This window comes from Rhinoraja longicauda, chromosome 24 (assembly GCF_053455715.1).
Source record: "Rhinoraja longicauda isolate Sanriku21f chromosome 24, sRhiLon1.1, whole genome shotgun sequence".
Taxonomy (NCBI): Eukaryota; Metazoa; Chordata; class Chondrichthyes; order Rajiformes; family Arhynchobatidae; genus Rhinoraja; species Rhinoraja longicauda.
The window spans coordinates 35,162,400-35,306,578 of NC_135976.1; the positions used below are offsets into that span (position 1 = coordinate 35,162,400).

Sequence of the window (144,179 nt, forward strand, 5' to 3'; positions counted from 1 at the left end):
AACAGGATTTATACCAAAACGATACTCCTCATATAATCTCAGACGATTATATAATATTATATATTCGAAAAGAGGTATTAATAAAGACTTAGTAATTATTTCGTTAGATGCGGAGAAAGCCTTTGACCAAGTGGAATGGTCTTACTTGTTTTCGGTTATGGAATTTTTTAATTTGGGAGAGAAGTTTATCACTTGGGTTAAATTATTATATACCAATCCAACAGCTAGAATAATAACAAATCAAATACTATCAAATAAATTTAATCTATTTCGAGGCTGCAGACAGGGTTGTCCTTTATCCCCATTATTGTTTGCACTTGCATTAGAACCTTTAGCTCAACGGGTGAGAACACATCCTGAAATATATGGATATGACACCACAAATACTGAAAATAAAATTTCCTTATATGCGGATGATGTATTACTGTATATCACAAACCCGGAAATTAGTATTCCAAATTTACTAAAATTAATAACTGAATTCGGATCATATTCAGGATATAGTATTAATTGGAATAAAAGTGAACTTATGCCGATAAGGGTAAATAATCTACATATATTACAACAATTCCCTTTTAAGATAGCAAACGAAAAAATAAAATATCTTGGAATTTATGTAACAAAAAGATTTGATTCTTTATTTAAATCTAATTTTCCGCTCTTATTGAATAAATTAAATAAAAATATTTTATATTGGAAAACATTACCAATCTCAATGATAGGTAGAATTAATGCAATAAAAATGATTTTTCTCCCACAATTATTATATCTTTTCCAACTGATTCCGATATATCTTCCTAAAATTTTTTTAAAAAAGATTGATTCCATAGTTACTAACTTTATCTGGGATTATAAGAGCCATAGAATAAACAAAAAACACCTATGTAAACCTAAAATAAATGGAGGTCTAGCTCTACCAAACTTTATGTTTTATTATTGGGCAGTCAATATTAAAAATATTAACTTTTGGTTAGTAGAGACAGATAAACAACCAACCTGGTTAAAAATGGAAAAAGAAGATTGTTCGCCCTTTGAAATTAGTTCGATTTTATTCGCCAATAATAAAATAAGTAAGAAAACCTATAGTGAAAACCTTATAATAGATAGTGGAATACGTATTTGGAAACAAATAAAGAAAACATTAAAATTGGAATGTATACCACTAGCTCTTACTATTATAAATAACATCACATTTAAACCTTCAATGATAGATAAAGGTTTTTTACAATGGAAAAACTGTGGAATTAATAAGATGGGAGATCTCTATAGGGAAAAATTTTTCCTTTCATTTCAAGATTTACAACAAATTTATGGATTACATTCAAAAGATTACTTTAGATATTTACAAATCAGAGATTATGTAAAAGCAAATACACACGAAATTAGAAATAGAAAGACAGAGATTTTAGATGAATGTCTAAATAAACACCCAAATACAGAAAAATTGATATCATATATTTATAATATTTTACTGGAAAACGATGCTCCAAGTACAGAAATATATAGACAATCATGGGAAAATGAATTAGGTCAAATTATTAGACCTGATATATGGGATGAAAGTTTACAACACATACATCACTGTTCGCTAAATGCTAGACACTCTCTTATACAATTTAAAATATTACATAGACTACATTATTCAAAAGCTAAATTACATAGTATTTTTCCAAATATATCTGCCATTTGTGACAAATGTCAGCAATTGGAAGCTAACTTAACGCATATATTCACAAACTGTGAAAAAATCACTAAATTCTGGACAGAAATATTTAAAATAATTTTGAATGTGATTAATATGAAGCTGACCCCTGACTCAAATTTAATAATACTGGGAATATTAGAAACAGATCAATTAACAACAGCGAATCAAAGAATTTTTATTGATTATAGCTTAATAATTGGGAAAAAATTAATACTGAAATTTTGGAAAGGTCCTACATCCCCCACAATTAAAATGTGGATTACAGGAATGTCGGAGACACTTCATCTGGAAAGATTGAGACTTGTACTCATGGATAGGTTGATTCTTTTCAGAGGAATATGGTCTCCATTTATTGTATATTTAAAGGGTCAAAATGGCTTGGTTCGAGGACCTGACTGCGGCCTGAATAATGGAATGGAGGAAGAATTATGAATAGTAAATCATCGATATATCTCCAATGATAGATAACTTTTTTAATACTCCATTCATTTCTCCAATTTGGACTTCTTATTTTTATTTTATTTTTCTCTATCTCTTTCTCTCTGAAAAAAAAAAGTATAGAAATGTATAAGATATAATAATTTATTAATATGTACTTATGCTTAATAAAAATATTTATCAAGAAAATCCGCACCCAATATGGCCTGGCCCACATCCGCCACGATGAAATCCCAACGGTAGGTCCTGGACTCGAAGGACAGGGACATAGTCCTTTTACCGTAAGTGCGGATGGGGCTACCGTTCACTGCAATGAGGGGCGGCCCCTTCCCCCCTGCTTGAACTTCACAGTCGTAGGGGGGCACAATACTCACAACCGCTCCCGTATCCACTAGAAAAACGATCCCGGTACCTTGGACCGTCACGTAGAGGCGGCAATTACGGCCAATCGAAACTGCCTCTACATTCGATCGGCCCAGGCATTTTCCGGAAACGCACACGGGGCTCTGCAGCTTCGGGCTTCACCGATGGAAGAAACACCAGCCGCGCCTATTCGGCCGTGTTGCTTGTGCCCGCGACCAATAAACATGTTCCGCAGCCTCTTCTTGGCTGGCAGACTGCGAAATAGCGGCCGATCCGTCTCTCTCTCGGCCGCTCCACCGACTGCCGCTGGGCGTCGAGACCCGATTAACCGAGTCGTCTCGGGTGTGTTGCTCCCTGACGAGCGCGTTGGCTTTCTCGGCGAACGCTACCGGGTCTTCAAACGAGACATCGGCCAACACTAGCCTGACGTCCCGGGGTAGCTTCTCCCGAAATGCCGCTTCAAAAACCATACACGGCTGATGGTCGCCCACCAAGGTCAGCATCTCAGTCATCAACTCCGACGGCAGCCGCTGCCCCAGCTCTGGTAAATGGAGGAGCTTCAGAGCCCGCTGGTTCTGGCTCCAGCCGAAAGTCCTCAGTAGGAGCCTCTTGAACCCCACGTACTGCTCCGTTTGGGGTGGACTGGTCAGATATTGACTGACCCGCGCAGCCACCTCCGCCTGCAGACAGCTCACCAGGTGGTGGAACTTCTCCTGGTCGCTCTCCACCTTCTTGATATGGAACTGCGATTCCGCCTGCACAAACCACAGGTGCGGCTGATGGGCCCAGAACGGCGGTAGGTGAACCTCGCCCGCGCTCGCTCCCACCTGTGACATTCTGCGTGTTCGCTTCAGATCTTACGTTCGGGTCACCAATGTAGTGAGTCCAAAAACGAGCGTTATTATCAAAAGACTTTATTCATGGTTAAAACCGTGACAAGGCGCAACGCACTTCCTTTGGACTCACACTACTTAACTGCTAACATAATCTAATCTCATCTCTCCAGTTTGGCGCCAGACACAACTATACCTCGCGCTCCCGCACCACGCGACCCACTAGCCCAACCGAGGGTTCGAGACCCCCCCCCGCTAATCCGTATGTCCCTACAGTATATTGTTTTGTACCGCTTTGTATGACATATATGTCAAGTAAAAGTTTATGTAGGAAAATAACTGCACATGCTGGTACAAATCGAAGGTATCACAAAATGCTGGAGTAACTCAGCGGGTCAGGCAGCATCTCTGGAGAGAAGCAATGGGTGACATTTCGGGTCGAGACCCTTATTTTTATATGATATGTTGACAATGTTTATTTAGGGTAAGAGGTCAAATATGACTGATCATGTGTGTGACCTCATGTGGTCACACACATGACCAGTCATGTTTGACCTCTTACCCAAAACAAACATTGTCAACAACATATAAAAATTTCACTTGATAAACTTTGACATATATAAGTCATATATACAGTACGAAACAATATACCTGTAATGCTTTCAGAATTAGAAGAGATGTATCTCACAATTTTTCACATTTTTTGGTCACACACGTGACTAAGAATGGCCCTATTGAGTGGTCAAACTTTAACTTGAGGAAAATTTGAGCATTTACCTCAGGAGTCATCGTTCAACGAAGCACGCGTTTAATGACAACATTGAACACGGAAGTATTAGATCAAAATGGCGATGTTTATTTTATGGCGTATGGGTCCGAAATACAGCCGAAATGGTACATGATAGCACAACAATTTGAACAAAACTTGATACTACACACCGCAGGCAAATGGTGAGTAAGGTGCCCATAAAATTGTTGCGCGATCGTGTACTGGACCAGAGGCGGGCAAGTCGGACTGGTGTATATGGAATATGTTGGTCGGCGTGGGCAAGCTGAGCTAAAGAACTTGTTTCCACACAGCATGACCCTATAATTCCTCCTTGATAACAATACAATTAATTGACGTATAATTTTCTGCCTTCTGTTTTCCTCAATCGGCTGTTTCTTAACCTTCCAGTACCCTGGAATTTAGGGGGTTTTGAAATTTTTTAACGAACAACTTCACTTTCTTTGCAGCCATTTTCTTTCTGAATTTATTCCTAATACTTTATACCTGTGATTGGGATTTGTGCAAGTTCTTTGGTGCTAATGGAAGAAGTTTCATTGAAATCAGTGTTATATTTTTTAAGTTATTCACATTTTAAAGTTTAAATCTATCACCTAGGAAGGGAGGGAGGGAGGGAGGGAGGGAGGGGTGTGGAGGGAGGGGGGGGGGAGTGAGGGGGGAGGACAAGGGGGGTTGAGAGGATGGAGTGGGGGGGAGGGAAAGGGGGCGAGGATGGAGGGGGGAGGGGAGGGGGAGGAGAGGGCGCTGCACCAATGCAGGAGAGGTTTGGGCCTCAACGGGTTCACTTGGTCTAGTTCTTGTATAAAAATAAAACAGCCCAGACTATCATGCAAACCAACCTCCCTTCCATGGACTCCATCTGCACTTCACAATGCCTCAGCAAGGCCACCAGCATAATCAAGGACCAATCTCATCCGGTCACTCCCTCTTCTCTCCTATCAGGCAAGAGGAACAAAAGTTTGAAAACACACACTTCCAGATTCAGGGACAGTTTCTTCCCAGCAACTTATCAGGCAAAATCTACCTCATTGGAGACATTCGAACTATCTTTAATCGGACTTTATCTTGCACTAAGCATTATACACTTCATCCTGTGTCTTTACACTGTGGATGGCTCAATTGTAATAATGTAGTCTTTTCGCTGACTGGATAGCATGCAACAAAAAAAGCTTTTCACTGTACCTTGGTGTAAGTAACAATAATAAACTAAACTAATATTATAATTCTGTATGTTGTAGGATGTCTGGAATCATTGCATTTTCATCTATAATTGCATTTTCATCTATACTGTTCCATCAACCAGATCAAAGAATGATCTGAAAAAACCATGAACTCAAAGAATTAAAACATGGAATTAATATGTCACCTGTTTGGTATGTATGACTAATAAGAATATGTCTAAAGATGCTGAAATGTGTAAATAGATAACTTGATCAAGAATTATTGTGGCGATTTGTTGAGAACATATTTGTTGAAAACTAATGCTACTGCTCTGGCTATTTGGTTTTGTACTAACCTAATGGTGGCACTGCTGTAAAGGCAAAAGAGGAACAAAGAAACAAAGTGGCTGACTTTGTTTGAGACAAACTATATTCGTTATAAAACATACAACATTCATTACATATTTGGAGTATCAACCTCCAAGTTGGAGTATGTGAAGGAGGTAAAGAAGCCATTGACTTGAAATGGAGGCCCTTATTTCATATGAATACACCACTGACAGATGAAAAGGTAACCCATTACACTTGGGCGATGCCAAAGCTAGTTGGCAAAATTAAAATCTCATGAACGACCAACTTTGTAGGGTTTCTTTTACAATTAAAAATGAGATTAACTTATTGGCAAAAAACTTCATTTGTTCTGTTTATTCCATTTATTCGGCAATATTGTTATTGTAATTATTTAAAAATCTGCAAGTAAATTTAGTCTGCTAAAATGCAAACGGTTAACCTCAAGTGTTTGTTTTCTTATATATGGTACCTGGCAAGTGCTAAAGCTGGTTGACTACTCGTAGAGTATTTACAATCGAATTGGATTAATAAGAGGCAATTATAATGGTGGATTCCATCTACACTTTACTGAACAAAAATGTAAATGCTGAAAATACTCCGCAGCTCAGGCAGCATTTGTAGAAAAAGAAATGTTTTAATAATGATTTTGCATCAGGAAAATTGTTCTGATGAATAATTTTAATAACTAATTCTGTTTCTCTTTCTACAAATGTTACCTAATCTCATATCCTCATTTTTTTTTATTTCAGATTTCCATGTTGAGATTTAATTGCATTTCTTGCAGCAAAAAGGATGATCTTGAATTAAAACAGGAAATCAACAACAGATTAAAAGAAAGACTGGCCTGAAATCCTGTGCACACACATTTCAGTATATATGTATAGGATATAAGGTCTTGACATTCTGCCTCATTTACAGAAAGTTGCATCCTGCAAAATTCAGCAGATTCAACAAGACTCATATCTCCCTGTATCTTTGTAACTTTGAATGTATCGGTTAAGTTCTCCCTTTACAGCCATTTTCTAGATCTGCCCAGGCTCGTGCAGTGTGCATTATTGTGAAGAAGGTTTCTACCCCCAAAATGTCACCAAACCATGCTCCCCACAGGTGTTGCCTGACCCGCTGAGTTGTAACAGCAATTTTTGTTATTTTTGTAAAGCAGCATTTGCAGTTCCTTGTGACTGCATAATTTCAACACAAATTTAATAATATGAAAGGCCCCAATAGAATTTTGGGCTTCAAGGTTCCAGAAAATGTGAAAAATAACAATATTGGAATAAAACAAACAGACTGGCAGAATGGGATAATTTGTGTGTTTCCTTGATTGCCTACTGACTGAGAACTAAAGGATTCCCCAAATGGGAATCCTGAGTTGCACTGAGACTTCTCTCTGCATTATTTTTGAAGGTGTTTGGGGGTAACAGTTAGTCCTTTTAGGTAGTATTACTGCAGAGATTACAAAGCAGAAATAAGCAGCGTTAAAGCTTATCAAAATGTGCGAATTGTATTGTTATTGCATGTCAGCTTAGTTCCCTTATGCTTATTTTTCTTCTCTGCTTCTTTCCTAGTTATGCACACACAACTGTATAAAACACTTTTTTTTGCAGTTGACCATGTCAATCAAGGAGCATCTGACAGATTGTAAAAACAAAGAATTGTTGAAGCTGATTAATACACAAAAGGACACAAATTGCTGGAATTTGTTACCTCAGCAGATGAGGTAACATCTTTGGAGAACATGGATAGGTGATGTGCAGAAGGGTCTCAACCCAAAATGTCACCTATCCATGTTCTCCAGAGATGATGCCTGACCTGCTGAGTCATTTTGTGACCCTTTGAGCATCTGACAGATGTCCAGGTTTCCACATCCCAACATCTCCCTATTTTATGTGTAGGAAAGAACTGCAGATGCTGGTTTAAACCGAAGATAGACACATTAAACTGGAGTAACTCAGTGGGGCAGGCAGATCTCTTCAGGAGGGTCTTGACCCAAAACGTCACCTATTCCTTCTCTCTAGAGATGCTGCCTGTCCCACTGAGTTACTCCAGCTTTTTGTGTCTATCTTCCTATTTTAGTTTTCTTCTTTTTAATCTTGACCATTATGAATGAATGAATGAATATGTTTATTGGCCAAGTATGCATATACAAGGAATGTGCCTTGGTGCTCCGCTCACAAATGACAACACAAACATACAGTTAACAATTAAGAATAAAGCATAAACGCATCAAAACAATAAGGATACACCATTATGGTCTAAACATGTGGGTGAAAATAAACCAGAGCAAAAAAGAGACTATAGACTTTGGTTATTGAGTAGAACTATCACTCGTGGAAAAAAAGCTGTTTTTATGTCTGGCTGTGGCTGCTTTGACAGTCCGGAGTCGCCTTCCAGACGGAAGTGCTTCGAAGAGTTTGTGGCCATGGTGAGAGGGGTCAGAGATGATCTTGCCCGCTCGCTTCCTGGTCCTTGCAGTGTACAATTCGTCAATGGTCGTTGATGGCAGCCAACAACCTTCTCAGCTGTACGAACGATCCGTTGCAGCCTCCGGATGTCGTGCTTGGTGGATTATATCTGAGGATTATAAAAATATTTCTCCAATAAAGGCTGTTTTCTTCCTTTCATTGATCAACTATTAGCTGCTTTGACTTCAGACTTCAATGTTCAATTTTCTGGTATGTTCTAGTAAAGTGACTTTGCTTCTCCGATCTCTTTTTGTTTATTAAGCATTTACTCCAAAATTATTTCTTTAAACTTTTGCCTTTCCTAAGGTTTCAGTCACTGGCCCACGTCCATTATTGTGACATTTTATCAGTATTAAATATAATGTACAAATAATTTATTTTTGACCATGTTGGTAGCATTTTATACTGAAGTAAAACAACAAAATATTTTTCTTGTTGTTTTTCTAGTGGGATTTATCATTTTGAGCCAACTGCATCTGGGTAAGTCACACCTCACACTGGACCATTTCTTAGAATTTAGTGAACTAGTAACTTAGTAAAAATTATATACCAAATAAGTATTTGGATTCTAAAAAATAGTCATTATTAAAAACTATAAATTGCTGCCACCAGAAATTTACATTGCAGTAATTTATGGAAGTAAAATGTAGAAAGTTTAATATCTTTGGTTTACATTAGAGATACAACGTGGAAACAGGCCCTCCGGCGAGTCCGTGCCATCCATCGATCACCCATGCACTAGTTCTATCCTGCACCCTAGGGACAATTTACGAAGCCAATCGTAACCTGTATTTTACCAACAAACCTGTATTTTTTTGGAGTGTGGGAGGAAACTGGAGCACCCGGTAAAATCTACTCGGTCAAAGGGAGAACGTACAAACTCCATACAGACAGTACTTGAAGTCAGGTCTCTGGCGCTGTAATGCAACAACTCAACTGTTGCGCCTCTGTGTTACCCATCTTTGCTACTAAAAAGTTGAACCATCAATAAAACATAACCAGAGCATTTCTTTCCACATGATACAATATTTTTTTAATGTATTTCTTGTGAATTACGGGTTCTATCAAAATATAATTTATTTTCTATTTTTAGGCAACAGTATTGTGCTAGCTTGTTATTTCACAAACTGGGCACAATATAGAGACGGACCTAGTCGGTTCACGGTTAGTGATATCGACCCTTATTTGTGCACCCATTTGATTTATGCATTTGCTGCCATTAATGAACGGTATCAAGTTGTTACCACTGAAGATAATGATGAAGCTAATTACAAAATCTTCAATGATCTCAAATTAATGTGAGTAGAAGTCCATTTATCGAGATTTCATTTAAATTCAAAAGATTCTCTTAATAATAATTTTAGTTTCAAGTGTCAAGAGTGTTTTATTGTCATATACCCCAGACAGAACAATGAAATTCTTACTTGCAGCACCACAACAGAATATGTAATATGTAAACATAGTACTCTGTAAACAATATAATAAGCTAGAAAAAGTTTTCTTCTTTATACATGCATATCAAATCAAATAAACAATAATAGTGCAAAAAGACAAAACCAATACCCCAGTGTCTGTGTAGTTCAGAGCTTATTTGGAGGTTGTAGTGTTTAATAGCATGATGGCTGCAGGGAAGAATCTGTTCCTCAACCCAGACGTTACAGTTTTAAAGTTCCTGTAACTTCTTACCGATGGCAGGAGCGAAATGAGTGTGTGGCCATGGTGGTGTAGGTCTCTGATGATGCTGGCTGCCCTGTCAATTTCACCGAAGGTGGGAAGGTCAGAACCGTGATGGACTGGATAGTGTTCACACTTTTTGCAGTCATCTTCACTCCTGGGCGTTCAAGTTTCCAAACCAGGCTGTGATGCAGCCAGTCAATATGCTTTCTAATGTGCACCCGTAGATGTTCAAGAGAGTCCTCTCTGCAATACCGTTCTACGTTTAGATATGGTTTCATCTCTTTTGTCTTCAATGCATTGAACTCCTATGTTCTCGGGAATTGTTACTGATGTTCTAGAACATTATATGTGAAGGAAGCAACAATGATGATTCTGGAGCAAAACACAAATGCTGGAGGAACTCAATGAGGCAGGCAACATCTGTGGAGAAACAAGGAACTGCAGATCCTGGTTTAAAAAAGAAGCAAATTGCTGGAGTAACTCAGTCAGGCAGCATCTCTGGAGAACATGGATAGATGACGTTTCGGTTTAGGACAGTTCTTCAGACATTCAATGGATTCACTTCAGTGGATATTTAATCGTCACATATGCAATTAAACATTATACAATGAAATTCATTTTGCGTATAATGATATCACGCCGCCATGTGTGGCACCATTTTATCCTTCAAATTCTGGATTCCCGCATGTTCATTCTACCTAAGTGGCTCCCGATCCCCTCCGTTGCCCATGACCAGTTAAGCCTGCAAAACCACTATCTCTCTCTTTTCCTCATCAGTCATCTCGTGTCCCGGGAGCAACCTCCTGCAGCCTACCTAAAGGTGCTGGAGGCATTACCCCGGTTCATCCTCCCACCGGCCCTTGCCCTCTATGCCTGATGTCTCCATTCCATGTCAATGAGCTTTCCTGGGTGGGGTAACAAAATGCTGGAGTAACTCAGCGGGTCAGGCAGCATCTCTGGAGAGAAGGAATGGGTGACGTTTCGGGTCGAGACCCTTTAGACTTTCGCAGGTGGGGGGTCCATGTCCGAGGAGCCTCCAGATGAGTTGGGCTGCCCGGCAAAACCTCTCCGTCAGTTTCGACCTTCCGACAAAGACCCCGCACGAGATTGGCCACCTCCATTCCCATCTGGCCTTCCGACGGAGCCTCCGTTATGTTCTCCAGAGATGCTATCTGACCTGCTGAGTTAATCCAGCACTTTGTGTTATATTTGCACACCAACATCCGCAACCTCTTGTGTCTACAATGACAATTGTGGGTTTCCATGAGTAAAAAGAAAGCTTTGTAAGATCAATGAGGCCAATGTATCTCATCACTGCCTGAGCTGGGGATGGGAACATGATTCCCTGTACACCCTTGAGGAAGAGAATATTGGAATGAATGGAGAGCAGGTGCATGGTTACTTGAAGGTGAAGTCGCAGGTAGATAGGGTGGTCATAAAGGATTTTGGTGCATTAGACATCAGGCAGAGTATTGAGTATAAAACTTGGGAGGCCATGTTGCAGCTGTCTAAGACATTGGTGAGGCCGCATTTTGAGTATTGTTCAGTTCTGGACACCATGTTATAGGAAATATGTCAAGCTGGAAAGGGTAGAGATCTACAAGGATATTGCCAGGACTAGAGGATCTGAGCTAGAGGGAGAGATTGAGTATGCTAGGACTCTATTCCTTTGAGTGCAGGAGGATGAGTTGTGATCTTATAGAGGTGTATAAAATCATGGGACTAACGTAGCTGGGACATGTTGGCCGGTGTGGGCAAGTTGGGCCGAAGGATTGTTTCCATACTGCATCACTCTATGATTCTATGAATCCTACTTCACTTCCCACCTTGAACCATTAGGGCATGTTTGCTTTGCCTTCAGTTCTTGCCCTGAAGCTACTATTCATGCTGTTTACTCTGAAATTATGACTGAGGAACCTATGGCAAAGATGTCATAGGTTCCCTACCAAAATACAAGTGATTGATCAGCCCCTTACGTAGTGCAGGTGCTGCCCTACAACTGCTAAAACAAAATCCCTTTTTGAAAGTGGCCTGCGTTATTTTTATTAAGACAAACATTATGATGTTTAGGAAAAGCAGGATTAACTCATCCATGCTTTACATCTGTATTTTAATTACTTAAAGAGCACAGTGTGGTGGTAACAAGTTCAAATGTACAAAGAGCACTCTCTGGCCTTGCTCTAAAGCGGAGATATTACATTGCATAGTACCCAAAACTATGGTGTTAACTTATTGAATCTCTAGCCCCTATGATTTAATAATGGACAGACCAGAAATGCACATATTTGTGCAGGAAATCTCTGATATGAATTGCAACACTCGGGGTTATGTACTTCAATGGGTGAGTCTTCAGTCTAAACCAACAGTTTTTGTTTATAAGGTATTTATAGCTTTAATGAATTGTTAAAGTAACACCACAAAATATTTTATTTCTCAAAGGAATCACAAGTTGAAGACGCTGCTGGCTGTTGGAGGGTGGATATTTGGATCCTCGCGGTAAGAAAATGTGACAAGTCCTTTTATTAAAAGATATCAATAACTACCATCATGTTCATCAGTGCTACCTTGAATTTATAACAAAAAAATTATCGGCTTTTCACAATTGTGTTCAACATTAAAACTAAATTAGCCGTAGTATTTTTCCAAAAGCTATAAAGCTGCAGGTGGAGTTTGGAAAAGTGAGCCTCATTGACTTTTCTCCCTTCTTTCAACTGATATTAATGGGGAGCTGGAGAGGATGTAGGAGAAGCATAAATGACCAAAACATCTCGCAATGTCAGAAACTTGGAGGACTTAGAATCAAAGTCTATTTGATTTGTTGTGGGATGACTTGGCAATGAATATTCTCTCACTGACGTCTTCTGATTGATGTGAGTCGACCTTTGGTTACGCAGATTGCTGGCTGTAAAAAGTCATGACAAATAGACATCCAAAGACTTAACATTTGGTAATTGAATGTGCGGTTTTCAGTGTGTTTTCCAGGAGCTACTGGGCATTCAAAAGTAAAACAAACGATCAGGTCTGCTCCTCTCTAGTTCCTTTCTCTAGCATTAAAGGACATACTTCCTCTGAGGTTCCACTAGCCAAGACATGAACACACATTTTCACCTGCCTGTCATCTTGGTCTGTTTAGAGTTATAGAGACATACAGCACAGAAACAACCCCTTCAGCCCAACTAGCCCATGCTACCCAACATGCCTCATCTGCACTAGTCCCATCTGCCTGCTTTTGGCCCATATCCTTCTAAATTTATCCTAAACATTTAACTGTCCAAATATTTTTCAAACATTGTGATAGTATCTGCCTCAACTACCCCCTGTGGCAGCTCATTCCATATACCTACCACCCTTTGTGTAAAAAAAAGGTTGCCCTTCTGGTTCCTATTAATTCTTTTCCTCCTCACCTTATACCTATGTCCCCTGGTTCTTGATTCCAGGTAGAATCTTTTAAGCTCTATTCTCACTGTCCAACTTCCTGGCTGTTGTGTTCACAAATATTTTAATAATTTTCTTTCTTCGTCAACTGTTCTCTCTTCAAATTCAATGTCAAACTTTTTAATGCATTGGAGAAGCTAACTCCATAGGCCTGTGCAGCATCATTAATAATTTCTAAGCTATAAATAAAAGCTATTGAAATGAGAACACAGAAAATGAAACTTCTTACTATATACAGCGCCCTCACAATATGTGGGACAAAGACCCATCATTTATTTATTTGCCTCTGTACTCCACAATTTGAGATTTGTAATAGAAAAAATCACATGTGGTTAAAGTGCACATGGTCAGATTTTATTAAAGGGTATTTTTATATATTTTGGTTTCACCATGCAGAAATTACAGCTGTGTTTATACATAGTCCCCCCATTTCAGGGCACCATAATGTTTGGGACACATGGCTTCACAGGTGTTTATAATTGCTCAGGTGTGTTTAATTGCCTCCTTAATGCAGGTATAAGAGAGCTCTCAGCACCTAGTCTTTCCTCCAGTCTTTCCATCACCTTTGGAAACTTTTATTGCTGTTTATCAACATAAGGACTAAAGTTGTGCCAATGAAAGTCAAAGAAACCATTATGAGACTGAGAAACAAGAATAAAACAGAGAGTTTTATTTGGCTGATGCCAAATAAGCCAAACCTTAGGCTTACCAAAATCAACTGTTTGGAACATCATTAAGATGAAAGAGAGCACTGGTGAGCTTACTAATCGCAAAGGGACTGGCAGGGCAAGGAAGACCTCCACAGCTGATGACAGAAGAATTCTCTCTATAATAAAGAAAATCCTCAAACACCTGTCCGACAGATCAGAAACACTCTTCAGGAATCAGGTGTGGATTTGTCAATGGCCACTGTCCGTAGAAGAAGTCATGAACAGAAATACAGAGGCTGCACTGCAAGATGCAAACCGCTGGTTAGCTGCAAAAATAGGATGGCCAGGTTACAGTTTGCCAAGAAGTACTTAAAAGAGCAACCACAGTTCTGGAAAAAAGGTCTCATGAACAGATGAGATGAAGATTAACTTGTATCAGAGTAAGTGCAAGAACAAAGTATGGTGCAGAGAAAGAACTGCCCAAGATCCAAAGCATACCACCTCATCTGTGAAACACAGTGCTGGGGGTGTAATGGCCTGGGCATGTATTGCTGCTGAAGGTATTGGTTCACTTATCTTCATTGATGATACAGCTGCTGATGGTAATAGCATATTGAATTCTGAAGTGTATAGACACATCCTCTCTGTTCAAGTTCAAACAAATGCCTCAAAACTCATTGGCCGGCGGTTCATTCTACAGCAAGACAATTATTCCCAATCATATTGCTAAAGCGACAAAGGAGTTTTTCAAAGCTTAAAAAATGGTCAATTCTTGAGTGGCCAAGTCAATCACCCGATCTGAACCCAATTGAGCATGCCTTTTATAGGTTGAACATCAAACTAAAGGGACTACCCCCAAAACAAGCATAAGCTAAAGATGGCTGCAATACAGGCCTGGCAGAGAAGACAACCAGCAACTGTGGGGTGTAAATAGAAGTTGCAGCAGTAGTTAAAGCTGGCATGTAACAAAGGTAATGCCACTGTGGTGATGGGAGATTTCAATATGCAGGTAGACTGGGAAAATCATGTTGGTTCTGGGCACCAAGAATGAGAGTTTGTAGAGTGCCTACCAGAGAAAGGGCAATTCTGGATTTAGTGTTGTCCAATGACCCAGATTTGATAAAGAGAACTCAAGGTAAAGGAGCCGCTTGGAGTGATCATAATATGATTCGTTTTAATCTGCAATTTGAGAGGGAGAAGGTTAAATCGGAAGTGTCAGTGTTGCAGTTGAACAATGAAGGTATGAGAGAGGAGCTGGCCAAGGTCGACTGGAAAGGGATCCTAGCAGGAATGACGGTGGAACAGCAATGGCAGGAATTTCTGGGCATAATCCGGAAAATGCAGGATCATTTCATTCCAAAGCGGAAGAAAGATTCTAAGGGGAGTAGGAGGCAACCGTAGCTGACAAAGGAAGTTAGGGATGGAATAAAACTAGAAGAAAAGATGTATAACACAGCAAAGAGTAGCAGGAAGCCAGAGGATTGGGAAACTTTCAAAGGACAACAGAAGGTAACAAAACGGGCAATAGGGGCTGAAAAGATGAAATACGAGAAGAAGCTGGCCAAGAATATAAAGAAGGACAGTAAAAGCTTCTTTAGATATGTTAAGAGAAAAAAATTAGCAAAGCCTGATGGTCTGCATCCCAGGGTACTCAGGGAGGTGGCTCCAGAAATAGTGGATGCATTGGTGATCATTTTCCAATGTTCAATAGATTCAGGATCAATTCCTGTGGATTACCATACCATACCATACATTTTGGAGGATAGCTAATTTTATCCCACTTTTCAAGAAAGGAGCGAGAGAGAAAACGGGGAATTACAGACCAGTTAGCCTGACATCGGTGATGGGGAAGATGCTGGAGTCAATTATTAAAGAGGTAATAACGATGCATTTGGATAGAAGTAAAAGGATAAGTTCAAGTCAGCATGGATTTATGAAAGGGAAATCATGCTTGACTAATCTTCTGGAACATTTTGAGGATGTGACAAGTAAAATGGATGAAGGGGAACCAGTGGATGTAGTGTATCTAGACTTTCAGAAAGCCTTTGATAAGGTCCCACACGTGAAATGAGTGAGCAAAATTAGAGCACATGGTATTGGGGGTAGGGTGTTGACATGGATAGAGAATTAGTTGGCAGACAGGAAGCAAAGAGTAGGAATAAACGGGTCCTTTTCAGAATGGCAGGCAGTGGCGAGTGGAGTGCCACAAGGCTCGGTGTTGGGCCCGCAACTATTTACCATATATTAATGATTTGGATGAAGGAATTAGAAGTAACACTAGCAAGTTTGCAGATGACACAAAGCTGGGTGGCAGTGTGAACTGCGAAGAGGATGTTAGGAGGTTGCAGGGTGACCTGGACAGGTTGAGTGAGTGGGCAGATGCGTGGCAGATGCAGTATAATGTAGATAAATGTGATGTTATCCACTTTGGCGGCAAAAACAAGGAGGCTGATTATTATCTCAATGGTGTCAGGTTAGGTAAGGGGGAAGTACAGCAAGACCTGGGTGTCCTTGCACACCAGTCACTGAAAGTTGGCGTGTAGGTACAGCAGGCAGTGAAGAAAGCTAATGGCATGTTGGCCTTCATAACTTGAGGATTTCAGTATAGGAGTAAAGATGTTCTTCTGCAGTCGTATAGGGCCCTGGTAAGACCACATCTGGAGTATTGTGTACAGTTTTGGTCCCCTAATTTGAGGAAGGTCATCTTGTAATTGAGGCAGTGCAGCGTAGGTTCACAAGATTGATCCCTGGGATGGCGCGACTGTCATTTGAGGAAAGATTGAAAAAAACTAGGCTTGTATTCACTGGAGTTTAGAAGGATGAGGGGATCTTTTAGTGACATGAAATTATAAAAGGACTGGACAAGCTAGATGCAGGAAAAATGTTCCCAATGTTGGGGGAGTCCAGAACTAGGGGGTCACAGTCTTAGAATAAAGGGGAGGCCATTTAATACTGATGTGAGAAGGAACTTTTTCACCCGGAGAGTTGTGAATTTGTGGAATTCTCTGCCACAGAGGGCAGTGGAGACCAAATCATTGGATGAATTTAAGAGAGTTAGATAGAGCTCTGGGGGCTAGTGGAATCAAGGGATATGGGGAGAAGTTGGGCACATGTTACTGATTGTGGATGATCAGCCATGATCATAATGAATGGCAGTGCTGGTTCGAAGGGCTGAATGGCCTCCTCCTGCACCTATTTTCTATGTTTCTATGTAACTGGTGATGTCCATGAATTGCAGACTTCACTTCAAGCAGCCATTGCAAGGAAATGAAATGCAACAAAATATTAAACATGACTACTTTCATTTACATGACATTGCTGTGTCCCAAACATTATGGTGCCCTGAAACGGGGGGACAATGTATAAACACTGCTGTAATTTCTACATAGTGAAACCAAAATGTATAAAAATGGCCTTTATTAAAATCTGCCAATGTACACAGGGAAGTCAAGGACAGCATAAAAATAAAAGAGATTAAGTATAACATAGCAAAGAAGTGTGGGAAGCCAGAGGATTGGAACTCTTTTAAAGAGCAACAGAAGATAACTAAAAAGGCAATATGGGGAGAAATGATGAGGTACGAGGGTAAGCTAGCCAATAATATAAAGGAGGATAGTAAAAGCTTTTTTAGGTATGTGAAGAGGAAAAAATAGTCAAGGCAAATGCGGGTCTCTCGAAGACAGAAGACAGGGGAAATCATGCTTGACTAATCTTATGGAATTTTTTGAGGATGTAACTAAGAGAGCCGGTGGATGTGGTGTACCTCGACTTTCAGAAAGCCTTCGACAAGGTCCCACATAGGAGATTAGTGGGCAAAATTAGAGCACATGGTATTGGGAGTAGGGTACTGACATGGATAGAAAATTGGTTGATAGACAGAAAGCAAAGAGTGGGGATAAATGGGTCCCTTTCAGAATGGCAGGCAGTACTAGTGGGGTACCGCAAGGCTCGGTGCTGGGACTGCAGCTATTTACAATATACATTAATGACTTGGGTGAAGGGATTAAAAGTACCATTAGCAAATTTGCAGATGATACAAAGCTGGGTGGTGGTGTGAACTGTGAGGAAGATGCTATGAGGTTGCAGGGTGACTTGGACAGGTTGTGTGAGTGGGCGGATGCATGGCAGATGCAGTTTACAATTTGCATACAGGGCAAATAGACCCACAGAGGACGCCATCTCTCTGGCTCTTCACACTGTCCTGACTCACCTGGAGAGACAGGGCACGTACGTGAGGATGCTTTTCATTGACTTTAGCTCTGCCTTCAACACGATCATCCCTACCAAGCTCATCACCAAACTCCACCATCTAGGCCTCAGCTCGTCGTTATGCGACTGGATCCTGAACTTCCTGCTGGAGCGACCGCAGGCAGTGAGAATGGGCCCGCACCTGTCCTCCACTATCACCCTGAGTACCGGCACACCACAGGGCTGTGTTCTGAGCCCCATGCTCTACTCCATCTTCACACACGACTGTGTTCCTGCATTCGACACCAACACAATTGTCAAGTTTGCAGGCGACACAACGGTGATCGGGCTGATCACCAACAGTGATGAAACAAAATACAGAGCGGAGGTGCGGAACCTGGCGGACTGGTGCTCTGATAACAACCTGTCCCTAAATACCACCAAGACCAAGGAGCTGATCATCAACTTCCGTAGGTCACACAACGGGGAATACGCCCCGATCTTTATCAACGGAGAGAGTGTCCAGCTTCAAGTTTCTGGGCACTCACATTTCGGAGGACACTGAAGAAGTCTGGTCTACCCCAACAGCTGCTGACGACCTTCTACCGCTGCACCGTAGAGAGCATCCTAACACATGGCATCCCTGTGTGGTACCTCAGTTGCACGGAGGCAGAGAGGAAAGCTCTTCAGCGGGTAGTCCATAGAGCTCAGAGGACCATCGGAACATAGCTACCAGCCTTGGAGGGCATCTACAACACACGATGCCTCAGAAAAGCCACCAGCATCCACAAAGACGCTTCACACCCCTGCAACAGTCTGTTCGAACTTCTACCATCGGGCAGACGATACAAGGCCTTCTACGCCCGCACCTCCAGACTTAGGAACAGCTTCATCCCCAGGGCCATAGCTGCTATGAACCAGTCCTGCTGAGCCGGATGGTCACATCGCACAGTGATCTGGCACAGATCTACTTGCACTTTATTCTGTTTTAAAACTGTTACAATTTGTTTCATTGGGTTGTTTAAATTAATACTGACTAGCTAATTAAATTATTGCATCGTATGGGAGGCGCATTCCCAATCTCGTTGTACCCCTGTACAATGACAATAAAGATATATTGTATTGTATTGTTTAATGTGGATAAGTGTGAGGTTATCCACTTTGGTGGTAAGAATATGAAGGCAGATTATTATCTGAATGGTGTCATGTTAGGAAAATGGGACGTACAATGAGATCTGGATGTCCTAGTGTATCAGTCACTGAAAGGAAGCATGCAGGTACAGCAGGCAGCGAAGAAAGCCAATGAGTAGTTGAGTATAGGAGCAAAGAGGTCCTTCTGCAGTTGTACAGGGCCCTAGTGAGACCGCACCTGGAGTACTGTGTGCAGTTTTGGTCTCCAAATTTGAGGAAGGATATTCTTGCTATTGAGGGCGTGCAGCGTAGGTTTACTAGGTTAATTCCCGGAATGGCGGGACTGTCATATGTTGAAAGACTGGAGCGACTAGGCTTGTATACACTGGAATTTAGAAGAATGAGAGGAGATCTTATCTAAACATATAAGATTATTAAGGGGTTGGACACGTTAGCGGCAAGAAACATGTCCCCAATGTTGGGGGAATCCAGAACCAGGGGCCACAGTTTAAGAATAAGGGGTAGGCCATTTAGGACGGAGGTGAGGAAAAACTTTTTCAGTCAGAGAGTTGTAAATCTGTGGAATTCTCTGCCTCAGAATGCAGTGGAGGCCAATTCTCTGAATGCATTCACGAGAGAGCTAGATAGAGCTCTTAAGGATAGCGGAGTCAGGGGGTATGGGGAGAAGGCAGGAACGGGGTACTGATTGAGAATGATCAGTCATGATCACATTGAATAGCTGGCTCGAAGGGCCGAATGGCCTACTCCTGCACCTATTGTCTATTGCATTATAACCACGTGATTTATTTCTATTACAAATCTCAAATTGTGGAGTACAGAGGCAAATAAATAAATGATGGTTCTTTGTCCCAAACAGTACCTTAACGAATGTATATTTGTGCATCCAAATATCCGTACCAAGAAAAACGGGTTTGTCTACTAAATACCTATGTCCAGAAAATGTATCAATTCATTCTAACTCAAGAAATGTAACACACCTATATCTGTCGTTTAGACACAAAATACTGGAGTAACTCAGTGGGTCAGGCAGCATCTTTGGAGAGAAGGAATGGGTGACGTTTCAGGTCGAGACCCTTCTTCAGACTGAGAGTTGGAAAGGGAAACGAGAGATATAGACGGGGATGTAGAGAGATATTGAATAAGTGAATGAAAGATATGCAAAAAAGTAACAATGATAAAGGAATCAGGCCATTGTTAGCTAATTAATGAGAAGCTGGTGCGATAGATGGGGGAGGGATGGAGAGAGAGGGAATGTAGGGGTTACTTGAAGTTGGAGAAATCAATATTCATACCATTGGGTTGTAAGCTCCCACGTGAAATATGAGATGCCGTTCCTCCAATTTCCATGGAGGAGGCCTAGGACTCAAAGGTCAGTGTCGGAATGGGAATTAAAGTGTTTAGCAACTGGGAGATCAGATAGGTCCAGGCGGACTGAGTGAAGGTGTTCTTTGGCAACCGGGACACCTTTGCTCAGTCCGCCTGGACCTACCTGATCTCACCCATCACCCATTCGTTCTCTCCAGAGATGCTGCCTATTCCGTTGAGTTACTCCGGCATTTTGTCTCTATCTTGAGTTTAAACCAGCATCTGCAGTTCCTTCCAACATATATTTGTTTCTTCCAACTATTCTGGCTTCTTCATCAGTTACAACAATGTGGTGTCCACTCAATCAACTAGGCGGGCATTCATCAAGTCTTTGATTAGTTTCCTGAGACAACATAATTTTGATGGTGTCGATGTTGCTTGGCACTATCCCGGGGCTAAAGGAAACCCAGCAGAAAACAAAAATCTCTACACAAGATTGATTGAGGTGAGAAGATAGCCTTTAATTTTACAATTCTTTGTTGTGCAAATGCTTTACTATTTTTAACTATCAGGTGTCATCTATCTATATATATATATCTATATATATATATGTATGTGTCCACCATAACTTTTTTGGTTCGCACAGCCAAAACGGTATACCATAGCGCCACAATATTTGGCCCACGTTACTCACCATTATCCTGGGCATAATGTCTAACAACTCTCATTCAAATTGAAGCTACATTTTTAAAACTAGAGAGATTTTAAAGTTTAAAAAATTCCTTTCTAACCCATTTCTTGAAGGTCTTCAGCGTGTGACGTCACAATGGCACCCGTGCGACTGTGAGAGATGAGCTCGCGCTCCCCCCCGCCCGTATTCAGCGTGTGACATCACAATAGGACACGCACGATTTCTCCTCACTCGCCCAAGCAAGATGGCCGCCGTTAGCGGGACCGTCCACCCCGTCTCAGTGCCTCCTCTCTCCTCTCTCCCCTCTCCCCACTCTCCCACACCTGGGGGACACTCCGAGCAGGAGGGAGATGGTCGCACTGATGGTCCACTCATCCTTCCGTCCCTTCAACCTACGGCGTCCTCGAGTCCCTGCTCCCGCCCGGGCCCAGCGCCATCACCGCAACACAAGCACCAACGGGGAGCTTCTCCTCCTCCTTCAGCGGCCACTTCCACCGACGGTGTCATCGACGAGAGCCACTTCCACCGACGGCCCCGTCGCGACTCCAGGAAAATGGCGGCCGCTCTCTTCCTCACGCTCTGCCATCTTGTGCGAGCCTTCCGCCACCGGTCTCGAGCAGTCCCAGCTCCGCCGCCGCCGGCAGCCTCCAGTAGTCCCAGAGAGTGGGGGTGGAGGGGAAGGGGGACAGTGGGGGTGGGGAAGAGGAGAGAGTGGGGGGGAGGGGGTGGGGGAGGAGAGAGGTGGGGTGGGGGAAAGGGGGGTGGGGGGAAAGGGGGGTGGGGGGAAAGGGGGGGTGGGGAGAGTGAGAGTGGGGGTTGGGAGAGAAGGGGGAGGGTGGGGGAGAGGGGGTGGGGAGGGAAGATTGGGGTGGGGGGAGAATGGGGTGCGGGCAGAGAGGGTGGGGGGAGGGGAGGCAGGTGGGGGCGTGTGGAGGGGGAGGGGGGAATAGAGGAGGGGGAAGGGGGGTGGAGGCAGGACTGGGGGGGTGGGGGAAGGGGAGGGGCAAGTGGGGGTGGCGTTGGGGGGATGGAGTGGGTCAGTGGAGGGAGGAGGGGGGGATAAGGGGAATTGAGTGGGGGGGGGTGAGGGTGCCACACCAATACAGGAGAGGCTTTGGGTCCAGGGCTCACTCAGTGACACCCTCTCCCCTTCCCTGTCCCCCCTCTTCGGGGAATGGGCCCAACGGGTCCACTTGGTCTAGTATATGCTAAAATCAATTATATTTTAGTTTGCCTCGCCTTTATTTGGATTTATTTTCAGGCTAAATCTTCAAACATTTTCAAGAGGTTCATTATTTTAGTACACTGTATTCAAACCCTGTGTTTTGGCATGAGCACCCCAGCACTTTGCTTTTTGCTCAACATTTTAACAGCACAGTGGCGCAGCTGGTAGAACCGCCGTCTCACAGTGCCTGAGACCAGGTTTAATCCTGACCTTGGGTGCTGTTCTTGTGGAGCTTGCATATTCCCCCTGTGACCTCGTGGGTTTCCTCCAGGTACCACGGTTTCCTCCCACATCCCAAAGACGTGCGGGTTTATAGGTTAATTTGCCTCCGTAAATTGTCCCTAGTGTGTCGGGAGTGGATGAGAAAATGGGATTACATTGATCTAATGTGAACAGGTGATCGATGGTCAGCGTGGACTCAGTGAGCTGAAGGCCTATTTCCATGCTGTATCTAAAATGTTTTTAAAAAGTTAAGAAGAAAAGGCTTTTGTGTTTCCATGGGGAAGCGTTACCTGGAAAATGCTAGAACAAGGCTATAGTACCTGGTCTGCAATCCAAGTAATCACCCTTTTGGACCATTGACCCAAAATATTACTCTAATGATTCTTTATTTTCCTCCTAGGAATTGAAAGAATCCTTAATTGAAGAGGCAACAGATACACAACAATATGAACTAATGCTTGTAGCTTCTATGTCTGCTGGTAAACAGTTAATTGATGATAGTTATGAACTTAGCATAATTTCTCCGTAAGTATATACTTCATTTAATAGAGATTGTTTGCGATGGTTTTTAGCTTTCAAGTTGACAAGTCAGTTAAAAAATCATAGACTTTTCTTGGGAATTTTTGGTCTGAGTCTAATATTTTTTTAAATCATAAAATTGAAAACAATGAAGAAAAAACAAGGGATAAAATTATCATCTGATGCCAAGGTGATTAAATCAGACGTATAAAGATGATGCAAACATCTCTGCAATTTCTTCCCAAAAGGTCTAAGGATACACTCAGTCAGACTCTAGGGATTCACCCTTCTTAATGCACTTTAAGACTGCCCATACGACTTTAGTAATTTATACATGATCTAAGACATCACAACATCCACAGCTTTCATGATCTTCTCAGTAAAAACAAATGAAAAATATTAATTTAATATCTCCCCTCTTGTGGCTCTTCACAAGGATGACCATGCTAACCTATTCTCTCCCCAGTCCTTGTACACTCAATATACCTGTAAAATCTCTTAAGACTTTCCTTTACCTTGCCTGCCAGATGAGCTAAAAGGTTAGTATGGATATGATGGGCTGAATAACCTATTTTTCTGCTGTACGAAACTGACTTCAAATGTATGTCATTGATATATTTTTTAAGCAAGTTGAATCAGTATTATTAATTATCATTTAAGTTCCTCTATTTTCATTTTTGTAGATATTTGGATTTCATCATTGTGATGTCGTTTGATTTCCATGGCCCATGGAATATTTTCATTGGACACCATAGTGCTTTGCGTCGAAGTAAAAACGAACACGGAGAGCTGCAGTTTTTGAATGTGGTATGTTAGCAAAATCATTTATTGGTGGTATATGAAAGATGTAATAACTACATCATCAAATACTCATCCCACCACAGTCATTCTTGCTTCACCCAGCTCCTGTCCAGCAGAACCTTGGAAGTGGCACCTTCTTTTCCTGTGTTATTAGGCTTCTGAACGATCCTTCCATAAGCGAGGGTATGTCCAATTCACTTCTACCCCATTGCGGACATTTTACTTTGTCGATGGAACTGATGCGCCACAATGATGAAAACTATATTCTGCACTCTATATCTTCCCCGTTGCTCTACCTATTGTACTTGAGCTTGATTTGATTGTATTTATGTATGGTACATTTGATCTGTTTAGATAGCATGCAAAACAAAGCTTTTCACTGTACCTTGATACACATGACAGTAATAAACCTAAACCCATTGTAACTGATGTTTGAATCATTCTTAAAACAAAATTTGAATGATTAACCTTTCCTAAATTCATTGTTCAAATTTCATCTGTTACAGGAATATGCTGTTAAATATTACAGGTCTCAAGGTTCACCAGGAAATAAATTAATAGTTGGATTTCCAACTTACGGACGGAGCTTCAAACTTCAAACCACAAATTGGCGTATTGGTGCTCCAGCAAATGGTCCTGGTCCAAAAGGCAAATATACAAATCAACCTGGTACCATGGCATATTATGAGGTGCTAAAAACATTAATATAGAAACATAGAAAATAGGTGCAGGAGGAGGCCATTCGGCCCTTCGAGCCAGCACCGCCATTCATTGTGATCATGGCTGATCATCCACAATCAGTAACCCGTGCCCAATCTCTTCCCATATCCCTTGATTCCACTAGCCCCCAGAGCGCTATCTAACTCTCTCTTAAATTCATCCAGTGATTTGGCCTCCACTGCCCTCCGTGGCAGAGAATTCCACAAATTCACAACTCACTGGGTGAAAAAGTTCCTTCTCACCTCAGTTTTAAATGGCCTCCCCTTTATTCTAAGACTGTGGCCCCTGGTTCTGGACTCCCCCAACATTGGGAACATTTTTCCTGCATCTAGCTTGTCCAGTCCTTTTAGAATTTTATATGTCTCTATAAGATCCCCTCTCCTCCTTCTAAACTCCAGTGAATATAAGCCTTGTTTTTTTCAATCTTTCCTCATATGACAGTCCCGCCATCCCAGGGATCGATCTCGTGAACCGACGCTGCACTGCGTCAATTACAAGGATGTCCTTCCTCAAATTAGGAGACCAAAACTGTACACAATACTCCAGATGTGGTCTTACCAGGATCCTATACAACTGCAGAAGAACCTCTTTAGTCCTATACTGAAATCCTCACGTTATGAAGGCCAACATGCCATTAGCTTTCCTCACTGCCTGCTGTACCTGCACGCCAACTTTCAGTGACTGGTGTACAAGGACACCCAGGTCTTGCTGTACTTCCCCCTTACCTAACCTTTCACCATCTATCTATCTATATTATTTTATTATACTATTAAAACTCAGATCTTGTATATATATCAATTTTTGCGCCACCTTAATCACCACTCTCGCGGCAACAAGTTTTATTTAAATTGGTCGTATATTGTTTAAGTTACATACATTTGAAAGTTTACAACACCCTTTGTCAAGATTGAACCTGGGTCTCTGGTGCTGTAAGGCAGCAATTCTACCGCTATGCTGCCCATCTTGGTAGTCAACTTGGATACTGCTGCCTGAGCTTGCAGCTGCCAAGCACTTCTGTTTTGATCGTAAAGGATTATCATGTTATACCCATGCATGCCTCCTCAACGCCTAATGTTAAGCAAATATATTTTAAATCAAAGAGGATTATTGCAAGCTTCTAAATTCATCAATATATCCAGTCTGTCTGAAATATCTCTCAAATCTTTACACCACCAGAATACAGTTAATTTTGGTTACCCACATGTTACACTCCTAGGAGAAAAAATATTATTTTAATGGCACATTTACACCTCTGCAATCATTAAATTAGTAGCAAAACACAAAGTGCTGGAGTAACTCAGTAAGTCAGGCAGCATCTGTGGAGAACAGGGAAGGTGATGTTTCAGATTGGAACCTTTCCCCAATCTGAAGAAGGATTCTAACCCAAAACATCATCAATCCATTCCCAGAGATGCTCCCTGACCTGCTGAGTTGCTCTTGCACTTTGATTTTTACTCAAGATTCCAGCAGCTGCAGATCCTTGTGTCTTCATTAAATTAGGTCTGGTACAGCTGCTGCCACCCAGCCCCAGAGACCCAGGTGCAATCCTGATCTTGGGTGGAGGTGCCGTGTGGAGATTGCATGTTCTCCCTGTGACTGTGCGGGTTTCCTCCCACATTGAAAGCAAATTCAATGCTAGCATTTATTTTAAGAGAGCTTGTATACAAAAAAAGGGATGTAATGTTGAGGCTCTATAAGGCGCAGGTAAGGCCACATTTTGAATATTGTAAGCAATTTTGGGCACCATATCTGAGGAAGGATGTGCTGGCTCTGGAAAGTGTCCAGAGGAGGTTTACAAGAATGATCCCAACAATGCGTAGGTTAACCAATGATGAGCATTTGTCGGCACTGGGCCTGTACTCGCTGGAGTTTAGAAGAATGAGGGGGGGACCTCATTGAAACACACAGAATAGTGAAAGGCTTGGATAGAGTGGATGTGGAAAGGATGTTTCCATTAGTGGGAGAGTCTAGAACTAGAGGTCAGAGCCTCAGAATTAAAGGATGTTCTTTTAGGAAGGAGATGAGGAATTTATTTAGTCAGAGGGTGGTGAGTCTGTGGCATTTTTTGCCACCGAAGGCTGCAGAGGCCAATTCAGAGGATATTGTTAAGGCAGAGATAGATTCTTGATTAGTACAGGTGTCCGTGGTTATGGGGAGAAGGCAGGGGAATGGGGTCAGGAGGGAGAGATAGGTCAGCCATGATTGAATGGCGGAGTAGACTTGATGGGCCGAATGGCCTAATTCTACTCCTATTCCTTATGACCACATTCCAGAGACATGCAGGTTTGTAGGTTAATTACATACCCCTAGTGTGTATAGAGTGGATGAGACAGTGGAATAACATGAAACTAGTGTGAACAGGTGATTGATGGTCAGTTTGCAACCAGTGGGCTAAAGGGCTTGTTTCCATGCTGTATCTCTAAACTAAATTAAATTAATTCCATGTCCCTCGGCGTCAAAGATCTAGACTGCAGACGTTGAAATCTTGAGCAAAAAACAAAGTGCTGTTTCCTTCAATCAATGAAACGAAACAGGCTACACAGAAAGGGAGAGAACTTAGGAAGATGACAAAGTTCAAGTACAAGGTCCAAGTGATCCACTAATATGTTCGAACAATGTTTAATCTTTCTTATTAACAGATCTGTGAGTTTTTGAAAGGAGCAGATAAACATTGGGATTCAGATCAGAAGATTCCATATGCTGTCAAGGATGGAGTTTGGATTGGATATGATAATATGCGAAGTATCGATGTCAAAGTACACTTTATTTATTATGAATTATTTTGATATTTTTTATGATGGCTTGCTATTACTCTTTTTGGTTCAATATTTGTTAGTTTTTAAATATTTCTATATTAGTCCTGTCTAACATTGTAGTTCACTTCTTCAGCCAATGGATAAGTCTTCGCCTAACATTAGGCAGGAAATGGTTTTGGGTAGACTGATGGGACTGAAGGCTGATAAATCCCCAGGGCCTGATGGTCTGCATCCCAGAGTACTTAAGGAGGTGGCTCTAGAAATAGTGGAAGCATTGGAGATCATTTTTCAATGTTCTATAGATTCAGGATCAGTTCCTGTGGATTGGAGAATAGCAAATGTTATCCCACTTTTTAAGAAAGGAGGGAGAGAGAAAACGGGTAATTATAGACCAGTTAGTCTGACATCAGTGGTGGGGAAAATGCTGGAGTCAATTATAAAAGACGAAATTGCTGAGCATTTGGATAGCAGTAACGGGATCGTTCCGAGTCAGCATGGATTTACGAAGGGGAAATCATGCTTGACAAATCTACTGGAATTTTTTGAGGATGTAACTAGGAAAATTGACAAGGGAGAGTCAGTGGATGTGGTGTACCTCGACTTTCAGAAAGCCTTCGACAAGGTCCCACATAGGAGATTAGTGGGCAAAATTAGGGCACATGGTATTGGGGGTAGGGTACTGACATGGATAGAAAATTGGTTAACAGACAGAAAGCAAAGAGTGGGGATAAATGGGTCCCTTTCGGAATGGCAGGCAGTGACCAGTGGGGTACCGCAAGGTTCGGTGCTGGGACCCCAGCTATTTACGATATACATTAATGACTTAGACGAAGGGATTAAAAGTACCATTAGCAAATTTGCAGATGATACTAAGTTGGGGGTAGTGTGAATTGTGAGGAAGATGCAATAAGGCTGCAGGGTGACCTGGACAGGTTGTGTGAGTGGGCGGATACATGGCAGATGCAGTTTAATGTAGATAAGTGTGAGGTTATTCACTTTGGAAGTAAGAATAGAAAGGCAGATTATTATCTGAATGGTGTCAAGTTAGGAGGAGGGGGAGTTCAACGAGATCTGGGTGTCCTAGTGCATCAGTCAATGAAAGGAAGCATGCAGGTTCAGCAGGCAGTGAAGAAAGCCAATGGAATGTTGGCCTTCGTAACAAGAGGAGTTGAGTATAGGAGCAAAGAGGTCCTTCTACAGTTGTACCGGGCCCTGGTGAGACCGCACCTGGAGTACTGTGTGCAGTTTTGGTCTCCAAATTTGAGGAAGGATATTCTTGCTATGGAGGGCGTGCAGCGTAGGTTCACTAGATTAATTCCCGGAATGGCGGGACTGTCGTATGTTGAAAGGCTGGAGCGATTGGGCTTGTATACACTGGAATTTAGAAGGATGAGGGGGGATCTTATTGAAACATATAAGATAATTAGGGGATTGGACACATTAGAGGCAGATAACATGTTCCCAATGTTGGGGGAGTCCAGAACAAGGGGCCACAGTTTGAGAATAAGGGGTAGGCCATTTAGAACGGAGATGAGGAAGAACTTTTTCAGTCAGAGGGTGGTGAAGGTGTGGAATTCTCTGCCTCAGAAGGCAGTGGAGGCCAGTTCGTTGGATGCTTTCAAGAGAGAGCTGGATAGAGCTCTTAAGGATAGCGGAGTGAGGGGGTATGGGGAGAAGGCAGGAACGGGGTACTGATTGATAGTGATCAGCCATGATCGCATTGAATGGCGGTGCTGGCTCGAAGGGCTGAATGGCCTACTCCTGCACCTATTGTCTATTGTCTATTGTCTATTGATACCGAGCAGTAGCTAAATCCTGGTGTGCAAACTGTGATCAGCCAGCCAAGCAATTTCATGCTACCAATAAGAGGAATCATTAATATTCTTGCTCTTCAGTGAATGTACAATCATGCTCATGTAGGATAAAGACATGTATCTGATGCTTCTTGTAGCTAAGGCCACATTGATTAATATTCCCCATTCCCAATAGTCATACAATCATAGACTAATCCTGTAAACCACTGTAATTAAATAACTCAATAAGAAGCTTGGAATCCAAGGATCGGTGATTCCTGCCCAGTTTTCATATGGCATCATAAATGTTTTAATAACTTTTTTTTTCATTTTCATCTGCTTTATTCTTAATTGTTAACTGTATGTCATTTGTGAGCGGAACATCAAGGCACATTCCTTGTATATGCACACACTTGTCCAATAAACTTATTCATTCATTTATCAAAAAAATCAATAGTTTATTTCACCTACCAGTGTAGCAATGAGCAGTAGAATCTCTGAATCTCCAAAAAGTTAACAAAGCTAGCCAAATTTGGCTTCATAAGCAATAGTTTTTTGATGTTTTATCAGCAATATTAAAATAAGAACTGAGGCAAAAATTCAAATTTGAAATGTTACTCACTGTCCTCTCCATCACCCTGTGGTGTGTGTAGAAGCAGCCACTGAAGAGATAATGCAGACTTCATAAATTAGTTACGTTTGTTCTACAGTTGAACTTCATTCCTCAAACGGTTGACGGTTAATGTATCTTTGTAGGTCAAGTGGCTACGGGCTGAAAGGTTTGGTGGAGCAGCAGTGTGGACACTTGACTTGGATGATATAGTGGGTAGCTGCAAACAAGGATTTGCTCCGTTAGTGACAAGATTGAAAATGCAGCTTTCAGTAGCTTCAGGTAATAACTGTATTGCTGTGTATATGCCATCAGGTAATATTAACGCATGCCATCATCATGCACTAATTGTAATATCAAAGTCTAAAAATGTCACTGCAATTTCTGGGATGACTATAACGAAAGATATTAATAATATACAAGTCCTTGCCAAGTTTTGACAGGATTACACAACAAAGTCAGAAATGTCTCAGGAGTCTGATTAAGTTCTTTTGATGATGTGACCAAAGAGGTTGATGAAGGCAGAGCTGTTGACATATATATCGATTTCAGCAAGGCATTCGACAAAGTTCCGCATGGTAGGCTGCTCTGGAAGGTTAGATCCCATGGGATCCAAGGAGAGATAGCTGAATGGATAGAAAATTGGCTTCATGGAAGGAAGCAGAGGGTGATGTTGGAAGACTATATTACAGTATAGCAAAGGGGATTACAGAGGGATGAGGCAGGAGCTGGCCAGAATTGACTGGAAGGAGGCCCTAGCAGGGAAGACGGAGGAACAGCAATGGCAGGTATTCCTGGGAATAATGCAGAAGTTGCAGGATCAATTTATCCCAAAGAGGAGGAAAGATTCTAAGAGGAGTAAGAGGCACCCGTAGCTGACAAGGAAAGTCAAGGATAGCATAAAAATAAAAGAAGAAGTACAACAAAGCAAAGAAGAGTGGGAAGCCAGAGGATTGGGACTCTTTTAAGGAGCAACAGAAGATGACTAAGAAGGCAATACGGGGAGAAAAGATGAGGTACGAGGGTTAACTAGCCAATAACATAAAGAAGGATAGTAAAAGCTTTTTTAGGTATGTAAAGAGGAAAAAAATAGTCAAGGCAAATGTGGGTCCCTTGAAGACAGAAGCAGGGGAATTTATTATGGCGAACAAGGAAATGGCAGACGAGTTGAACCGGTACTTTGGATCTGTCTTCACTAAGGAAGATACAAGCAATCTCCCAGATGTTCTAGTGGCAAGAGATCATAGGGTGACGGAGGAACTGAAGGAAATTCACATTAGGCAGGAAATGGTGTTGGGTAGACTGATGGGACTGAAGGCTGATAAATCCCCAGGGCCTGATGGTCTGCATCCCAGGGTACTTAAGGAGGTGGCGCTAGAAATTGTGGACGCATTGGTGATCATTTTCCAATGTTCTATAGATTCAGGATCAGTTCGTGTAGATTGGAGGGTAGCTAATGATGTCCCACTTTTTAAGAAAGAAGGGAAAGAGAAAACTGGAAATTATAGATCAGTTAGTCTTACATCAGTGGTGGGGAAGATGCTGGAGTCAATTATAAAAGACGAAATTGCGGAGCATTTAGATAGTAGTAACAGGATTGTTCTGAGTCAGCATGGATTTTCGAAGGGGAAATCATGCTTGACTAATCTTCTGGAATTCTTTGACGATGTAACTAGGAAAATTGACAGGGGAGAGCCGGTGGATGTGGTGTACCTCGACTTTCAGAAGGCCTTCAACAAGGTTCCACATGGGAGATTAGTGGGCAAAATTAGAGCACATGGTATTGGAGGTAGGGTACTGACATGGATAGAAAATTGGTTGACGGACCGAAAGCAAAGGGTGGGGATAAATGGGTCCCTTTCAGAATGGCAGGCAGTAACTAGTGGGGTACCGCAAGGCTCGGTGCTGGGACCGCAGCTATTTACAATATACATTAATGACTTGGATGAAGGGATTAAAAGTACCATTAGCAAATTTGCAGATGATACAAAGCTGGGTGACAGTGTGAACTGTGAGGGAGATGCTATGAGGTTGCAGGGTGACTTGGACAGGTTGTGTGAGTGGGCGGATGCATGGCAGATGCAGTTTAATGTGGATAAGTGTGCGGTTATCCACTTTGGAGGTAAGAATAGGAAGGCAGAGTATTATCTGAATGGTGTCAAGTTAGGAAAAGGGGACGTACAACGAGATCTGGGTGTCCTAGTGCATCAGTCACTGAAAGGAAGCATGCAGGTACAGCAGGCAGTGAAGAAAGCCAATGGAATGTTTGCCTTCATAACAAGAGGAGTTGAGTATAGGAGCAAAGAGGTCCTTCTGCAGTTATACAGGGCCCTAGTGAGACTGCACCTGGAGTACTGTGTGCAGTTTTGGTCTCCAAATTTGAGGAAGGATATTCTTGCTATTGAAGGCGTGCAGCGTAGGTTTACTAGGTTAATTCCCGGAATGGCGGGACTGTCATATGTTGAAAGACTGGAGCGACTAGACTTGTATACACTGGAATTTAGAAGGATGAGAGGGGATCTTATCGAAACGTATAAGATTATTAAGGGGTTGGACACGTTAGAGGCAGGAAACATGTTCCCAATGTTGGGGGAGTCCAGAACAATGGGCCACAGTTTAAGAATAAGGGGTAGGCCATTTCGAACGGAGATGAGGAAAAACTTTTTCAGTCAGAGAGTTTCCACAGTCTGTGGAATTCTCTGCCTCAGAAGGCACTGGAGGCCAATTCTATGAATGCATTCAAGAGAGAGCTAGATAGAGCTCTTAAGGATAGCGGAATCAGGGGGTATGGGGAGAAAGCAGGAACGGGGTACTGATTGAGAATGATCAGCCATGATCACATTGAATGGCGGTGCTGGCTCGAAGGGCCGAATGGCCTACTCCTGCACCTATTGTCTATTGTGTATTGTCTGTTGACTGCTTCTCGGATTGGAGCCCTGTGATTAGGCTTCCATTCACTTCCATTGTGTTATGGACATTGCCTTCTTTCCACTCATTAAATCAATGCCCTCTTGTTTTCGGCACCCCGACTGTGGAGAAGATTCTGACTATCTACTCTATCTGTGCCTTTCATAATTTTATATTCCTGTGTCAGGTCACCCCTCAGTCTCCTTGGCTGCAAGAGAAAAAAAAAACAAAGAAAATCTCTTCCCATGACTATAGTCCTCCTTTCCAAGCAAAATCAGGTGAATCACAAAATATCATTTCCTGGGATAAGACTGGGTCTTTAAATTGTGCCCCATTGTGCCTGTGTAATCATCTTCAAATAGTAACAAAATCTCCCAACATACAGCAGCAAAGTTCCAGATTAAGTATTTGTATCTTCAGCTCTTGGCATCAAGGTTAGAAGTTCTCTGGTATTTAAATGTAACTCAGAACTTGTAGCAGGAAATTCAGCTCATTTTTATTTTTACATAAAATCCTAGAGTGTATATTCTCTCTTTTTCTTATCCCTATTAGGATTGCAATTCGAGACACTTGCAATGAAGGCATTCCTAGCAATGATGGCAATAATACAGACAGCGTAAATACTGGTAATGACGGGAGTTGATGGCGCAACAACAGATTGTACTCGCACTCTCCCAGAAGCTCCAACCTAGCGATAACATACCAGGAGCACTCCTGCAGAATTAAACTTTTTAGTGAAGGCTGTGCATCAGGAAGACGGTATGTCAACAAATCTGCTTATCATTACTAAGAATAACCTGATTTTTCTATGCTCAGGAAAAATGTTGCAACTAACCCGGTCGGTGATGGTGAAACAGCAAGCAGAACAGTGTTTTTGTCAGGAAGCAAAAAGATCAAAGCAAGTTTACACACTTTGCCACTAGAACATACTTCTTCAGTGTTTCCAAAGTACTTCTGATGCTGAATTGGGTTCAACCAAACCTAGCTTCATTAGTGATTTAAAATTTACTTTTACTAAGATTGCGTGATCCATCACCAAATTCACAAATTTGTGTGAAGCTGGTAAATCAGTAGAAGTCACCAACCAGCTCAGTGGAAAAAATGTGGGTTATCAATAACAAAATGTTGACTAGATTATTTTCTTAAAAAGTTGCTAGCATAAAGCAACACCATTGTACATTCAAACACAGCATTCGAGGTTTTGACCTGTTCCTTCCTCATTTTAATTAATTTAGGAGGCTTCAATCAAAACCGGAATATTTTATATTTTTTACAATACAGTTTTCAGGCCTGAAGTAGAAATTAGAACACCATAAGAAAGGCAAGTTTAATGCTAAAAAATATATTCTTATCTTGTGTTAAATAAAATTATATTGAATGTGTTCAGAAAAAACATGTTCATTGGCACCTTTACAATGAACGCTTTTAGAAATCGTCCACAAAACAAGTATTTTGTTAAAGGGGTTCATTGCGTCGTATTATAATCTGAATACGATGCATGTTCATTTGTGAAGTGATCTTGAAACATTAAACTGATTTTCTTTCAAACTGACTGCCTTTCAGTCATGTTGTATTTCCAAAGTGCATTGTGTTTCTCTGCATTGAAGATATGGCCTTCATTCTCCATCAACCATTTGCTTTTCGTAATGTCCTACGCACCAAGACCGAATGGTGCACAAAGGAGAAACGAGATAAATGAGATATGTGCATTCTTCAGTAATATTAAATGTTTGATACTGTCATTTTGAAAAAGTAAATTATATTAGTGTGTTAAACTATTTCCCTCCATTTCTTCAAAACCTGTACTTCCTGCAGACCCAGTTATTTGTTATATTAGTGCAAGTCTGTGAATCTCATTGAAATACAGTTCTATTAATTTAATAAGTATACCTCTCTAATACATGTAAGCAGCTGTATGTTACTACATAAAAATAACAAGAATTCATGAAAAATAAATCTTGTTTCTTACATCTTGTACTTATCAATATTTCTATAATGCAAGCACACCAACAGTACATTGAAACATTTCAAGTCCTAACAAAAATCCAACAAGGTACTGAAAGATGTACTACAGTCAGATTAAAGTCCGAGCTGGTTTGAAGGACTGGCCAACCCCTCAATTGTATGCTCTTCGTCATCGTGGCTATCCCTCGAGGTCGAGGATGATGATCTACGTTCTGATGTCAGAACGAAGACGCCTGTGTGTGTGTTTGTTTAACGTGTACTTGATGTTGCACTCCAAGAAGCACACGGTCCTTCACAAATCAATCAACTAATTCCAATGGCAAGGGAACCAAGATGATTGGAGCAGATAGATTTGTTGCAGCCTTCATCCACCTTCACAGCCATTGAGTTCAAGATAGCTTTGTCCGCCTGGTCCGCCGTTGAGGTCTTGCACGTTGGATCGTTCTTAGTCTGGACCCTCAACCTCACTGCCATGGGTGGCCCTACCAGAAGCTAGTGCTTCCGATGGCATCGCTCTCGGAATCATGGGGGCACGCAAGCCTCTTCACCACACAAGGTAAACAATCTGGAGGTCATACATTCTATTGCAAGAACTTTTCAAACGGTTTGCTGAGAAATAGTGGTCTTTTATTCTGGGATAAACCAACTAAAATGTTATTTTATGAGGAAAAGTTACATAAATTGTTTTCTAGAATATTAGTGAGAAGTCAGCAAACAGGAATACATTAAGATGGAATGGTGAATTTGGATCGGATTAAGAGTGAGAAATAAAGCTAGTCAGAGTGGTGCAGCACGGAAACAGGCCCTTTGGCCTTACACGAACCAAAACCCCCCCATAATTGCTGGTCTATGGAAAGATAACAGGTTGCAAAATGTAGAGATTTACAAAAGCAGATGAACTTGATGTTGAATTTCCTGCTGGAGATTAATCATCATGATTTAAACAGAAGGAAGCTGAGAGTCAAGTGTAACAATGGTTTACACTTTTGCCCAATAAAGTTGGTAAAAATTGGGACGGGCAAAGAGAACTATCCAGCTCTCAAACAGAGAACATGCCTGATCTCTGAGCTAGTTCCAGATACTTTTATTCATTTCTCTGAATTTTCTCTATAGTCCTTATTATCTGTTGGTTAATAAAAATATTGTCGACCTCAGATTTAAAGTTAGCCCATTGTCAATTGTAATTTCCGATGCTCTTACATGGTGCCTCACCTGAAGGACTGGGTCATTTTTTTAGACAGGATTGCCCACCAGCATAAATAGGAGACAAACAATGGCTCCCCTTATTATCTTAATAATTGGGGTAACATATCTTGAGCCAGAGGGTGGTGAATCTGTAGAATTCATTGTCACAGATGGCTGTGGAGGCAGTCATTGGGTATTTTTAAGGCGGAGATTCTTGATTAGTAAGGGTGTCAGGGGTTATGGGGAAAAGGCAGGAGAATGGGGTTGAGAGGGCAAGATAGATCAGCCATGATTGAATGTTGGAGTAGACTCAATGGGCCAAATGGCCTAATTCTGCTCCTAAAACTTATTAACTTAAAAAAACAAGTTCTCAAGAATTAAAGAAGCCTTTAGAATTGTGACTGGACCTGTCTGTCTTTCCCCCAGCCTACCTCCATTGTCACAGAATTGCCCTCTGCCCCCATCGTGCCCATGTTCCTTTTAAGAACAAACATCTTTTCTCTGCATGTTCATAAAACAACCTACAGGGTTATAAGTAAGAACTTCAGTTAATCAACATAATCCATGGATTTAGGAAAACCAACACACAGCTTAGTCACAAACAACACAGATCTGTTTTAGTGAGTTGGTTGAAATATGTGCTGGTGAGAACACTCCAAGCACAGGCAGTTGTCAATTAACACAAATTTCTAACTACAAAAGATTAATTTGCAAAGTTGCTTTTGTTTAATAAGACATTATACTGACACATTTACAGTGTGTTGTGGATAGCATTATAAAAGATTGGCCAATTATCACTATTTTCACCCATCGCTGGTTTCGATGATGCTGCCATGAATGATAATCTATGAACATTCAGTCTTTGATGTTATCAGTTGTAGTACAAGCTGAAATATGCCACTCTGTTCCTGTGCTTACGAAATTCCTTGTCACTAGCAAGCTAGAAATAAAACATTTAGTCAAAAGTCTTCAGCCTTGCTATCAAATCAATTTTAATATCAGAAAGAACAAAATTCTTAATGCCTTTACATTTAAGTCAAGAGAAGAGTCGAGTTTATTGGGTGACTACTTATTCTGAAATTAGGCCCAAACCGCGGGATACCGCAACACAAAGGGACATGGTCTACCCCAACAGCTGCTGACGACCTTCTACCGCTGCACCATAGAGAGCATCCTAACGCATGGAATCCCTGTGTGGTACCTCAGCTGCACGGAGGCAGAAAGGAAAGCTCTACAGCGGGTAGTCCATAGAGCTCAGAGGGCCATCGGAACACAGCTACCAGACTTGGAGGGCATCTACAACACACGATGCCTCAGAAAAGCCACCAGCATCCACAAAGACTCTTCACACCCCTGCAACAGTCTGTTCGAACTCCTTCCATCGGGCAGACGATACAAGGCCTTCTACGCCCGCACCTCCAGACTCAGGAACAGCTTCATCCCCAGGGCCATAGCTGCTATGAACTGGTCCTGCTGAGCCGGATGGCCACAACGCATAGATCAACTTGCACTTTACCCTGTCCAAAACTGTTACAACTGTTTCGTTTCGTTGGGTTGCTGCTGTCTAAATTACCTAAATTATTGCATCGTATGGGAGGCGCATTCCCAATCTCGTTGTACCCCTGGGTACAATGACAATAAAGATATATTGTATTGTATTGTATTGTATGTCCTCTCAGCATTCACTCTCTCAACCCCACTAAGAATTTTGTGTTTTCACAGAATCGTCTCTCTAACCTCCAATGAGAATGGGCCCAACTTTTACAATCTATCTTCACACGGGACTTGGGCCTAAGAGTGTGATTTCATGCTGTATGACTCTATTTGTCAACCCCTTTCATCTGAAGAATCAAACTAATAAAAGTTTACACTGCACGTTATTTATCTACGGTGACCAGAACTCCACATGGAATGGAATCAAGGTGTAGTCTCACTAGCCCCATACGAGGCTGGATGAAAGCAAGCTTCCTTATTACAGGCATGTGAATTTTCCGTGAATTTTCACTTTCTCCCTATGAGAGTGGATAGAGTCATAGAGTGATACAGGGTGGAAACAGCCCCTTCGGCCCAACTTGCCCACACCTGCTAACATGTCCCAGCTACAATAGTCCCACCTGCCTTCATTTGGTCCATATCCCTCCAAACCGGTCCTATCCATGTACCTGTTTAACTGTTTCTTAAACATTGGGTTAGTCCCTGCCTTGACTACCTCCTCTGACAGCTTGTTCCATACACTGACCACCCTTTGTGTAAAAAAGTTACCTCTCAGATTCCTATTCAATCTTTTCGCCTTCACCTTAAACCTATGTCCTCTGGTCTACAATTCACCTACTCTGGACAAGAGACTATGTATCTACCTGATCTATTCCTCTCATGATTTTATACACCTCTATAAGATCACCCCTCATCCTCCTGCACTCCAAGGGATAGAGTCCCCACCCACTCAACCTCTACCTATAGCTCCGACTCTCTAATCCTGGCAACATCCTTGTAAATCTTCTCTGTACCCTTTCCAGCTTGACAACATCTTTCCTATAACACGATGCCCAGAACTGAACACAATACTCTAAATGCGCTTTCACCAACGTCTTTTACAACTGCAACATGACCTCCCAACTTTTATACTCAATCTCACTTTTCCTACATCAAACAGTATATTTCAGCTTCATGCCCACTTAAACTATCTGTATCTCTTTGCAAGCTTGTTGTATCATCACAACTTTCTAACCCATTTATCCTTGTATCATCAGCAAATTTGCCAACCAAAAACTCAGCTCCTTTAGCCAAGTCACCCATTCATCAACTAAAGGAAAGCTCTGAATATTATCACAATTTCTTTGTCAAATTCAGCTGAAGGGTCCCGACCCAAAATATCTCCTATCCATGTTCTCAAGAGATGCTGCCTGACCCACTGAGTTACTCGAGCAGTTTGTGTCCACCATTTTAAAGGTTGAAGTCTTTTCTACTTTCACAGAAGATAAAAGCAACCTATTATAATATTCTGAACTAGCAGTGTTTGAAGCCGATGACAAATTCAGCTGCAACAACAGTTCAGTAGGCATACCTCGATCCGCAACGTACGCTTTTTTGGAGCAGCAACTAAACTCCAGTCTGGAGAATCAAACTTCATTGGCCAAGTAACATGCCTGTTTCTTGGTGTGTGGGGCTCATATGTGCCAGGACTACAAATAACAACAACAACAAAAATTCAGGTTAATTTTGTTGGTCAAGTACAACATCAATTAAAAACTAGTGTAATATATATATTCTCTATAGGAAAGGATCTAATAGGTTGTGACGGTTCTGGGTCTGTATTCACTGGTGTTTAGAAGGATGAGGGAGAACCTTATTGAAACTTACCGAATAGTGAAAGGCCTAGATAGAGTGGATGTGGAGAGGATGTTTCCACTAGTGGGAGGGTCTAGGAACAGAGGCCATAGCCTTAGAATAAAAGGACGTACCTTTAGAAAGGAGACGAGGAGGAATTTCTTTAGTCAGGGGATGGAATCTGTGGAATTCATTGCCACAGACGGCTGCGAAGGCTGTCATACCATGATATGAAAGGATCGCAAGGCTTAAATTGAGCAGAAGCAACTGGGACCTGGAAGTGAATCTCTAAAGTAGTAACAAGGAACTGCAGAAGCTGGTTTGCCAAAGAATGACAGAGTGCTGGAGTAACGCAGCATCCCTGGAAAGCATGGATAGGTACAAAGTGCTAGAGTAATTCAGCAGGTCAGGCAGCATCCCTGGAGTACATGGATAAGTGGCAATTCTTCAGCCCGTTTGCAGGTAGGGAGCAGGAAGGAAAACCGGTAAAGGGGCCGGACAAATCACGGCCGGACAAATCATGGCAACAGATGACCTCAGACAAGGGGGTTCCCTGATAGGCTGATTGTTGGAAAAAGGCACGAAGCAGGTGTGAGCTCAAAGTGAGTCTGGGCCGAAACACGTGGTTGAAGAAAGCAAGAGAAGAGACGGGTCACTGGAGGCACGGTGAATTTTCAGATCACTTAACCTACCCAGGAACGTGAAGTTTACTGGACAGGAATGGTTTACTCCTTTGAGATGAGGAACCAAAGGGTGCACTTGATGATTTGAAACTCTGATCTCTTCCAAACTGTTTAGGATACACTGCGGGCCCGGGGGATATAGTCTTCTACAAAGAACAAATTAACACACTAAGGATAGTTTGCAAAACAGCAGCACAATGAATGAATAAAATTTGATGCCAACTTTAAACCTGTAACTAATATATAGGGTCTTGACCCGAAAAGTCGCCTGTCCATTCCCTCCACAGATGCTGTCTGAACCGCTGAGTTCCTCCAGCACTTGCTCAAGGTTCCATTATCTGCAATTCCTTGCGTCTCCACTGATGTAGTTTTGTTAGCCACTGGTATTGGAGGCAGGACAAAAATGGATCTGTGTGGTTAGAACATACGTCAACCATGATCTGCAGAGTAATGGAACTGACGAGGATCATCCTTTTCCTGAGTTCCTACAATGATGTTACTGGACGTTACCTGTTGCAAGTTCTGGACTTGTTATTTTTGTTACTTCCAGCCATGTTAAATTATTGATTTGAGAAACAGGCCCTTCAGTCCACCAAGTCCATGCTGACCATCAATCACCCATTCTATGTTATCTCACTTTCTCATCCATTCCCTACACACTAGGTCAATTTACAGAGGGCCAATTAACCTACAAACCCGCACGTCTTTGAGATGTGGGAGGAAACGAGAGCACCCGCAGGTCACAGGGAGAAGGTGCTGCGAGGCAGTGGCTCTACCCACTGTGCCACTGTACAGATATTGTGACACAGGTGAACCATGACAGATGGACGTTCTTCAGTCACCTGTGATGATCACACATCATCATTTACCTACGCTTCCAATATTTGGTTTGTTCAGTGGGAACAGAATTTCTGGAGCAGGTACAACATCACATTCAGTACACATCTCATACTCATAGACTATAGCTCTGCCTTTAATGCCATTATACCATCCATGCTTATCATCAAACTCGCAGGACTTGGTTTCCACACTCGTCTCTGCAATTGGATTCTCGACTTCCTGAGCAACAGACCCCAATCAGTGAGGATAGGGGACAAATCATCCTCTACGATAATCCTCAACACTTCGCAAGGATGGGTTCTCAGCCCCTTCTTTACTCCTTGTACACCCACGACTGTGCAGCCATGTACACATCTCATTCAATCTTCAAATTTGCAGACGACACCACCATTGTGGGCTGGATGTCAAATAATGATGAGACTAGAGTACAGGAAGGAGATCGAGAACCTCATGTCCTGGAGTTGACCCAATAACCTTTCTCTCAGTCAGCAAGACAAAGGAGATAGTGATGGATTTCAGGAAGCGCAGCAGTACACATTCCCAGTATGCTTGATGTGGTGAAGTGAAGATGGTTGTAAACAAATTCCTGGGAGTTAATATCACCAACAACTTCTCCTGGACCACCCATATTGAAACAATGACCAAGAAAGCACACCAACGCCTCTACTTCCTTAGAAGGCTTAGGAAGTTCAGCATGTCCCCTACAGCTCTCACCAACTTCTACAGATGCACCATAGAAAGCATTTTATCGGGATGCATCACAGCTTGGTTTGGGAACAGCTCCATCCAAGACCGTAAGAAATTGCAGCAAATTGTGGACGCAATCAAGACCATCACACAAACCAACCTCTCTTCCATTGACTCCATCTACACCTCACGCTGCCTCGGCAAGGCCAGCAGCAGAATCAAGGATGAGTCACATCCTGGCCATTCCCTCCTCTCCCCTCTCCCAGCAAAAGGTACAGAGGTGTAAAAACGCACACCTCCAGATTCAGGGACAGTTTCTTCCCAGCTGTTATCAGGCAACTGAATCATCCTACCACAACCAGAGAGCAGTGCTGAATTACTCTCCACCTCTTTGGTGACCCTCAGACTCTCCTTGATCGGACTTTGCTACCTTTACCTTGCACTAAGCGTTATTCCCTTGTCCTGTATCTATACACTGTAATGGCTCGATTGTAATCATGTATTGTCTTTCTACTGACCGAATAGCACGCAACAAAAGCTTTTCCCTGCAGGTCGGTACACGTGACAATAAACTAAACTGATCTGAAACTGAAACTGACATCTTCCACAAACCAACTTCCCACAATGACAACAACAGCTGCAAATCTGTTTACAATAGATGGCACAGCTGGTAGAGCTGCTGCCTCACAGCTCCAGAGACCCAAGTTCCATGCTGACCTCGGGTGCTTGCAGTGGGGTTTGCAAGTTCTCCTGGTGACAGTATGGGATTCCTCTGGGTGCTCCGGTTTCATTGTCACATATACCTCGGTAGAGTGAAATTTCCTCTTTGCATACAGTTCAGTGTAAAATCTTGCTATACATAGGCACAATCATACTTAAGTACAAGAGCTCAAGAATAGTACATTACACACTCCCATATCCCAAAGACATACGGGTTTGTAGGTTAATTGGCCCTCTGTAAATTGCCCCTAGTGTGTAGGGAGTGGATGAGAAAACAGAACGAGTGTGAACAGCTTGGCGTGGACTCAGTGGGCTGACAGGCCTGTTTCCACGCTGTATCTCTGAACTAAACTATTGTGTGCTTAATTGCTAAGCATTTACTGGTCCCTGAAAACACTCCACCGAAACTTTATACACAGTGGTTAGGATGTTTATCACTAAACATAAGTAATTGTTTCAAGCCAATTCATTGTCTACCTGAGACGAGAATCGAACCGATGTTCTTGCTCCCAGAGCATATCCCATTTTACTCTCTGGTCTCCTCTCAAGATCAGCGGACAGACTGTTTTTCTGCAAAAAAAAGTGGAAATATGGAAAAGTGGAAATATAATGAGCAGCAGATATAATAAACAGCAGACCAATCCCAATACAATCCCAATACAATCTAATGAAAGACACAAAGTTTTGCCAGGATGAGAGGGTGTGAGCTACAGGGAGAGATTGAGTAGGCTAGATCTCTATTCCATGGAGTGCAAGAGGATGAGGGGTGATCTTATAGAGGTGAATAAAATCATGAGAGGAATAGATTGGGTAGATGCACAGAGTCTCTTGCACAGAGTAGGGGAATCGAGGACCAGAGGACGTAGGTTTAAGGTGAAGGGGAAAAGGTTTAATAGGAATCTGAGTAACTTTTTCACACAAAGGGCGGTGGGTGTATGGAACGAGCTGCCAGGGGAGGTAGTTGCGGCAAGGACTATTGCAATGTTTGAGAAAAATATAGACAGGCAAATCGATAGGACGGGTTTAGGGGGATACGGGCCAAATGCAGGCAGGTGGGACTAGTGTAGATGGGACATTTTGGTCAGTGAGGGCAAGTCGGGCCGAAGGGCCTGTTTTCGCACTCTATGACTCTATGCTGTCAGATCCGCTGAATTACTCCAGCACTTTGTGTCTATCTTTGGTATAAACCAGCATTTGCAGTTCTTTGTTTCTACAAATCTAATGAAGGCTAGGACTCTGGGTCCTGACTATGGGTGCTGTCTGTACGGAGTTTGTACGTGCTCCCTGTGATTGAGTGGGTTTCCTCCTGGTGCTCCGGTTTCCTCCAATACTCCAAAGACCTGCAGGTTTGTAGGTTAATTAGCTTCTGTAAAAGTGGGTAGGGAGTGGATGAGAAAGTGGGATGATATGGAACCAGTGTCAATGGGTGATAGCTGGGCGGTGCGGACTCGGTTCAATTTAGTTCACCTGACACGTTTATTGTTACGTGTACCGAGGTATAGTGAAACGTTTTTGTTGTGTGGGAAAACAATACATGATTACAAATGAAGATAGACACAAAAAAACTGGAGTAACTCAGCGGGACAGGCAGCATCTCTGGAGAGAAGGAATGGGATACATGATTACAATCGATCCATTTGCAGTGGAGAGAAGATACATGATAAGGAAATAACGTTTAGTGCAAGGTAAAGGCAGCAAAGTCTGATCAAGGATAGTCCGAGGGTCACGAAGAGGTAGATAGCAGTTCAGCACTGCTCTCTGGTTGTGGGAGGACGGTTCAGTTGCCTGATAACAGCCGGGAAGAAACTGTCCCTGAATCTGGAGGTGTGCGTTTTCACACTTCTGTACATCTTGCCTGATGGGAGAGGGGAGGAGAGGGGGTGACCGGGGGTGAGACTGGTCCTTGATTATGCTGCTGGCCTTGCCGAGGCAGCGTGAGGTGTAGATGCAGTCAATTGGAAGGGAGGTTGGGTTGTGTGATGGTCTGGGCTGTGTCCACAATTCGCTGCAATTTCTTGCAGACTTGGATGGAGCTGTTCTCAATCCAAGCTGTGATGCCTCCTGGCTGAAGGTCCTGTTTCTATGCTGTGTCTCAAGTCACTGATGAAAATAATTAATAATCACTTTAACCGTACAGAAAAGATGTCGTAGCGACCAGGTCCGCTGTTGGGGGTTCCTCGTATAGGGGGGAACTCGTTCCCCAGTCTGTCATTCGCCCAGTGGAGTGGAAACAACTTTCGCTCGGGAATGTCCAGGGGCAGCGCTTTCCTTGAAGCTGGTGGTACAGGGAACATCACAGCAGTTCAATGTATGGCCGCTCCGCGCTCCCTCACACCCCCCCCCCCCCCCTTCCCGCTCCCTCCCCCGCTCCCCCCCCCCCCCCACCTACCCGCTCCCTCACCGCCCCCCCTCCCCTCTGCGCTCCCTCACTCCCCACCCCTACCCTTCCCCCTTCCCTCCCTCGCTCCCTCCCTCCCCGCTCACCGCTCCATGCCGCCGACATCGCCTTGTTACAACCTGTTGCCCTGGAGACGAGTTGTTACAACCTGTTGCCATGGAGACGAGCTGTTACAACCTGTTGCCCTGGAGACTGAAGTGTCCCAACCCGAAATGTCACCTATCCATGTTCTCCAGAAATCCTGCCCGGCCCGCTGAGTTACTCCAGCACTCTGTGTCCTTTCACCAGCATCTGCAGTTCCTTGTGTCTACAGAGAAGAGTGTAATTTAACATTTAAGGGGAGGTTGGACAAGCATTTAAGGGCAGGAATCTGTGCAGGGAATGGATCGATTATGTTTTGGGTTAGAACTCTCCTTGAGTTTAGTTTAGAGTTGCAGCAGGGAAACAGGCCTTTCGGCCCACCGAGTCCGCGCCGACCAGCGATCAACCATACACTAACACTATTCTACACACACTAGGGACATCTTACAATCTTTACCAAGCCAATTAATCTGCAAACCTGTACATCTTTGGCGTGTGGGAGGAAACCGGAGCACCCGGAGAAAAAACCCAAGCGGTCACAGGGAGAACGTACAATCTTCATACAGACAGCACCCATAGTCGGGATCAAACCTGGGTCTCTGGCGCCATAAGGCAGTAACTCTACAGCTGCGCCACTGTTCACCGAGTCTCAAAGGGTCTACATAGACTCTAGCCAGGCCATTGACAAGATCCTACAGGTAGGCGAGTCCAGACGGGAAACCACACAGGATCCTGGGTGAGTTCATGTTCATAAGTGATAGGAACAGAATTAGGCCATTCGGTCCATCGAGTCTACTCCGCCATTCAATCATGGCTGATCAATCTTTCCCTCTCAACCCCATTCTCCTGCCTTCTCCTATAACCCCTAGCACCCGTACTAATCAAGAATTTGTCAATCTCCGCCTTAAAAATACCCTGGTTAACTAACCAACTAGATGCTAAATTGGCTTGGTGCGACTCAGAGGGTGGTTGTGGAGGGTTGTTGTACAGACTGGAGGCATGGACGAGTGATGTGAAAGAGGGATCTGTGGGTCATTGTGATGAGTTGGCTGTTTTAACGATTTGGATGACAATCTTGTTAATACTGTGAAGATAGACACAAAAAGCTGGAGTAACTCAGCGGGTCAGGCAGCATCTCTGGCGAAAAGGAATAGGTAACGTTTCAGGTCGAGACTGAGTCAGGGGAGAGGGAAACAAGATATAGATGGTGATGTAGAAAGATACAGAAGAAATGAATGAAAGATATGCAAAAAGGTAACGAGGAGCAAGGAAAAGTGGAGCCCACAATGGTCAATTGTTGGCTGTGGGCTAGGCGTTAAGATTTATACAGACAATGAAATTCAATAGGACGACAGTGAAACTAGTACAGAGACTAGGGTGGGAGGAGGGATGGAGAGAGAGAGGGAAAGCAAGGGTTACGTGAAGTTAGAGAAATCAAGCTGCCCATGCGAAATATGAGGTGCTGTTCCTCCAACTTACGTTTAGCCTCACTCTGACAGTGGAGGAGGCTCAGGACAGTAAGGTCAGTGTGGGAATGGGAGGGGGAGTGAAGGTATTTGGAAACCGGGAGATCACGTAAGAGTCAGTTTGCAGATAAACTGAAATTAGTGGCACAGAGGATCCCACTGATGAATTTCGATGAAAAGAGATGAGGGGGGCATTGGTAAAACATACACCGTGAATTGGTTGGGCCACAAGGCCGAGGCTCGGCTGTGCCTCCTGTGTAAATACTCAACTCAACAGCTCTTTGAAGTGAGCCGATCATTTGCAGTAAAAACCTTTATAACCACGGGATGGTTTAGATCAAATGGATGCTCGCCACTCAATTGTAGCAAATGGCTTTGACCAGAGGCCATTAAATGTTGACCCTGCCAGAGTCCCGTACACATGACAATGATAAACCAACACCAATACCCCGCACAGGGACAAATGTAAATTCATCCCAATTCACTCAATGTGACAAAGCACGCAAGATGTTCTACTTTGATGTCATTAACTCCTGCTCCTAAACCAGAAGCCCATTCCAAAGGTTTACCACTCTATTTATTGGTTCCTCTCCTTAACTTTCAAGTTAATAATTACCTGTTGAAGGTGTGAGTTGATGTGTGGTCTCTCCGACCCTTCATTTCCATTAAGGGCTGAAAGCAGAAGGATCCGGAACAGAACCGCTGCACAAAAAATGAAGGGAGGATTCTTTTTAATAGGTAAGTATGTGTTTCTTTTTAATTAAAGCCAATAAATTTATTGAAAACAATATTGTTAATCTTCCAGAGGTACAAGAAATTGCAGATGCTGAAATCTTGAGCAAAAGGCAAAGTGCTGGAGTAAGTGGTTAGGCAGCATCTGTGGAGGGGATGGATAGATGGTACTTTGGATCAGGCCTCTTCTTGAGTCTAAGGTATCGACATAGATTTGACAAGGTTCTGCACATAGGCTAGTCTGGGAGGTGAAATCACACAGTGAAGACAGACACAAAAAGCTGGAGTAACTCAGTGGGACAGGCAGCATCTGTGGAGAGAATGAATGAGTGACGTATCGGGTCGAGAGCCTTCTTCGGACAGTCTCAAACCTAAACGTCACCCATTCAATAGACAATAGACAATAGACAATAGGTGCAGGAGTAGGCCATTCAGCCCTTCGAGCCAGCACCGCCATTCAATGCGATCATGGCTGATCACTCTCAATCAGTACCCCGTTCCTGCCTTCTCCCCATAACCCCCTCACTCCGCTATCCTTAAGAGCTCTATCCAGCTCTCTCTTGAAAGCATCCAACGAACTGGCCTCCACTGCCTTCTGAGGCAGAGAATTCCACACCTTCACCACCCTCTAACTGAAAAAGTTCTTCCTCATCTCCGTTCTAAATGGCCTACCCCTTATTCTTAAACTGTGGCCCCTTGTTCTGGACTCCCCCAACATTGGGAACATGTTATCTGCCTCTAGTATAAGAAAATAACTGCAGATGCTGGTACAAATCGATTTATTCACAAAATGCTGGAGTAACTCAGCAGGTCAGGCAGCATCTCGGGAGAGAAGGAATGGGTGACGTTTCGGGTCGAGACCCTTCTTCAGACTGAAGAAGTCTGAAGAAGGGTCTCGACCCGAAACGTCACCCATTCCTTCTCTCCCGAGATGCTGCCTGACCTGCTGAGTTACTCCAGCATTTTGTGAATAAATGTTATCTGCCTCTAATGTGTCCAATCCCCTAATTATCTTATATGTTTCAATAAGATCCCCCCTCATCCTTCTAAATTCCAGTGTATACAAGCCCAATCGCTCCAGCCTTTCAACATACGACAGTCCCGCCATTCCGGGAATTAACCTAGTGAACCTACGCTGCACGCCCTCCATAGCAAGAATATCCTTCCTCAAATTTGGAGACCAAAACTGCACACAGTACTCCAGGTGCGGTCTCACCAGGGCCCGGTACAACTGTAGAAGGACCTCTCTGCTCCTATACTCAACTCCTCTTGTTACGAAGGCCAACATTCCATTGGCTTTCTTCACTGCCTGCTGTACCTGCATGCTTCCTTTCATTGACTGATGCACTAGGACACCCAAATCTCGTTGAACTCCCCGTCCTCCTAACTTGACACCATTCAGATAATAATCTGCCTTTCTATTCTTACTTCCAAAGTGAATAACCTCACACTTATCTACATTAAACTGCATCTGCCATGTATCCGCCCACTCACACAACCTGTCCAAGTCACCCTGCAGCCTTATTGCATCTTCCTCACAATTCACACTACCCCCCAACTTAGTATCATCTGCAAATTTGCTAATGGTACTTTTAATCCCTTCGTCTAAGTCATTAATGTCATTCCTTCTCTCCAGTGATGAGGATATCCATGAGGAAGGATATTCTTGCTATTGAGGGCGTGCAGCGTAGGTTTACTAGGTTAATTCCTGGAATGGCGGGACTGTCATATGTTGAAAGACTGGAGCGGCTAGGCTTGTATACACTGGAATTTAGAAGGATGAGAGGAGATCTTATCGAAACGTATAAGATTATTAAGGGGTTGGACACGTTAGAGGCAGGAAACATATTCCCAATGTTGGGGGAGTCCAGAACAAGGGGCCACAGTTTAAGAATAAGGGGTAGGCCATTTAGAACTGAGCTGAGGAAAAACATTTTCAGTCAGAGAGTTGTGAAACTGTGGAATTCTCTGCCTCAGAAGGCAGTGGAGGTCAATTCTCTGAATGCATTCAAGAGAGAGCTAGATCGAGCTCTTAAGGATAGCGGAGTCAGGGGGTATGGGGAGAAGGCAGGGACGGGGTACTGATTGAGAATGATCAGCCATGATCACATTGAATGGCGGTGCTGGCTCGAAGGGCCGAATGGCCTCCTCCTGCACCTATTGTCTATTGTCTAATGTGATGCTACCTGCCCTGTTGAGTTTACTCCAGCTTTGTCTATCTTCAGTTTAAACCAGCATCTGCAGTTCCTTCTGACATGTGTACAGGGTGACCTGGTTGACTGGATGCTGGCGCTGTTCAGTCCCGTGGCCGAGCCGCGCCGGCTCGGCCGCGGGGCCTTCCATCGCTCGGTGCGGCGCCGCCGCGGGACACCATTCTGCTTTAGTTAAACATTTTGTTCAAGATGGCCGCGCCGTTGTGTTTGGCTGCCTGCCACTGTATGTTTCTTTTTTTTTTTTTTCCTAATCAGATGTGCAGCACTTTGGTCAACGTGGGTTGTTTTTAAATGTGCTATACAAATAAAATTGACTTGACTTGACTTGACTAAATTGTCTTGTTGCGGTTCAGAGGGAGATAGAGGAGGGTTGCAGCAGACTGGGAGCCTGTGACCAGTGGCGTGTTTCAGGTGCTGCCACCTGTGGCACCTGTTGCAGCAGACTGGGAGCCTGTGACCAGTGGCGTGTTTCAGGTGCTGCCACCTGTGGCACCTGTTGCAGCAGACTGGGAGCCTGTGACCAGTGGCGTGTTTTAGGTGCTGCCACCTGTGGCACCTGTTGCAGCAGACTGGGAGCCTGTGACCAGTGGCGTGTTTCAGGTGCTGCCACCTGTGGCACCTGTTGCAGCAGACTGGGAGCCTGTGACCAGTGGCGTGTTTCAGGTGCTGCCACTGTTCTTTGGTACCTGTATTAACGATTTGAATGAAAATGTTTTTCACAAGGTGAGCAAGTATGCAGATTTCTCCAAAAATGGTGGTAGAGTGGATACTAAAGAGGGCTTAGATTACACTGGGGTTCAGATCAACTGGGGAATTGGGCAAAGGTTGGCAGATGGAATTTAACTTGGTCATGTGCATGGTGTTGCATTTGGTAAGTGAAACAGTGCACAGTAAATGGTCTGGGCCCGGGGTGTAGGCTTCAGGTGAGAGGGGAAAGTTTTGAAGGGAACCTGAGTGGCAACATTTCACACAGAGGGTGGTGGGTATATGGAACGAGCTGTCAGAAGAAGTGGTTGAGGCAGGTACCGTTATAACATTTAAAAGATATTTGGACAGGTACATGAACAGGAAAGGTTGAGAAGCACAGGGGCCAAACGGGGGCAGATGGGCCAGCTTAGGTCATCATGGTGAAGTTTGGCCAAAGGGCCTGTTTCTGTGCGGTCTAACCAGATGACCCTCTGACACTGCAATTTAATTCCGGCATCTAATACTGACCAGATATATGCAGGAAATGGCAGGGAACTTAGAAACATTGATGTACAGAGGGACCTTGTACATAGGGACCTTGTACATAGGGAGTTCATAGCTCCCTGAAAATGGTGACACAAATGGGAAGGATAATGAAATATTTACTTACTGGCGATCAATATCAATGCTATATGTGTGTGTGTTTTTGTATATGAATATGTATATATATAAATGTGTGTATATGTGTGTGTGTGTGTGTGTGTGTGTGTGTGTGTGTGTATGTACATGTATATATGTGTGTGTATATGTATATATGTGTGTGTGTGTATACATATATGTATATATATATGTCTATACATACACATGTGTGGATATATACGTGTGTGTGTGTGTATGTATATGTGTGTGTATATACATATATATGTGTAGTAAAATAACTGCAGACTCTGGTTCTAATCGAAGGTAGACACAAAGTGCTGGAGTAACTCAGAGGGTCAGGCAGCATCTCAGGAGAGAAGGTCGAGACCCTTCTTCAGACTGAAGAAATGTCACCCATTCCTTCTCTCCTGAGATGCTGCCTGACCCGCTGAGTTACTCCAGCATTTTGTGTCTACCTACATATATGTGTGTATATACACACACACACACACACACACACACACACACACACACACACACACACACACACACACAAACATATATACACACATGCATATATGTAAATAAAAACACACACCAACAAGACAAATTCAAGTACAATAGGTGGAGCAAAGGTGAAGCTGAAGAATGCAGCATGCGTGTCTCAGCGTTGATGAATACTAGGTGCAACACAGGTTAAGCCACGACTGGAATAATTTGCTCAATTCCTGTCACTGCACGCGACACAAAACATGGATGAGCACAGAAAAGGTGGAGTAGAGATTCACTAGGATGTCGCCTGGAATGGGTGGTCTTAGCTACAAGGGTTGTTCTCGATTGAGCGTCTGAGGGGAGACCACACACAGGTTTGTAAATGATGAGGGGTGAAGGTAGGGCCGATGGCCACAGTCTTTTTCCAAAGACAGCAGAGTTTAAAACTAGAAGATGTAGGTGAGATGGGGAAATATTAAAGGGGACTCGAGAGGCAACATTTCACAGATAGGGTGGTGGGTATATGGAACGAGCAGCAAGGGGAATGTTGGAGATGGGAACAATCATAGGGCATTAAAAAGTATTTGGAAAGTACAGGGATAGGAAAGGGATATAGAATTCACCCAAAATTTGTGATATGGAATATCATGTGCTTTCTCAGAACTTATTAGTTTAGTTTAGAGATACAACACGAAAACAGGCCCTTCGGCCCACTGAGTCAGCACTGCCCAGTAATCACCCAGCACACTAACACTATCCTACACACACTGGGAACAACTTACAATTTTACCCAAGCTACTCAGCCTACAAACCTGTACGTCTTTGGAGTGTGGGAGGAACTTGGAGCACCCGGAGAAAACCCACACGGTCACAGGGAGAACGTACAAACTCCGTACAGACAGCGCCCGGAGCTGGGATCGAACTCGGGTCTCTGGCGCTGTGAGGCAACAACTCTACCGCAGCGGCACCTGTAACTTATGTTGAAAAGAATAAATCAACACAATACTACAATACCTTTAGTCAGCGTGGTTAGTCAGTCTTCTTTAGTCAGAGGGCAGTGAATCTGTGGAACTCATTGCCACAGAGGGCTGTGGAGGCCAAGTAGGGGATATTTTAAAGGCAAAGATAGCCAAATTCTTGATTAGAACGGGAGTCAAGGGTTATGGGGAGAAGGTAGGAACATGGGATTAGGAGGCAGAGATCAGCCATGATTGAATGGCGGAGTGGACTCGATGGACCGAATGGCCTAATTCTACTCCTGTAACTTGTGAACATGAACCTTTCTCACAATTTAAAGCATGTTGTTGTATTCTGCAGCAAACGATCTTGAATAAACCTGAAGTTTTTCTCTCTTGTTCACGCAGCCGGATTCTTCCTCTTGACGCAGCTGCAACTGGGTAAGTTGTGTTGCAGGTGCAGGGTGATTGGTGCCCTGAGAGGGAAGGGAAAGAACTTTGTTGATGTAAAGCACAACATGCTGGAGGAACTCAGCAGGTCAGGCAGCGTCTGTGGAGGGAATGGACAGGCACCATTTCGGGTCAGGAACCTTCTTCAGACTGATGGAGTCGGGGTGAGGGGGGGGGGGGGGAGGGGAGAAAGCTGCAAGAGAGAGGTGGGGGCGGGACAAAGCCCTGCGAGTGATGGGTGGATACTGGTGAAGGGGGTGGTTGGCAGATGGGTGGAGCAAGTGACAAAGGCTGTAGGTGAACAGGAGACAGATGATGTCAGATAAGGAGAGAGGAGGAGGAGGGGTGAAATGTAAAGCTGGAGGGAGGGATAAGGGTGGAAAGGAATGGGTGAAGGGGGGTCTGAGAGTGGAAATGGGTGTGGGGTGGGCAGGGGGGAGGGGAGGGGGGATTACTTAAAATTGGAGAGTTCAATGCTCATACCAAAGTGCTGGAGTAACTCAGCGGGTCAGGCGGTAACTCTGGAGAACATGTAGAGAAAAAAAGACGCAAGAAGGGACTTGACCTGAAACGTCATCTCTCCATGTTCTCCAGAGATGCTGCCTGGCCTGCTGAGTTACTCCAGCACTTTGTGTGTTTTTCATGTAAGCCAGCATCTGCAGTTGCGAATGTCCCAATGTTCATGTCGTCGTGTGTTTTGTTTCTGAGTTCAGGCACAGCTTACAAACTCTTGTGTTACTTCACCAACTGGGCTCAGCATCGAGCGACCATTGGCAGGTTCGTGCCGGAGAACATCCCGCCCTGCCTCTGCACCCACCTCATCTATGCCTTCGCCATCATCGACAACGCCTACAAGGTCTCCATCAAGGAACCCAACGACGAGGAGCTCTACATCTCATTCAATGGTCTCAAGAAAAAGTGAGTCGTCAAGTATTTCTCAGCTGGATTTCTGGGTTCCTCCTCTTCCTCCCACACACACACTCACTCGCACACATACACACACGCAAACACGCACGCACACACGCACACACACACGCTCACCAAAAACTCAACTGGTCCATCCCGCCCAACCCTGGCGTGCAGCGGTAGAGTTGCTGCCTCACAATGCCGGAGACCCGGGTTCCATCCTGACGACTTTACAGAATTTGTACGTTCTCCCCGTGACCGCATGGATTTTCTCTGGGTGTTCCGTAGTAAGAAACTACACATGATTACAGTCCACTGTCCACAGTGTACAGATGCAGGATTTTGGGAATAATAATGTTTAGTGCAAGATAAAGTCCAGTAAAGTCTGATTAAAGATAGTCCGATGGTCTCCAGTGAGGTAGATGGGAGGTCAGGACCGCTCTCTAGTTGGTGATAGGATGGTTCAGTTGCCTGATAACAGCCGGGAAGAAAATGTCCCTGAATCTGGAGGTGTGCGTTTTTACACTTCTGTACCTCTTGCCTGATGGGAGAGGGGAGAAGAGGGAGTGGCCGGGGTGAAACTGGTCCTTGATTATGTTGCTGGCCTTGCCGAGGCAGCGTGAGGTGTAGATGGTCGATGAATGGGAGGTCCCATGTTGGGACTCGGGTTTGTCCTGGGGTGGGATTTGAACCAAGTGACCCAGAGGCAAGACTGTGGCCCACTGCTCCGACTTAGAAAAGAGTTGCAACAAGCAGATACAACCTTCAGCCCCCTCAGCCTTGTCTAAATAAATGATTAGAAGATTGTTGTTTAAACATTTATCAAATAACAGGAACTGAGTGTCTTGAAGATCTAAACAGAAGTTAATTTGTTGTCTTAAAAGCAATTAGAAACATTGTGTGACTTTGCTGAGAAGAGACAGGAGGAACATGAACTGTAACCTATTTAGTTAAATATTCCCAAAAGGAGATTCTTACTTACAAAGTATAACAGTATAACAGTACGGTAGCGCAGCGGTAGAGTTGCTGCTTTACAGCGAATGCAGCGCCGGAGACACAGGTTCGATCCTGACTACGGGTGCTGCACTGTAAGGAGTTTGTACGTTCTCCCCGTGACCTGCGTGGGTTTTCTCCGAGATCTTCGGTTTCCTCCCACACTCCAAAGACGTACAGGTATGTAGGTTAATTGGCTGGGTAAATGTAAAAATTGTCCCTAGTGGGTGTAGGATAGTGTTAATGTACGGGGATCACTGGGCGGCACGGACTTGGAGGGCCGAAAAGGCCTGTTTCCGGCTGTATATATATGATATGATGATATGATAGTATAACAGTATAACAGTATAACAGTATAACAGTATAACAGTATAACAGTATAACAGTATAACAGAACTTTATTGTCATTCGGTATAAATACCGAACGAAATTTCAGCAGTCACAAGACACAGCAAAAAAGAAAAGAACACAGGACACACGACCCCAACACAAACATCCATCACAGTGACTCCAAACACCCCCTCACTGTGATGGAGGCAACAAAACTTCCACTCTCTTCCCCCCCACACCCACGGACAGGCAGCTCGACCCCAACCGAGGCAACCGACACGCACAGCCCCCGCAAGGGGATGGAAGGCCCCGCGGCCGAGCCGCAACGGGCACTGAAACGTCCCGCGGCCGAGCCGCGCCGGCGATGTTAAGTCCAGCGGCCGAGCCGCGCCGGGCGATGGAAGGCACCACGGCCGCTGCTAAGTGATCTCTGAACAACTACACGATTGGAAGCACTGCATCGTTCAATGGTGCTTTTACGATACGATGGAACTTTATTTATCCCAGGTGGGAAATTGATGTGCAACAATCATAAACACAAGATACACCAAACATGAAACTAAAGTGACGAGTGGAAAGGATTGGGGATGGGCAAAGGTTGGAGTCAGTCTAAACCACGGCAGAAGGGGGTGGAGTTGGACAGTTCGATAGCCACAGGGAAGAAGGATCTCCTGTGGCGTTCGTTCTGTGCTGCATCTTGGTGGGACCAGTCTGTTGCTGAAGGAGCTCCTCAGGTTGACCAGTGGGTCATGGAGGGGGTGAGCTGAATTGTCCAGGTCGCTCCGCAGTTTGAGGAGCATCCTCCCCTCCAAGACCCCCTCCCCTCCAAGACCACTTCTGATCCATGGTCACCTTCAGTTCCATTATCAATACCCCTTGTGATCATAAGATCATGTGATAGGAGCAGAATTAGGCCATTCTGCCCATCACGTCTACTCCGCCATTCAATCACGGCTGATCTATCTCTCCCTCCTAACCCCATTCTCCTGCCTTCTCCCCATGACCCCTGACACCCACACTGATCAAGAATCTATCAATAATCAAGAACTAACCAATCTCCTACTGGCTGTGAGATCAAACCAGTTAAGGATCAATTTCATTTGTTGACCTCAGCACAGATGTGATCTCACTAAGATGAGGAAAATGAGAGAAGTTACAAGAATGTGTCTGGGACTGGAGATTGTTAGCTGTTTTTAGTCTGTAAAGGCCAGTAGTGTTGATCCCTCCGTGCTCAGGAGTGGGCCTGAGCTACCATCTGCCTCATTGGAGGCCCCTCCCTAATTACCTGTGTGAAGGTCAGGGCTCAGCTACCATCGTTTTGTTTAGTTTGCAGATAGAGCGTGGAAACAGGCCCATTGGCCCATCGGCCCGCACACTACCACGATCGTACGCACACTAGGGACAATTTTACCAAAGCCAATTAATCTACAAACCTGCATATCTTTGTGATTTGGGAGGAAACCGGAGCACAGGGAGAACATGCAAACTCCACACAGACAGCACCCGAGGTCAGGGTCGAACCCGGGTCTCTGACGCTGTGAGGCAGCGGCTCTACCCACTGCGCCAACATGCCGCCTCGTGTAGCCACAGGGTTGGGCAGGATGGACCAGTTGAGTTTTTGGTGAATGGTGACCCCTGGAATATTGATGTTGGGGGGACTTGGTAATGAGGAGGAATAGACGAGGCTTGTTCAAGTTACAACAGGCGAGGCCACGAGAGAGACGGAGATCCACAAAGCCAGGCCCCCATGGTGGCAGCAAGTCCCAGACTCACCAACCAAAGCCAGGGCCTGCTCCCCCCACCCCCCCATAAAAGCCAGCTCATGCTCCCCCCAATAAAAGCCAGGGTATGCTACTCCCAGCCACCCCCCCACCCAAAGCCAGGGCCTTCTCTCCCTCCACCCCCCCATTCTGAAGTCACCGTCAGATCCCTGGGCCCGTTGACATTGGGCGAGATGTTGTTGGCATCACTCCACACTCAACCCAATCACATTCCAGTGCTCATCCTTCTGACAACTTTCCTTTTGACTCTTTCCATCCAGTGTCTGTCATTTAAACACTTAACATTATGTTAATTAATATCATTGCTATTAACCTGCATCATTAGTTAATCTAATTACCTACATCACTAATCCATTTACTAACTCCACCATTAACTTACATTACCAGTCTATTTACTAACATCACTATTTACCTGCATTACTAATCCATTTACTCACTCTACTACCATTTACTTACGTTACTAGTTCAATTACTAACTCTACTACTATTTACCTACATTACTAGTATATTTACTAACTCCACTTCTCTACTTTACGATTATCGAAGAGGTAAAATGGAAAGAGAGCCATGTAACGGGCTGAGGAACATTGCGCTGGTGTGTGGGGTTGCAGGGATTCAATGAGTGCAAGGTCGGAGGCAGGAATGTTGGCCACACCATCAGGCTTCAGCTTGGAATCGTGGACTTCCAGCCACTAGAGAGAGCTGGCAGTCCACTGATGAAGATTCACAAAGCACGATCCAGGCAGAGTGAGGCCCATGTACCCAGATACCCGCGCAAGTCTTTCATGACAAAGAATTGTAGTTTAGTTTAGAGATACAGCTCGGAAGCAGGCCCTTCGGCCCACCGAGTCCGCGCCGACCAGCGATCCCCGCACACTAACACTAGGGACAATTATACATTTATAACAAGCCAATGAATCTACAAACCTCTAAATCTTTGGAGTGTGGGAGGAAACCGAAAATCTCGGAGAAAACCCACAGGTCACGGGGAAAACGTACAAACTCCATACAGAAAGCACCCGTAGTCAGGATCGAACCCGGGTCTCTGGCGCTGTGAGGCAGCAGCTCTACCCGCTGCACCACCGTGCCACACAGGTCTCGAGGGGCCTGAGCGACAGGGAGAGGAAGGGCAGGATTGGACTTTATTCCTTAGTGTGCAGGAAGATGAAGGATGATCTTATAAAATCATAAGGGGAATTTATAGGGTAAATGAGAGTCTTTTACCCAGAGTTGGGGAATCAAGAACCAGAGGACACACGTTTAAGGTGAGAGGGGAAAGATTTAATAGGAAACCTGAGGGGCAACTTTGGTACTCAGAGGGTGGTGGGTGTGAGGAACGAGCTGCCGGAGGAGGTAGTTGAGGCAGGGACTAGAGCAGCATTTAAAGACATTTGGACAGGGATGTAAATAGAAAAGGTTTAAGAGGATATTGGCCAAACACAGATAGATGGGTCTAGTGTAGATGGAGGAATGGTCAGCATGGGCAAGTTGGGCTGAAGGGCTTGTTTCCGTGATGGATGACTATAAGACCACTGCAGAATAAGTTTGATTCCAGGGTTGGACATTTGGTTTATGTTGGTCACTAAAATGAGATATTAATCATGATAAATGTTGTTTATACTGACAGGAATCCGAGTTTAAGGACGCTCCTGGCTATTGGAGGATTTAATCCAGAAAGGTAACGTCTCCTCCAACCTCATCTACTGTATCCGCTGTTCCAGGTGTGGACTCCTGTACATCGGCGAGACCAAGCGCAGGCTCGGCAATCGTTTCGCTGAACACCTCCGCTCAGTCCACCTAAACCAACCTGATCTCCCGGTGGCTCAGCACTTCAACTCCCCCTCCCATTCCCAATCTGACCTTTCTGTCCTGGGCCTCCTCCATTGTCATAGTGAGGCCCAACGCAAATTGGAGGAACAGCACCTCATATTTCACTTGGGCAGCTGACACCCCAGCGGTATGAACATTGACTTCTCCAACTTCAGATAGCCCTTGCTTTCCCTCTCTCTCCATCCCTCCCCCTTCCCAGTTCTCCCACCAGTCTTAATGTCTCTGACTACATTCTATCTCTGTCCCACCCACTCCCCTGACATCAGTCTGAAGAAGGGTCTCGACCCGAAACGTCACCCATTCCTTCTCTCCAGAGATGCTGCCTGACCCGCTGAGTTACTCCAGCATTTTGTGTCTGTCTTTGATTTAAACCGGCATCTGCAGTTCCTAACTACACGAGGGTGTGTGTGTGCGTGTGCGTGTGTGTGTGCGTGTGCGTGCGCCAGTCTGTAGCTTGTGGTGCTTTGGGTCAAGTAGTGGTGTCCACCACCAAATGACACAACATGGGGATGGGAGGGGAGGGGAGGGGACAGGGAGGGGAGGGTGGAGAACATGCACAAAGGGTGTTTCTGACACTGGGGAGACCTCCTGCGAGACTCGCTGGTTGTTCAACTACGGAGGGGCAGAGGGTGGAGATGGAGCAGCATAATTTAGGTTCGTTTTAGAGATACAGCATAAAATCAGGCCCTTCGGCCCACAAAGCTCATGCTGACCATCAATCTCCGGTTCATACTAGTTCCACGTTATCCCACTGTCTCATCCACTCCCTACACTCCAGGGGGCAATGTACAGAGGGGCCAATTAACCCACAAACCCGCACGTCTTTGGGATGTGGGAGGAAACCGGAGCCCCGGAGGAAACCCACGCGGTCATAGGGAGAACGTGCAAACTCCACACAGACAGCGCCTGAGGTCAGGATTGAACCCTGGCGCCGTGAGGCAGTCTCTGGCACCGTGAGGCAGCAGTTCTACCCGCTGCACCACCGTGGTCAAGTTTAATTTCAGAGATGGTCTGGTGAATGGACGTGTACGTTCTTTTAATCCTCAACAAATTAAATGTTCATTGATTTTGTGAAATGGGGCGGCACGGTGGGGCAGCGGGTAGAGCTGCTGCCTCACAGCACCAGGGACCCAGGTCCAATCCTAACCTCAGATGCTGTCTGTGTGGAGTTTACACGTTCTCCCTGTGACCGCGTGGGTTTCCTCCAGGTGCTCTGGTCTCCTCCCACATCCCAAAGATATGCGGGTTTGTGGGTTAATCGGCCCCTCTGTAAATTGCCCCCTAGTGTGCAGGGAGTGGATGGGACAGTGGGATAACACAGAACCAGTGTGAACGGGCAGTCGATGGTCGTTGTGGACTCGTGGGGCCAAAGGGCTTGTTTCTATGATGTTTCTTTCAATCAATTAATTCAGATTGAGAGTTTACATTGCAATTAGTTTCGCTGAATGATTCCTACACATGGAAATGTCCAGCACTGGAGGTCACAATGACCTCTAGAAAGGATTAAATGTTCTTGTTCTCTGCACATCAACACACAAACACGCTGCCAACACGTTAAACTTCCAGGATCTCCTACCCCTATAGAGGAGTGAACATTACATCAAACAGCAACATTCTCCCAAAAGAAGATGAGAAAACATTTCTTCACACAGAGAGTGGTGAGTCTGTGGAATTCTCTGCCACAGAAGGTAGTTGAGGCCAGTTCATTGGCTATATTTAAGAGGATGTTATATTTAAAAGATGTGGCCCTTTTTGCTAAAGGGATCAGGGGGTATGGAGAGAAGGCAGGTACGGGATACTGAGTTGGATGATCAGCCATGATCATATTGAATGGCGGTGCAGGCTCGAAGGGCCGAATGGCCTACTCCTGCACCTATTTTCTATGTTTCTAAAAGGAGCACGAAAACATTTCACAGCACAGTTGGGTCTAATTGTTATTAGCACAGGAACAGGCCCCTCGGCCCACAATGTCCTTGTAGAAATTATGGCAAGTTCAACTAATCCCCTCTACCTGCATGTGATCCATAACCCTCCATTCCCTGCCCGGCTAAAAGCCTCTTAAATGCCACGATCCTATCTGCCACCACCACCACCCCAGGCACCCAGCGCCCTCAGTGGAAAAATAGAGTTGGACAAATTGGTCTTTAGTCATCTCGCAGTGTTGACAAAGGGGTGGAGGACATGGTCTCCAGTGGTAGCTGGTGGCACTTGTTCACCAATGTCCAGCTACAGTTCCAAACCTCATCCCACCCTTGGTCCAACTTGGACAACCATAGAGATGAAAGTGACTGCCTTTGACATCAGTTTTTATTTGACCAAGTTTGGGTTTAGGTTTATTATTATCACGTGTACAGCAAAAAGCTTTGTTCTGCATGTTGTCCAAAACAGATCGGATATACCGAACATAAATACAATTAAGGACGGCACGGTGGCGCAGCGGTAGAGTTGCTGCCTCACAGCGCCAGAGACCCGGGTTCCATCCTGACCTCGGGTGCTGTCTGTACGGAGTTTGTACGTTCTCCTTCTATGTTTTTGGGATGTGGGAGGAAACCGGAGCACCCGGAGGAAACCCACTCGGTCACAGGGAGAACGTGCAAACTCCGTGCAGACAGCACCCGAGGTCAGGATTGAACCCTGGTCTCTGAAGCTGTGAGGCGGCAGCAGTACTACCTGCTGTGCCACCGTGCCGCCCCATAGTGTAACATCCCACATGTAAACTAGCAAGGGCACACGAACAACATGGAGTTGTAGTGAAGCACAGAGGTCAGGCATGGCTGCCCGCTCCATCTCAGGGTTGGGATGGGCCTCATGCATCTCCTCGGTCCTGGATGTGGAAGGTTAGCGGAGACTGTTTGAGGAGGGTAACCATCCCGTTCCCTCCCCCACGCTGGGCAGGTTGATCAGCACCGCAGCCAGCAAGGAGAACCGTGCCACCTTCATCAACTCCGCCATCAGGTTCCTCAGGAAGCACGACTTCGACGGCCTCGACCTGGTCTGAGAATATCCCGGCGCCAAAGAAAATTCTTTTGAAGATAAAAAACGGTACACACTTCTACTAAAGGTGGGTGGAAACATGTTCCATTTCTCCCTCTCCTTTCTCGTGCCAAAGATCCGGTCTGGTCTTGGGTCCTTGGGCCAAGGTCACGGTCAGTGGACTAAATTATCAGGAAACCTTCCACAGGAACCAACAAATATGTTAAACGCAGCATCGTGCCCAACACACACACACACGCACACACATGTAGAGACATGCACACACATGTACATAGATATGCATACACACAAACACGTACATAGATATGTATAGACACAGACACATACAGAAACATGCAGACACACAGACCTACATACACATTCTGAAGAAGGGTCTCGACCCGAAACGTCACCCATTCCTTCTCTCCAGAGATGCTGCCTGACCTGCTGAGTTACTCCAGCATTTTGTGAAATAAATACCTTCGATTTGTACCAGCATCTGCAGTTATTTTCTTACATACACACATACATAGACACACACAGATACACAAACATGTACATAGATATGCACACACAAGCACATGTACACAGATACGCACATGTCAAACACACACATACACTAGTTTAGTTTAGAGATACAGTGCAGAAACAGGGCCTTTGGTCCACCGGGTCCACGCCGACCAGCGATCCCCGCACACTGACACGATCTAGGGTCAATTTATCACTTTTACTGAAGCCTACAAACCTGTACATCTTTGGAGTGCGGGAGGAACCTGGAGCACCCAAAGAAAACCCACGCAGGTCACAGGGAGAAGGTGCAAACTCCACACAGACAGTACCTGAGGTCAGGATTGAACCCGGGTCTCTGGCGCTGTGAGGCAGAATCTCTCCCACTGCGCACGGGCTGCCCAATCTATGTCCATAATTTGTCTGAAAGGGCCTAATGTCACATTCCCAAGTTTGCAGATGCGACTACAGTCGATGGGAAAGTGTGGGAGGATGGGAAAAGGCAATGGAGGAGCACAGATAACACATTAGAGATCTATTATCTCCAGAACTCAGCCAGGCAGTGTTGTGTTCTCTGCCACAGAAGGCAGTGGAGGACAATTCACTGGATGTTTTCAAGAGAGAATTAGATTGAGCTCTTAGGGCGAACGGAATCAAGGGGTACGGGGAGAAAGCAGGAACTTTCTGGGTACTGATTCTGGATGATCAGCCATGATGATATTGAATGGCGGTGCTGGCTCGAAGGGCTGAATGGCCTTTTCCTGCACCTATTTTCTATGTTTCTATTATTCCACACCAAAAGCTGGTTTCTTTTCCAGGAACTGAGACAAGCCATGCAAGAGGAAACAAAACTGAGTGGGAAACGCCGGCTCCTATTTTCAGCTGCTTTCCCAGCGAGTAAAGATAAATTTGATGTTGGCTTCGATATGATTAAAGTTGGACAGTGAGTATTATTTCTTCAACAGCAGAATTTTTGGGTTGCGGTTTGTACGGTGGGATATCACAGGAAAGTTTGGTGGTGTGAACAAGTACATCGCCCCTAGGTCACGGTATCTCAATCTAGGGTCGCCAACTGTCCCGTATTAGCCGGGACATCCTGTATTTTGGGCTAAATTAGCTTGTCCCATACGGGACCACCCTTGTCCCGTATTAGTAGGGTTGCCATCTTCCTCACCCCCGAATAAGGGACAAAGGGTGACGTCACCGCCCCGCGCCCCCCACGTGACCTCACTCAGCCAGCGGCCACGTGCTCCCGCTCCACCAATGGCGGCCGCCCGGGCCGGGAGCACGTGGCCGCTGGCTGGGTGAGGTCACGTGGGGGCGCGGGCGGCGACGTCACCTTCTCCCATATTTGGGGGTGAGGAAGTTGGCCAACCCTGTCTCAATCTCACTTCAGCTTCTGACCAGAGAAACATGACCACAAGTTCAGAAACTTTCCACTTCATTGAGAAACTTTAGTGTGGAGGACAGTTTCACCTCCAATACTGAGAAAAAGAGAAGGGTCTCAACCCGAAACGTCGCCCATTCCTTCTCTCCTGACATGCTGCCTGACCTGTTGAGTTACTCCAGCATTTTGTCAATAAATACCTTTGATTTATAACCAGCATCTGCAGTTATTTTCTTACATAAATATAGTAAATTCATCGGATCTGGGGTGTAGGTGATGCACCCTTATAAACAATTCTGCTTTAACAATACCCTGAAATATCTCCAGTCCGGGGAGCGGGCAGGGAAGTGGACACAAGCTATTGTTAGTATAGTAAGACCTGAGTAATCTCCTGGACAAGTTTCGATCGCCTAGCTTGGGGCCGGAGAGGAATTTCCCAGATTTTTTTCCCAAATTGGCCTGTGTTTTTGTCCGGTTTTTCGCCTCTCCCAGGAGATCACACGGTTCTTTTGGGTGGGAAGAAGGGCGATAGTGGGAAGGGGGTTGGGGTAGGATCAGCCATGATCGTATTGAATGGCAGAGCGGGCTCGAGGGGCCGGTTAGCCTACTCCTGCTCCTATTTCCTTGTGTTCTTGTGTTCCGGCACCTCTCCTGTATTTAAGGACGACTTGTAAATTTCAACCAGGGCTCCCGCAAGTTCCTCTCTAGTTTCCCGCAGTGTCCTCAGACGTATCTGATCAGGACTTCTCAACATAACTCCTGACATCCGTACTAATCAAGAATCTACCAATCTCTGCCTTTAAAATATCCATGGACTTGGCCTCCACAGCCTTCTGTGGCAATGAGTTTCACAGATTCACCGCCCGTATTCCAGTGGAGGTGGCACTTCGTATGCCTTTCTCTGGCTGTGGAGAGTGTTGAGTGGTGTACACCTCCTGGGGATGAAGTATTTGTGGGGTTTTTTAAAAAAGTGTTGCCGATTTCTAGACCTGCTGTTATTTCCACAGGTATGTGGACTTCCTCAACGTGATGGCGTACGATTTCCATGGCGCATGGAACGCATTCACGGGCCACCGGAGTTTACCCACACAGCTTGAATCATCTTTCTTCAACATGGTGCGTTTGCCACAAGTTGGGACTAGTTTGGTTTCGTTTATTGTCTTCACCAGTTATAGGAGTTAGCCCATTCGGCCCATCGAGTCCCCTCCGCCATTCAATCACGGCTGATCTCGCCCTCCTAATCCCATTTTCCTGCCTTCTTCCCATAACCCTTGACACTCGTTCTAATCAAGAATTTGTCTATCATGACCCAAACTATCACCTGTCCATTGTCTTCACCAATGCTGTCTACTGAAACTAACCAGAAAGTTTTCCAACCTCTCCCAGTAGCTGAAACCCTCTAATCCAGGCAGCATCCTGGTAAACCTCCTCTGCACCCTCTGCAAGTAGCTGAAACCCTCTAATCCAGGCAGCATCCTGGTAAACCTCCTCTGCAGCCTCTCCAAAGCCTCCACATCCTTGAATGTAATGGGGCGGCCAGAACTGCACTCAATATTCCAAATGCAACCCAGCCAAAGTCTGAAGTCAGAATTGAGTTTAAAAAGTTTTAGAGTTACAGAAATATAAAAAAGGCTCCATGCAAGACATTTTTGACAGAGAACAGGTGCCTTAATTTTAACAAAAAATTCACTGCCTGTGTGATCCAAAATACAACGCAGAGCGATACAACGCTGACTGACACAGGCCCTTCGGCCCAACTTGCCCGCACCGGCCAACATGTCCCAGCTACACTAGTCCCACCTGCCTGTGTTTGGTCCATATCCCTCCAAACTTGTCCTATCCATGTATCTAACTGTTTTTTAAACATTGGGATAGTCCCAGCCTCAACTACCTCCTCTGGCAGCTCGTTCCATAGACCCACCACCCTTTGTGTGAAAAAGTTACCCCTCAGATTCCTATTAAACCTTTTCCCCTTCACCCCGTGTCCTCTGGTCCTCGATTCCCCTACTCTGGGCAAGAGACTGTGCATCTACCCGATCTATTCCTCTCATGATTTTGTACACCTCTAAGATCACCCCTCATCCTCCTGCGCTCCAAGGAACAGGGACCCAGCCTGCTCAACCTCTCCCTGTAGCTCAGGCCCTCTAGTCCTGGCAACGTCCTCGGAAAATCTTCTCTGAACCTTTTCAATAGACAATAGGTGCAGGAGGAGGCCATTTGGCCCTTCGAGCCAGCACCGCCTTGACAATATCTCTCCTATAACATGGTGCCCAGAACTGAACACAATACTCTAAATGCAGTCTTACCAACGTCTCCTACAAACGTGACTCGTCCTTCTGCTCGTTCCCACTGCAGGACGCGGCGGCTAAATTCTGGAGAGACAACGGATTGCCATCGCACAAGATGATCATTGGATTCCCAACGTACGGACGGACGTTCTCACTCAAATCCAACAACCAGAGCCTGGGGATCCCTCTAGCGGGTCCTGGTCCACCAGGCAACAGCTCCAGGGACCCGGGATACTGGGCGTACTACGAGGTGAGCTCAATGGCTTCAATGGCTTCTTCATTATCTCCTGCACCAAGGGACAGTGAAATACTCTCTTGTGTACAGCTCAGAAAGACCAGCACCATGAACAACCACCATTTTAGTACAGCCCAGTAAGTCCATGTGCAAGGGGCACTATTTTGGTTACAATCCCACCTACAGTTGGCCAAAGGCCCTTTGCTCTCCATTCCCATTGTCCCGTGAACCTTCTTCCCTCTCCTCGCCCAGCCCTCTCCTTGCCCGGCCCTCTCCTCGCCCGGCCCTCTTCAGCGCTTGTTCCCCTAGGGGGGGGCACATCCCATAGCCCACCTTGAGGGTGCAGAAGATGAGACCCCCCTCCAGTTCTTCCTGTCAGGCCCTTTGTTCAGCGTGTGCCGTGTCTCCCTCCAGGGTCTCTCCTTGGGTGAGTTCCTGACTCTGTACTGTCCACCATGATAGGATATTGGAGCATTGCTATCCCTGGGTCAGTGATCTCCAGAGGGAGATCAAATGCTCCCGGGACTTTACAATAATAATTAACTGCAGTCAAATCACCCGCGTCATTTTGAACCAAGTCTTAGTGTCGAGACACATGAGGAACCGGGGGGATGGGGTGTGGGGGTGAGATGATCAAAGGGACAGCAGGGGCCAGGTGTGTCGCTTTGCTTAACATTGATACTAACAGAAAAGGAAATTATTGATGCACTGAATGGATGCCTGGGATGTTAAGAGTCGCAGAACGATACGGCACGGAAATAGGCCATTCGGCCCAATTTGTCCCTCCAAAGATGCTACCTTCTGAAACAAGCCAGAAGTGAAACTAGGCAGCGTTCTAGTACACCTCCTCTGCAACCTCTCCCTGTAGCTGGACCTCTCTACTCCAGGCAGCATTCTGGTAAACCACCTCTACCCTCTCTCCAAAGCTTCCATACCCTTCCTGTAACGGGGCGACCAGAACTACACACAATACTCCAAATGTGGCCCGACCAAAATCCTATGGTCTGAGATCAGTTACGAGTTCCTCCAGCATTTTGGGTTTTGCTCAAGTCCGACATACAGTTGATCTTCTTTGACGGGTGGCACAACAGTAGCGCTGCTGCCTCACAATGCCAGTTCCATCTGGACCTGGGTTCCATCTTGACCATGGCTGCTGTCTGTGCGGTGTTTGTACGCTCTCCGTGTGGGTTTCCTCCGGGTGCTCCGGTTTCCTCCCACATCCCAGACGTGCGGGTTTGTAGGTTAATTAGCCCTCTGTAAATTGCTCCTAGTGTCGTGATCGCTGGTGGGTGTGAACTCAATGGCCAATTTACACGGTGTATCTCGAAACTCTAAACACTTCTAAACCTACACATTAATTTCAGCGATCCGTGACAAGGACCGCCAGATCTCTCTGGACACCAAGTCCTCATCACCTCTCATCATCAAAATACACCCACTGGATGTAATCATATGACAATGTCCAAATCTTTTCATTGGCAGATCTGCGACTTTTTGAAAGAAGTTAAAATGGAAACGATTAAAGAGCACAAATCCACAAGGACATCCAAGGAGAAGCTCTGGCTTGGATACGATGACATAGACAGTTATGAAATCAAAGTACGGTTTGTGGTTCCGAGACACTTCAATTGAGTTAAGTCGTAGAAAACCCTGAGATATTTGCAAACGTTCATAAATTATAGGAGCAGAATTAGGCCATTCGGCCCATTGCATCTACTCCCCCCCTTCAATCATGGCTGATCCATGTTTCCCTCTCAATCCCATCCTCTTGCCTTCTCCCTATAACTCTCGCACCCTTACTATTCAAGAATTTGTCAATCTCCGCCCTAAAAATACCCACTGATTTGGCCTCCACGGCCGTCTGTGGCAATGAATTTCACATTGCTGCAGAGAAGTTCAAAGTCGGAATGTGTTGAATTGTCCTGACATATGGGAGGTGCTGCAGGGATGCAGGGCTGCTTGGTTTGTGCAGGATTTGTGCTGTGCTTTTATAAATAAAAGATGTTGGTCCACATCTCATTCCTTGGAGCCTATCCCGGATCATCGGCCTATAAGTTGCCTGAACTGTTTTAGGGGCTGTCTGATTTGGAACTGTACTCTTTGTCCCGCACAGCAGTAGAGCTGCTGCCATACAGCGCTAGAGACCCAGGCTCGATCCTGGCCATGGGCGCTGTCCTAGAGGTTGCACGTTCTCCCCAAGACCAAGGGGGGTTTTACCGGGTGCTCCAGTTTCCTCCCACATCCCAAAGACGTACAGGTTCGTAGGTTAATTGGCCTCTGTAAATTGGCCCTCGTGTGCAGGGAGTGGATGAGAAAGTGGGATAACAGGAAACTAGTGTGAACGGGTGATCAAGGGTCGACTTGGCAGGGCGAAGGGCCTGTTTCCATGCTGCATCTCTAAACTAAACTACTTCCATGTCCTTCGGTGTCAAAGATCTAGACGTCACTTGGAGACACAAGAGACTGCAATATTGACTGGGTGATCGATGGTCGGCATGGATTCGGTGGGCCGAAGGGCCTGCCTTCAAGATGTATCTCTAAACTAAAAGGTGCTAAAGAAATGCAAGTTATTGTTAAATCAGACATGTGCCATCCATTACCAACACCCAGGTTACATGAATGTAATCGATTTATTGCCCCAGTCAGTGGACCTGACACCTTACACACAAATATATCATTCGAGTAAACAATGATGGTTGGCTATGTGTAACAAAATACTGAAACGTTACATCTGTGATTGTTCTCTTAGAATAAAGGAGAGGCTATTGAAAACTGAGGTGAGAAGGAACTTTTTCACCCAGAGTTGTGAATTTGTGGAATTCTCTGCCACAGAGGGCAGTGGAGGCCAATTCACTGGATGAATTTAAAAGAATTAGATAGAGCTCTAGGGGCTAGTGGAATCAAGGGATATGAGGAGAAGGCAGGCACGGGTTACTGATTGTGGACGATCAGCCACGATCACAATGAATGGCGGTGCTGGCTCAAAGGGCAGAATGGCCTCCTCCTGCACCTATTTTCTATGTTTCTATTCTATGGGGAGGAAGCACGAACAGGGTACTGATTTAGGATGATCAGCCATGATCATATTGAATGGCGATGCTGGCGCAAAGGGCCGAATGGCCTCCTCCTGCACCTACTTTCTATGTTATTGATAAATGTGTCTCACTAATTTATGATTGTAGGTGCAATGGATAAAAAGCAACAATTTTGGAGGGGCTTTTGTGTGGACGGTGGACCTGGATGATCTAAACAATCACTGCAAGCAGGGTGTACTGCCCCTGACCAACAGGCTACGTAGGCTGCTCGAGATCAATCCAGGTGCAACATTTATCATCATCTCAGATCCAAGGCCAACCGGGGTGGGAGGAGGGTCGGGAGGTGAAGGAAAGAAAACTGCAGACGCTGGTTTAAATCGAAGGTAGACACAAAATGCCAGAGTAACTCAGCGGGTCAGGCAGCATCTATGGAGAGAAGGAATGGGCGACGTTTCGGGTCGAGACCCTTCTTCAGACTGATGGAGTGCCCGGCCCATCCCCTGACATCAGTCTGAAGAAGGGTCTCGGCCCGAAACGTCGCCCATTCCTTCTCTCCAGAGATGCTGCCTGACCCGCTGAGTTACTCCAGCATTGTGTGTCTCCCTCTGGGTTGGGAGGTGATTTGTTTCTTAAATTTTACTTACAAACCCGTGTTTATAGGATATGATGATATACTAATTAATTTTGAAACTTGCAACAATTCTCTTTGGTTTAAAATATATTTGCTAAACATAAGGCGTTGAGGAGGCACCATGCATGGGTGTAGCATTATAATCCTTTACCATCGAAACAGGAGCAGTGCTTGGCAGCTGCAAGTTCAGGCAGCAGGATCCAAATTGTGTGGCACAGCTGCAGAGTTGTTGCCTTACAGCGCCAGAGACCCACGTTCGATCCTAACCTCGGTTGCTGTCTCTACAGAACTGTGTGGGTTTTCTCCGGATGCTCCAGTTTCCTCCCACATCCCAAAGACGTACAGGTTTGGAGGTTAATTGGCTTTGGTAAATATTGTAAATTGTCCCTCGTGTGTGTGTGTGTGTGTAGGATATTAATGTGCAGGGTGATCGCTGGTCGGCACGGACTCAGTGGGCCGAAGGGCCTGTTTCGCACTGTAGCCCTAAACTAAACATGATTTATGGAAGGTAGATCAGGTAAGCTTTGAATGAAATGTCACTTTATATGGGGAGATGAGAACTATATCTGTACCTCAGTACAAGTGACAATAATAAACATAAACCAAACGTCTTCCTTGGCTGGAGCTCGAGGTGACAAGCTAAGGTCAGCATTGTTCAGATGAGAGCTTTTCACTGCTCCTCTGCACACGTGACAATAAACTAAACTGTACATAATGTACATGAGGATTGATAATGAGCAATAAAAACACAGGGACTGCCAGAAATACTCAGTGGTGTGTGATGACAATAAGCAATTATAGAATGCTGTACCAGCAATATAACTGTTCTATAAAGTTGCATTCCATAAAGTGACATTCTGTGCAAAACCTCTGATGTCTCCTCTATAAGTTGCCTACCATCAAGTCATAAAACACTGGTTTGTAAGTTAACTTATAAACTGTGAGTGCAGGATATCTGAAATAAAATCAACAGCAGGTCAGGTAGCGTCTGTTGAAGATAACGCTTCAGGTCGAAGATGTTTCCTCACAACCAGGACATACAGAAACGAACTTCAGTGGACGGATACAGGATAAATGGAATAATGTTTAGTGCAAGGTAAAGTCCAGTAAAGCCCCCGATTAAAGATAATCTGAGGGTCTCCCATGAGATAGATGGAGGACACAAAAAGTTGGAGTAACTCAGCTGGTCTGGCAGCATCTATGGAGAAAAGAAATAGGTGAGGTTTCGGGTCGAGGCCCTTCTTCTGACTAAGGTGAAACAAGAGAATTGAAGTGAGAGATAGATGGGAGGTCAGGATGTTCTTTAATTGGTAAGAGGATGGTTCAGTTGCCTGATAACAGCTGGGAAGAAACTGTCCCTGAATCAGTAATAATACATATTTTGTCTTGCAGGCTGTGAAAAGCCATATATACCCCCAACCCTGATGCCAACATCACCCCCAACCGAACACCTTCGAAACACTAACCTCAGTGATGACAGCAAGGAGCTTTCCATTATCAACGCTGGGATTGATGCTGGGTGGTGCACTAATAAAGAACTAGGGGTTTACGTTGACCCAACAGATGGAAACAAGTTTTACCGCTGTGCCAAGACGGCCATTCACATAAGATGCCCTGAGAAAATGGTCTTTGGCGAGGAGTGCAAATGTTGTACATGGCCTCAATTTAAGGACGTTAGGCAATCAGACTGGTGCAGCACTAAACCCGATGGTTTTTACAGTGACCGACACAACAAATCGAAGTTCTACATATGCGCCAGGCACCAAACCTTCTGGAGAGATTGCCCGACCGGCCTAGTGTTCTACGATGCCTGCAAATGCTGTAACTGGCCAATGCACAAGATTGTAGGTTAATCTCCAACTTACCAACCAGATATCCGTTTGATTTTTCCCACTTTCAACTCTACTTCCCACCTCCTTCATCGAATCATCAATAAAACCAGGAGTCTTGCTGCAGCCGCCTCTCAGGACTGTGCCCACAAACTTGAGTTTTCCCAAACTTGGTGGAAGATAGAATGTCAGCCATGATCATTTGTTCCCAGCTTCCCCGTCACCTGCCGACCCTCCCACTACAGGCTGTTGCCACTTCACTGTCCAGACGGGGAATTAAAGACCGCACCAACAACAGCTCAGTTTTGATTAGTCAATGATCAAAATTGCAATTAATGTCAAATTTTAAATTCTTCTCTGCATTTAATAAAGTCAAAGCTTACTCCAAATCTGGTGAGGATTTGTTCAGTATTTTTAGCCATTAAAACTGGTAAGAGTTTGTCAATTTATAAACCGTGGCCTCTTGGGTGGACAATAGCGCGGTGTGTAAAATCTGCAGGGAGCAGGTGGGAATTATAGGGAGATGAATGGGATTAGTGTGAATTGGTAGTTGCTGGTCAGTACCTCTCGATGGGCTGAAGGGCCTGGTTCTATGCTGAACAATTCACGAGTGTGTAAAAGAAACTGCAGATGCTGATTTATACCAAAGATAGACATAAGGTGCTGGAGTAACTGAGTGGGTCAGGTAGCATCTCTGGAGAAAAAGGATGGGTGGGTGATGTTTTGGGTCAGGACCCTTCTTCAGACTGAAAGTTTCAGACTGAATGTTTGTTTCAGTCTGAAGAAGGTTTCAGTCTGAAACGTCTCCATCCTTTTTCTCCAGAGATGCTGCCAAACCCCTTTCTACCAATCATGACCCAGTTGATGTTAACATCTTGTGGTGTATTGGTCAATCTTTTACACCTTCAGCTCTCCTATCCTCCCCCTTCGGGCTGTTGGATGCTGCAAGGAGGAATGCAGCAGTCTGCAGAGATAGGAACATGGAACAGTACAGCACAGGAACAGGCCCTTTGGCCCACAATGCCCGTGCCAAACATGATGCCACGTTAAACTAATCTCCTCTGCATATCCGTTTATTTCACAAAATGCTGGAGTAACTCAGCAGGTCAGGCAGCATCTCAGGAGAGAAGGAATGGGTGACGTTTCGGGTCGAGACCCTTCTTCAGACCAACCCGAAACATCACCCATTCCTTCTCTCCTGAGATGCTGCTTGGCCTGCTGAGTTACTCCAGCATTTTGTGAAATAAATACCTTCGATTTGTGCCAGCATCTGCACTTATTTTCTTACACATCCTCTGCATATCCGTGTACCTATCTAAAACCCTTCCAAATGCCTGGATAGAGTGGATGTGGAGAGGATGTTTCCACTAGTGGGAGAGTCCAGGACCAGAGGCCATAGCCTCAGAATAAAAGAACGTACCTTTAGAACGATGGAGGAATTTCTTTAGTTGGAGGGTGGTGAATCTGTGGAATTCATTGCCACAGACGGCTGTGGAGGCCAAGTCAATGGATATTCTTAAGGCAGAGATAGATAAATTCTTGATTAACAAGAGTGTCAGGAGTTATGGGGAGAAGGCAAGAGAATGGGGTTGAGAGGGAGAGATAGATCAGCCACGATTGAATGGCGGAGTAGACGATGGGCCAAATTCTGCTCCTGTCACTTATGAACTTATGCCACCATCATGTCTGTGCATACCTCAACCTCATCCTCTGCCAAGCAGTTCCATAAACCCACACTCCTCGATGTGAAACGGTTGCTATCATATCTAATCCTATTACTATCGTCTGTGCCTCCACTACCACTCCTGGCAGTGCATTCCTAGCCCCCCACCATCATTGTAAAACGGTTAGCTGCAAATCGGGGACAAGGAGAGGCTCTATCTATGCGCAAGATATATTTACACTCTGAGAATATAGTGTAGGGGAGAACTGCTTCTGTTTGAGTTGGAGCAAGATGGTAGTACCACCACCACCGATATTATAGTAGAATACACTATAAAATTGATATACAGCATGGAAAAAGGCCCTTCTGCCCACCGAATCCATGCCGACCATCGGTCACCCGTTCACACTAGTTCTATGTTATCTCACTTTCTCATCCGACACACACTAGGAGCAATATACAGAAGTCAATTTACCTACAAACGCGCACATACGCGAATATCACTGTACCTTAATTGGAACACGTGACAATAAAAGACCTTTGAAACCTTTGTTTGGCATATGGGAGGAAACCAGAGCGCCTGGAGGAAACCCACACGGTCATGGGGAGAAGGTGCAAACTCCAGACAGCACTCGAGGTCAGGATCGAACCTGGGTCTCCGGCGCTGTGAGGCAGCGGTTCTACCCGCTGCGCCACTTTGAAGTTGGGGAACAGAATGGTTTCTAAATCTGTTGATGGTGCAGAGTTTGGAAGCAGAGCAGGTGTGAGGAGGTTAACAATAGATTCTCAGGAGACCTGGGCATGTTTGTTGGATGATGGATATATAGCTGGTGAGATCCCACACAAAATTGCTAAATGGTAGATTTTAGTGGGGGGGAAAGAGAGGCCTAACTCCAAACAAAAGCAGCAACAGAGAGATACAGAAGGACATGTGCATGAATTGTTGGAACCGTCCATCACAGGACATCAAGAACAAGGGGAGGTTTAGGATGAGAGGAAGGAGTTCAAAGGGGATCTGAGGAGTCCTATGCTTTCAAAATGAAATATAGAAAGTGGGATATCTGGGACTCGCTGCAGAGGTGGTGGCAAGGTTTGATGGAATTATTATATTTAACAGGCAATTGGACATGTGCTTAAGGAGATGAAGATATGATCCCAATGCAGGCAGATAGGATTAATGTCAATGATCATAAAGGTGGGCATGGATGTGATGGGACATGCTGCAGGAAAGATGTTAAGCTGGAGAAAGAACAGAGAAAATGTACAAAGACGTTGCCAGGACTTGAGCGCTTGAGCTATCGGGAGAGGTCGATCAGGCGAAGGCTTTATTCCTTGGAGTGCAGAAGGATGTGGTGATCGTATAGAGGTGTACAAAATCATGAAAGGTATAGATAGGGTACATCCACTGAATCTTTTGCCCAGAGTTGGGGAATCAAGAACCAGAGGACATAGGTTTAGAGTGAGAGGGGAAAGATTTAATAGAAACCTGAGAGGTAACTTTTTCACTAACAGGGTGGTGGATGTATGGAATGAGCTGCCGTTCAGGAGGTAGTTGAAGCAAGTACCATAATGGCATTTAAAAAGACACTTGGACAGGTACAAGGACAGGGAAGGTTTAGAGGGATATGGGCCAAACACGGGCAGGTGGGACGTGTTGATGGGGCATGTTGGTTGGCGTGGGCAAACGTTGGTGTTTCCATGCTGTTCTGACTATGGCTCTTTGAAGGGCATGTATCTATGTTGTACAACGGTGACTCATGCTGGGAGCTGAGGGAGAGGATGTGAAACGTTAGTACCACCTGATGCTCTGTGGAGGTTTTCTCCTCTTCCTGTTTTTATCTCACACACCACTTCTGAAATACTTTGCAGACAGTACTTAAATTCAAACCTTAGAATTACAATCTTAACTTTGATATTTAGAACAGCAAAGTTAACAGTAAGTGGCTGTGAGTGACTTTAAGGCACCCAAGCATTGCTCTATCATTAATACTAATTATCGAGACATTTTCATTATTTGGCACTTTTGCCCTTTGCCTGTGACATGTTAATTGGGAAATAATTTGAGACGCAAACAGGAAGTATTCTTGTGCAATTTCCTGTGCTAACACTTATTTTTGCGGTATTAATAGGTGTAAGAAATGTGTCTGAACTTCTCAAAGAATGAACCCAATTTGTTCAAGTAAACATTTGCTTCCCAGAATGAATAGATCTACAGAATCCAAGCAGCAAATCACTCGCATTTCTCTGTAAAGTATAAAGTAATGTACTGTTAGAAAATTGCCTACAGGTTTCTCTTTTGAAAACATGACCTGCAGATAGAGTTGCTGCCTCACAGCGCCAGGGACCCGGGTTCGATCCCGACCATGGGTGTACATTCTCCCTGTGACCGCGTGGGTTTTCTCCGGGATCTCTGGTTTCCTCCCACATTCCAAAGATTGTAGGTTAACTGGTTTTGGTAAAATAAATATTGTAAATTGCCCCTAATGTATAGGATAGTGTTAATGAGCGGGAATCGCCTGTTGGCGTGGACTCGGTGGGCAGAAGGGGCTGTTTTTGTGATGTATCTCTAAACTAATAGTAAGATGAATGATTCCTGGTTGCTCTCTCAATCCCAACATATAACTGGGATGGAAAAAGCACTAAGACAGAGAGAAAGAAAACTCAAGCACGATAACAAAACGTTGCAAGTGCTCTCCTCGATTATACAAAATTGTTTTTCACTTCTATACATGATTAACCAAGTTAAAGTAAAGTCCATCTTGCAGTTGAGTAGGGTCGGTTCAGCTCAGTTGTTTAGTTTAGTGATACAATGCGGAAATAGGCCCTTCGGCCCACCGATTCTGCGCTCTCTACACACCAGCACTATCCGACACACAAGGGACAATTTACAATTTTTACCGAAGCCAATTAACCTGTAAACCTGTACGTCTTGAGTGTGGGGGGAAACCGGAGCACCCGGGGAATATCCACAAGGTCACAGGGAGAAGGTACAAACTCCATACACACAGCACCCGTTCTGCAACACCCTGGCTTCACCCAAGTGTACAAAGCCAAATGGTCGAGATTGTAGGCGACGTATTAAAATGGGGAGAGCCTCCTTCCAACAGATAAACTAACAAAGATTTACGTGCATCAATTTAGGACAATAACATCCCACTTTGACTCACTTTCAGATGTGGTTTAGATTTATCCAAAACTGCTCGAGGTCGGCACATAGAAAATAGGTGCAGGAGTAGGCCATTCGAGCTACAGCTAACTCTCTCTTGAAAACATCCAGTGATTTGACCTCCACTGCCTTCTGTGGCAGAGAATTCCAGATTCACAACTCTCTGGGTGAAAAGGTTTTTCCTCATCTCAGTCCTAAATGGCCGACCCCTTATTCTTAAACTGTGCTGGTACTGGACTCCACCAACATCGGGAAGATTTTTCCTGCATCCAGCCTGTCCAATCCCTTAAGAATTTTATGTTTCTATAAGATCCCCTCTCATCCTTCTAAATTCCAGTAAATATAAGCCCAGTCAATCCATCTTTCTCTGGCACGGTGGCGCAGCGGTAGAGTTGCTGCCTTACAGTGCTTGCAGCACCAGAGACCCGGGTCAATCCCAACTACGGGTACTGTCTGTACAGAATTTGTACGTTCTCCCTGTGACAGAGTGGATTTTCTCTGAGATCTTCGGATTCCTCCCATACTCCAAAGACGTACAGGTTTGTAGGTTAATTGGCTTGGGGTTTGTATACTTGGTATAAGTGTGAATTGTCCCAAGTGTGTGTAGGACAGTGATAATATGCGGGGAGCGCTGGTCAGTGCGGACTCGGTGGGCCGAAGGGCCTGTTTTTACGCTGAATCTCTAAAATTAAAGCATCCACCTACCGTAGCTCCAAACAGTGGGATGGACACAACAGATTCGTGCCATTATATCAGAACATGTTCAGAAAACAGGATAGGTATTTGAAACAAAGATGCACAGCTGCATAAAACAGCAGCGATAGAGAGCCATCACAGACAGTGATATTGCCTTCCATTAACCAATTCACTCTTCCAATAACACTGGATGCTTAAAAGCAGAGATTAAACTAAACATCCTTTTCATTCAACTTTTTAAAAACGCAAATATAATGCTCAAGATACCTTTAAATAAGGATTCATGGTTTTACAATTTCGAGTTTTGCCAATTGGAATAAAACAAAGCTTGTGTGTTCCAGTATCTCCAAGAGACTGCTTGAATGCATTAACGAGTACACACAGTTCTATTTCAATTTAAGGCTGTTCACAACATAAACAAACACATTTAATGTCATGGCTTCTTGCACTGCTCATTGTAGTCAAAGGTGAAATAGGGATTATAAGAAACGTTAAGCACAAAATCTATCCTGTTATAAATCATTAACTTGTGAACATTGGCATGTGCATATTTCCCCTGGAAAAATATATTTAGATCTAAAACCATATAATATTCTCACTTGATTTAGGAAGGAAACACATTCCTTTCAATGGAATCGCTACACAGAGGCCAAAATAGCACTTGTACGCACAAACAAATGCCTAAGAGGACAAGCAGCACCAAAAGTGACTGTACTCAAAAATGATCATAGCCTTTGTCAGCTCACCTAACTGCATGTACAGTGAGAGCATTTGCTTGTCTCATGAAAGTTATGGGTTATATATTATCATATCTTTTTCTAAACAACATTTCACAAGAGCTGCACAGATCGGGAAAAAAATACATTATTTAAAAAGCAAAAAGAAAATCCACAGATTATAATAAGGAGCATAAGTCTTTGAATTTTAAAAGTGAAAGCACAAAAGGTTGTTAACAAATAAATTAATAGCCGTGGACTAAGCCCAGCAACAGAATTTCCACACTCGTGCTCCCTCTGAAAACGAATAACATCGAGATGTTATCCTAAAAGACACAAGCAGAACAATCTTATGTTGTTTCCCAATTTACCAGTGAACTGGTGAAAGACAAACCGTCAGCTGAAATGATTGATGCTCTTAATAGAATGACAAAAAAGGTACTTAGGGAATGAATCAGATGTTATTCAATGTTAATTTATTGTATTCACTTTTAAAATATGCCTTTTTTAATAGCAGCAATCAGAATAAAAACCAGAAAAAGTATAGCAGGCCAGGACACAAGCATTCAAGTTTAATTTTAAATTAAATTACAATTGACAATTGATTAGGGTTTATTCTAAATGTGAAAACGCTCACATTAACCATGTCTTCAGGGTTCATGAGACAACACTTTAGTGGTAAATTAACTCCCCAAATCAACAGTACGTCTCATTTAATACAATGCCGAACTATGTATCAGTATGTGCAACTCTAATTTAGTCCTTGTACACAGAGTAATATCTCTATAAGAGAGTTTCTATCTGAACACTGCCTTTCAGGACTCAAGTTCCCTAAATAAACGTGTAAAACAAGATAGATTCCCGGGCCAATAAAACAAAAGTTAGGTCGGTGGAGCAGTTTTGGGAGAAGCACAGCGGCAATGTTGCTTTTGAAACCTAGGCTTGGAAGTCTATCTGGTCTCTGGATTCAGTGGCATTTTCCATGTTGCACTATTTGCATCGGTCTACAAATACTCTCTTCATTAAACTTGCGACACAATTAGTCTCAGCACAAAATAAAATTAGTGCAGTCTTTTGTCAAAAACGGCAGTCATATAAAAATATGTCCATTAGAGCATTGTGTACCCAGAAGCAAGATTTTTTTAAAGCTCTAAAAAAAGAAATCAAAATCCAAAAATCACCAACAAAAGTTTCCCCCCTCATTAAGAAAGAAAAGAGACACCTCTGGTGAACACAATCTCTTCTCACCTCTCACTCCTCCTCAAATCAAGGCTTTCAAAAGCACTTCCAGTAAACCAGGATACAGTATAGTCTTAAATGATTGCAGATCGAGAAACACCACAATCGATAAAACATTGTCACATCACCAGCGCCCGCACTCCAACTAGAATTTAGTCTTCAGAGAATGTCAGGTGGAGGCAGCAACATCTCTAAGAACTAAGGTGATGTTCGTATGGCAAAAACAGCATCTTGTAACTTCAAAAACATCCTTTTCTACTCCAGAAGATCCTGTGAAAAGAAACAAGTTTGGGTTTCCGGAGAAAAAGTGGTGATTTATTTTGTTAAAAGTCACTATGCAACGAAATACTTTCAAATTACTAAAGCTAATGTTTTTCTAATCCAAGCAAATTTTTAACATTTCATTTGTGCACGAGAATTTTTTTTTAAACCACAAGCTGCCAGAGGGGACAGTTGAGGCAAGTGCGATAACAACATTTAAAAGACATTGGATAGGACAGGTTTGGAGGGATATGGATCAAACGCGGGCAGGCGATACTTGTGTAGCTGGGACATATTGGTCGATGTGGGCAAGTTGGGCCGAAAGGCCTGTTTCCACACTGTACCACTCTGTGACATTTGGACAGGCACATGAATATGTATGGTGTAGAGAGATATGGGTCACACGCGGGCAAGTGGGACTAGTGTACATGGAGCATCTTGGTTGGCATGGGCAAGTTGGGCCAAAGGGCCTGTTTCCATGCTGTACGACCCCATGAAGGGTCTAGAATGACTAGTTTCTCAAATCCTGAGGTCCTGAACCCATTTTTTGCTTTGTATACAAGAGTGCCATCAATCAAAGCAAGAGGAAAATGAGGCACCAACAAACTGTAGCGTTGCTTGGGCCAAACATTAGACTAAACTATATTAGACTTGCCTCATCGGAGTCATCGTGATACTCTGGTTTATTGACAGATACAGACGCGTCCAGTTCATCCTCAGCAGTCGCCACTTGCTGCTGGAGGACCGAGTACCGATGGACCAAAAATCTGAAATAATTAAACCAATGTTGAGAAAGTATAGCTTGTCACCCATGGTTATTAGTTTTACACATGAAACCCACGTTCATTAAAGAAAGTGTGCAAGAAGAAACTAGTCCTCCAGCATCCGCAGATAATGAGAGCAAGCTGCAGAAAAGATATGTGGAATGGGAAATATTTTAGGTAGCATTGTAAATAAATCTTGGATATCTGTTGGGTCTCTCAGCTCATGTGTATTTTCAGTTCAGTTCAGTTGAGTTTATTGTCACGTGTACCGAGGTACAGTGAAAAGCTTTTGCTGCGTGCTAACCAGTCAGTGGAAAGACAATACATGATTACAATCGAAGATAGACACAAAAAACCGGAGTAACTCAGCGGGACAGGCAGCATTTCTGGAGAGAAGGAATGGGAGACTTCAGTCTGAAGAAGGGTCTCAACCCGAAACGTCACCCATTCCTTCTCTCCAGAGATGCTGCCTGTCCCGCTGAGTTACTCCAGCTTTTTGTGTCCATCTTCGGTTTAAACCAGCATCTGCAGTTCCTTCTTACATATGATTACAATCGATCCATTTACAGTGTATAGATACACAAGGGAATAACATTTCAGACTACGACTATTATTCCTACAGTCTTGTCAGGACCATGACTGTGTCCGTGTGAGTATTACTGAACTGTACGCATGGAACGAACCATTGAAGTAAAATACAGATTTAAAGGATGTCCATTGCATCAGAGTAAAGGAAAAAGGAAAAATTATTCTCCTCAAGATTTCGCAAATTATGGTAACTGGAAGCGGGCAAGGAAAATGGATTAACATTTATTAATTAACTGCCAATTAATAAATTAACATTTATAAAATTTATTAACTGCCATCTATAAAGGATAGCACACTGGAAATGACTCAATATCAAGACTGCAGAATTCCAAGGAGCATGTAAGAAGTTCCCGATGGAGAGATCGCACCTCATTTGCACTTTATCATCATCTGCTGAATTTCCCCAAAACCCAAGGTTGAATAAATAGTTCTTCTGCTTTCACACCGTTTATCTTTGGAGTAACTCAGTGGGTCAGGCAGCATCTCTGGAGAACATTGACAGGTAACGTTTCACAAAATGCTGGAGTAACTCAGCAGGTCATTTTAATCAGTAAAGTGGATTATCCATTTTCTCCAGAGATGCTGACTGAGTTACTCCAGCATTTTGTGTCCTTCTTTGCTTTAAACTAGCATCAACTGATCCTTTTTGTTAAAATCAGTTACAAACTGGATAATGACCCAAGTGGAAAATTAACTGTTTTTCAATATTTAACTATAAAAAAAGTCAATTAAATCAAGTGTACTTACCGTCCACCACATACATATTTCTTAATAAAGATCACTCCAACGATGACCAGAATCAGTAAAAATGCTACAACCGTGACAATGATTGGCAGCGAGCTGGTACTGTGTGCATCAAGCTGAAATCAAAGGAAATTTTATTTAAACCAAATATTTTAACAAAGTTCCAGTAATAGGTACTTATAACATCAGAATGCAGCCAAATAAAAGCATTAAAAAAGCATTAAGTATGTAGGAAGGAACTGCAGATGCTGGTTTAAACCGAAGATAGACACAAAAAGCTGGAGTAACTCAGCGGGACAGGGTGACGTTTCGGGTCATGGGTGACGTTTCGGGTCAAGACCCTTCTTCAGACTCAAGTGAAGTGAAGAGGAGAGAAGAGCAAGTGAACTGTGTCTGAAGAAGGGTCTCGACCCGATACGTCACCCATTCCTTCCATCCAGAGATGCTGCCTGCCCCGCTGAGTTACTCCAGCTTTTTGTGTCTTTAGAAGATGAAGTAGTTCAGCTTGTTTTCAACATCTTTTACCGACTTCTACAGAAGCACCAGTCAAAGCATCCTATCGGGATTCATAACATCCTGCAGAGAGTTGTCCATCTCACACACAAGCTTCCCTCCACATCCCAGTGATGACTCCATTACACCCTTCACCCTGCCTTGGGTGAGCTGCCAAAATAACCAAGGACCACTTTCACCCAAGACAGACACGGAAAGTTGGAGTAACTCAGCAGGACAGGCAGCATCGCTGGAGGGAAGGGATGGGGGACGTTTTGGGTCGAGACCCTTCTTCAGGCACAGTTCACTTGCCCTTCTCCCCTCTCCCATCGGACAGAAGATACAAAACATGTGAAAGTTCATATCACCACATTTATTGCCGCTGTTATCAGACTGTTGAACCAGTTCCCTGATAAGCTAGGGCGGAGTCTCAATATTCCAACCTACCAAATTGCGACCGTGCGCTTGTTTTAATCCGCACCTTCTCTACCGCTGTAAAACTATATTCTGCACGCGGGTGATTTTCTCTTTGCATCACCTGTCGTGCTTGTGCATGACTCGATTGTGTTCACATTTGGTACGATTTCACTGGATTGCAGGCAAAGTTTTCCACCAGGTCTTGACACATATGATAACAAATCAATACCAATAATCAATTGGCACAGATTAAAAAAGGGGAAATCACTAATTACTACCTCTGTTCCTCCAATGAAAGAAATGTCACTGTGACGCAATCATACCTCCATGTTGACACAAGGAACCACAGATGCTGGTTTACAAACAGACACAAAGTGCTGGTGTAACTGAGCGGGTCAGGCAGCATCTCTGGAGAAAAAGGATGAGTGACATTTCAGATCGCGACCCTTCTTCAGACTGCCCTCTTCAGAGTTTGAAGAAGAGTCCTGACCCAAAATGTCACCCATCAATGTTCTCCAGAGATGCTGCCTGACCCGCTGAGTTACTCCAGCACTCTGTGAAACGTCACCTATCCATGTTCTCCACAGATGCTGCCTGACCCGCTGAGTTACTCCAGCACTCTGTGAAACGTCACCTATCCATGTTCTCCACAGATGCTGCCTGACCCGCTGAGTTACTCCAGCACTCTGTGAAACGTCACCTATCCATATTGGACCCATCTCCTTTCTACACAATCCCAGGTCAATCTGTGCCTCCTGTTATCCATTTTACAGCCTGACTATGTGGCTGTTGGAAATATCCATGGCACTTTCTTCAGCCACAATATTAATAACCAGTAACTGGAGATGTACTACCCGTGTGTATTTTAACAAGAAAGAAAAATTGCCACTTCTGCTTCCCTCCAAGTCACCATGTCCGTGTGCACATCGCACGGTTCAAGTGGCACTTACCAGTTCCATCGGTTCGATCAGGTTACTGACACACTTCTTACTGATATCTTTCACAGTGCGATCCACTTTCACACCTCCAGAACACTTGTCTCCAGGAATTTTCCGGTATCTAAATGACAAGATTTTTGCAACTCTGTCAACCTATCTGGCTTTATAACGGTCTGGAAAGATTTAGTGGAAATATTGAGTAAATTAAACACGGGAACTGGTCTTTCGTTCATGGACAAACTGGAAAAATTAAGATCATAAGTGATAGGAGCAGAATTAGGCCATTCTATCTGATTTATCTCACCCTCCCGCCCAACCCCATTCTCCTGCCTTCTCCCCATAAACCGACACCCGCACTAATCAAGAATCTATCTATCTCTGCCTTAAATATATCCACTGACTTGGCCTCCACAGCCTTCTGAGGCAAAGAATTCCATAGATTCACCACCCTCTGACTCAAGAAATTCCTCCTCATCTCCATTCTGAGCGTCCATTTAATTAACCCATCATTTTATGTCAAACTGCTCAAAAAGAGTTCAAGGTCAACCCGAAGATCTCAAATATACAAGCACCATGTGTTTTACACGTGCTTGATTTACACATTTTTAGAATAATGTGCTTGTCTAATTACTACCAAAAGTTTAATTACGTGCTTTCACCTTAAACCTCTGCCCTCCAGTATTTGATTCTGCCGTCCTGTGAAAAAGGTTCTGACTATCTACCCTACCCTTCCCACTCATAATTGTACATGCTTCTATCAGGTATCTCCACAACCTCCACATTCCAGAGAAAAGCCAGTCAGTGTCTGGAGGCTGGGAATTTGTATTCTGACAGTGCCTCTGTGGACAAACTGTTTAGACTGTTGTAAACTGCTGGATTACCTTGGTATTTCCTGCACGTAATATCAATGGCCTTTGGCATACAAATCTCCAGGCCTGGCTGTCTGATGGCCTTGCTGCTTTGGGTTGCCAACTTCCTCACTCCCAAATACGGGACAAAGTGACGTCACCGCCCCGCGCCCCCACGTGACCTCATCCAGCCAGCGGCCACGTGCTCCCGCTCCACCAATGGCGGCCGCCCGGGCCGGGCGGGAGCACGTGGCCGTTGGCTGGGTGAGGTCACGTGGGGCAGTGACGCCACCCTTTGTTCCTTATTTGGGAGTGAGGAAGTTGGCAACCCTACTAATACGGGACAAGGGCGGTCCCATACGGGACAAACTAATTTAGCCCAAAATACGGGATGTCCCGGCTAATACGGGACAGTTGCTGACCCTAGCCTTGCTACAGTTCGGCAGCAACTATGCGATCAACCTAGAAATAAACGCACACAGAGCCCAAGCCTCAGAAAATCCTGCATATCTATCTACACCCTCTCTCATCTTAATCTGATCAAACGCTGAGGACAAGAACAAAGATGGGACCCATGCCAGGCGACATCTCTGCATGCTGGTCCCAGAAGAGGATCGGCAATCACTCACCACAATTGCTCCACTCTTTGAAACCTCTACTCCAACAGCAGCATTTCTTACTTTAACTATGCTCTTCTTAATCGCCTCTCAGATCAGTCGCCTCATTGAAGACCCTCGGACTATCTTTAATCGGACTTTACCTTGCACTAAAGTTTATACCTTTATCTTGAACCTGTGCACTGTAGATGGCTCGAGTGTAATCATGTATAGTCTTTCTACTGGTCAGCACGCAACAACACAAAACGTTTTTCACAGTACCTTAGTACAGGTGACAATAAGCTAAACTATGTATGCAGCGGGTAGAGCTGCTGCCTCACAGCGCCAGAGACCCAGGTTCGATCCTGACTACGGGTGCTGTCTGTACGGAGTTTGTACGCTCTCCCCGTGACCTGCATGAGTTTTCCCCTAGATCTCCGGTTTCCTCCCATACTAAAAGACGTGCAGGTTTGTAGGCTAATTGGCTTGGTACAAATGTAATATTGTCCCTAGTTTGTGTAGGTTAGTGTTTGCAGAGATGTGCAGAGATGTGCAGAGATCGCTGGTCGGCCCGGACTCGGTGGGCCGAAGGGCCTGTTTCCGTGCCAAATCTCTAATTTTTAAGTTTGATTTACGTTCCCTCACTTTCACATTGCGCTAGTTCACAAGAGGAGGAGTGTTCCCACAGGCGTAAACATTCCCTCTGAATAATTTTGGTTAAGGTACACTCATTACCCATTGGTCTTCAATATTTCTTTCTTTCCTTGTAGGCATAACTCCAAGTCGTGGCCTCGTAGATCAGACTGTTCTATGCATTCCGGACTATTTTCCTTTCGATAGTATCCAAAATCACTGGAGGGGAAAAAAAGGGTAACAAACTCAAGAAACAGAACTGTTCCTGGCCAATTTATTTATGTAATACAAAACATTAAAATACATCTACAGCTACTGCCAGAGGACTCGAGGCTTTAGAAGCTGAATAGAACGACACGTTGGAACCAAACCAGGAATGAACATTTCCTGTCCAATGCAAGATATGTGACAGATTTCTAGATATTTGGTCATAGTCTGTTGATTTCCTATCTGCTACTTATTTAATCTATTTAATCTTAGAATGGATCACAGAGTCATAAAGTCATACAGCACATCAACAGACCCTTCCGCCCAACTCGCCCATGCCAACCAAGATGCCCCATCTAAGCTGGGCCTATTTGCCCCACATATCATAATAATAATCCTTTATTCGTCCCACAACGGGGAAATTTGCAGCAAAGTGGATCGCAAAAATAGATAAGCATTCATTATAAATAAAATAAAGATAATTATCTTTATTTACTGGTCTGCTGGGAGCAGTGCTGGTTGTGCAGTCTGATGGCAGCAGGAAGGAAGGGCCTTCGATATCTCTCCTTCACACACTTGGGGTGAAGAGGTCTGACACTGAAGGAGCTGCTCAGTGCAGTGACAGTGTCCAGCATGGGGTGGGAGTTGTTGTCCAGCAGTGATGAGAGCTTTGCCATCATCATCTTCTTCTTCTTCTTAAGCCCTTTGCTCCTCTAGGGAGCATAGGCCATTGACAAATGTCCTGCACCTCACTCGGTTCTTTCGAGATCTCCCCAGTTGAGCCCACTCCCAGACGTTTCTGCCTGGACCCCTCTTCGCCAGCTGTTCCTGGCGCCACCTCTTTTCCTTTTTCCTTGTGGGTTCCATTTCAGGGCTTGCCGGGTGATGTTTGTGGCAAGTTTTCTGAGGTTTTGTCCAACCCAACTTCATTTTCTCTTTGAAGAAAATGCCATCATCCTCCTCTCCAAACCTTTCCTATCCATGTTCCCGTCCGTGTCTTTTTAATGTTGTTATATTACCTGCCTCAACTACCTCCTCTGGCAGCTCGTTCCAGATACTGAGTGATACAACCACCCTCTGAGGGAAAAGGTTACCTCTCAGGTTCCTATTACATTTTTGCCTCTTCACCCTCAACCTATGTCCTCTGGTTCTTCACTGCCCTTCTCTGGGTAAAGAACCATGGGCGTTCCCCCTATCAATTCCCCTCATTATTTTATACATCTCTATAAGATCATCCCATAACCTCCTGCACTCCAAGGAGTAAAGTCCTATTCTGCACAACCTCTTCCTCCAGCACAGGCCCTCGAGTCCTGGCAACATCTTTGTAAATCTTCTCTGCACACTTTCCATTTTGATGATCAAAGGATTTAACTTGAGCCATGGGATGGGCAGCAGCACCTACCATAGATAATCGCCCAAGGTGCAGAGACAGACGTTGGGCTGCTTGTTAACGACGTAGTCGTGTCCGTTGCGGCAGAGGGAGGACTTCCTCAAGCGACGGAATTTCTCCTTGTAACCCAGCATGCAGCCATCGTTAGGGTCGTTAACGTTACTGGAATGAGCAAGCCATTGGATGTAGTCATCATCAGAACCTGGGGGATTGGAAGCAAGCGTTTATAGAATCAGAGGGGAATCAGAGGGGAACTCGGCCCTTCAGCCATTCATAGAACACTCGCCTCTACAAATCCCAGCTCTCGTCCTGTAGCCTTCTATGGGATGGCATTTCAACTGCTCAACTAAACTAGTTCAATACAGTAACTCGGCGGGTCAGGCAGCATCTTGGGAGAGAAGGAATGGGTGAAGAAGGGTCTCAACCCGAAATGTGACCCATTCTTTCTTTCCCGAGATGCTGCCTGACCCGCTGAGTTACTCCAGCATTTTGTGTCTACCTTTGATTTTAACCAGCATCTGCAGTGTTTCTCCTGTACAACAGTTCAATAGTGACAGTCTCTGCCCTCACCTCTCACCCAGGCAGCTTTCCACATACCAACTATCCTCTGGTTAAAATCTTCAAATTCTCTCTAAATCTTTCATTGTTTATCTTAAAACAATGACCTGTGGTTTTGCTAAGGAGAATGTAGTTTGTTATCTACCACATGTAGATAACACTAAACATTTCTCCTTCGCAAACATTTGTGTTCCAGGCCCCCACCACTCTGTGTAAAAATACTTGTCCCACACATCTCCATTAAACTGTCCCCCTCGCACCTTACAGCCATGTTCTCTAGTGTTGGATATCTAGGAGTTTAGTTTATTATTGTTACGTGTACTGAGGTACAGTGAAAAGCTTTTTTGTTGAGTATTATCTCGTGAAAAGACTAAACATGATTACAATCAAGGCATCCAGCGTACAAATACAGGATGTGAGGAATAATATTTCTATCCCGGGGAAAAGGTTTTGACTGTCTACCCTATCAATGCCTTTTATATGCTTCTTGCCACTCTCCCCTCAAAGTCCGATGTCACACAGAAGATCCAAGTCTACCCAACATCTCCCTGTACCTGAAACTTCTAATCCAGCAGCAGAGAGGATAGCCATAAACCTTGTAGGTGAATGCAACCATTGGTGAGGCGGCTTAAGCAGACAAGTTGGAAGGTTTGCCCAGACTGGGTCGTGTGTTCAGGATAGTGGTGGAAGGTGGGTAAAGAATGGGTGGGAGCATCCAAAGTCTGCCAATGTATCGGGTTACATGACAGCTGTGAAATCAGAGGACACAAAATGCTGGAGTAACTCAGCGGGTCAGACAGCATCTCTGGAGAACATGGATAGGTGATGTTTCTGGTCGGAACTCTTCTTCAGACTGACATTTTGCATCTAGATTTTGGGTTCTATCATCCACCCGAGTCTGAAGAAGGATTCCGACCCGAAACGTCACCCATCCCGTTTCTCCAGAGATGCTGCCTGAACCGTTGAGTTACTCTAGCACTTTATGTCTATCTTTAATAGCTGTCAAGATATTTTAATCAATTGGTACTGATTCTCCGTGTAATTGAATCTGAACTTACAATCTCTTGTAAGGAGCTCTTCAAAGTCGATGGTGAAAGATACCCAGTATTGTGTCTTTTGGAGGTCCACGTATCCCCAGATACTGACGTTCATTGACTTAGCACCTGGCTCTGATGCAAGGCCAGTGAAGACAATGGGCTTCTCGCTGAATTGATAGGAATACCAGCACTGGCCTTCATCAATTGAAAACCTAGGAATCAAAAGAAACTTATGAAACATGCAACTTCAGGAGAGATTGTTTACCACATTTGTCAAAAGGGAACGATGATCGAAAGACACGAGAGACTGCAGATGGTAGAATCTTGAGCCAAAGCAATTGAACAAGCAAACTGCAAAGGGTTAACCTCACATAAGTGAAAAGGGCATCATTTTAACTGATTACCCAACTGTAATGGATATTAATCAAACAGACTGTGTGACATGCAAGATAACTATGATCCAGAAAGCAAACGGCAAACAGCGTTACAGGGTTTGGGAATTAATGTTTGGGGGGGAGGGGGGGGGGGGGGTGAGGAGGAGATAAAAATGAAAAGTTATAGAAGTGCTTAGTTTAAATGCATCATACATACCTAACCCACCCTTTAGTTATCCTTAGTATAAGAAAATAACTGCAGATGCTGGTACAAATCAAAGGTATTTATTCACAAAATGCTGGAGTAACTCAGCAGGTCAGGCAGCATCTCGGGAGAGAAGGAATGGGCGACGTTTCGGGTCGAGACCCTTCTTCAGACTGATGTCAGGGGGGCGGGACAAAGGAAGGATATGGGTGGAGACAGGAAGATAGAGGGAGAACTGGGAAGGGGAGGGGAAGAGAAGGACAGAGGAACTATCTAAAGTTGGAGAAGTCAATGTTCATACCACTGGGCTACAAGCTGCCCAGGTGAAATATGAGGTACTGTTCCTCCAATTTCCAGTGGGCCTCACTATGGCTCTGGAGGAGGCCCATGACAGAAAGGTCAGACTGGGAATGGGAGGGGGTGTTAAAGTTCTCGGCCACCGGGAGATCAGATTAGTTAACGCGGACCGAGCGCAGGTGTTGAGCGAAGCGATCTCGAGCCTGCGTTTGCTTTCGCCGATGTAAATAAGTTGACATCTGGAGCAGCGGATGCAATAGGTGAGGTTGGAGGAGGTGCAGGTGAACCTCTGTTTCACCTGGAAAGACCGTTTGGGTCCTTGGATGGAGTTGAGGGGGGAGGTAAAGGGACAGGTGTTGCATCTCGTGCGGTTGCAGGGGAAAGTGCCCGGGGATGGGGTGGTTTGGGTAGGAAGGGACGAGTGGACCAGGGAGTTACGGAGGGAACGTTCTCTGCGGAACGCAGAAATGGGAGGGGATGGGAAGATATGGCCAGTGGTGGGGTCCCGTTGTAGGCGCTGGCTGGTGGGGTGGAAGGTGAGAACGAGGGGGATTCTGTCCTTGTTACGAGTGGGGGGAGGGGGAGCAAGAGCGGAGCTGCGGGATGTAGAAGAGACCCCAGTGAGAGCCTAGTCTATAATGGGAAGCCCCATTTCCTGAATGAGGACATCTCTGATGCCCTAGTGTGATATCCTTAATCTTTTACACTCTTCTCAACATGATAGTAGACAAGCTACTGCAGCGAGACAAACTAATGTTGTAGAGCAAGTTGTTTTTTACTCCCAACTAAACAATTCATCTTGCACTCGATAAACTGCCTTCACCCTCTAACTGGGTCGTGTGGGCATCGACCTTCTTCACTGAAGTGCTTGGTACTCACTCAGCCCCACCCAGTGCACTGGGCAGGAGGGATTTGCTGGGGAAATTGCCCGGGGAAGATTTTTGCTCTTCAAATTATGCCGACAAGCATACGATATCAACTTTAGGCCAACTTAATGCCAGAAATATTCCAATGGGAGCAAAAATACAAATGCCAAATGGAGGAATAACACTTCTACCCTCTGGCACTGACCAAACCATCTGAGGAGTTGACGATCGGATAATTCTACAAACACACGGGTGTGAGTTATCAAGCAGTCATACTTACTTTATTGTATCCACACCATTGTGTACATTGTGCTCCACAGCAACTATCAAGCCTCCAGAGTCCAGAATGGCGTAGTTATGGGGTCCCTTTAAAGCCTTAAACCAAGAGTAGCCGCCATCATCGGACACATACACATCTGGGACCATTACCGAGATGGCATCCCCAACACTCCCTAGAAACGACAAAACACAACTTACAACCGTTGCGGGAGTAAAACCCGCACACTTATCTCCCTGCGATACAATTCCACATTGCTGGGAATTGTGTATAAGCCACTCCAATTCTACTGTCTTTGTTGCAACATCAATAAAGAAAGTTACTGTAAAACATTCATTAGATTTACTCTCTCTCAAAAGGAATGTCAGCAACGGCTAACTGAGAAAGGACACTTCATTTTTGTATTTAAAAGCCATGTTTTAAAGATCAGAACCGTCCAATATAATAAACTCATTGTTGCTCAAAATTGGAAACATTGCCATCTCTGAAACAACAAAGGAGCAGCATTAAAAAATGTCCAACATTCTTACACTGGTATTCAAGAAAATCTGTTTTTTGCTATTGTCACAGTTTGAATAAAAGTATTGAATTGGATTGAAAGGACAGATGCTAGCAAGATGCTTTAACAACACTTGGGTTTCCCTCAACTTCATGGTATTAATAATATTTTACCCAACATCTCATGGAACATCAAAGCTGCAAAATGTAAGTATTCAATTTCGGAAGACAATTCCACAACAAAATTATAAACTCTACAAACAGTGGCATGCCAATTGTCATGAATCTTGGAATATTCATTGTGAACATGGCAGATGGTGCCCCTCCCTGCCAGGGTGCAGCAGAGACCTGTGTGCTGCTCACTCGAATATTTGATCACGTAGGACTATAAGCTATGAGGTTTAGGTTTAGTATTGTCACGTGTACCGAGGTACAGTGAAAAGCTTTGTTTTGCATGCTATCTAATCAGTTCAGATAATACTACACATAAATACAATGATCAAACGGGTACAATAGACCGAGCAAAGGGGAAGACCCAGAGTGCAGCATATAGTTCTCAGCTTTGTAGCACATCAGCTCCACAGAGAAAGTCCAATGTCCGCAATGGGGTAGAGGTGCATGGGCCAATCCCCTAGCTTATGGAAGGGCCGTTCAGAAGCCTGATAACAGAGGGGAAGAAGCTATTCCTGAGTCTAGTGGTCCGCACTTTCAAGCTTCTGTATCTTCTGCCAGACAAGAGCAGAAAGGAAGAATGACCGGGGGTGGGACAAGTCTTTCATTATGTTGACTCAAAAGTGCCGGACATTTGGGGGAAAAAAGCAAGGATACAAAATAAGTAAATCAAATAAAATAGAATGATGTATTCACAAAATGCTGGAGTAACTCAGCAGGTCAGGCAGCATCTCGGGAGAGAAGGAATGGGTGACGTTTCGGGTCGAGACCCTTCTTCAGACTGATGTCAAGGGGGCGGGACAAAGGAAGGATATAGGTGGAGACAGGAAGATAGAGGGAGATCTGGGAAGGAGGAGGGGAAGGGAGGGACAGAGGATCTATCTGAAGTTGGAGAAGTCGACGTTCATACCACCGGGCTACAATAGAATGATGTACCATGTAGGGTGGCACAGTGGCACAGCTGGTAGAGCCGCTGCCTCACAGCAGAGAGCCAGGTTCGATCCTGACCTTGGCTGTTGTCTATGTGGAGTTTGCACATTCTCCCTGTGATCCCGTACGTTTTCTCCGGGTGCTCCAGTTTCCTCCCACATCCCAAAGATGTGCGGGTTTGTAAGTTAATTGGCCTCTAAAATCTACCCCTAGGGCGCAGTGAATGGTTGAGAAAGTGGGATAACATAGAACTAGCATGAACAGATCGATGGTCGGCATGGACTTGGTGGGCCGAAGGGCCTGTATCCATGCTGCATCTTTCAATCAAAGGAGGAAACCTGGTGTGTAGGAAAGAACTGCAGATGCTGGTTTAAATCAAAGGTAGACACAAACTGCTGGAGTAACTCAGCAGGACAAGCAGCATCTTTGGAGAGAAGGAATGGGCAACCTTTCAGGTCAGTCTGAAGAAGGGTCCTGACCTGAAACGTCACCCATTCCTTCTCCCCGGAGATACTGCCTGTCCCGCTGAGTTACTGCAGCTTTTTGTGTCTACCTTTGAGGAAACCCAAAGTATTGAAAACTGCCAGAAAATAAAATTAACAACTTTGAGATATCTTAGTGCTTACAGAGAGAAACTGATTGAGATAAGAATGCAGTTTAAGAGATTAATACCGTGTGCTATGATCAGACCGACAGCATTGGGTTCAGACAGCGGAGGCATTGGCACGTTCAGTTTCTGGGAGATGCTGTAGGATGCGTGGATATGCAGACTACACTGAAAAATCAAAGACAAAAATTACAACTGCTCAATAATGAATCCATCTGCCACACGCACCACCTACAAGACAAAAACATTTAAAAAGTAAACGAAAATAGGAACGGGGTACTGATTCTGGATGATCTGCCATGATCATATTGAATGGCGGTGCTGGCTCGAAGGACCGAATGGCCTACTCCTGCACCTATTGTCTATGTTTCTACTCACGGGGCATGGATTTAAAGTAATTGGAGGAGGAAGAAAATTTCCATGTAAAATCAGAACCCTCATTATCAGCCATGATTGAATGGGGGCTGATAATGAGGGTTCTGATTTTACATGGAAATTTTTTTCCTCCTCCAATTACTTTAAATCCATGCCCCGTGAATAGAAACATAGACAATAGGTTGAATGGCGGCGAACACTAGATGGGCCGAATGGCCTAATTCTGCTCCCATCACTTATGGACTTATTATATTTATGCCAACACTTGGCAGTGCAGTTTAAGAATCCGTATCCACGGGGCCATGAATCTAGAGCTGCAAGGCTCTTAAACAATGTCGCAATCACCGCAGCTTGTTTCCCAGATTTTATAGGTTTAATATTTTATAAATGCATCACATTAGGCAAAAGCACTCAGTAAGCAGAGGACATACGTTTACGGTGAAAGGGGCAAGATTTAATAGGAACCCGAGGGGCAACTTCTGCTACACAGAGGGTGCAACGAGCTGCCTGAGGAGGCAGTTGCGGCAGGTACTATATAACAACATTTATTAGACACTCAGAAAGGTATATGGATAGGAAAGGTTTAGGATACCGGCCAAAGGTGGGCAAATGGATCAGCATGGATGAGTTGGGCCAAAAGGCCTGTTTCTGTGCTGCAGACTCTATGATTATTGATATTATGGACAGTGCACCCCAAATTTGGTATGTCTAGTTAATTAAACATTTAGTTCCGTATTCGAAGATATTTCAGGAATAGGATCAGAGAGAGAATAAATTGTAGGGATATTGGGAAATGAGAGAGGGACTGGGATTGCTCCCCAAGGAGCTAGCACAGACTCAAAAGGCTGCAGAGCCTCCTAATGTTAAGCATGTTTGCTACCCTCAGTGGAAGTCAGTGTTAAAGTACGTTCTATCATTCTTCACAGCGCCAGAGGCCTAGGTTCAAACCTGACCTCGGGTGCTGTCTGTGTGGAGTTTGCACATTCCCCATAACCTTGTGGGTTTTCTCCGGGTGCTCCGGTTTCCTCCCACATCCCAAAGACGGTTAATTGGCCCTCTGTAAAATTGCCCTCAGCGTGAAGGGAGTGGATGAGACAATGGTATAATATCCAACTAGTCTGAACCGTGATTGATGGTCGGTGTGGACTCGGTGGGCTGAAGGGCCTGTTACCTTACTTTCTTCTTCCCAAAAAGGCTCGAATTGAGCTCAAACCCCTTGATTAACATGCTGCGCAGCAGAACATTTACACCGTATCTAGAACAGGTGGCTTCGATATGTACATCAGCTCATACTCACCTCATCCTTATTTTTGGCAGTTGAATCACAGTCACTGTCCTCCGGTTTTCTCAAGGATTGCCACTCTCCGCCTCTGTCAAACGTAATGACAGACTGAACAGAACCATCTAGGAGAAAATGAAAACTTAGTGTTTAGTAGTCTAGACATGATCCCTAAACTAATTACTACTGGTGGCAAGGTTCAGCAGTGAAGGAACATTAAATTCCAAGACAAGTCGCAGTAATAGACATTCCCATCACCATACAACCTGTAATAGTATTCCTTGGCCCTCGGCCAAATCACAGAGCCCCCAATGCTTAGTTTAAGGTGCAGTTTAGTGGCCAACGCAAACATGCAGAAAGCAGTTCAGGCCATCTTACCCTTCCATATGAAGCAAGGATGCAGGAGGGTAAAGGAAACAAAAAGAAATCCATTAAGCAACTTCTCAGTGCAGCTAACAAACACAAAACCACCCAATCAAAAATGACAGACTGTTGGAGTAACTCAGCGGGCCAGGAGGCATCGCTGGAGAACATGGATAGGGGACGTTTTACCACCCTGCCAACAAATCACTTTTTTAATACTACAAATTTCAAATGTCATTTCAGAACAGTGATTCCAAATAACTTTGTTTAATATAGTGCAATTTTACATATTCATTTCTATAAAAGAGGGTGATTTTACTGATATTTTTTAACATGTATTCTTCATTGTAATAAGATTCAAATCCTGGAACGCTATCTCCTAGTTTAGTTTATTGTCCTGTGTTCCAAGGTGCAGTGAAAAGCTTCTTTGTTGCGCGCTATCCAGTCAGCGGAAAGACTATATATGATTACAATCAAGCCGCATTCAGAGTACTAATGCAAGATTAATGGAATAATGTTTAGTGCAAGATTAAAGGGTGTAGGATAGTGCTGTAGGGGGCCCATCAGACTGCAGAGGTTCACGCCAATAGCTACTGCTATGAAGGACAATTAATACCAGAGAGTTGTGAATCTGTGGAATTCTCTGCCACAGAAGGCAGTGGAGGCCAATTCACTGGATGCTTTCAAGAGAGAGTTAGATTTAGCTCTTTAGCTAAAGGAATAAAGGGATACGGGGATAAAGCAGCAATGGGGTACTGATTTTGGATAGACACAAAATGCTGGAGTAACTCAGCGGGTCAGGCAGCATCACCGGAGAGAAGGAATGGGTAACATTTCGGGGCGAGACCCTTCTTCAGTCTGAAGAAGGGTCTCAACCCGAAACCTCACCCATTCCTCTCCCCCGTCTGCCTGACCCGCTGAGTTACTCCAGCATTTTGTGTCTACCTTCAATTTTAACCAGCAGCAGCAATTTTTTTCCTACTGATTTTGGATGATCAGCCATGATCATATTGAATGGCAGCGCCGGCTCGAGGGGCCGAATGGCCTTCTCCTGAGCTTATTTTTCTATGTTCTATGTTTCTATACTAGCTTGACCAACAATAACCCTGTAAACAAAGTTTTACATACCTTCTGCAAGTACGCTACTGACATATACTCCACGCAGTGAAGTAATATTTGTGAAATCTGTCTCGCCTCCTGTCGTTGTGTACAAGTGTCTCTCAAGAGATTTTGAATACACTATTCCACGATCATCTGAAGCGTAAATGGTGCCAAAGCCTGTGTCTGGATGGGGTGGGGAAATAACAGTTAGTGCAACGAGTTAGTTGTACATCATGGTTAACAATAGCAATGTGATGATGCCAGAAAATCTCAAACCAGCTCTGGGAGATGTGTTTTTTAAAAAGCACTGCTTTAGAGTGAATATTATCTTGAGACCTACCACCAGGATTGTCAACATGCATGAAGACCATGTCGTCGTTAGCAGCCAGAATGGAGTAGAACTGTTCAGCGCTTACGTGAGGCAACTGCGCCATATTCCAGGTGTCCCCCATATCCTTGGAAACATGGAGTGCCCTGAGACTGCCCTGTGTGATGATACAAACAATGAAACTCATCTTAATAACGAATGACGAGGAAAATCAAAGAATCGAACTTCACCAACGAGAGTGTGGTCCTGATCTCTCATCTACCTCATTGGAGACTTTTAAACTATTACCTTGCACTAAACGTTATCCCATTTATCCTAATCCTGGACACTGTGGACGGCTTGATTGTAATCAAGTATAGTATTTTTGCTGACTGGATAGCACGCAAACATAAAGTATTTCATTGTACCTCAGTACATGTGACAACAATAAACTAAGCTGAACTAGAATTACAACGTTAAAGCTTACAGAATGAATGGATATACATGATTGTCCAAGCCTGATAAAGGTGCACAACTGCAGTGCATAAACTAGTGCGCTTGCATCGCTGAAGAAATACTTGGGGGGGGGGGGAATAAAAAGGGGACCAGCGAGAGGAGAAAAGAAAACCTTTCAACGCCAAATTAAAAACCGTTTAAAAATTGGTAGAAGCATTTATGAAAATATTGCATGGATTTTTACCTTGTCTGTCATAACTGAAGCGAAGAGGAAACAGCCACCTAGTCCAAATGAGTAAATTTTTGATGCAAGAATCTTGATTGTACTTCCAAAATCATCCGTTCTTCTAAGCTCCAACAAGCCCCTTGCAGCTGCAAAAAAAATTGCCATGGACTTTAGTTATTTTTAGTTTTTACAGATACAGCACAGAAACAGGCCCATTGGCCCGCGGAGTCCTCACTGACCAGCCTGTTCCTGCACATTAACAATATCCTACACACATGAGGGACAATTTACATTTATACCAAGCCAATTAACCTACAAACCTGCACGTCTTTGGAGTGTGGGAGGAAGCCGAAGATCTTGGGGGAAAAACCACGCGGTCATGGGGGAACGTACAAACTCTGTACAGACAGCACCCATAGTCGGGATTGAACCCGGGTCTCTGGTGCTGAAAGTGCTGAAAGGCAGCAACTATACCGCTGCGCCACCGTGCCACTCTATCAGACAAGACTGCACCCATTCAACTTACTAGAATATTTATATCATCATTTTGCAAAGCAGGAACAAATACAAACATCAGCTTCAGTTTATTTGAACAAAAATAGTTTTGCATGACAAACTAAAAGCTGGCCACCCAGTTAAAATATCTCCTGTGTTTTAATGCCAAATCCTTACTGTGTAGCTGGTGCTGAGTAGAAAATGACACGATGGCGAACTGGGATTCTGCAGGCATGCTCAATGCTAACGACAATGGGGAAGAAGGAGATCTAAAAATCAGCTAAATCAACTAAAAATCAGCATTCACAATATAGTGTAAGAAAATTCATGCATGCCATTATTGCGGATGGGTACATCATGGGTGAAATGCGTGCCATTATTGCGGATGGGTACATCATGGGTGAAATGCGTGCCATTATTGCGGATGGGTACATCATGGGTGAAATGCGTGCCATTATTGCGGATGGGTACATTGATTCAGGTGCCAACTATTTTGCTCATCAATTAAGGATGGGGTCGATTCCAGGCAGGAAGTTCACACAGGTTAAAATACCACTGCAGTTAACTGTAACCATGCACATAAGCAAGAGATTCTTGGACAGATGAAGCAAAAGAGATGTACAGAAAAGTTGATTATTTTTACAAAAACATTTTAAATAATTGATACTTTTAATTTCCCTTTAAAGTGGCACCAAGGAAGTCGTCTGGGCAACTCAGCCAACAAAATTGAACAAGAGAGGCACGCACTTCTGTGACGTTGCACACTATTTAAATAAACTTGAGGGTGCTGCAAGAGTTTGTTGCCATTTTTGCTGTCGAGCACCATTTTATTGCCACGAAAACTGATGGAGCTAGCTTAGTTTGAGAATAGAGGCAAACCACGATTTATCTCAAACCATGACTTTCACACCCAACCTCTGCTTAACCCCATGGGATTAAATCCTAATCATTCATACGAACTCTGAACAGATACAAACATACCCTAAAAGCATTCAAGAGCAAAGAGTTTGTGACCCGTGTATCAACCTTACATCTTGAACTATGAAGCAGGATGGAAACATTCAGGAGTTCCTCGTGAGGTACAGGGGCTCCCCGGCTTATGATGTTTCCACTTGCGATATTTCATATTTTCAATGGTGCAAACTGCAGCGACCTGTAGCGAGCCACCACGCGCTTCCGGCCACCTGATCAGGTGTATTAAATGCATTTTGACTTACAATATTTTCGGTTTGCGATGGGTTTCTCGGAACGGAACCCCATCGTAAGCTGAGGAGCACCTGTATTTGGAAATGGGATTTAAGTGCATGGTGGACGTAACTTACTGCAAGATCCAGTCAGATGGGTAGTAAAGAAAATTGTATTTTTTGGTCCCCTGGGGAAAAAAAAACAAAGAAACAGATGAAAATAATGTTACTGAAGCAGACGAAAATAAAAAAAGTATTCAAAGTTGTAAATAAATCAAACAATGAAAGTAAAACCTTTGAGTTTTAAACATTAATTACATTGTCATGAAATAATTAATAAATGGAACGGGTTTAGTTTTCCTCGTGTACTACATCAGATAGACAGGGGAACCTACGCCCATTGTCAGATATCAATAGTTTCCTTTTGCCAACAGCATTTACAAATAAACACGTTTCTTTGATAAGATTAATAACGATCACAAGGTTAACTGATCAGTCAAGGAGCAAACAGCATTGCTTCCAAGTTTCATAAATTACATAGCCAATACTAATTCATCATTCCCTTATTGTTTTAAAAAAGCTCAACGTACCAATATTAGGCAATGACACAAACCGCCTGCTAAACGCCAACACAAGAGTTATACCACATGGAAACAGGCCGTTCGGCCCAACTCGTGCATACTGACCAAGATGCCACATCTAAGTTAATCTCATTTGGCTGGTATCCATCTAAACCTTCCCTATCCTTTTAAATGCCGCTACCGCAACTACCTCCTCTGGAAACCTTGTTTCCATGTACCCACCATCTTGAGTGAAGAAATTACTCCTCAGGTTGCTATTAAATGTTGCCCCTCTCACCTTAAACAGAACATCCTCACCTCTGATCTTTAAATGGATGGAAGGCCACTTGCCTCAGCCCACTGGTCAGGCCAACTATTCCCCAGCTACTTCAAGTGGCCTTTCGTCCATTTAAGGATAAATAACTAAGAAAGGCGAACAGGCCCAAATTGCTATTCCTTTTCAAAACATTTAATTCAAATTCCTCGCTCTCAAATTGTAAATCCCAATAGCTTCGCCTCTATTGAATTACTGCTGTCCGCTGCAACATAATATTTCAACCAGTAACCATAAGTTCTGGCCAGGTAATCTCTTCCACCCAATACTGACTGGAATAGGGCCTTCAAACAAACTCCTTGGATCTGCTTTATAGAAACATAGAAAATAGGTGCAGGAGTAGGCCATTCGGCCCTTTGAGCCTGCACCGCCATTCAATATGATCATGGCTGATCATCCAACTCAGTATCCCGTACCTGCCTTCTCTCCATACCCCCTGATCCCTTTAGCCACAAGGGCCACATCTAACTCCCTCTTAGATATAGCCAATGAACTGGCCTCAACTACCTTCTGTGGCAGAGAATTCCACAGATTCACCACTCTCTGTGTGAAAAAAACTTTCTCATCTCGGTCCTAAAAGACTTCCCCCTTATCCTTAAACTGTGACTCCTTGTTCTGGACTTCCCCAACATCGGGAACAATCTTCCTGCATCTAGCCTGTCCAACCCCTTAAGAATTTTGTAAGTTTCTATTAGATCCCCCCTCAATCTTCTCCCTATCCTCTAAGTAATATCCAATTATTGTAGTTGTCTTATCACTTCACTTTTACAGAGAGTTTGTGTCATATTATATTTGAAAATGTTAAGTTAAATGAAAATTCATCTACTTATTCACTGCAAATGTAAAATAATCTCCATCACTAAGATAACTGTCAGACAAGTTATACTTACCACTTCACAAGACACACAAAGTCATGAATCTTTTCCCATGATTCACCGAAATCAGAGGAAAACCACAACATGTTCTGGAATGTTATGAATAATATGTCAGGCAAAAAGACAATTGCACAAATCAATGTGTCAAGAATAAACTAAATGCTAAACTCTCGAGTCGAGGTAGGTAGAGATAAGTTCAGTGGGGCATGAGCAGGCAGAGACAATAGTTGAGGTAGGTGGAGATAAGTCCGGTGGGGCATGAGCAGGCAGAGACAATGGGTCTGCCGGGACAGTTGTGTTTGTGGATTTTGGGTAGGAGGTAGAATCGGGCCGTGCGGGGCTGGGGAACTATGAGATTGGAGGCACTGGGGGGTAGAGTCGAGGTAGGTAGAGATAAGTTCGGTGGGGCATGAGCAGGCAGAGACAATAGTCGAGGTAGGTAATGCTAAAATGTTGTTATTTGTACAATGGTATTAACCTGTATCAGCATGCACATTTCAAATGGCAGGATTTTTTTTGTTTAAACATTCCCAGGTTCACTGACAAAACTATTCTAAAGCAAATTTCATTTGCTAACAAATGAAATTTGAAAAACCTAACAGAACTGGATACTTTTTGGCTTAAACGATGGCCTTCTCTTAATTCTCTCCCTCTCTCTACTCAACTCCAATTCCAATAATAAATCAATATTGGATTACTCTGGATGATGACAACCAAAGAGATGGATCAAAGGGGAGAAAATCCGGTCTTCAAACAGTACATAGATTGGATGCAACCTTAACTGACAACAAACTGTGAACGCAAGGAACTGCAGATGCTAGTTCACAAAAAAAAGGACAAAGTGCTGGACTAACTCAGCGGGCCAGGCTGCATCTCTGGAGAAATAAATGCCGAGGCCATTTCATGATATTATAGGATTTGAGAAGGGATGACTTTATTTTAAAGATCCAGGCCCTTCGGCCCACCGAGTCCGTGCTGACCATCGATCACCCGTACACTGACACTATCCTACACACACACGGGACAATTTACAATTTTTACTAAATCCAATTAAACTACAAACCTTTTCGTCTTTGGAGCGTGGGAGGAAACGGAACCACCCGGGGAAAACCCACGCGGTCACAGGAAGAACGGAAAAACTCTATACGATCGAACTCAGGTCTCGGGCATTGTGAGGCAGCAACTCTGCCACTGCACCACAGTACCTTTTTGGGTGTAGGGAGAATGTAAGTATACTGCCAATGTACAAATGCTAAATGTACTTGTTTTTCATTTATGAAACATTCATGTAGCTCTTATTCAGTGAAGCCTTAACTGGAAATTGAAAATATTTTATGTTTCCTGAACAATTAACAACCATTTTTGCTTCTGATCACTTACGTATATGCTTAATGCCAGCAGATGTTCTGAATCCGTTGAATGATAAAGGATTTGCAACAGTGGGTGGAAAGGAAGGTTTGTGGGGACAAAATTCTTTCCCTGGTCACTTGATCTGAATATTATTCCTCCACTGCTCCTTCCAGACACATCAGCTGTAAGGATCACCTGAAACAAACGCACAATCAGAATTTAAAAGCCACACACTTAGTGTCACGTTTGAAATGCAGGTCCTGTTCTCAAGTCATTTTGTCAAAGCTCTCATAGTATGGGAGGTACACTAGGGCAGGTAAAGCTGCTGCTTCACAGCTCCGGATCAATCCCAACTCTAGTGGGATGTTTCCACCAGTGGGAGCGTCTAGGACTAGAGGTCACACCCTCAGAATTAAAGGACGTTCCTTTAGGAAGGAGATGAGGAGAAATTTATTTAGTCAGAGGGTGGTGAATCTGTGGCATTCTTTGCCACAGAAGGCTGTGGAGGCCAAGTCAGTGGATATTTTTAAGGCAGAGATAGATAGATTCTTGAATAGTAAAGGTGTCAGGGGTTATGGGGAGAAAGAAGAAGAATGGGGTTAGGAGAGAGAGATAGATCAGCCATGATTGAATGGCGGAGTAGACTCGATGGGCCGAATGGCCTAATTCTAATCCTATTCCTTATGACCTTAGTGCTGTCCCTATGGGATGTGCATTATCCCTGCGACTACGCGCAGTCACTATAGAATGACCATTATCCCCGTGACCACGTGCAGTCACTATAGAATGACCATTATCCCTGCGGCCAAGTGGGTTTTCTCAGCATGCTCCCAAACGTGCATGGGCTGGGCTGGTAAATTACCCATCGTATATGGGTGAGTGCTAGAATCTCAAGGGCAATTCATGGATGTGAGAGGGAAATAAAATGAGATAGGATAAAATAGGATTAGAATAAGCAATTACTTTGTGGCCAGTGTGGACTCAGTGGGTCAAAAGTCCCGTTGTGTGCTTTGCAACCGAGCTCTGAGAGATCCACATTAACAATGTGCTTTTGAGTGCGAGGTGTAATCAATAGCCACAAATTTTCAAAAGCAAATTGATATATACCATCTTCACGAAGGCATTTCAAATCAAGTGAATTCCTGTTGCACATCTAATTGAAATCCCAATTTATTCAATATGAAAACCTGCACGTCTTTGGAATGTGAGAGGAAATTGGAGCACCTGGATGGAAACCCATGCGGTCACAGAGAGAATGGACAAACACCATACAGACAGCACCTGCAGACAGGATTGAACCTGGGTCTCTGGTGCTGTTAGGCAGCAACTCTACTGCTGTACCACTGTGCCACCCTCTCTATGACTCTTAAAAGGCAAGATTGGGTGATTTCTCTGTACAACATCTCAAGAGGGGGTAACCCAGAACTTCCAGTTACCAGTCATTACGAATGGATCGAGCAAGCAAGAAGGATTTACCTTTCCAGAGTTTTCAGGACCAATACCAATTCCAAATTCGGTGCGAATGAAAGTATTGTTGATTTGTTTTGTAATATCAGAGAAGCTCTTCCCGTAATTATCGCTGAAAGAAATTTAAAATATGTGAGGCTAAATATGAAGTAAATAATAATTAAAAATGCCCTAATTAACATATTGCTCCCACATCGTGTCCTTGAAAATTAACAATGGAAATTAAGAAATGCAGATGAAGGCCATGTCAACCTTATGCCTGATCCACTGTCTCCTAAGATTAGGGTTGCCAACTTCCTCACTCCCAAATACGGGACAAAGGGTAACGTCACTGCCCCGCGCCCCACGTGACCTCACCCAGCCAGCGGCCACGTGCTCCCGCTCCACCAATGGCGACCGCCCGGGCCGGGAGCACGTGGCCGCTGGCTGGGTGAGGTCACGTGGGGTGTGGGGCGGTGACGTCACCCTTTGTCCCGTATTTGGGAGTGAGGAAGTTGGCAATCCTACTAATACGGGACAAGGGCGGTTCTGTGCAGGAGAAATTAATTTAGCCCAAAATACGGGATGTTCCGGCTAATACTGGACCGTTGGCAAACCTACCTAAGATGGAACTGATCCAGTGCCTCCTGGTCACCTCATCCCCAATTCCTGGGATTCCATTAGTCCTAAAGTATATTCCAGGCAGTGAATGATTGAGTTATGTTGGGATTAATGACACTAAAGACTCTACATTAAAACTTTCTCTCATTTACAAGTGCTGGAGTGCTGGAGCCATGGTGGGTGCTCCAACTCGTTGGAAACAGGCTCCCATAATCTAGCCCTGTCAATCCCTCACCCTGTCAAAACCTCTGCCAACTTGCAAATTCTCACAGCTCAGTCTTTCACTGCACCATGAGCAAACATGCATATCCTGCACATTTTCATCCTGATTATATAACAGGTATAACAGGTATAACAGAGCTTTATTTGTCGTTCGGTACCGAAGTACCGAACGAAACTACATAGCAGTCATAGAAAAAAAAAAGAACACAAGACGCATAACCCCAACACAAACGTCCATCACATTGACTCCAAACACCCCCTCACTGTGATGGAGGCAACAAAACTTCCCCTCTCTTCCCCACGCCCACGGACAGACAGCTTGTCCCCGACCGACCCGCACAGTCCCTGCACCGGGCGCTGAAACGTCTCGCGGCCGAACCGGGCGATGAAAGGCCCGCGACCAAGCCTTGCGCAGCTAAGTCCCGCAGCCGAGACGCACCAGCGGTGAAAAGTCCCGCAGCCGAGCCGCACCAGCGGTGAAAAGTCCCGCAGCCGAGCCGCACCGGGCGGTGTTAAGTCCCGCAGCCGAGTTGCACCGGGCGGTGTTAAGCCCCGCAGCCGAGCTGCACCGGGCGGTGTTAAGCCCCGCAGCCGAGCTGCACCGGGCGATGTAAAGTCCCGCAGCCGAGTTGCACCGGGCGGTGTTAAGCCCCGCAGCCGAGCTGCACCCGGCGATGTAAGTCCAGCGGCCAAGCCGCACCGGGATGTAAAGTCCAGCGGCCAAGCCGCACCGGGATGTAAAGTCCAGCGGCCGAGCCGCACCGGGATGTTAGGCCCCGCAGCCGAGCCGCACCCCGCGCCGTGAGGAAGAGAAAAGTTCCCCACACCCACCCACCCACACCCACCCCCCACACACCACCACCCCCTCCCACACATACACAACCAAAATAATATATATAAAAATCATCCCAACACCGACACTCAACAAAAAAAAGACGGACAGACTGCTAGTCAGCCGCTGCCGTTAGGCGCCGCCACGTGACCAAATCGTAAATTGTAAATACCTTTGCAATATCCTGGTGAGTCCGCCAGTCTAACAATAACTGCTCTTCCACAGATTCACTGCCCATGCCAATACACACCCTGCAATCCTTTACTTAGCCCCAAACATTCTTGCTTGGTACTTTGTTTTAGAAATCCAAATACATTGCAGCAACTGGATTCCACGTTAGCACATCCTTAATGATAGATTCCAGCAATATGATACATCAGGTGAACTAGTCTGTGGCACCTTTCCTTTTCCTACTTTTGTCACATCCAGGACACAACATGCCAAGATCTTAATTTTACTTTTAAAGTTATTTTTTAATTTTATCTACCCGAAGAACAGGTAATTAAATTAAAGCAAAAACTATCCTACTCAACTTAGCTCCATGATTAAATCAAAATCACTGCAAATAGATAGCCATTAAGGTTTAGAAAATGCAGGTTTGAAACAGGAATACATTAATAGTTAAAATGTCGTGCTATTCCGGAAGAAATTGTGATGCTGTGTCTACTATCCAGCCTTACTAAACTGCATCCTCTACAGTGGGGAAACTGAATGCAGATCAGGCAAACTCTTTTTGGAACAGCACTATTCAATCTGCACCAAGGGTGGCACTGAGCTCCTAGTTAGCAGTTGCTTCCATCTCCAATGCACTCCAACTTCTGCCCTTGGTCTCTTCTTACACTTACCCAACTCTCAGGGAAACAGCATCACACCTTCCAATTGAGCAACAATCAGATAACTAGCCTCAAACTTTTTTAAGTAACTACCATAGACGGTCCAAATTTCCATTTCAAAAGACATTGAAAGATGACGACGAACATTACCTTCTGTACAACCGTGACTGTCCAAAGTTAATTCCCAAGAATGGCACCTGAAATGTGGTTAATGCTAAGAGCACCTGCGAATGAAAAACAAATTAAATCCAGTCAAACCCCATCATTTAACTCCACCAGCCATTATCAAAGCAATCTGTTGCCCACGATGATGCTGGAGTAACACAGCGAGTCAGGCAGCGTCTCTGGAGAAAAGGAATAGGTGACGTTTCATGGCAAGACCCTTCATCAGACTGTTCCTTCTCGCCTGAGATGCTGCCTGACCCAAATACTAAATTTCAGCCACCCAATACCTTAATGAAAATTTCAACATGTGCGCTGATTAAATCTAACGTCTGTTTTCTCAAATTTAAACAAATCTACCTTACTTTCCACGAGATCTATGTTTAAACAACCTAGAAACTTTCTTTCAAAGATGGACACAAAAAGCTGGAGTAACTCAGTGGATCAGACAGTATCTCTGGAGAAAAGGAATAGATGACGCTTCAGGTTGCGATCCTTCTCGAGTCTGAAGAAGGGTCTCTACCCGAAACGGCACCTATTCCCTTTCTCCAGAGATGCTGCCTGTCCTGCTGAGTTACTCCAGCTTTTTGAGTCTATATTTGGTTTAAACCAGCATCTGCAGTTCCTTCCTACACATAGAAACTTTCTTTAATGTGAGACATTAAAGATTTTGTTTTAAATAACTGCTCAGCTCTTGGGAGTTATTTCTTTGTTTCAGCAAGAAATAATTTACTGAGCTATTTTTTCCATGGAATCTGCTGCATACCAACGTACACACAAACGTACAAGTAAAACTAAAAATGCAGCTGTTAATACTTACACCATCGCCGACCCATGCCAACGTCACAGTTCCACTCAGATCCACAAACTGATACTGCAGAAATAAAGAAAATGTTTAGCATTTTTATTGCAAAGAACTAAAAAGTTAAATTCTGTCATATTCCGCATTATATTTATACACTGTTGGACAGTGTCATAAGTGATAGGAACAGAATTAGGCCATTCAGCCCATCAAGTCTACACCGCCATTCAATCATGGCTGATCTATCTCTTCCTCCTAACCCCATTCTCCTGCCTTCTCCCCATAACCCCCGACACCCGTACTAATCGTCATGAAGCTACCCAACAGCTCCAATCAGCCCACTCAGTCCGGAGCAGTCTGAAGAAAGGTCGTGACTAGAAGCGTCATCCATCCTTTTTCTCCTGAGCTGCAGCGTGATGTGGTGGTTGCAAGTTCTTCCCGTTACCATGTGAATTTCCCCAGTTCTCTGCCACCTCCCAATGTTGCACAGGTTGGCAGATTAATTGGCTAATCTCACTATAGTTGTTGAAAGCTCATCGTGATTTGTATCCTTGTATTTTCTAAGAAAATGGGAGGATCAATAATTTGGCTCATTCTATTGAGGATCAATTATTTGGCTGATATTATTTGAGTAATTTTATCGAAGCACAGTAACGGTTCAATAAGCACCCAACGTCTGGGAGGATGGTTCCCTTTGTGGAGATAGAGAACTAGGAAGCATAAATTCACAATGAGATATCATTCAATTAAAAAGGAATCATTTCTTTGTTGAGAGAGTTGCAAACCATTGAAATTCTCTAACTAGCAGGAGCTGAAACACAAATTGATTATATTCAAGATCAAAATTGACTGAGGAAAAAAAAATCTGTGGATGGGCAGCTTTTCACTGTACCTCGGTATCCATGATAATACAAAACTAATACCAATAACAGAAGGGTTATGGGGACCAGAGAGGTAAAAAGCACCCAAGCCTGGATTAGATCAGCCTGGATCCGATAGAATGGTGGATTAAGTTCAAGGGTAAAATCTGGTGCAACTGCTTCCGTTTACATTCCTGCAAGTTGCAGTTCCAATTACAACACATTGACCAAATAACCACTGACCCGTCAAATACTACGGCCTAGCACCGAGACCCCACCGCCACGAGAATCAATGACCAGAAACCAACTTCATAAATAGTACGGCAACAATAGTAAATCAGAGATTGGGTAACCCGTCAGCAACCTACTTCCCAACTTCCCCGAACTTCCCATCACTGATAGAAGATGCAAATCCAGAGCAAGATAGAAAGCTCTCCACTTGATGAGGGGAGTACAGCTCCAACAATCCAAAACCATCCAGGCCAAGACAACCCTCTTCATTAGCACCCAACCCTTCACTCTAAACATTCACCCCCCCACCCCTCCCCACCACCAACAGAAGTCATCTCTACAAGGCTTCCCTGACAGCACTTCCTAAATCAATGACCTGTATCAATGCTGATGAAAGCAGCAAGTTCATAAATCATAGGTGCAGAATTAGGCCATTCTGCCCATCAAGTCTCCTCCACTGTTCAATCATGGCTGATCTATCTTTCCCTCTTAACTCCATTCTCCTGCCATCTCCCCATAATCTTCGACACCCTTACTAATCAAAAATCTCTCAATCTCTGACTTCAAAATACCCAATGACTTGGCCGCCACAGCCGTCTGTGGCAACGAATTCCACAGATTCACCACCCACTGGCTAAAGAAATTGCTCTTCATCTCCTCTCTACAGATACGACATTTTATTTGGACCTATGGTTCCCTTCCCAATCACATACTGACGTGGACATACACCGATCAGCCAAATCATTATGACCCGATGAGCGAAAACATATGACCACCTGCCTAATATGCTGCTGATCCTCCATGTGCAGCCCCATAGGCAGCAGGGTGTGATGCACTGTGTATCATTAAACTTTTCTGTGACTTGTGCCACAGTCGACCTTCTGTCGGTTCGGACCAGACGGGATAGCCTTCGTTGCCCTCGCACATCGATGAACCTTGGGCGCCCAACACCCTGTCGCCGGTTTGTGGTTTGTCCCTCCTCGGACCACTGTCGGTAGGTACTCACCACTGCTAACCGGGAGAACCCCACAAGCCTTGTCGTTTCAGAGATGCTCTGACCCAGTCGTCTGGCCATAACAATTTGGCCCTTGTCAAAGTCGCTCAGGTCTTTACTCCTGCCCATTTCTCCTGCATCCAACACATCAACTTCAAGAACTGACTGTTCACTTGCTGCCTAATATATCCCACCCCTTGACAGGTGCCATTGTAACAAGATAATCATTGTTATTCACTTCGCCCGTCAGTGGTCATATTGTTTTGGCTGATCGGTGTATAATCACAGCACTGTGATAATGATCATGATAAGAACAGCAGCGATTCAAAGCAGCAGTTCACAGCCACCTTATCAAAGGCGATTGAGAACAGGCAACGAAAACAGGCCCCAGTGGTGACAACAACATTGATTTTGTTTTTAAAAAGTGCAGATCTAACCTAATGATTTATCTTCCTTTCTACCTTTACAGAAATGACTGGGCAGACTGGACACAATGGGAAAAAAAAGCAGCTTGGATTATCCTTAAAAGTGACTAATATGCAGTTGATCCTCTTGTAGGTCTGAACCGACAGAAGGTCGACTGTGGCACAAATCACAGAAAAGTTTAATGATACACAGTGCATCACACCCTGCTGCGTATGGGGCTGCACATGGAGGATCAACAGCATATTAGGCAGGTGGTCATATGTTTTCGCTCATCGGGTCATAATGTTTTGGCTGATGTTTTGTACTGGTGTATTTTGATTTCCACCAGTACGCTGAATATAAATGGATTGAATTACAACTCGACATTATTTCTACACAATTATATTGTTCTGTATTCCCACAGGATTTTTGTAAACCTTTACTGAACAAAAACAGTACTGGCATGAATTGAAACAACTATTGCAGATTCTAAAAACATACTAACAAATACACAATAGCGATGGAACTTTAATTAAATAAAGGTTATCCAAGAGGCACAAGGAGAAACGTCTTCAGTTGCCATTTTGTTGGCAGTAATCCATTTCACTCCAGGAGGGCAATTTTGACTAAATTTCCAAATCAAGCAACCTACTCCGATAATCAAAAGTGCCCTTATTTTCTAAATCTTTAACAATTGATTTGCAAATACACTCAAAGGACAAGCAGAGATTCAACTCTGAAGGGGTAGATTTTCAAACCGGCAGTTTTTGTTTTAAACTGAATGTATATTAACATTTCAAACACACCTTAAAGTAACTAGTAGTGTAGGGAAATAACTACAGATGCTGGTACAAATCGAAGGTATTTATGCACAAAATGCTGGAGTAACTCAGCAGGTCAGGCAGCATCTCAGGAGAGAAGGAATGGGTGACTTTTCGGGTCGAGACCCTTCTTCAGACTGACTTAAAGTAACTACCTCATTCCAAAAAAATAAACAGATCTACAAATATATTAAAGCCCTGGGAAATGCCACTTTAGATTCAGCTGCAGCTCCTTGTCAAGGGTAACTAACTGGCCATTCAGTTGGGGCATTCTTTGTTTTAGTTCAATTTCACAAACACTGGCCAGAAAAACTAACTCCGAGAGATGCATGTTCTGCAGTTGAAAGAATTAAGATTATAGTTCAACCAACTATATTTCTTTAGGGCAACCCCATAGGGCATAAAACAAAAATGTAGATTAAACTTGCAGATTCCCCAATCACGAGTAAATGAAACAAAATCTAACATAATTATTCACTAAAATACTATCATTCACCCTGTCAACACACAAACTATGTTAATCTAGAATCACAAGCAAGATAGGATACCATCTACCAAGATAGGATACCATCTACCAAGATAGGATACCATGGAAACAAGCTCTATTGTTTCACAGCATTGCTAAAGGTTTATTGCTCAAACATGTACCAAAACACAGCAATAAACTTTGTTTGCATGCTATCCAGTCAAATCATAACATACGTGTACAAATCAAGCCATAGAAAGTACAACAGGTAGCGCAAAGAGAAAAATACCAGAGTGCAGAATATGGTGTTACAGCGTTACTTTAGAAAAACTGACCCAATATTTGTTAGACCAACATTTTATTTTGGGTGATGTGAAAGATAAACTGCCCAGTAGGAACGGTCTCGACCTGAAAGATCATCCATTCCTTCTCTCCAGAGATCCTGCCTGTCCCACTGAGTTGCTCCAGCATTTTGTGTCTATCTTTGCACAGTAAGTTGATCAGTTCCAGCAGCAATTGGGTTGAGTGGGAAACGGACAGACAACGTTTCAGGTCAAGAAGCTTCTTCAGACATAATCCGGGTCCTGACCGGAAACATCGTCGGTCTATTCCATCCATAGATGCTGCCTGACCAGCCGAGCTCCTCCAGCTCTTTGTGTATTGTTCCAGTTCCTTGTGTGTCTGCTTCAGATGATGTGGGTGTTACAGACAACGGCAGCATTAACTGACCAAGCTCAGTTGCTTCTTGTGTGAGCAACTCCAGAGGACGGTTCAAATATCTGCACAGTTGTAAAGTTGAAGCGATAAACAGACCAGGGAAGAGTTAACGAAAAGTTGCGATGAGGGAAAACTTCTGCAAAGTGTTTGTTTGCAACATTTCATGTTCACCATTGCTGAAAGCAGCACTTTAAACCTACATTTTTAAAATGAATGCATTTCTCCAGCAGTTGTGGTCGAAATTGAACTCTAGTCATTCAGTCAAAACGCTGAGAAGCTTAACACTGACAAAACCAGGGCATGCATGTAGGCTGGGTGGACGGGGGGGGGTGGACGGGGGGGGGGGGGGGAGGAAAAGGAGACTTCTTTCGACCGAGGGAGCTCCATGCATGGAACAAGTTGTCAGAGAGTGGTTGAGGCAGGTACGATAACAGCATTGAAAAAAATATTGGCCAAGCACATACCTAGGAAAGGTTTTGAGGGATATGGGCCAAATTAGACTAGCTTGGATGGACAACTTGGTCAGCATAGACAAGCTAGGCCAAAGGGCCCGTTTCCATGCTGTGTTACTCTTCTACTATAGAACCAGTCAATACATTTAGTTGGTCTTGCACTTGGGTAAGGGAGCTAATGCAATATTTTTTGTTGCAACGATATAGGTATGTAGGTTAATTGGCTGGGTAAATGTAAAAATTGTCCCTAGTGGGTGTAGGATAGTGTTAATGTACGGGGATCGCTGGGCGGCACGGACTTGGTGGGCCGAAAAGGCCTGTTTCCGGCTGTATATATATGATATGATATGATATCTCTTTTTGAAGTTCAACACTAGTGAAGTATTCAAATACCCTTGAATAGTTTGCAGACACAAAAGTATTGAAATAACACGCTAGTCACAGTGCTTTTAGCTTTCCCGTGATTGATTTTAAAAGGCTCAAGTCATAAGCTGGTTTCAATAAAACAAATATGAAGAACAACCTGCATGTAAAGGCTCATTGAGCTACCATAGTGAGTTCACATGGACATCTGCAACTAGTCGGAGAAACACAGGAATCAGGGTGCGAGAAGTTAGAAAGAAGTACATCTGATCTCTGCATAGAATATCTCTGCACCACGAGGATTTGATTTGGTATCAGCGGCAAGGACCATCAACAGCCATTCATAAATTACCAGCTCTCTGGAGAAAAAAAAGACACAAAGTGATGGAGTAACTCAGCAGTTCAGGCAGCATGTCTGGGGAAAATGGATAGGTGATGTTTCAGGTCAGGACCCTTCTTTGGACTGATAGTAGTGAAGGTGAGATTTAGGAAGCGAGAGAAAACAGGACAAATCGGATTGGCAGGAGATGACCTCAGACAAGGAGGTTCCCCGATAGGTGAATTGTTGACTAGAGACAGGTGTGCACCCAAATGGGATACATTGTTGTGAACATCAAACTGGTTAACCAACCTTTAGTGGTGAGAGAGGGCGGGGGGAAGAGAGGGAGAGGAGAGTATGTGTGTAGAATTTACCCAAGATAGACACAAAAAGCAGGAGTAACTCAGTGGGACAGGCAGCATCACTGGAGCGAAGGAATGGGTACATCTCTGGAGAGAAGGAACCTAACGTTAGAGAATTCAATGCTCATACCGCCGGGCTACCCAAGCAAAATATAAGGTGCTCTTCCTCCAATTGGCGTGTGACCTCACTCTCATTCTCCAGGAATTCTGCCAGACCTGCTGAGTTACTCCAGCACTTTGTGTCTCTTTTCATAAACTCGCATCTGCAGTTCCTGGTTTCTGCACCTCTCTGGAGATGTTTGTATCACAACGCTGACCTGTCCTACATGAAGTTCAAATTCACAAACAACATCTATTTTGTATTTGATAATACCTCATGATAATTAGCATGAAAGCCTCCCATACCAATGGAAAACTCTGCTAAACAGCCAAACTCAACGTACAATGAAACAAAACCAAGTCACATTACCGACTTTGAACTAGGAAGGGACCCAATTACATAATAATCTTTTGTATTCAAATGCAGACAACACCAAATATCTACTTTTGTATCAGAAAGGAAAATTCAATAACCTTGGAAATTAAAGTGAACTGTTTTATGTTATGCAGCTAGTTTTATGGTATCATGTCCCGCAAACATTCTGCAAAGTTGAAAAATGAGTTTATTGTGTACATGGCAATTTATATTCTGTTGAGATGTCAGGTTTTTGGGGCTATGTTACCATGACAACCAAAACCAGAAAGCAAAGGCAAGCTACAGGCCAAGCACATTCAATCTTATTTGTGGTATCCTTTTTCTTAAAATCCTGTTAAATTTGAAATCTGCAAAAACAACAACTGCTCAGCGGGTTCCAAATCGGTCATTGACCGAGAATGTTAACTGTTTCCCTCTCTGCAGTTTTTTCATCGAGTTGCATAAAGACCTGGTTGGTATTAACTGGCCGCTGTGAATTGTCCCAAGTGTGTCACTGAGTGCTACAATCTGGGGAAAGATGCATGTTGGAGGCATAAGGGACTGCAGATGCCAGGATCATGTGCAGAACACAAAATGCTGTAGGAATTCAATGGATGTAGAACGCATTGAATTGGGAGACAATGATGAGATGTGTAGGGGGGATTTTAGAAAAGGATAACGTGGGATTAGTATAAATGGGCAGTTGATAAAATGGTGCAGACTCAGTGTGTTTATTTCTGTACTGTTCTGTACTGTATCTTTCTGTATTATGCGCAGTATTTTCTTCGGATGGGTAGCATGCAAACAAAAACTTTTCACTGCACCTTGATACACAATAATAAACTAAACTAAAAAAAGTTCAGATATAACCTTCAGTTTTAGCCCATTATTTGACTTTGACCAAGCTTTTGCTTTAACATACCTCCAAAATCTTTTAAGCAACAACTAAATAAATTAACAGAACTTGTATTTGAGGTTGAGTTTTAGTAATGCAGTAGGAAACGCTTTTTCCTTTGACAATGGAAGATTTTTAAAAATCAGATATTCCGTTTAGATTTATGTAAAGCCATTACTGCCACTCAGTAAATTAAAATTAGAAGGAAAAAAGGGTTCAGCAAAATAATTCTAGTTGCCAACATACAAATCAAAACAAATCACAATATTTGTGCTAAATAGAAACAGGTAATGTTAGTCCCCGGGATTTTTAGGTGTAGCTCTCCACAATGTGCACATTTACAGCAGCCAACCAGCCATTATTCCTGTCACAGGGAATAATCAGCCCCAAAATAAATGACCCATAGGTTTGGACTAAATTATTTACTTTAGACTTTACTTTAGAAATACAGTGCAGATACAGGGCCTTCAGCCCACCCAGCCCGCGCCGACCAACGACGCACGCGACCACCCAGTACCCTAGCACCAGCAACTATTGCACACACTAGGGACAATTTACAATTTGCAGATGCCGATTAACCTACAAACCTGTATATCGTTGCAATGTTAAAGGATACTAGAGCACCCAGAGAAAGCCCAAGTGGTCACAGTGAGCACGTACAATCTCCGTTACAGATAGCACCCACAATCACGATCAAACTGGGGCTCTAGCGCTGTAAGACAGCAACTCTACCACTGTGCCACCCTCCTGTACTATATTTGTCCATTACTGACCTCACTCAGCATGTAATCATGTTTTGCCTTAATCTATTAGAACCACAGCTTCTGCCTCCTGAATGGAGTATCGCAGCGGGACAGGCGGCATCTCTGGAGAGAATGAATGAAAAAGGATCTCGACCCAAAAACTCGCCAAATGCTTATCTCCAGAGATGCTGCCTGTTCCCAAGAGTTACTCCAACATTTTGTGCCTAGCATCAGTAAAACTGACTGATGCCATCAGTGCAAACGGATTAAACTTTGACAATGCGAGTGGAAAACAAAGTAAAGGCAGCAACAGCACAATGGATGAAATAATTAAAAGCTCAGCTACAATGCCCTCCATAATGTTTGGGACAAAGACCCATCATTTATTTATTTGCCTCTGTACTCCACAATTTGAGATTTGTAATAGAAAAAAAAAATCACATGTGGTTAAAGTGCACATTGTCAGCTTTTATTAAAGGGTATTTTTATACATTTCGGTTTCACCATGTAGAAATTACAGCTGTGTTTATACATAGTCCCCCCCATTTCAGGGCACAATAATGTTTGGGACACATGGCTTCATAGGCGTTTGTAATTGCTCAGGTGTGTTTAATTGCCTCCTTAATGCAGGTACAAGAGAGCTCTAAGCACCTAGTCTCTCCTCCAGTCTTACCATCACCTATGGAAACTTTTATTGCTGTTTATCAACATGAGGACCAAAGTTGTGCCAATGAAAGTCAAAGAAGACATTATGAGACTGAGAAACAAGAATAAAACTGTTGGAGACATCAGCCAAACCTTGGGCTTACCAAAATCAATTGTTTGGAACATCACTAAGAAGAAAAAGAGCACTGGTGAGCTTACTAATTGCAAAAGGACTGGCAGGCCAAGGAAGACCTCCACAGCTGATAGAAGAATTCTCTCTATAATAAAGAAAAATCCCCAAATACCTGTCCATCAGATCAGAAACACTCTTCAGGAATCAGGTGTGGATTTGTCAATGACCACTGTCCGCAGAAGACTTCATGCACAGAAATACAGAGGCTACACTGCAAGATGCAAACCACTGGTTAGCTGCAAAAATAGGATGGCCAGGTTACAGTTTGCCAAGAAGTGCTTAAAAGAGCAACCACAGTTCTGGAAAAAAGGTCTTGTGGACAGATGAGACGAAGATTAACTTATATCAAAGTGATGGCAAGACCAAAGTATGGAGGAGAGAAGGAACTGCCCAAGATCCAAAGCATACCACCTTATCTGTGAAACACGGTGGTGGGGGTGTTATGGCCTGGGCATGTATGGCTGCTGAAGGTACTGGCTCACTTATCTTCAGTGATGATACAACTGCTGATGGTAGTAGCATAATGAATTCTGAAGTGTATAGACACATCCTATCTGCTCACGTTCAAAACAAATGCCTCAAAACTCATTGGCCGGCGTTTCTTCTACAGCAAGACAATGATCCCAAACATACTGCTAAAGCAACAAAGGAGTTTTTCAAAGCTAAAAAAATGGTAAATTCTTGAGTGGCCAAGTCAATCGCCCAATCTGAACCCAATTGAGCATGCCTTTTATATGCTGAAGAGAAAACTGAAGGGGACTAGCCCCCAAAACAAGCATAAGCTAAAGATGGCTGCAATACAGGCCTGGCAGAGCATCACCTGAGAAGACACCCAGAAACTGGTGATGTCCATGAATCACAGACTTCAAGCAGTTATTCCATGCAAAGGATATGCAACAAAATACTAAACATGACTACTTTCATTTACATGACATTGCTGTGTCCCAAACATCATGGTGCCCTGAAATGGGGGGACGATGTAGAAACACTGCTGTGATTTCTACATGGTGAAACCAAAATGTATAAAAATGGCCTTTATTAAAATCTGACCATGTGCACTTTAACCACATGTGATTTTTTCTATTACAAATCTCAAATTGCAGAGTACAGAGGCAAATAAATAAATGATGGGTCTTTGTCCCAAACATTATGGCTGTAGGTATGGTGAGATAAGTACTGCTCAGATTACAAACAGCAATGTTCTATTCAAGCAGAGTCCGCAATCACAGAGCTCTGAAATAATTTTAGAACTTGAAGTTGCTATTATACTTGTACATAAATTTAAGACTGCTTTGAATAGTAATCAGCACAAATACTGCAGCATAACTCAGCATGCCATCAATCTGGCAACCTGCAAAAGAGTTTAATTTTCGAAACTGCAACATCAGAATCCCCCACACTTTAAGGAAAGCAGATGAATTCCAACCTGACAACAAAAAAACTGTCAATATTTCACAGCTGCAATTTATGAATCATCAGGATTTGAGACAAAAATCAAAATTTAAAACTTTAAACCAAATGAATGTTTTGGATCCCATGAGTTTTTCAACATGCCTGTCAGTACATCCCAAAATACACAAGACTTAAAACAAAAGAACAGATGCAAAATCCTGTCCTATTACTCAATTACTGACCTCACTCAGTATGGAACCACACTCTGCACAGTATAAAGCAAAGTTTATACAGGGAGCATAAATCTTATTTTATATACACCAAGTTAAAGACCATAAGCAATAGGGTCAGAATTAGGTCATTCGGCCCATCGAGTCTACTCCACCATTCGATCATGGCTGATTGATTTTCCCTCTCAACCACACCCATCTCCCCGTTACCTATGACACCCTGACTAATCAAGAACGGATCAATGCTGCTTTTAAAAACCTCATGACATGGCCACCACAACCGGATGTGACATTGATTTCCACAGATTACACCCTCTGTGTAAAGAAATTTGTCCTTAAAAAGTTGAAAACACTTCCCATGAGCTTGTCCTGCATCAAACTTGACAGCACATTTCCAATAACAGTTATTTCATAGAATATCAGAGATATCAATTAAATTTAAATCATGTACGCCCATGGTGTTTACAGAATTACATTCATTAAAAGTTGTTTATTTAAAGAATATGGGCTGTGTTAGGTGAAAACCCAGTATGTTCACAATTTTTTCACAAACAAAGCATTTTCAACTGCACTAACAGGATTACATGAATGTCAATTCATTAATAACCTTTTAAGAGTTTAAATTCTGACATAACATTAAAAGACAATGTGCTAGAGTAACTCAGCAGGTCAGGCAGAATCTCTAGAGAACATGATTAGGTGACATTTCAGGTCACCTATCCATGTTCTCAAGAGATGCTGCCCGAACCGCTGAGTTACTCAAGCACCTTGTAATTTTTTTGTGTAAAACAAGATTGTCCTAATGATTAAACAACACGTCGTATATTTATGTACACTTGTTCTGCTTTCGTTTATAAGGCCAGCTGCTGTGCCTGTCGAGACAAGTTACGTTTCAGTCTCACAAGGAAGATAAGACCAATGCAAAAGGAAAGCAAAACGAGAGAGTAAAATGGAACTTCAAGACTGGCAACCCTGGGCAGAGAATGCGAGGAATTTCTTGAGCATTGTCAGACCCCAGGACATCATAAAACACTTCAAATGCAAACACTGGTAAATAAGTTGTTAAAAACAATCACTGCTCAAGAAGATTGAAGTCTGAAGAAGGGTCTCGACCCGAAACGTCGCCCATTTCTTCTCTCCAGAGAGGGTGCCTGTCCCACTGAGTTACTCCAGGGCCGTCTTTACAGCATTATGGGCCCCGGGCAAAGCAGTGTACTGGGGCCCCTACGACAACTACTCACAGGAATAAAAATGTAAATGGTCGATAAAATTAAACATATATTTATTTTATTGGCACTTCCAACAAAATTGGTGTTGAAACATTAAAAACATGCTGTACAGCAACAACTAATCAACATGATAAACATTTGAACAATACACGAGGCTTGAAAAACACAACAATACTCAGTAAGCCATACAGATTAGATGTCACAGTATGAAATTACTACGAATTTCTTATTATAACAAGCATTTGCGGCATTTCTTTGCAGAGAATCGCTTTATTATTGGCTTGAAGTCAATGGTCTTTAGGATGTCATTTTCCATGCACATGAGTGAAAGCCAGTTCAAACGATGCTGCCCCATTGTGCTACGAAGCTGATTTTTTATAAGTTTCAGTCTTGAAAAAGAACGTTCTCCTGTACAGTTGGTCACCATCATGCACATGAACACTCTGAGTGCAATTTCAACATTCGGGAATACAGATTTCAAATTGTCGGAAATTATTTTTCTGTACAATGCAGGGAGAGTCTCACAATTTTCATCAAGGGCCATGTAGTGCTTGAGATGCTCACATTCATTTAAAAGGTCATCATAATTAAGGTCTTACAGATCGCTGTGAGAAGCACTTAGGGATGGAAAAGCAAAGCACTTAGGGAGCTAATTGTTGCGAAACAGATCGCTGTGAGAAGCACTTAGGGATGGAAAATGCTGCGAAAAAAATACTTAGGCACCGAAAATGTTGCGAAAAAAGCACTTATTGAACTTACATTTTTAAAGTAGTATTTATTTATTGCAAGTCACTTAACATACACAGATCAGCATGGGGCCCCTATGCTCGTGGGGCCCCGCCCCATCAGGCCCATGCGTTAAGACGGCCCTGAGTTACTCCAGCTTTTTGTGTCTATCTCTGCTGAAGCAAGAATACTTTTCAGCCAATTAAGTATTTTCATAAGTGTTGCAACATACGAAACAAGACAAGCAAGTTCCGAAATAACAAGCGATAATCATCAGATGATCTGATTTAGTCAGAGAGCTGGAATATATGTAGGGAGGAACTGCAGATGCTGGTTTAAACTGAGGTCAGACACAAAAAGTTAGAGTAACTCAATGGATCAGGCAGCATCCCTGGAGAAAAGGAATAGGTGACGTTTCGGGTCGAGACCCATTAGCTGGAATGGGGCTGGATAATTCCCTGCTCCCACATTCAAGGTTACAACACTTCATAACATAATGGGTAGACACAAACTGCTGGAGTAACTCAGCGGGTCAGGCAGCATCTCTGGAGAGAAGGAATGGCTGACGTTTCAAGTCGAGACCCTTCTTCAGAAGGGTCTCGACCCGAAACGTCGCCCATTTCTTCTCTCCAGAGAGGGTGCCTGTCCCACTGAGTTATTCCAGCTTTTTGTGTCTATCTCTGCTGAAGCAAGAATACTTTTCAGCCAATTAAGTATTTTCGTAAGTGCAGTCACTGTTGCAACATACGAAACAAGACAAGCAAATTAGCAAGTTCCCAAATAACAAGCGATAATTATCAGATGATCTGATTTAGTCACAGAGAGCTGGATTATATATGTAGGGAGGAACTGCAGATGTTGGTTTAAACTGAGGTCAGACACAAAAAGCTAGATTAACTCAATGGATCAGGCAGCATCCCTGGAGAAAAGGAATAGGTGACGTTTCGGGTCGAGACCCATTAGCTGGAATGGGGCTGGATAATTCCCTGCTCCCACATTCAAGGTTACAACACTTCATAACATAACGGGTAGACACAAACTGCTGGAGTAACTCAGCGGGTCAGGCAGCATCTCTGGAGAGAAGGAATGGCTGACGTTTCAAGTCGAGACCCTTCTGAAGAAGGATGTTGACCCGAAAAGTCACCCATTCGTTCTCTCCAGAGATGCTGCCTGACCCGCTGAGTTATTCCAGCAGTTTGTGTCTACCTTCGATTTAAACCAGCATCTGCAGTTTTCTTTCCCACACTTCATAACATAACATTGAGTAGGATGAAGCCCTGACTCAAGGTCTCATTCACACGAACTTCCAATGCTGCGTCTATTAACGGAGCAATGAGAAAAGCAGGAATGACTACGAGACGGTGCAAACCAAGCTAAACTGAACAATGCAAGCAGTGTAATCGTGATGTTATTCACAGTGGGTGGTGCAGGCTTGTTGGTCACAGTGGGTTTGTAAATCAAAGGGAGGTGAACAAGGACAGAGCAAGGGAATAGAACAATGTTGGAACTGAGATACACATTACTGCTTTTGTTGGAAATCTGAAATGAAAATGCCTGAAATATCCAACAGGTCAGACAGTAATTATGTTTCTCTAATGTAGAGAGGACCTCATCCCATCCTGAACGCAACACGGCATTAGAAGTGCTTTGCCTGGAAGGGGTGTTTGGTTTCCTAGTGACAGAAAGGGAAAAACTAAAGGACGGGTAATGCATCTCCTGTATTTGCACAGGAAGCTGCAGAGAAAGGGAAGCACCAGTGGTGTTGCTGGATGAGAGTCACAGATGGAATGGTTCTTTCAAACGTTGGAAGGGGACAAGTGGCAGGATCTGCCTGGTGATAGAATCTTACTAAACCCGAGAGATTCAGGGAGGACAACTTGCCGACTGCGGAGGTTGGGCCAGGTGGAATGCAACCACATAGTGAACCCAATCCTTCCTCTGGGTGTGAGCAGAGAGGGGGAAATGGACAATATTGACAACCATGTCAAAGTGGAAGGAAAACCAGGGAGTTTAGTTTAGAGATAAAGTGCAGAAACAGGCCCTTCGGCCCACCAAGTCCGCACCGACCAGCGATCCCCGCACGCCAACACTATCCTGTGTTGCTACCTTACAGCGAATGCAGCGCCAAAGACTCAGGTTCGATCCTGACTACAGGTGCTGTACTGTGCGGAGTTTGTATGTTCTCCACATGACCTGCGTGGGTTTTCTCCGAGATCTTCGATTTCCTCCCACACTCCAAAGACGTACAGGTTTGTAGGTTAATTGGCTGGGCAAATGTAAAAATTGTCCCCAGCGGGTATAGGATAGTGTTAATGTGCGGGGATCGCTGGGCGGCGCAGACCCGGTGGGCCGAAGGGCCTGTTTCTGCGCTGTATCTCTAAAAACAAAATCCTACACACTCGGAACAATTTACATTTATGCCAAGCCAATTAACCTCCAAACCTGTAGGAAAGAACTGCAGATGCTGGTTTAAATCGAAGGTAGACACAAAATGATGAGTAACTCAGCAGGTCAGGCAGCATTTCTGGAGAGAAGGAATGGGTGATGTTTTGGGTCGAGACCCTTCTTCAGACCTACAAACCTGTACGTCTTTGGAGTGTGGAGGAAACCAAAGATCTCAGAGAAAACCCATGCGGTCACAGAGAGAACGTACAAACTCCGTACAGACAGCACCCTTAATCGGGATCAAACCCGGGTCTCTGGCACTGTAAGGCAGCAACTCTACAGTTGCGCCACCATGCCGCCCGAGTTAAGAAAAACATCTTGGAAGCATTGGTACGCAAAGCACCTGAGTGATCAAATCAGTAGAGTGGGAGAATAGACAATAGACAATAGGTGCAGGAGTAGGCCATTCAGCCCTTCGAGCCAGCACCGCCATTCAATGCGATCATGGCTGATCACTCGCAATCAGTACCCCGTTCCTGCCTTCTCCCCATACCCCCTCACTCCGCTATCCTTAAGAGCTCTATCCAGCTCTCTCTTGAAAGCATCCAACGAACTGGCCTCCACTGCCTTCTGAGGCAGAGAATTCCACACCTTCACCACTCTCTGACTGAAAAAGTTCTTCCTCATCTCCGTTCTAAATGGCCTACCCCTTATTCTTAAACTGTGGCCCCTTGTTCTGGACTCCCCCAACGTTGGGAACATGTTTCCTGCCTCTAATGTGTCCAATCCCCTAATTATCTTATATGTTTCAATAAGATCCCCCCTCATCCTTCTAAATTCCAGTGTATATAAGCCCAATCGCTCCAGCCTTTCAACATACGACAGTCCCGCCATTCCGGGAATTAACCTAGTGAACCTACGCTGCACGCCCTCCATAGCAAGAATATCCTTCCTCAAATTTGGAGACCAAAACTGCACAGTACTCCAGGTGCGGTCTCACCAGGGCCCGGTACAAATGTAGAAGGACCTCTTTGCTCCTATACTCAACTCCTCTTGTTACGAAGGCCAACATTCCATTGGCTTTCTTCACTGCCTGCTGTACCTGCATGCTTCCTTTCATTGACTGATGCACTAGGACACCCAGGTCTCGTTGAACTCCCCCTCCTCCTAACTTGACACCATTCAGATAATAATCTGCCTTTCTATTCTTACTTCCAAAGTGAATAACCTCACACTTATCTACATTAAACTGCATCTGCCATGTATCCGCCCACTCACACAACCTGTCCAAGTCACCCTGCAGCCTTATTGCATCTTCCTCACAATTCACACTACCCCCCAGCTTAGTATCATCTGCAAATTTGCTAATGGTACTTTTAATCCCTTCGTCTAAGTCATTAATGTATATCGTAAATAGCTGAATAGAATGGAATGAAGTCCTTACAGAACCAGGGTCGGAGACCTACATCATCGCATCTGGCAACCATTTGGACAGTGCAGAACCTCCAGACACTGGAGATGCCAACAGATAACCATTCATTAAAACATCACAAGCATTAAAACATCCTGTCGACCAGATGGCAACATCAGACAGAAAGTACGACCTGCCTCAACATTAACAGATTACAACATTAATAGATCTGGTCATGGTGGCACAAGAAACATAACATTAAATGCAACAATCTCTACATCTGGAAACACAAGACACTGTAGATGATGGAATCTGGAACAAACCAGTGGTGGAGATTGTTGGCAGTCCTCATGCAAGGGTTTTTACCCAAGATGTCAGCCATCTCACTACCTCCAGATGCTGCCTGACCCTTCGAGTTACTCCAACATTGTTATATTTTTGCATCAGATCACAGCATCTGCAAACCGCTGGAGGAGCTCAGCAGGTTGAGCAGCATCTGTGGAGGCAGAAGGGTGGTCCATGCCTCAGTTAGAGACCTTGGCACAAGGATTCACAGATGCTGTTTGACTCACCGAGTCCCTCCTGCATGAAGACACAAGCAACTGCAGATGCTGGAATACTGAGCAAAGCTCTGGAATACTGTGGAACTCAGTGAGTCAGGCAGCATTTGGGAAGGGAATGGACTGTCTGAAGAAGGGTCCTGACGAAAAAGTCACCTGTCCAACCTCTACACAGAAGCTGCCTGATCACCTGGGTTCCTCCAGCACTTTGCTCGATTTCCTCCAGCAAATTGTTTTTACTTTTAAAATAAAGTCTCCACATCTGCACCAACCGCCTCTCAGATCGAGGAAGAGGATGCACCAGCCAGGGCAGTGCAAGTGATGGTAGCCCCAGGTAGGGCAGGAGATGGGACGGGTGGCCCTGGACCGGGCAGGTGATGGGACGGGTGGTGATGGGACAGGTGGCGATGGGATAGGTGGCGATGTGACAGGTGACCCCGGGCCGGGCAGGTGGTGATGGGGCAGGTGGCGATGGGGACAGGTGACCCTGGGCCAGGCAGGTGGCGATGGGGCAGATGGCGACAGGATAGGTGGCTACGTGACAGATGGCAATGTGACAGGTAACCCTGGGCCGGGTAGGTGGTGATGGGACGCACGACCCTGGGCCGGGCAGGTGGTGATGGGCCGGGCAGGTGGTGATGGGGACAGGTGACCCTGGGCCGGGCAGGTGGTGATGGGTCGGGCAGGTGGCGATGGGCCGGGTAGGTGGTGATGGGGACAGGTGACCCTGGGCCGGGCAGGTAGTGATGGGCCGGGTGGTGATAGGGCAGGTGGCGATGGGGACAGGTGGCCCTGGGCCGGGCAGGTGGCGATGGGGACAGGTGACCCTGCGATGGGGACAGGTGACCCTGGGCTGGGTAGGCGATGATGGGCCGGGCAGGTGGTGATGGGGACAGGTGACCCTGGGCCGGGTAGGTGGCGATGGGCCGGGTAGGTGGTGATGGGCCGGGCACGTGGCAATGGCCCGGGTGGTGATGGGGTGGGTGGTGATGGAGACAGGTGACCCTGGGCCGGGCAGGTGGCGATGGGCCAGGCAGGTGGCGATGGGCCGGGCAGGTGGTGATGGGGACAGGTGACCCTGGGCCGGGCAGGTAGTGATGGGCCGGGTGGTGATAGGGCAGGTGGCGATGGGGACAGGTGGCCCTGGGCCGGGCAGGTGGCGATGGGGACAGGTGACCCTGCGATGGGGACAGGTGACCCTGGGCCGGGCAGGTGACCCTGGGCCGGGCAGGTGACCCTGGGCCACCCGCCTCTCAGATCGAGGAAGAGGATGCACCAGCCAGGGCAGTGCAAGTGATGGTAGCCCCAGGTAGGGCCGGGTAAGTGGCGATGGGCCGGGTAGGTGGCGATGGGCCGGGTAGGTGGCGATGGGCCGGGTAGGTGGCGATGGGCCGGGTAGGTGGTGATGGGCCAGGCACGTGGCAATGGCCCGGGTGGTGATGGGGCGGGTGGTGATGGAGACAGGTGACCCTGGGCCGGGCAGGTGGCGATGGGCCGGGCAGGTGGCGATGGGCCGGGCAGGTGATGGGGACAGGTGACCCTGGGCCGGGCAGGTAGTGATGGGCCGGGTGGTGATAGGGCAGGTGGCGATGGGGACAGGTGACCCTGGGCCGGGCGGCTGACCCTGGGCCGGGCGGGTGGTGATGGGGACAGGTAGCGATGGGGACAGGTGGCCCTGGGCCGGGCAGGTGACCCTGGGTCAGGTGGTGATGGGCCGGGCAGGTGGCGATGGGCCGGGCAGGTGGCGATGGGCCGGGCAGGTGACCCTGGGCCGGGCAGGTGACCCTGGGCCGGCTGGGTGGTAATGGGGACGGGTGGTGATGGGGACAGGTGGCGATGGGGACAGGTGACCCTGGGCCGGGCGGGTGGCGATGGGCCGGGCAGGTGACCCTGTGTCAGGTGGCGATGGGCCGGGCAGGTGACCCTGGGCCGGGCGGGTGGCGATGGGCCGGGCAGGTGACCCTGGGTCAGGTGGCGATGGGCCGGGCGGGTGGCGATGGGCCGGGCAGGTGACCCTGGGTCAGGTGGCGATGGGCCGGGCAGGTGGCGATGGGCCGGGCGGGTGACCCTGGGCCGGGCGGGTGACCCTGGGCCGGGCGGGTGGTGATGGGGACAGGTGGCGATGGGGACAGGTGGCGATGGGGACAGGTGGCGATGGGGACAGGTGGCGATGGGGACAGGTGACCCTGGGTCAGGTGGCGATGGGCTGGGCAGGTGACCCTGGGCCGGGCGGGTGGCGATGGAGACAGGTGGCGATGGGGACAGGTGACCCTGGGTCAGGTGGCGATGGGCCGGGCAGGTGGCGATGGGCTGGGCAGGTGACCCTGGGCCGGGCGGGTGGCGATGGGCCGGGCAGGTGACCCTGGGCCGGGCGGGTGGCGATGGGCCGGGCAGGTGACCCTGGGCCGGGCGGGTGGCGATGGGCCGGGCAGGTGACCCTGGGCCGGGCGGGTGGCGATGGGCCGGGCAGGTGACCCTGGGCCGGGCGGGTGGTGATGGGCCGGGCAGGTGACCCTGGGCCGGGCGGGTGGTGATGGGGACAGGTGGCGATGGGGACAGGTGACCCTGGGCCGGGCGGGTGGCGATGGGCCGGGTGGCCGCGGGCCGGGAGCGCGCTCACCTTGTGCGTGTGCTCGCTCAGGTTGCCCTGGAAGGCGCGGTCCCGTTGACAGTCGCCTCCGCCGGCCGTCGCTGTGGCCCCGCGGGGCAGCCGGAGGGCGAGGGCGGCGGCGGCGGCGGCGGCGGCAGCGACGAGCAGTAGCAGCAGCGGCGGCGGTGCCTTCATGTTGAGCCGGGCGGAGACGCGAGCGCGGACACTAACAGCCCGACATGGCGACCCGCCCCACCGGATGTCCCGCCCCGCCCTCCGGATGTCCCGACCCTCCAGGAGGCAGCGCTCATTGGTCGCGCGCCGCGTCAATCAGGTGTGGCCGCTGGGACCGCCCCCGCGCTGCCGGTGACGCAACTTCATCAACATCAACATCAACACAATTATAACAAAATCATCATCAACATCAACACAACTTTTACAACATCAACATCAACACAATTATAACAACAACATCATCAACATCAACACAACTTTTACAACATCAACATCAACACTATTATAACAACACGTTCTTGCTATTGAGGGCGTGCAACGTAGATTTACTAGGTTAATTCCCGGAATGGCGGGACTGTCATATGTTGAAAGACTGGAGCGACTAGGCTTGTATACACTGGAATTAAGAAGGATGAGAGGAGATCTTATCGAAACGTATAAGATTATTAAGGGGTTGGACACGTCAGAGGCAGGAAACATGTTCCCAATGTTGGGGGAGTCCAGAACAAGGGGCCACAGTTTAAGAATAAGGGGTATGCCATTTAGAACTGAGATGAGGAAAAACTTTTTCAGTCAGAGCGTTGTGAATCTGTGGAGTTCTCTGCCTCAGAAGGCAGTGGAGGCCAATTCTCTGAATGCATTCAAGAGAGAGCTAGATAGAGCTCTTAAGGATAGCGGAGTCAGGGGGTATGGGGAGAAGGCAGGAACGGGGTACTGATTGAGAATGATCAGCCATGATCACATTGAATGGTGGTGCTGGCTCGAAGGGCCGAATGGCCTACTCCTGCACCTATTGTCTATTGACTAACAACATTAACACACCTTTAACAACAACAACATCAACATCAATACAGCAACAACATCAACAATATCAACATCAATACCACAACATCAACAACAACACAACTACAACATCAACAACATCAACATCAACACAATTACAACAACATCAACACAACATCAACAACAACATCAACACAACAACAACATCATCAATATCAACAACATCAACACAACAACATCAACACAACAACAACATCAACACAACAACAACATCAACACAACAACAACATCAACACAGCAACAACATCAACACAACAACATCACAACTACAACATCAACAACACAACTATATCATCAACAACATTACAACAACATCAACACAACTACAGTACCATGACTACAACACAACACCACAACCACTAGAACAACAACACTACAATAACTCTGCTGCAACAAGTATAGTGCAACAACATCAATAACAGTACAATAATAAAAACAATACTACAACAACAGTACAAGAACAATAGTACTTCATCAGTAATAATAATCCAATAACAGCAATAGTACTACAACAACATCAATAATAACAGAACCACTACAACAGTACAAGAACAACAATAGTACTGCAACAGTAACAATAGTACAACAACAATAGTATCACAACAACAATGGTACTACCACAACAGTACAACAATGGTACCACAACAAGTATAACAACAACAGCATCAATAGTACAACAGTTCAACTACAACAATATGACTACAACAGTTCAACTACAACAATGTGACCACAACAGTGCAATAGCAGCAGAGCCAGGATCAGGACCCTTTTTCAGAAGTGAGGAATCACATTTGCTTTCCGCGGCAGAGAGGGAGAGGCAGGAATATAAAGGATAAATAGAATATTTCCAATCAGGGAATCCCAATGTTTCTGGAAAGAAGTCATTGGCTGGAGACATGTGTCATAAAGTCATAAATGGTAGAAGCAGAATTAGGCCGTTCAGGGTGGCATGGTGGCGCAGTGGTAGAGTTGCTGCCTCACAGTGCCGGAGACCTGGGTTCGATCCCGCCCACATGCTCTGTCTGCATGGGGTTTCTACGTTCTCCGCGTGACGGCATGGGTTTTCTCCGAGATCTTTGGTTTCCTCCCACCTCCCAAGACGTACAGGTTTGTTGGTTAATTGGCTTGGTATAAGTATAAATTGTCCCTAGTGTGTGTAGGTTAGTGTTAATGTACGGGGATCGCTGGTCGGAGTGGAGTCAATGGATCGAAGGGCCTGTTTCCGCACTGCATCTCTAAATTAAAAACTAAACTAAAAAAAACTAAAAAGTCTACTCCACCATTCAATCATGGCTAATCTATCTCTCCCTCCGAACCCCATTCTCTTGCTTTCTTCCCATAACCCCTGTCACCTGTACTAATCAAGAATCTATCTATTTCTGCCTTAAAAATATCCATTGACTTGGATAAGCCCTCCATAGCCTTCTTTGGCAAAGAATTCCACAGATTCACCACCCTGGTGTCAAGGAAAGAGAAGTGGTTGTGGAATTCAGTGAAAGCAGGATAGGGACAGAACCCATTGAGGGGGAATAAGGCTTCATGGTTGGCATTCCTGGAAGTAAATTTAACAGCAAAGGAAATCAAAACACTGGATACTCGAAACACATCTCATTTCAGCCAATGTCTGTAGCACCTGCTGACTGTCTCTTGTAGGTTCTACTTTCATCCAAAAGTAAAAATCAAAGACTTGTCCCACCCCGGTCATTCCCTCTTCTCCCTGTTCCCGTCCGGCAGAAGGTACAGAAGCTTGAAAGCTCGCACCACCAGACTCAGGAACAGCTTCTTCCCCTCTGTTATCAGGCTTCTGAACGGCCCTTCCATAAGCTAGGGTACTGTCCGATTCACCTCTACCCCATTGCGGACATTGGACTTTGTCTCTGGAACTGATGCACTACGATGCTGAGAACTATATTCTGCACTCTGTATCTTCCCCTTTGCTCTGTCTATTGTATCTGAGTTCGACTTGGTTGTATTTCTCTATAGCATTATCTGATCTAATTGGACAGCATGCAAAACAAAGCTTTGCACTGTACTTCGGCTCATGTGACCATAATAAACCTAAACTTCATAGCTTAAGGTCCAATGTGATCACTGCGCAGAACAGTATTTTGCATTCTGTACCTTTCCTTTTGTCCTTCCTGTTGTACTTGAGTTTGGCTTCATTGCATTTATGTCTGATTTATTGTGATCGCATGCTAAACAGACCTTTTCACAGTACCTCGGTACACATGACTAATAAACCTAAACATACGTTCTCCCCGTGACCTGCATGGGTTTACTCCGAGATCTTCGGTTTCCTCCCACACTCCAAAGACGTACAGGTATGTAGGTTAATTGGCTGGGTAAATGTAAAAATTGTCCCTAGTGGGTGTAGGATAGTGTTAATGTACGGGGATCACTGGGCGGCACCGACTTGGTGGGCCGAAAAGGCCTGTTTCCGGCTGTATATATATGATATGATATGATATGATAACATCTAAACCTAAAGTGAATGCTTTGTGCTTGTTGTAGAGGTAGAGATTAATATCTACCTGTTAATCCTGTTTGTCACTTAGACAACAGAGGTGGTGACATCTGTGATGTAAAGCCACAGGACCTGCATGGGTGGGGCTGAACAAGGGAGCCGCTAACAGTCAGCAAAGCAAGAGTTTATTTATACATGCACGTTGATCACAACGTTTTGTGAAAAAGCAATGGAGCTGTCAAATGTGTGTTGGGACGGAGTGACCTTGCAACCAGCGAGAACGTTAAACAGCTGATGGCACTTAATTGCGAATGTTGGCATTAAACAATATATGAAATTCCAGTCTTAATCCTAGGTTAATAGATGTCATTTATGATGTGTTTTTGCACATTTGTAAATTACATAAATACATTATATAAATACAGCTTCTAGTTTTTATAGCAGGTAATTTATTCTGATTAACCCGAATGTTGGGTACTGTCCGATTCACCTCTACCCCATTGCGGATATTGGACTTTGTCTGTGGAACTGATGCGCTACAATGCTGAGAACTATATTCTGCACTCTGTCTTCCCCTTTGCTCTACCCATTGTACTTGAATTTGAGTTGATAGTAGTTATGTGTAGTATTATCTAATCTGTTTGGATAGCATGCTTTTTCACTGTACTTTGGTTCACATGACAATAATAAACCTAAACCAGAGGCTGATCTGAACAGAGCCTGGCATGAATGCACTTTCAGTCACAACCTCAAACTCTCCCATCAAGCTGAATCAGTGGCGAGAATGTGGCAGAGGGGAAATGTGTGGAAGAAGGTGAGGCCGTCCATGGTCGCATTGGAGTTGATGGGCCAAAGGGCCTGCTTCCACGCTGTATTTTTCAATTAAATTTTTTAAAATAAACCTGTTGCTGCCCCTCAACCACTCCCCACACACGAAACCACACACAGGAAAGTCCCTGCTCGAGCAGTAACGGCTCATTTCAAACAGACGATGTTTTGACCGAGTGCCGGATATCCTGCTGCACTTTGGCTCCTGCCACCAGCACTAAATTCACACCCTTCAAATGAAAGTGATAACAGCGGGTCAATCTGATTCTAATCACATCACGGGAACACTCCACTCCATGTGCTATTTATCACCTTGGGAACATCTGCTGTTCAAACACATCCGTGTCCATTTCATTTGCTGTCAAGTTGGAAAGGGTGCAGAGAAGATTTACAAGGATGTTGCCTGGCCTAGAGGGTCTGAGCTATAGGTTGAGGGGGCTGGGACTCTATTCCTTGGAGCGCAGGAGGTGGAAGGGTGATCTTATAGAGGTGTATAAAACCATGAGAGGAATAGATCGGGTAGACGCAGAGTCCCTTGCCCAGAGTAGGGGGAATCGAGAACCAGAGGACATAGGTTTAAGATGAGGGGTAAAAGATTTAATGGGAATCTGAGTGATAACATTTTCATGCAAAGGGTGGTGGGTGCATGAACACGCTGCCAAAGGAAGCAGTTGAGGCTGGGACTATCCTAATGTTTAAGAAACATTTAGACAGGTACATGGATAGGACAGGTTTAGAGGAATATGGGTCAAATGCAGGAAGGTGGGACTAGTGTAGATGAGACATGTTGGCCAGTGTGGGCAAGTTGGGCCGAAGGGCGTTTCCACACTGAAAGACTCCATGACGCTATTTCCCCAGCCACACAAATCAATGAGGCAAGTTCTTGAAAATGGGAGCCCATGTGGTAGAGTCTGAAGGGTCTCAACCTGAAACATCACCCATTCCTTCTCTCCAGAGATGCTGCCTGTCCCACTGAGTTACACCAGCTATTTGTGTCTATCTACTGTGAGGTAAAGAAGGTATGCTTGTCTTCATTGGACAGGGGATTGAGTATAAGAGTCAGGAAGTCATGATACAGCACTATAGGAGTTTGAAATAGACACAAAGTGCTGAAGTAAATCAGCAGGTTAGGCAGCATCTCTGGAAAACATGGATAGGTGACGTTTCAGGTCGGGACCTTTCTTCAGACCTACCAGTCTGAAGAAGGGTCCCAACCCTAAAGATCTCCTATCCATGCTCTCCAGAGATGCTACCTCACCTGCTGATTTACTTCAGCACTTTGAGTCTTTTTACATTGAATACGATAGTACTTTAAAGGTTTAATTATGATCCTCTTTTCAGTTTTCCTCAATTGCTTTGTCACAGCTGAAAGCACATTAAATCTAACAAGCAGATAATTGCGTACTCAGAGTAAGTGAACATAAAACATTCTGCTTCTACTGCCGCTTTGTGGAAGAGAGTTGTAAAGACTCACAACCCTTGGAACAGTATTATCTCATCTATCTTAACTGGGCAACTCCCTTATCTTTAAACAACAATCCTTGGTTCTGGAATCCCCCCAATCCTCTATCTTAACCCTGACAAGACCCTCAGTCTTCTAAAAACATCCTCAGATACAAGCCAAGCCTGCTGTGCAGATGCTGGAATCTGGAGAAAAACAAAGTGCTGGAGGTACTCAGTTGGTCGGGCAGCATCTGTGGAGGGAATGGACAGACGGCATTTTGGGTTAGGATGCTTCTTCTGATCTGAAGGGAACCATCCCGAAACTATGAAATCTTGGGTTTCTAAGGACTTTGGGCTTTTTATTGGGGTTATTAATTTATTGATTTTTAAATATGTATTATACACCGATCAGCCAAAACATTATGGCCACCTGCCTAATATGCTGTTGGTTCTCCGTGTGCAGCCCCATATGCAGCAGGGTGCAATACACTGTGTATTGTAACACATTCCTCCATTGACCACCATTAAAATTTTCTGTGAATTGTGCCAGTCGACCTTGTGTCGGTTCGGACCAGACGGGATAGCCTTTGTTGTCCTCGTACGTCGATGAGCCCAGGGAGCCCAACACCCTGTCTGTTGCCGGTTTGTCCCTCCTCGGACCACTATCGGTAGGTACTCACCACTGCTGACCGGGATCACCCCACTGAAATAAATATCCACCCACTCAAATGTGTTGGCCTTAAGGTTCTTTGGTTTTGAACAACGGTTAATCTCAAGTTTCAATTCTTTAATTTAGTTTAGAGATACAGCGTTGATACAGGTCCTTTTGCCCATCGAGATGGCAACGACCAATGATCACCATGTACACTCGTTCCATCTCACATTAGGGGGATTTTACAGAAGCCAATTAATCTACAAACCTGCACATTTTTAGAATGTGGGAGGAAACCAGAGCATGCGGAGAAAAACCACATAGTCACACGGAGAACGTACAAACTCTGGATAGACAGCACCCGTAGTCAGGATGGAACCCGGGTCTCTGGAGCTGTAAGGCGGCAACTCCACCGCTGCGCCGCTCATATTCCACTTTAGAACACGTACAGGGCATTGGTGAGACCACACCTGGAGTATTGCGTACAGTTTTGGTCTCCTAATCTGAGGAAAGACATTCTAGCCTTAGAGGGAGTACAGAGAAGGTTCACCAGATTGATTCCTGGGATGGTAGGACTTTCATATGAAGAAAGACTGGATAGACTCGGCTTGTACTCGCTGGAATTTAGAAAATTGAGGGGGGATCTTATAGAAACTTACAAAATTCTTAAGGGGTTGGACAGGCTAGATGCAGCAAGATTGTTCCCGATGTTGGGGAAGTCCAGAACAAGGGGTCACAGTTTAAGGATAAGGGGGAAGTCTTTTAGAACCGAGATGAGAACGTTTTTTTTCACACAGAGAGTGGTGAATCTGTGGAATTCTCTGCCACAGAAGGTTGTTGAGGCCAGTTCATTGGCTATATTTAAGAGGGAGTTAGATGTGGCCCTTGTGGCTAAAGGGATCAGGGGGTATGGAGAGAAGGCAGGTACGGGATACTGTGTTGGATGATCAGCCATGATCATATTGAATGGCGGTGCAGGCTCGAAGGGCCGAATGGCCTACTCCTGCACCTATTTTCTATGTTTCTATACAGACAGGATAAGATCATGGCTTTAAATGCTGCAAGGCTTTAAATGTTGAGGTACAAATTGATAAGTAAATTAATTGTAACTTTTAAGAGTTTGTATATTTAAACAAAATATTTGGCAACTCAGCATCAGTAACAAAATTTATTTCGTCCCATTTGGTTGATAATAATGGCTTTCAATGCACTATGTACAGAGATTTTCCACAAAAAAAAACAGGATAAAACGTATTACATATGCAGTAACTTTATCAGAAATTGCTCAGTCCTACAACAAGTTCTATTCCACAAACCAACTATCTTCAGAGCTTGGAACTTCGATTGATTGAATTGATACTCAAGGAAACAATAGCCTGGGCCCTGAATTCAGATTTAGATTTTCTTAATTTCTTCCTCCAGCTCTTCCTTCGTATACATGTGGAATACTTTTGAAGGCTCTATTGTTGCGAGCTGAAAAGAGAATGGAGCAGTTAACAGAGTCTGGCAAACGGCAAAACCTACCAGCTACAGTACAGCGCTAAGCGGAACAACCCCCACCAGCTTTATTAAATACCATGAAGCTCATTACTGGAACTTATGGGAACAAAGCAGGAGACTGGGGCCTCTTCCTAATATCTTGCTACAGCTTTTGGCAGGCTCTCTTCCCCGAGAACCAGCACGTCACAGGAACTTAGCATTGTGCTCCAAGGAGTATCAAAATGAAGGATAATATTTTCTACCTTTTTTTGTTCTGGAGTGTCTTCAACCTCAGGGAGCGGGGGGGGGGGGGGGGGGGGCTGGGCTGAGAGGGGACACAGTGGGTTGATAGCTGCCCGTCATTCACACATGCTCAGGTGATCAGGATAACGTTTCCCAACCTTCAGCAGCCAGTGTTTAGTCACTAATTGGAAGAGCGTACTGCATCTGAGGCTCTATAAGGCGCTGGTCAAGCCGCATTTGGAGTACTGTGAGCAAATTTGAGCCTCATATCTGAGGAAGGATGTGCTGGCTCTGGAGATGGTCCAGAGGAGGATTACAGGAATGATCCCAGGAATTAGTAGGTTAACCTATGAGCGTTAGTTGGCACTGGGCCTGTACTCGCTGGAGTTTAGAAGAATGAGGGGGGACCTCATTGAAACATAAAGAAGAATGAAAGGCATAGATAGAATGGATGTGGAAAGGATGTTTCCACTGGTGGGAGAGTCTAGGACCAGAGGTCATAGCCTCAGGATTAAAAGGCGCTCTTTTAAAAAGGAAGCAAGGAGCAATTTCTTTAGTCGGAGAGTAGTTAATCTGTGGAACATTGTCACAGAGGGCTGTGGAGGCCAAATCAGTGGATTTTTTAAGGCAGAGATAGACAAGTTCTTGATTAGAACGGGTGTCAATGTTATGAGGAGAAGGCAGGAAAATGGGATTAGGTGGCAGAGATCAGCCATGATTGAATGGCGGAGTAGACTCGATGGGCCGAATGACCAAATTCTACTCCTATAACATGTGAACCTGTGCAACACCGACTGCAAATGTTCATACCTCAATATTAGTAGCGCTTAGCTTTTCCTCCATGACTTGTTTCAGGATGGTGAGCGCTTCCTTCTTTGCCTCGTCTAATTTCATCGACTGAAATTAAAAAATCAAGTGTTAACATCATTTGTGCATCCACTACCAATGATGGTTTAAACTCATCAAAACAGCTGCTCATTAAAACTGCAACTAATATGTATCCTCCTGCAAGTGACCCGACGGAGAAAGTATAGCAAAGTGTTAACAATGGAAAGGGCTATATTTCCATTAAAATGACAGCAATAACACTGGAAACCAATTAAGCAGAGATCAATTTAAATCTTTTGAATTAGTTCTACAAAAATCATAATACGTGTGAGCAGGGCAGGGAAGGCAGTGCGTGGCATGCTTGCTGTCAATGCCGAGGCACCAAGTAAAATCGTTGGGACATCACGTTTCAGCTGTGCAAAACATTGGTTAGGGTGGAATTGGCGAATGCAGTTCAGGTCCACACAATAGGAGCGATGGTTAAGTTAGAAAGGGCACAGAAAATATTCACAAGAATGTTGCCTGGATTAGAGGGATCGAGTTATAGAGTGATTCAATGTGCAAACAGGCCCTTCAGCCCAACTTGCCCACACCGGCCAACATGTCCCATCTACACTAGTCCCATCTGCCTGCGCTTGGTCCATATCCCTCTACCCATCCTCTATCCATATAACTTGTCCTATCCATGTTCTAACCATGTAATCATCTGAGTGATCAGCAGGGGGTCTAGACTGATGAGGTCTGTTTTCCCTGGAGCAAAGGACGCCGAGAGGTGACATGACAGAAGTAAATAAAATTATGATATTGTTTCCCATGATCGGGGTGTGCAAATCTAGGGGGTTTAAAGGGAATCAAAGGGGTAAATCGTTCATACAAAGAGCAGTTGATAACTGGAATGATCTACAGATGATGTGGAAGCAGGAATAGCAACAATATCTCAGAGGATCTGGACAGATACGTGAGTGAGCAGATACCGAGAGATATGGAATTGATGCAGGCACACTGATGGGGTTGGGCAATGATGGGATAGGACTAAGGGCCTGTTTCTTTGCTGCACAGCTCAATTACCAAAATGATTCTTGGGAAAGATACAGCACCGCAAGGTTTATTACCAACCCTGAAAGTGGCAACCAGCCTTCATCATCCACCAGAACCTCCGCTGGACTGGCCAGGAGAATACCGCGGCAGCAGGAGTGGAGGATGGGCACCACACACCTCCCAACTACAGACCGTGATATACCTCCCAGACACACGAGTGGCTGCCTACCTTGTGATAGACCTCCTGCAGGGCACTCTGGGCTCCCTCTGAAGCAGAACCAATGGCTCTGGCAACACACTGTACAAAGGTCCCCGACGGATCCATGTGATACCTGCTCAAAACATTGAAACAGCTTTGTTTATTGTCACGTGTACTGGGGTACAGTGAAAAACTTTTGTTGCGTGCTAACCAGTTAACAGAAAGGCTGTACATGATTATAATCGAGCCGTTCGCAGTGTACAGATACATGATAAAGGGAATAACGTTTAGTGCAAGGTAAAGTCCAGTAAAGTCCGATAAAACATAGCTCAGGACTGCTCTCTAGTTCACGCTGTAGGAGAAAAATTAGGCCATTCAGCCCATCGAGTCCACTGCCATTCAATCATGGCTGATCTCTGTCACCTAATTCCAGTTTCCTGCTTTCTCTCCATAACCCTTAACACCCGTTCTAATCAAGAACTTTTCTAACTCTGAGCAGTTATCCAGGGTTGAATATGCAGCATCTCTGTAGAGCATGGATGGGTAAGATTTCAGGTTAGGACCCTATTGTTCCTGAAGGGTCGCGACCCAAAACGTCACCTATCCATGTTCTCCACAAATGTTGCCTGACCCACTGAGTTACTCCAGCACTCTGAAACATCACCTATCCATGTTCTCCAGAGATGCTGCCTGCCCGCTGAGTTACTCCAGCACTCTGTGAAACGTCACCTATCCATGTTCTCCACAAATGTTGCCTGACCCACTGAGTTACTCCAGCACTCTGAAACATCACCTATCCATGTTCTCCACAGATGCTGCCTGACCCGCTGAGTTACTCCAGCACTCTGTGAAACGTCATCTATCCATGTTCTCCAGAGGTGCTGCCTGACCCGCTGAGTTACTCCAGCACTCTGTGAAACGTCACCTATCCATGTTCTCCACAAATGTTGCCTGACCCACTGAGTTACTCCAGCACTCTGAAACATCACCTATCCATGTTCTCCAGAGATGCTGCCTGACCCGCTGAGTTACTCCAGCACTCTGTGAAACGTCACCTATCCATGTTCTCCAGAGATGCTGCCTGACCCGCTGAGTTACTCCAGTGCTGGGTGTCTTTTTATTTGTAAACAAACATCGGTGGTCTCTTGCTTCCCCATGATTTGTTTGATTGATTGAAAAATGCAGCCTGGAAACAGACCCTTCAGCCACCGAGTCGACGGCGATCATCAATCATAATCCACATTACTTCCATGTTATCCCACTTTCTCGTCCACTGCCTACACACTGGGGACAATTTACAGAAGCCAATTAACCCCCAAACTCACACTTGCGATGTGGGAGGAAACCTGAGGACCCACAGCAAACCCACAGGGAGTGCAGGAAGGAACTGCAGACGCTGGTGTAATCCAATGATAGACACAAAAAGCTGGAGTAACTCAGCGGGACAGGCAGCATCTCTGAAGAGAAGGAATGGGTGACTTTTCGAGTCAAGACCCTTCTTCAGACTAATTAGGGATAAGGGGACGCGAGATATAGGCGTTGACGTAGAGAGATAAAGAATACTGAATGAAGGATATGCAAAAAATTCGAGATGATGAATAGAATTATCCAAGTTTAAATAGTATGCCATGGCACTTTCAACATGCTGGAATAAACCACCGTGAATAAGATAACAAAGTCTCAATAGAAATGATGCTCACATTTGCGGCCCCTTTTCATCATACCCTCCAAACAGCAATGCCACACCAAAGGGCCGGCTCTGGGGGAAAACAAAACATTATTAGATTACGTTTTAAATTATAGAAACAGCAGAGAAACAGGCCTTCCAGTCCACTGATTCGACGAAAATCACCAATCACCCGTTGACACTAGTTCTACGTTGCCTCACTTTCTAGTCTAGTCCTTGCACATCAGCAAGCTCATTCCTCCCAGTCACCTTGCCCCTTTCCCCTCCTCTGTCCACACATCTCCCATCGCCAAGTCCCCGATTTAATACCCACCCCTCCTCTTCCACCCATACCCCTCTCTCCGGCTTTACATTTCACTCGTCTTTCTTTACCCGACACCCGTTTGTCTCCTTTTCACCTTCAGCCATCTGCCCCCACCTATCACTTACCAGGCTTTGTCCCATCTCAAACCCTCTTTGCCAGCTTTCTCTCCTCCCCCCCCTATACCATCTGAAGAAGGGTCCTGAACTTAAACTGAAGCATTGCCTGTCCATTCCCTCCACAGATGCTCCCTGACCCGCTGTTTTCTCAGCATTTTGTATTTCATGAGCGAGTTTGTTGCTTGAACTAAGGTTCATGGGTTTCGACGGTGAAGGATGACTATTACAACCATGACATAGAAACATAGAAACAAGGTGCAGGAGTAGGCCATTCGGCCCTGCGAGCCTGCACCGCCATTCAATATGATCATGGCTGATCATTCAACTCAGTATCCCTTACCTGCCTTCTCTCCATACCCCCTGATCCCTTTAGCCACAAGGGCCACATCTAACTCCCTCTTAAATATAGCCAATGAACTGGCCTCAACTACCTTCTGTGGCAGAGAATTCCAGATTCACCACTCTCTGACGTAACGTGGCTGTGTAATACAGTAGGTTAAGATGTAGTGTAACAGTGTAATCCAGTAGGTACAGATGTAGTGTAATAGTGTAATACAGTGTACAGATGTAGTGTAATAGTGTAATACAGCAGGTACAGATGTAGTGTAATACAGTAGGTACAGATGTAGTGTAATAGTGTAATACAGTGTACAGATGTAGTGTAATAGTGTAATACAGTGTACAGATGTAGTGTAATAGTGTACAGATATAGTGTAATAGTGTACAGATGTAGTGTAATAGTGTAATACAGTGTACAGATGTAGTGTAATAGTGTACAGATGTAGTGCAATAGTGTACAGATGTAGTGTAATAGTGTACAGATGTAGTGTAATCGTGTAATACAGTGCACAGATATAGTGTAATAGTATACAGATGTAGTGTAATAGTGTACAGATGTAGTGTAATAGTGTACAGATGTAGTGTAATAGTGTACAGATGTAGTGTAATAGTGTAATACAGTGCACAGATGTAGTGTAATAGTGTAATACAGTGTACATATGTAGTGTAATAGTGTACAGATGTAGTGTAATAGTGTACAGATGTAGCCAGGGCTGTTACCATTGCACCCGGGCCGGCATCTTCTTCACCAAACTATTACACTACTAGGTACAGATATAGTGTAATAGTGTAATACAGTGTACAGATGTAGTATAATAGTGTACAGATGTAGTGTAATAGTGTAATACAGTGCACAGATGTAGTGTAATAGTGTAATACAGTGTACAGATGTAGTGTAATAGTGTACAGATGTAGTGTAATAGTGTACAGATGTAGCCAGGGCTGTTACCATTGCACCCGGGTCGGCATCTTCTTCACCAAACTGCAGGGCCAGGTTGGAGACGGCCTGCGTCACACTCTCAACCGTCATGTTTTCATTGTAGGTAAACCAGTGATTCTGAAGAACGGAAAAATATATTTAGAAATAAGAACTGCAGATACTGGTTTATACCAAAGATAGACACAAAGTGCTAGAGTAACTCAGCTGGGCAGACAGCATTGCTGGAGAAAAGGGTTAGTCCCAATTTGAATCGTCACCTAGCCTTTTTCTGCAGAGATGCTGCCTGACACCCTCAGTTACTCCAGCACTTTGTGTCTATCTTTGGAAAAAAAATATTCATTTTACCACTTTAAGAAACTTCAAGTTAAAATAGTTAAAAGTGAACATAAAATATTTGCGATCAAAAAAGCATGTGCTCTTCCAAGAACAGGTTAAGACAAATAATAATTGGCAAACACCGGATCTCATACAAACTTCAACTGCAAAGTTGAATCTATTTCCATTTACCTGCGTTTCGACCCGTGCTTTGTCGATTAAGGTTTTGGCGTCAGCTATTAATCCGCTCATTGCACATCCTATTAAGAAAATAATTAACATTTAGTACAGAACCTCCCAGGAACGATTTGTAGCTTCATTTCAACAGAAATGGTCAGTGTAACGTTTTTTTATTTAATGCACATCAATTATTGTTAACATACAAAATTATAAATTGTCTATCCTCAGTAAGCGAACCAGAATATTCTTCTCTTTGCTACAATGCTGGGACTCTATATTCTGCACTCAGTATCTTCCCCTTTGCTCTACCTATTGTACTTTTGATTGTAATTATGTATAGTTTTGTCTGATCTGATTACATAGCATGCAAAACAAAGCTTTTCACTCGGTACATGTGACAATAATAAACCAAAAACACTCAGCCGGAATTAGTAACAAAAGGTAGTTGATTGTCTTCGATTGCTCTTGCCCCTCCACCATGTACCCACCTATGTGTGTATCAATCTCCACTATTTTCTCGATGCTGTTGGGTTCCATCAGAGAGGATGTGATCCTCTTCTCGACGGCGAGAACAACACCCTCACTCGTCTGGATCCCGATTGCAGTGGACCCCAACTGTAGAAACACAAAGAACTTAAATTTCACTCTCTCTTCAAAATTAAATTTACCTCATTTAAAAATACAGTAAGATGGCTTCTCTAACATTGTGAAGCTGGGAGAGCTACTGTCTCACTACACCAGAGACCTGGTTGCGATCTGACCTTGGATACTATGTGTGGAGTTGCATGTTCTCCGTGTAACCTCCCATATCACAAACTTGTGGGTTTGCAGGTTAATTGGCCTCTAAAACTGCCCCTAGTCTGTAGAGAGTGGATGAGTAAGTGGGACTGCTGAAATTTCGTTCGGTGTTGTGCCGAGTGACAATAAAGTTTTGTTATGTTATGTTATGTTATGTTAACTAGTGTGAAGATACACACAAAAAGCCGGAGTAACTCAGTGAGTCAGACCCGCTGAGTTACTCCAGCTTTCTGTGTCTATCTTCGGTTTAAACCCGCATCTGCAGTTCCTTCCTACACATAGAACTAGTGTGAACAGGTGATGTATGGTTGGCGTGGACTTGGGAGGGCTGAAGGGCCTTTTCCATGCTGTATCTATAAAATAAACATTATTAAGTAAAGCAAATAAACTGAATGACAAAGAGGTAGGGCTAAGATCCAACCAGCAACGAGAACATACTGCTGAGGCATTGATGACGCCTGCGTCGTTTTGACTTTAGAAAGGACGACAGAACTTGGTTCATTTGATCCTTTAAAAAAAAATCCCATCTCGCATAAAGGTAATATCCTTAGATGCACAGAATCTCTTGCCCAGAGTAGGGGGATCGAGGACCAGAAGACATAGGTTCACAAGGGGAAAAGATTTAATAGGAAACTGAGGGGTAATTTTTTTACACAAAGGGTGATGGGTGTATGGAACAAGCTGCCAGAGGAGGTAGTTGAGGCTGGGACTATCCCAACTTTTAAGAAACAGTTAGACAGGTACATGGATAGGACAAAATTGGAGGGGTATGGACCAAACGCAGGCAGGTGGGACTAGTGTAGCTGTGACATGTTGGCCGTTGTGGCAAGTTGGGCCAAAGGGCCTGTTTCCACGCTGTATAACTCTCTATGACAACCCATAAACACTGGCTGTGAAGTGTGTTAGGACAGCTCACACTGTGAAAGGTGACAGCTCACACTGTGAATATAAATACTAGGCTATGTTTTAAGATGGTGGGAATGGTTAATTTTACCTGCGAAATTCTCCCTTAGATTAAAAGTATAACCAATAAAATAATTGACCATCATTTCCAATGTGCGTTTCCCCAGAATGTGAGACTATCGCTGGGCTTAACTCACCCATTCTACAACAGAAACATACCTTAATGGCCTCGATAGCATATTCTACTTGAAATAGCCGGCCTTCTGGAGAGAACGTGTTAACACCTCTGAAAGGGAACATGAAACCATAGTGTTATTTCTTCAAAGAGCATCACTCAACACAGGTTGCGTAGGAAAATAACTGCAGACGCTGGTTCAAATCGGAGGTATCACAAAATGCTGGAGAACTCAGCGAGTCAGGCAGCATCTCAGGAGAGAAGGAATGGGTGACTTTTCGGGTCGAGACCCTTCTTCAGACAGATGAAGGGTCCCGACACGAAACATCACCCATTCCTTCTCTCCTGAGATGCTGCCTGACCCGCTGAGTTACTCCAGCATTTTGTGATACCTTCACGCAACACAGGTGATCACTCAGCCCAGTTGCTGTGGTCCAGCTCCACAATCTCACCCCTGTGCTTCCTCCAATTCCACATTTCCCAATTGCTTCTGCAGCCCATGTGCTCAAGTGCTCCGGTTTCCTCCCACCCTTCAAACACATACAGGTTTGTAGGTCAATTGGCTTCGGTAAAAATTATAAATTGTCCCGAGTGTGTAGGATAGTTTCAGGGTATGGGGTGATCGTTGGTCAGCACGGACTTGGTGGGCTGAAGGGTCTCTTTCCACACTGTATCTCTAAAATAAAACTAAACTAAATTCCAGATCATAGAACTTGTATTTCAGTGATGGTGTAGAAACAAGGAACTGTAGATGCTGGTTTACCAACGAAAGACACAAAGGGCTGTTGTGACTCAGCAGGTCAGGCAGCATCTCTGAGGAACATGGATAGGTGACATTTCGGTCAAGACCTTTCTTCAGACTGAATCTGACCCAACCTAAGATGTCACCTATCCATGTTCTCCAGAGAACATCACCCTGGCCATGCTCTCATTTTACTCCTATCATCAGGGAGGTGATGCAGGACCTGAAAACTGTGGCCATCAGGTTCAAGAACAGCTTCTTCCAAGCACGCATCAGGCTTGAACATAAACAGTATATGTACAATACACAACATAATACGATGAGGCCTGATAAGACTCACACGAAGAGCAAGGTGCATGCGTGCACTACTAGGAATTATCAATCCCACACTCCTCTTTATCTGGTTGGCCCAGTACCTCAAAAATGCAAGCAAATGTCCAGTTGCAACAGGAAGATGATAAGACAACTTGGGTGGGACCAGAACTAACAATATGGTGGTACCACTGTACTGCAGAACAGAGAACAGAAGGGTCTTTCAGAAGTCAACGGAGTTAAATTACCCTTCCACCCTTCGAGTCTACTCCACCATTCATTCATGACTGATGTATACTTCCCTCTCAAACTCATTCTCCTGCCTTCTCCCTGTAATCGTTGACACCCGTACTAATCAAGAACCTGTCAATCTCAACTTTATGATGAAGGGTCTCAACCCAAAATGTCACCTATTCCTTTCTCGCTGAGTTACTCCAGCATTTTGTGTCTATCTTCAGTGTAAACCAGCATCTGCAGATCCTTCCTACGAAATCTCCACTTTAAGATGATTTAACTTTGAAGAAATTAAATTCTATCAAATCCTGGAACACTCACAAGGAGACACATTGGACCTGGGAGAGAGAACAAAAGGAAGGCACAAGTCTGACCACCGAGCAGCCTGACGTGTGAGTACTTGGATGTGTAGGAAGGATTTTCCAGAGGGGATCGGATGGAGTCGAGGTATGTGAAAATGATTTCAGTGGGACAGGAGCAGGAAGAAATAATGGGTCTGCCAGGTCAGTTCTGATAATGGATAATAATGCTGACTGTTCCGCTGAATTACTCCAGCATTTTGTGTCTATCTTCTTGTGAATAATTGAACATTGTCTTTGTAACTTGTTGGTCGAATGGAGTTTAGCTCCAGGCAGCTGGGTCTGGAATGTATACAAGTGGAACATGTATACAACTAGCAGAATCAGGGGATATGGGGAGAAGGCAGGCACGGGTTACTGATTGTGGTGATCAGCCATGATCACAATGAATGGCGGTGCTGGCTCAAAGGGCTAAATGGCCTCCTCCTGCACCTATCTTCTATGTTTCTATGTTAAGTGTATAAACTTGTACTATACACAGGAGTATTATCATGCAGGTGTGTTCCTACTTGAATTAGCGTATTTCCAGCACAGGTAGGGTGATCACAGGTGTGGCTCGGTGCAGGGACGGTGCGGAGTGTGGGGCTGCGATGAGGAGCCCGGCTCCCGGCTCACCGCAGCCGGGGAAGGAAACTGTTGCAGGCGGGCGAGAGGCCCTGGACCCTGGACCCTGGCCCAAGGCAACAGGCCCTGGGCCCAGGCCGTGACTCAGCAGCCGGCGGCACCGGCAGAAAGTGAAAGGCCTCTCGCTGGCGGTAATGGCGCTGGCTGTGGAGCGGGGGCGGCAGAGGCCGAGGGTACCCGAGCCTCCAGGTCCAGGTCTCCTAGACCCGGCACAGCTCCCCGAGCCCCAGCCAGGCGCGCACAGCCTAGCCTAGGCCCAGCTCCCCCGGTCCCAACCCCAGAGTAGAGAGGTCTCGGCCCCTTCCCTGGCCAAGGTTCTAGGCCCCGAGCGAGCGGCGTCACCCACCTGTCGTACTCGGACCTGATGATGAACATGGTGGCGGCGGGAGCCGGGTCCGGTCAGGGCGGCCTTGAGCAGCCGGGCTGGGATGGGATGGGATGGGATGGGGCTGAGCGA

General features: G+C 44.6%; 4 protein-coding genes and 1 pseudogene across 4 annotated transcripts in view; 2 read left to right on the forward strand and 3 right to left on the reverse strand.

Moving 5' to 3' along the window:
• The first annotated feature begins 5,474 nt into the window (after positions 1–5,474).
• LOC144605161 (acidic mammalian chitinase-like) lies at positions 5,475–33,373 on the forward strand. The gene is made up of 11 exons (XM_078420236.1): positions 5,475–5,499; positions 8,550–8,582; positions 9,196–9,400; positions 12,219–12,275; positions 20,849–21,014; positions 23,048–23,172; positions 23,850–23,973; positions 24,474–24,656; positions 27,327–27,443; positions 29,993–30,128; positions 33,306–33,373. Exons 1-11 carry the CDS (start codon positions 5,475–5,477, stop codon positions 33,371–33,373), a joined length of 1,239 nt encoding a protein of 412 aa, XP_078276362.1.
• A 3,233-nt stretch (positions 33,374–36,606) lies between these two features.
• On the reverse strand, positions 36,607–44,671 carry LOC144605162 (ciliary microtubule-associated protein 3-like). Its single transcript, XM_078420237.1, has 6 exons — positions 44,645–44,671; positions 44,296–44,435; positions 42,638–42,730; positions 39,923–40,059; positions 38,968–39,085; positions 36,607–36,843 (listed from the first exon to the last, which is right to left on the reverse strand). Exons 1-6 carry the CDS (start codon positions 44,661–44,663, stop codon positions 36,775–36,777), a joined length of 576 nt encoding a protein of 191 aa, XP_078276363.1. The 5' UTR covers positions 44,664–44,671; the 3' UTR covers positions 36,607–36,774.
• Positions 44,672–46,277: 1,606 nt separating this feature from the next.
• LOC144605250 (chitotriosidase-1-like) lies at positions 46,278–71,023 on the forward strand (annotated as a pseudogene).
• A 6,700-nt stretch (positions 71,024–77,723) lies between these two features.
• LOC144605164 (sortilin-like) lies at positions 77,724–125,705 on the reverse strand. Its single transcript, XM_078420239.1, has 20 exons — positions 125,474–125,705; positions 106,019–106,072; positions 105,187–105,260; positions 102,559–102,661; positions 101,113–101,277; positions 99,748–99,821; positions 98,102–98,151; positions 96,303–96,430; positions 95,636–95,780; positions 95,323–95,478; positions 93,850–93,956; positions 92,243–92,345; positions 89,975–90,146; positions 87,974–88,164; positions 86,370–86,559; positions 84,863–84,979; positions 82,696–82,804; positions 80,840–80,952; positions 79,396–79,507; positions 77,724–78,749 (listed from the first exon to the last, which is right to left on the reverse strand). The coding sequence occupies exons 1-20, from the start codon at positions 125,636–125,638 to the stop codon at positions 78,735–78,737; spliced, it is 2,343 nt and encodes a 780-aa protein (XP_078276365.1). The 5' UTR covers positions 125,639–125,705; the 3' UTR covers positions 77,724–78,734.
• A 7,356-nt stretch (positions 125,706–133,061) lies between these two features.
• Positions 133,062–144,179, reverse strand: part of psma5 (proteasome 20S subunit alpha 5) — an 11,204-nt gene continuing 86 nt past the window's right edge. Inside the window, exons 1-9 of the mRNA XM_078420502.1 lie at positions 144,069–144,179; positions 141,496–141,562; positions 140,064–140,190; positions 139,588–139,655; positions 139,090–139,197; positions 137,395–137,453; positions 135,725–135,827; positions 134,440–134,526; positions 133,062–133,380 (exon numbers count right to left, since the gene is read on the reverse strand). The exon at positions 144,069–144,179 is cut by the window's right edge and continues 86 nt beyond it. Coding sequence (XP_078276628.1) covers positions 133,303–133,380; positions 134,440–134,526; positions 135,725–135,827; positions 137,395–137,453; positions 139,090–139,197; positions 139,588–139,655; positions 140,064–140,190; positions 141,496–141,562; positions 144,069–144,097 — 726 coding nt within the window. The 5' untranslated portion in view covers positions 144,098–144,179 and the 3' untranslated portion in view covers positions 133,062–133,302. The remainder of the gene's footprint in view (positions 133,381–134,439; positions 134,527–135,724; positions 135,828–137,394; positions 137,454–139,089; positions 139,198–139,587; positions 139,656–140,063; positions 140,191–141,495; positions 141,563–144,068) is intronic.

What these genes read in the sequence shown, in the direction of transcription:
- LOC144605161 (XM_078420236.1), top strand. Translation starts at nt 5,475, where the DNA reads ATGGAATTAATATGTCACCTGTTTG. An exon ending in GTACCATGGCATATTATGAG is followed by an intron (nt 24,657 to 27,326) that starts GTGCTAAAAACA and finishes TCTTATTAACAG; the next exon opens with ATCTGTGAGTTTTTGAAAGG. An exon ending in TGCGAAGTATCGATGTCAAA is followed by an intron (nt 27,444 to 29,992) that starts GTACACTTTATT and finishes GTATCTTTGTAG; the next exon opens with GTCAAGTGGCTACGGGCTGA.
- LOC144605162 (XM_078420237.1), bottom strand. An exon ending in AGTAAACTTCACGTTCCTGG is followed by an intron (nt 39,086 to 39,922) that starts GTAGGTTAAGTG and finishes TGTTATTTGTAG; the next exon opens with TCCTGGCACATATGAGCCCC. An exon ending in AGCGTACGTTGCGGATCGAG is followed by an intron (nt 36,844 to 38,967) that starts GTATGCCTACTG and finishes TTTTATTTCTAG; the next exon opens with CTTGCTAGTGACAAGGAATT.
- LOC144605164 (XM_078420239.1), bottom strand. Translation starts at nt 125,638, where the DNA reads ATGAAGGCACCGCCGCCGCTGCTGCTACTGCTCGTCGCTGCCGCCGCC. An exon ending in TGAGCGAGCACACGCACAAG is followed by an intron (nt 106,073 to 125,473) that starts GTGAGCGCGCTC and finishes TTATTTCTGCAG; the next exon opens with TATCAGTTTGTGGATCTGAG. An exon ending in AATGGTGTGGATACAATAAA is followed by an intron (nt 88,165 to 89,974) that starts GTAAGTATGACT and finishes TTTGATTCCTAG; the next exon opens with GTTTTCAATTGATGAAGGCC.